Raw genomic sequence first — 144,179 nt, 5'->3', positions numbered from 1 at the left:
GTTGTTTATAATAAAATACGCTCAACTGGAGGTGAACGTGAAGCGAGGAATAAAATACGCTAAAATGGAGTTTTACCGGGTTTGCATTTAGATAGTAGATCTAATTTTTTTTTCTAAATCTAGATCTAGACCTGTATTCGATTTAAGTTGTAGACTGAGTGCGAGCCATCATATTCTTAATAGATATACTAGATCTAGATATCTAGTAGAATATATCTAATACAGTCTAAGTTATGAGCTTAGATTATTAGAACTAGAAATCTAGAATCTAGCAATGTGGATCTAGATTCTAGATCTACAGTCTCGTAGCGACGACTGAGTAGAGTAAGAGTAATGTCCCCTAGTCTTTCTTGTACAAACTGTCAACAAAATAAATAAAATCAATATACTTACCGCCACAAAACTTTTATATTCAGAAATGCGTGCACATATATTTGTTCCCATCCATATCAACAAAATAGCGTTGAAAGATTTTTACACTTGTTGCATTTTTGGAAGGTTTGATGGTTTTTAAATTTTGAAGCGGGATCTAATAACAAATAACTACTGTGACGTTATGGTATTCTACCGCCATCCTGTGCTCCGCCTCTTCCTCCCCTCTCTCTGGTGCGATAATAGGGCCGGTAACCGATTAACTCGGTCTTTTTTACCCTGACCACTGCCCTTGCTCAGCGCACCTGCACGCTAACCCTCACCCTGGGTATAGGTGCGTCCAAGAAATTAGCAGTTATCGCTTCTTAATAGTGAAGAAAAATAAACCGGGAGTAAACTCACCTAAATTTTCTCGAATATTCTTATATAACACTACGGGAGATGGCACAACACAGTACAGACATGATTTTTAATCCATTTTAAATTACTTAAACTTTTAAAAATATAATAAGAAAAAGGAATTGCGCACCAAGCGAACGCTAAGCAATTTGTGTATAATAGTTCGGAAAATTATTAGTATTTCATACATTCTCATGCGTTTTTTGAGAAATCGGAAAAAGCGTAAATTACTTCTTCAAAATTTGACAGAAGGCAAAGAATTAGATCTTTTACTTACATGTTAAATTTCATGTATCTATCTGAAATAGCACTCTGGTTATAGGCTTTTGAAAAATTGATAGTAGAAAAAGTTCCACTTCCGGTTATCGGAAATCGCTCAAAAGTTGATACGGATCTACACATTTAATAAAATACTTATATATGAAATTTCATCAGCCTAGCTATAACGGTACTCAAGTTATCGTGTTTACAGACACACATACATACACACACACACATACACACACAGACATACGGACAAGATTGCAATATTATGTTTCTCCGACTCAGGGAGGTGTAAAACGTCGAGATTTGCAAAAATCTCGATTTTTTTTTCACGATTACAAGACTTTCTCTCTACTCTGTATATAATAGAAAGTAAAAAAATTAAAGAAGGCTGGAAGCAAACGAAGCAGTTACAGAAAACTATGTAGTATTTAAATGTAATACAATCAAGCATTCAAAATTCTTAGCTTATAAAAAGCTCCAAAATCAAACAACTGCTGCCTTGTAGTTTGTACTTGGTTGGACAAAGGCTATGGAAGCAAATCCAAAAAGAAAAGCAGGCTGAAATCGGAGTCAATGGCCTTAATACACACAATAACAATGAATTTTGAAAACCACATGTTTGACAACCCGCCATCTTTGAGTAGAAATCATTAGCCTACATACTACACATGTGCCTTGCGAACGATGCTACTAGAAATAAAGTTTTCGTGTTATCAGAGGTGGTGGCGTTAGGGGAGGAGTGGGTGCTGACCGCACAAGTGCGAAATTAATGGACATCCCCAATCAGTGGGTGATACAAATATCCTTTGAAACCACTGGGATCCCCGCCCTAGTGGAGCGAGGAAACCAAAGCGATTGCACTTGAGAAACGTTTAATCGAACTATTTAGTAGCTGGGTCTGTTTTATTCCTTAACTCTAGACTGAAGCATGTCGTGTTCGATTTCAATTTAATTCTTCATAACTTATAGATTTTGTAATAGATTAAGCTACATTGATGCTTATTTTACAGTATTTAATCAATAGAGGATAATATATTTAGATGGGTGACACCAAGACGAAAAAAAGGATGAATTTTCAAAGAAAGGTTTGATAATCATTTGTATTATTAAATTGTTACAGAACATGTATCATTAAACAAGGATTCGGAAGGAGGTCGGGTGACATCAAGCAGAGGTGTAGCAGGGGAGGGCGGGAAGGACGGCCGCCCCGGGCGCAGACCCTAAGGGTGCGCCAAAAGGGGTAGAAAAAAATTACAAGCTCATTTTAAGCTGCAGTTTTATAATTATAAACAGTCAAAGTAAAGAAATTAACGGCTGAGAGCCTTTGCATACTGATTTAACTGTTTTCTACCTTGATTGAGTAACTGTAAAAGGTATATCCTTAAGAAACAGTGACCGGAAAAATTGCTTTCCAGCTTTCCTCGATGGAGAGGGGGGCGCTTTTTCGAAGACTAAAATCGGTAAAAAATAAGGAATAAATAACCCTTATCGATCAGAAAAGAACCCATCGAACTAAAAGCGTATTTTACGATTGTGTAACATAAATAGAGTTAGTGACGTTTAAAATCCGCTCTACCATTTTTGTCCAAGATGTTGGGGAGGGAGGGGGGGGGCGCTTTTTCACCAACAAAAATCGCAGGATTTGTACTGGATCGGTTACTAGATAACTCTTTTAACACTTAGAAAAGAAATGTTTTTTTCCTCTAGCTTGTTTCATTATACAATCAACCAGTCAACGAAATACCCATATCGTATTCCAATGTGAACAATAATTTGCTATTGTATGTCAATTGTATGACCTTAATCTAACAAACTTATAATCCAAATATATACTATATCATAAAAGAGACTGTTCCAAAGATAAAAAATAAAAAGACTGTCCTAAACGAATAAGCACCGCTACAATATTTTTTTTCTGACATTACTAATCATCATCTTTAAAGGATAATGCATCTTAAGGGGAATTTAATTAGCGTTGAGTTAAGTTTTAGGGAACGACAATCATACAGCGTAATTATTATTTTTTTTCAAGACTGTCGCACACACACACACACACACACACACACACACACACACACACACACACATATATATATATATATATATATATATATATATATATATATGGCGGGGCGCCAAACTGAATGTTCGGGAGGGGTCGCTACGCCTCTGACATCAAGAGACACATTGCTTTGCTATCTCTGTGAAATGACCAGTCTGATAAAACTAATAGAACCTGAGCCGTAGAGATGTTGGGTGTGGGGTGGGGTGCGGATCATACCAGGTGTCACCGTTTAATGTAGGCTGTCGTTTGACCTACTTTGTTTTACTGTCGTTGTGGTAATGAAGGCCGTAGAAAACGTCGATAACGGGGTTCCATTGTTTTAACAATGTTTCATTGTCATTTCAGCAACACATGTTTGTAAATGTTATTTTTGCATTTTATTTAACGAGACTGATCTAGTTTTAATAATAGATGATTAGTGTTTGATGTACACTTGCTTTTGTACTTTTTTCCGGCTTAACAAGAATATATAGAATACGATTATTACCGTATGTAATACTGTTGTAAAAACACTCAAACTTTTATAAAATACTAGCCGTCCCGGTCATGCTCCGTAAAGAACCGCGACTTGCGTGTTTAGTAAGCATCATGTACCCGGCGCTGCCCGTGTTTTGGAAATATATTAAATTTTTAATTAATGTCTAAAGGCGAATACAGAAAGTATATATAAATCCTAAACTTAACTATAAGCCTAAAAAAACACCATATAAACATAAACTTTAACTTTAACTTAACCCTAACCCTTACTAAAACCTCAATCATGAACATAAACAAAAACATAAACCAGCGCTCACCACAACCACAAACCTTCTTCTCTCCCAGCACTTCTACGACTTAAATAAAAACCACACAAATAAAAACATACACACATACTCAAGCATAAACACAAACATAAGACCTAACACACACTACAACCTCTAAACATATGTCAGCCCTGCCAGGGGGTTGGGGGATACCTAAAATCTATCTACCCTTCCCTAGGCTTAACTAACTAATCTGTCCGGTCAGTGCAACCGTGGTAGAACACACAGTGGTTAAACCCTAACCTTAACCTTAGTCTAAATAAAAAAAAAACTACTAAAAATAAAACAAAAACTTTAACAATATAATAAAATTTATTTAACAAAAATATGGAACCAAAACTTACATAAAAAAACTAGAATCTAGATCTAGACAAAACAAAACACTCAAGACATACAAAACAAACAGAACTCAACGAAACAAAACACCCAATTTCGGACCACCGTCCATACACCACATAAATGTGACACAGAAACTCTTCAACACACAGGCCTCGACATTCCAGCAGAATGTCCCTCCCTGTCCACACACCACATTCAGGAACAAAAGAAACCAGTACTACGCACAAGAAAATAGTCCCTAATACAATAATAAGTAACAATCAGGACTTAATGCAAAGTGGAGCCACACTCCTTAAACAATGTTTGCATAAATAACATCAAAATATAAACAAGACAAAGCAATTATAAACCATTTTAAGTCCTAATCATATGAGCGCCAGAATAGCGGACTATTTAACTAGAAACAACAACAATTCTCAGAGGAACACAAAAAGACATTCACCTTTTTGTAATAAAATAATTAAATAACTCTCCAGCCCCTTACATTCACCCCCTTTAAAGCTTGCAGTACCTGCAAGCAATAAAAATTCAAAAATGCAGACACCAGACATGTGAACAGAACAATGTTAAAAAAATAGGTGAACAGATTAAAAGCGGGACACATTATTATGTTGCCATAGCAGTTACGGGCTATGTGGCCGAGCTGGTGACATTTGAAGCAGGACCTGGTCCTCAAAGTCGGTCTCTGCTTATCGGGTGAAAAAGGCGTTCCCCTTGGGGAAACGAGAGCAGAAACGCTAGAGATTTGTGCTGCCAATTTGTCTACTCTGTCCTCCAGGTAGGATTTAGTGGGAGGTACAAACGTTTGCATATCAGGCCTGGTGTTTGGAGTTGTTACACTCTCAGATTCTCTGCCTGGGCATTCGTCTTGTGCCCACCTGATAGCTGCATCCCTTAGGACAATGAAAGTTGCCTTTTGGTCACGGAAGACCATTTCTTCCAGCTGGCGCCTAACAGAGGGTTGGTTGAGGTTCTGCACAAACTGGTCTCGCAGGAAGACTGGACTCATAAGGGGCCCTGTGCCGGTTTGCTTGCCTGGCTGTAAGCACCCAAAAGGCTTGGTGCAGACGGTGGGAATAAGACCTCACTGTCTCATTTGGGCCCTGCACCACCCTTTGAAACTGGGACATCAGTTGGGGGATGCTATGCTTTTCCCCGTAAATGTCCCTCAGGAGTATTAAAGTTGCCTCAGGGTCCTGCTCCAGATCATTGCCCCTCTTTAACAGACTCCCCAAGGTGCTCCCAGAGGAGGTCTTTTCTTTTCTTCAGCAGACAGGTCTTTCCTTGCCTTCCATGCGACCTGCACCTCTTCAATGAAACGTTCCACCAACGAGACATGGCTGTCTCCATGGAACCTCTGGATTTTAACCTTTCTGGGTGGCACAATAATGATGTTCATGGGGTGCCCCGCCATCTCGTCCGAATTGGGTGTTTAAACAATCCCTACACTAAACACAAACTAAACACATATGGTTCCAAAAGGGCCTATAAAACAAAAATTTATCTAAACTAACCTAGTCCTAACAGAAAAACAAAAATTTAACTAGACTAAAGCACTGACCCCACTCGTGCTACCAATTTGTAAGCCCTGGTAGGGGTGGGGGATCTCTAAATTCTATCCTACCCTTCCCTAGGCTTAACTAACTAATCTGTCCGGTCAGTGCAACCGTGGTAGAACCCACAGTGGTTAAACCCTAACCTTAACCTTAGTCTAAAAAAAAAAACTACTAGAAATAAAACAAAAACTTTAACAATATAATAAAATTTATTTAACAAAAATATGGAACCAAAACTTACATAAAAAACTAGAATCTAGATCTAGACAAAACAAAACACTCAATACATACAAAACAAAACACTCAAGACATACAAAACAAACAGAACTCAACGAAACAAAACACCAAATTTCGGACCACCGTCCATACACCACATTAATGTTACACAGAAACTCTTCAACACACAGGCCTCGACATTCCAGCAGAATGTCCCTCCCTGTCCACACACCACATTCAGGAACAAAAGAAACCAGTACTACGCACAAGAAAATAGTCCCTAATACAATAATAAGTAACAATCAGGACTTAATGCAAAGTGGAGCCACACTCCTTAAACAATGTTTGCATAAATAACACCAAAATATAAACAAGACAAAGCAATTATAAACCATTTTAAGTCCTAATCATATCAGCGCCAGAATAGCGGACTACTTAACTAGAAACCACAACAATCCTCAGAGGAGCACAAAAAGACATTCACCTTTTTGTAATAAAATAATGAAATAATTCCCCAGCCCCTTACACATAAACACAATTACCAAAAACCTAAATATAAGCATAAACATAAACCAACCCTCACCACACTCTCAACCTTAAACATTAGCATAAAGCCTATACCTACGTCTACACGTATTCCTATACATTTACATATACATATATCTAAACCTATACCTAACGTATTCCTAACATAATCTTGAGCTATCCCCACCCGTACCTTCCTCTGAAAATGACGGGTGATTGGGTGTGATGTCCTACTGTAACTGTTTGGGCGAGTTTGCGTACGAGGGGGTAGTTAATTGGGTGGGTGGGTGGGGGGGGGGGGGGGAATGACCGGAATCAAGTATGAAGTTGCTATTGTCAAACTTCCGATACGTTCTTATTTTACCTTTCCGCTCGTTACACATCGCCAGATAATTGTCCTCATCACTTCCAAGAATATGATCAGAGTTTCTTCCAGGCATCTCTTCGGCATACCCGAAGAAAGTCTACCGCCTCCACCCCGAACGAAATGGAATTTATATAGAAGGTATATACTGATAACAGTGTCCGACCCCCACCCCCCACCCCGGAAATTTCAAGTGCCCCCCCCCCCCCTCGAGAAAAATGTCTGGAAGAAACAATGAATATGATGCCAACAATAGACCCCTCTAACTTCCGAACAAATTAACAGACCCATAAATTTTAATTTATAACACTTTACCAATGTTTTGACCTACAATAACACTTTATCCAACAGGAAATTTCAATCTAATCTTACCTATTATGCACAGTCACTCAAATAATTAAAGTATGTTACAAATACACCAACCGATAAAATTAGCAATAATACACAAATTGCATACCTAATTTTTTAACTCAAATAATAAACCAAGTATATTGTTAAACATTTTAAAATTAAACTAGACTTACCCTGTCATCCCTTGGATAACTGTGGGTTTCGGGGGTCATCCATAAATGACATCACGTCTGTCACTTATCACAAAATAACCAGACCCCACATTAAAAAAGACGTTTTTTATCTTTTAAAGACACCGATTTCGGCTGAGCATAGGTCTGACCACACTATCATTTCATATATTGACGTCACAGGTAACCTACTGAACTCTACTTCGCCTGCCCAGTGTCCCGCCAAGTCTCAGACAACATGTTTTTATTGTTTAAAAAACAATTCCGGCCGAGCATGTCTCTGACCACACTATCCTTAGGACAAAGAAACAGATGAACTCTACTTCACCTGCCCTGTATCCCGCCAAGTTCAGATAGGCAACTTTATCATTCACATCTAAAAAAAAACAAATTGAATTTTTTTTTAACACTGACGTGATGTGTCTAGAACCGTGCCAACCGCATGAAAGGCTATTACACTAACAACTTAGCTATCTAGGCTCGTGACGTCACTGATGTTTTTTTTGTGCTATATAATAATACTTTGAGTCTCCTTATGCAACCTGATTTACGCGTATAGGCGTTATCTAGATCTAGATCTAAGTCTAGTAACTTTCAAATTAAATTTTATCTTAAATTAGCCAATTCCATAGCTAAACAAACAAAGATTATATAAAATAATAATAAAGGTCTGAAATAGTTTAGTATAGGCCTATAGAAACTCATAACTATCTAAATCTAGAGAGAATTATCTATATTCTATATTCTACGACTGGTTTGCTTAAGTCGAGTTTTTGCGTATCTCTTGCTAGATCTAGATTAGACCTATTCTAGATCTAGATAGATAAATCAAAAAGATTTATACCAAGTATTTAAGGACTAAAGTAGTTTAATAAAGAAACTCAAAAATGTGTTATGATTTCAAAATGGATTGTAGTTTTAACTAGTTAATCTTTGGTTTGACCTAGATTCTAGATCTAGATCTATAAATAACTTTCTTGAACAGATTGTAGAGCTAGAGAAATTTATTGTAAAACTAAATGAAAAAGACAGTTGAAAATTTATATAAGTGTTGGAACGTAATAAAAATAGCAAACGGACATATTGTTAAAGTTATAGCCGACAGAAAATTAGCTTTAGAACGCGTTAAAGATGTGAATAAGATACGAAATCTTGTATATTGGAGCCGCCATTTATTGTACTAAAAAGTAAACAAATCATGTGACATCTCTATTCACTCAAAGTAAAGTCGTTTTTCTGAACTTAAAATTAATGTGGTTAATCTACCAATGAATAAATCAATAAATTAGTTAACGTCTTTAAATAAATTTGTGATTAACAGTCTGTTTTACTATTTTACAGCTCTATACAGTTTCTCTCCATTACCCAATCAGACAAACAAAAAAAATCAAATAAATATTCAAACATGTAAACAAAGTTGAGTTTTAGTAGTATAGAGATATATAACAATATTTGTGATCATGTGAGTATAATTATATTAACCAGTCAGAGTTTTAGTTATATTTTTATTGCACCAAGAAGACTGGAAATTTCGGCTCAACTAGACACTCCATATTTTTATTGCACCATCAAGAAAGGTAATTTCGGCTCAACTAGCCATTCCATATTTCACGCAAATAAGAGGATCACGTTTTTTAGACGCATTTATCCGGGGATGGGGGGGGGCGCACTTAAAATGTCTTTGTTGTATGTGGGTGGGAGCCGACACTGGTTAAAGTATATATTTTATATATAACATATTTTCATGATTTCGTACGAACGGGGCCGGTGAATATCTGAAAGGATCTCTGTAACAAGTTAGCAGTTGATCAGTACGCGCAAGTTGTGGACTTAACACATGAAGAAATTGCAACTGTTAGCTTGGTACTGTTAGCTTTGGCACTTTTTAAAATGTAAATCAGATATACCTATATGTCTCATGTTTTTTAAAAAGTAATTGTATTGAGTTCTTTTTCTTTTCCGTGATCTCTTTTCTAGGTCTATAATTTCTGTACATCAACGTCAAGTTAACACCGAATTATATTCTGTTCAGTCGACTTTACAGATCACTATCAGGTAAGGGAAATAATCTGTCGGTAGCTTTCATTGGAGTTTACGATAAAGTGATTATGTCTTAATGATTAGAGCTAAGGTATGTCCGTCATTGTTCATTGCTTTCCTTCGAAAATTGTTTGCTCAGTTTTTCTTACTAAAATTTAACCTTTCAGATTAGGTGGGAAAAAGGGCAGATTTAAGTAGAATTTACCTGTATCTGTATCCGCCATATCTGCCACAACGTGAGTAATGTTTCGATCAGGGTTGTATAGTTTCAGGGAGAGCCAACAGACTCGAGCCGTATATTCGAACGTGACTTCCAAGTGACCCGCCTCTCATTTGTTTTTTATTTTTTTATTGAACTGAATTCTTGTTATTAAGTTTTGCATGCTAACAAAGTCGAATGCGTAGAGTTTATTTGCTGTAAACATTGTACACGACGATTTTTGTTAATTTAAATTTCCTCATGTGTCATATTATGTTGACGTTCACAATCAACTCAGTCAATCCACAAGCCACTATCATTTTAATCTATTTACGTCGGCGCCACTGTGGGGATGGGCAGACAGCCAGTCACAACCTAGCCTGTACACCAGAGCCGTACTATAACTTGGACAGGTACAAGTGTTGTACGTGTACCTGGTCAAGCCATCTACAACGTCTCTGTGTACCCAATGACCTATAAACAGCTATTAGGATGTGACGCTATACTGGTCATCTAGTCCACATTTTTACGACTCTTGTCCATTACTTTTTTACATAGACAATCAAATCATCGCCTCAAGTTCATTGCCTACCTCTACATCATGAGCCACACAAAACAAACTGGTTAGGTCATATAGGTCGTTGTCATGGTAACCGGAAGGAAAGTGCTCTAGTGCTAAAATTTTGACAGGTATCAATCCGAGGTGGCCAGGATTTTTCTTACAACCTGCGAGGTGTGTTTGTAGATCTGCCTCACCTTGACTTTCAAGGCACTCTTGTACTTCATGTGTACTTGTCTGGGTAAACAGGAGAATTCTATTATTGTGAATGTAAATGTCTCATTATGACTGAACTCCAGTATATGTGGATAAATACTTTAATCCTCAGCTGCTACACTATATCAAAGGTCATTAGAACATAAACAAGCTATAATTATATTTTAGGACGCAAATTACAGCAAAAGTGCCAAATCATTTGAAGAGGTTTATTGATGAAACGTTTATTAAAAACTACTTGATTTTCTATGTTTTTCTCTAAACTGAATTTACTTGTGAAATATTTAGATCCATCTTTTTTTTTCGGCCGTACGGTTGTGCTCATCTAAATTATCCTCTTCTAAACAGGTGTGACGTAGATGTCTATAACGAAAATGTAACTATACTCAAGTTATTGTCTATATCCAGAGTTGCCATTCCCCGTAGTGTTATATAAGAATGTTCCAAAAAGTTTAGGGGAAATCCCTTCCGTTTATTTGTTATAATTTAATTAACGCTTATTTTAATATTTGGTATCGGATTCGGTAAAACCTTAGTTTAGCTACGTAAATTCCAACGAAGCTAGTGCGGTGGAGGTAATTAATTAATATTTCTTTTATTTGGTCATATTTATGACATGTTTTACATAATTTAACAGATGATTGAATAACAAATCACAATACATGACCAAACCAATCAAAAATGTCCTGGAATAAGCTTTGAACTACCCTGTTGAAGACAACAATGAGTAAATACAAGTAGCGGCCATATTTCAATAGCCCTTATAACTTACCATACAATACATATTCTTCTTTATGTTGTGTATCCATGACTGATACTGTCATTGGTATAACGAGGTCGAGTATCATCCCATGCGGTAACTGACCGTGTCACCCCCTTCCCTCCAAAATTGGATTTGGTGTTACAACTGTCGACATACTTTAAAAATATTTAAACTGGATCAAAACATTGTTTTGTCAATATATTTTGTGATTTTTTTTTCGATTTGGTGTCAACCCCTAAAAGGGATTTTTTCACTATATGTTACGATATTTTTCGATTTGGTGTCACCCCGTAAATAGGCGGACCGCACCCTCCCTCCGATTTGTGACACTACTGGGTACTGTACCAGCATTTATAATCTCGCCTTCAGATGTGATTAGACTGACCATCGGACTTAAAAGGGTATTCGACTTGTAAAACTAAAGGCTTTAAATTCGTAGTAAGTTTCCTGGAGAACGGGGTAATTTTTCCCCACGTTTTCTTTAACTTGCTTTCGCGTCTGTTTGTTTGTTTGTCTTTCCATCAAATCTTGCTATCGAAATTTCGGGCACGTCCCAGTTAGTTAGCGCGCTGAAATTTTCAGGGAAGCTTTGTTTCCGATGACAATACAATATTCAATTATTATTATTACTAAATTGATCCATGGAAAAATTTTATTGATCATTTTAGACTCCTATTGATTTGTACAAAAAAGGGACATAACCTAGTAATCGTAATTTGATAAAAACAAGGTTCGGTACTTTCACTCTAATCAGAAAACGTGGGTTTTTTTTTTAAATTTTTTAATGATAATTATTATTTCTATCTTCGTTACAGTAGTTCTTGAGCAGTCGTTCTTAACCCCATGGGTTCGGTGAGTCAGTCTCAGGGGTTCGCCGGAGGTCCAGACACACACTCGACGAATTCTTTTCAGTGCGGACAAGAGAACTATTAAGAAGAGTTCGGCAAATGTGCATATGAAGCTGGTAGGGTTCTGTACACACAAAAAGGTTAAGAACCACTGTGCTAAACAGGGCCGGCACTGCCTATAAGGCGTACTAGGCGGTCGCCTAGGGCGCTGTCCGTAGGGGGCGCCAAATGGGTTGGAAAAACAAATTGAAAGTTTGAGGGGAGGGGGGTGCAAATCGAAAGTTTGTCCCCGGGCGCTGGGAAGGGACGCTACGCCTCTGATAATACGGGGGCACGAAAAAAATTGCGGGATGGGGGGCGCTTTTAATAAGTTTTGCCTGGGGAGCTAAATAACCTGACGATGGCACTGGTGCTAAAGGCTAGTCCCTGTGTGCCAAGCTCAAAATAGGATAAAACACAATTAACGTTAGATCGATACGTATTAGCTATGATGATACCATTCTAAAGAATGAAAAAAACAACAACAATAATGATAGCCAAAATGAAAAACAATCATCTTGCATTTTTTAAAAATGTTATACAACTCAACTCAGATCATCAGCTTTTTTCTTTTACACTTGTCCAATGGAATCAACATAGGGAAAGGCTATACATGTAAACATATTTTCTTTTACAGACTTAAGGGGCAGCAACGTCTAAAGTCTGAAGAATTAACTGCATGCGCAAAATGTTGATTTAGCTCGTTGACCAAGGGGGATTCTGGGATGTTTATTGTGTTCCCCGGCCAAGTAATCAGCTCTAAGGCATATAATCAAATGAGATCACAAAGCCCATAATCAAATAGTTTACTTCAAAATAGGCTTCTAAAACATGTAGTAAAATAAATTATAGAAATAACCACTAAAAGAGTTGTATTGTTTCGTCCACACGTAGGCCTAAGTTTCAATGAATTTTTTTTTTTTAAGGTTTACTTCGAATTTTAAAATATCATTTCCCAAAAAAACCTAGGCCGGTAACAAAATTCTATTCAAGAATCGCATCAAGTTCAGAAATCACAAACATTCATTGACATTTTCTTGAAGCGAAGGTTCAGATTTCTTCTCAATGTCGACCGCAATGTCTTGGTTCATGTTTGCCAGGGTCTTGTCCAAGTCAGCTGATGTGGCCCATGACTTGGCGATCTCAGCGAACGATTTGTTTTTGGTCTCAGGGACGTAAAAGTGGATGAAAATGGCCATGGCTATGTCGATTCCACAGAACACGAAGAATGTGTAAGATTTCAGGTTGGACTGTGGAGAGAACATAAGTAATGTGTAGGTTGGACAGCGGAAAGAACATAATGAATGAATTTGGACTGTGGAAAGAACATAAAGATTGTGTAGGTTGGATTGTGGCAAGAACATAAAAAATGTGTAGGTGTGTAGGTTGGATTGTAGAGATTACATAAAGAATGTGTAGGTTGGATTGTGGAGAGAACACGAAAAATGTGTAGGTTGGATTGTAGAGAGAACACAAAGAATGTGTAGGTTGGATTGTAGAGAGAACGCGAAGAATGTGTAGGTTGGATTGTAGAGAGAACACAGAGAATGTGTACGATTTCAGGTTGGATTGTAGAGAGAACACAAAGAATGTGTAGGTTGGATTGTGGAGAGAACATAAAGAATGTGTAGGTTGGATTGTAGAGAGAACATAAAAAATGTGTAGGTTGGATTTTAGAGAGAACATAAAGAATGTGTAGGTTGGATTGTGGAGAGAACATAAAGAATGTGTAGGTTGGATTGTAGAGAGATCATATAGATTGTGTAGTTTGGATTGTAGAAAGAACACGAAGAATGTGTAGGTTAAATTGAGGAGAGAACACGAAGAATATGTAGTAGTGCAGTGCCGAACACTTACCAGCAGTATAGGAAATATGTAACAGTGCGAGAAGAATCCCAACATGGCGCACAAGATGGCTATACTAAATCCCGTCCCACGAGCACTGTTGGGAAATAGCTCACTCAGCATCACCCAGAACACGCAAACTGTAAGCATATGTGCATGGTGTACAAGTGTACAAGGCAAGAATTGTGGACTTAATACTTAAGAATACACCATAGATGAGAATGACATTACTAATGCGGACTGAACACTTAAAGATATAGACCATTGATGAGTGGACTAAATTTTCCGATTGGAGGGGGGGGGGATGGGTGGACACTGGTAAAGTATATATTTTCTATATAAATTCTATTTCGTTCAGGGGGAGGGAGTCTGGTGTAGACCTAACGGGTTCGACTTACTTGGTCCCAATGAATAGCAGACTATGACAAGTAGTGAGACCACAATATTCACATATCTGAGAGCATTCACCTCGTCCTAAAGTGGAAATATGGAGGAAAGGGTTACAGTTAAAAATTCTTTATTAATTAATGGGATATTAGATCTAATGCAATATGTTATAAAAGGCTACGAAAAACATACTCTATACTATTTAAGAGTTTGTTTTGAGTGGACCTTATCTACAGGCTACAGGCATTCAGCTGCTCTCTTAATATTCTGAAATTATTATGATTAATATTCCAGAAAATAAAAACGCGAGACAAATCTATTGTACCTGATACAACATAGTGAGCGCGATGACAGCTGAACACACGGCCATCCCGATGGTTCCCATTTGAAATAGCGTCTTCCGGCCGAACCTCGTCAAGAGAAAAATGGCGAATACATTGCACAAAAAGAAAGTGAGACCTGTGCCCGAAGTTGCGTATCTCGCGTTCCTGTCGTCCAAGCCTGCGGATTTAAAAAGTTGGGTGGAAAAGAACAAAATCTGAAAATAAATTTGAAAAAATAAGTTTTAAAAGTTTACTACAAGACGTCAATTTAAAAAAAAAGTTTTAAAACTGTTTGTTAAAATGTCGCCTATTAATAAATTTGTCGTCTTACCGCGTTCATCCCACACCAGTTTTGCTGGAGGCCCATCACAATGGCAATCACTAAAGGTCTTCGAAGAAGCGGACTTTTAAACAGCTTGATAACAGATACCTGTATGAAAACACACGCCGTGATAATGTATGTTATAGATTTCGAAGTTCAAGCATAGGAATGTGATGGAATGAAGGAACGACGATGTTCTAACATAAACACCAATTCTTAGAAGTTATAAATGAACTTAGCCGTCAGCAACATGGATTAGAAGTTTCTCTTTCTAGAACACAGGTTCTCAAAATTTCTCGAGTGGCGATCCCTTTTAATGAAAGCCGAGTGACCCGTGAACCCTCTATATAATTAAAAAGAACCTTTTGTTTGGTTTTAGTCAACAGGTTGCCCCCAGTCTGTCCCACTTAGATGCAAAGTGCTTTTTTGAAAGTTCTAGCAGTGGCGTCGCTAGGTCGGGTGTCACCCGGTGCGGTTCGTACCCCCCGCCTCCGTCTCGCGACGCCTCTGACTACTAGCATTTCGATTTTTAAAAAAATAGATCGCAGAAATAATTTAGAAATTTTATATTTTAAAAATAATTGACAAGCAGCTTCTGTAGGGCTTATTATTTTGTCTGTTCAGGACCGCGTGTTAAAATACATTTGACTGTATTCAGTTGTTAAGGTAAGAAAAAAGTCTCACCTCAGCGTCAGTTGCTGACTCTTTCAGTTCTTGGTGCAGCATAGCGATATCTTTCTCTACATTTTTTCTGTTTCGAATTATCTGTAATGCTAAACGAACACCGGGGAAAAAAGAAATATGTATACAGATTTTTACATCTTCTAATATATAAAGCTCAATTCTGTATGTAAAAATAAGTTTGTTTGTTTGTCGTTGACATACTTCCATGGATTTAAGTGTTAGACTATTATCGTGCTCTTAGTCTAAATTTATGAGTTAAAAAATTACTATTGAAAGTGTTGGGAAATAGTTTTCATTTTTCTAACTGATAGTAATAATTGTCGGCATGTTCATTAAACATAATTTTTAAAAAATAACAAAAATTCTAATTATGTCTGAAAATTATTTATATTTAGTCCTTTAGCACTTACTTCCCTTTGATAAATTAGGAAAACACAATTACTTCCCTTTATAAAACATTGCATTAGGGGAAAAGAATTTACTTTTTATTAATTTGTTTTGGTGTTGGGAAAAAAATAATTACATAATTAGCGGGGATTGATCAAGTGCAAATGTTGTAGGTATTTTACGGATAAGCTTGGAGTATTATAATTGTTCATTAAATTGAAACAGGCGCGTCCGCCGGCGCCCCACCAGGGTTCAATTTGGCGCTCTGGGCTATCCTGTGAGCGCTATGGTGCATAATTTCGCTTTAAACAGTGCGCTAGAGTATAGATAAGAAAGGTTACTATAGTCTTGAAGTGAATCGAATCCGGGCGTCCCCTGGTGCCCAGACAGGGTGCTATTTGGGGCCCCGGGCCTCCCGTGTTCGGTTTGGCGACTACGTTCGTTTAAGTGAGTGCAAAAGACTATGAATAAGTTGGGGTACTATAGTCGTTTATTAAGCTGAAACAGGCGATTCCGCCCCGGGCTAGACTGTGAGCACTTTGCGTTTATGTACGCGTTAGTGTTTTCTTTGTGTTTAGGTTGGGTTTGCGTTAGTGGTTGCGTTTTGGTTCGTTTTTGTTCTTTCTTTTTTCGTTTTCGATTGTGTTTTTTCTTTGGGTTTGTATTTGTGTTTGTGGTTGGTTTTGAGTTTGGATTTGGTTTGTTTTCGTTTGCTTTTTCGTTTTTTTTTCTTTGTGTTCGTATTGGTTTTTGTGGTTGTGGTTGGGTTTGTTGTTAGGTTTTTGTTTTCGTTTGCTTTTTTGTTTGTTTTTTCTTTGTGTTTGTATTAGTGTTTGTGGTTGTGGTTGGGTTTGTTGTTAGGTTTTTGTTTTCGTTTGTATTTGTAATTGTGTTAGCGTTATGTTTGCGTTTTGTTGTTTAGGTTTTGGTTGGTTGTGGTTTGGGTGGGCAATGCCGGGTTTATGATGATTAATAAACACACAGGTAATGGTCTTTAACAGAAAGGTTTTTCACAGAAGCCAGAGCAGGGCCTGGCCGGGACGGCTAGTACTAAATAGTTATTGTTTTTAAGTAAAGACCTTCTGGAAGTTTTGTGGATAATTATGGAGCTTTGGGCTGTGGGTAAGGCCTACTCCACACTAACTAGGACACATTAAAACCACATCGCTAGCATACAGTGTTTTTCCAGACTATTTTCTCTGGGGGGGGGGGGGGGGGGGCTCTTGATATTTTTTCGAGGGGGGGGGGGTCGGACAGTGGTAAAGTATGTTTTCTATATAAATTCCATTTCGTTCGGGGGGGGGGGGGATACCCGAAGAGATGACTGGAAGAAACACTGTGGCATAAAGAAGGTTGGCTCTGTGCTTTAGCTAAATGCTAATGTTTCATTCTTCAGCTCTAGATGAATGAGTTTATAAATGATACAGTTAATGTCAACAGAACACTACTTTCTACGATAAGTGGGCTTCCGTATGTGTTTACCTCTTGTGGCGCCCTCTGTGTCGTTTTTATTCATCAAAAGATATCTGGGACTCTCGGGACAAAATGGCAGCAGAATGATCTGCAGGCCAAAGAAAATAACTGGGAAACCTGTAGATCGAATCCAAATATTTAGACACAGTTTTATGGGTTACAATTTCAGTTAAAAGTCCCCACTATTGGCCTACTCATTTGCACGTGATTCCATTCATTTTCTCGAAAAGTATTTCTTTAAACTTATAACGACTGTAGATTTTTTTAATGTAAAAATCGAGGTAACTCACCAAAAAGGTAGCACCAATAGTGCTCATTCCCCAGCAGTTCCGTGTAGCCCATAACTTTAAACTTATAACGACTGAACATTTTTTTTTAAAAATGTAAAAATCGAGGTAACTCACCAAGAAGGTAGCACCAATAGTGCTCATTCCCCAGCAGTTCCGTGTAGCCCATAACTTGAGCGACGAAGAAGGAAAAGCTCTGGAACAGCTGGTTCATCAGGGCCACGCTGCCCCGCATACTGGGCAGTGCCATCTCCACCAGGTAGGCCGGGGCCAAGCTCAGACCCCAGGCTAGATACACCAAAAACACACGTGAAGGTGAAAATTGCATTAGTGAGACTTGCCGTAACATAAATGATATTTTGTTCGATTTTTAAAAATTAAGTATTAATAAATATGTTGGCATAAAATTATAAAATGTGTTTATTGAGTTTTTCTTTTTCTAAATGCAGCTGGACATTTAAGTAAAGTAAAGTTTCCCTTTCAAACCTGACGGTCTACGGGGCAAGTGAAGTAGAGTTCACTTGTTTCTGTGATCTCGGCATATGAAGAGATAGTGTGGTCAGCATTAAGCTGGACATTTACCAACCCGAAAATCTAAAGTTTAGTTTACACCCGTACAAAGGATCCCGAGTCACCTAACCTCACTCACATAGTACAACCAACCCACTTACCTAGTTGAACAAACCAACCCAATAAGTCTAACAAGGGGTCGTCCATAAATGACGTCACATTCATAGGGGGAGGGGGGGGTCCGTATTTTTTTGACGGTGTGTGATGAGGGGGAGGGGGGGGGTCAGATCGTGCGACGTCACACTTTGCATTAACAAAAAGTAATGTTGGAAAACTAATTTTAGACGTTATTACGCGTTTTAATACACACTTTTTTAAAATAGGAATTTATTAAAATACTCTATTTTGACAGAGTTCAGACAAGATTTTGGAAAAGTATCGATGTTTTACGAAAAATTCAACTGCAATTTCGAGGGGGGGGGGGGTGTAGACAGAGATGTGACGTCATTTTAGGGGGGGGGTCTGACTTTTTAAGACGATGTGTGACGAAGGGTAGGGGGGAGGTAAAAATCGTCAAAAAAGCGTGACGTCATTTATGGATGACCCCCAAACCCACTAACTAATCTAGCAAACACACCCACCCTGTCTAACAAACCCACCACTTAGTAGAACAAACCGACTCACCAAGTGTAAACCCAGTTAGTGTCCGCCCCACAAACAACATCTCATAGGAGGAGCCGACCTTACAAAGTGCCATCATCAGCACGCCAATGAGCCCAGTCACAGAAGCAAGGATAATGGATAGTTTTCTGTGAATAAAGTTTCAGGATAATGGATAGTTTTCTGTGGATAAAGTTTCAGGATAATGGATAGTTTTCTGCGGATAAAGTTTCAGGATAATGGACAGTTTTCTGCGGATGAAATTTCGGAATAATGGATTATTTTCTGTGGATGAAGTTTCGGGATAATGGACAGTTTTCTGTGGGTAAAGTTTCAAGGCAATTGGCGGAGTTAGGTGAAAACATTAAGGATAACAGACAGTTACGTGAGAAAACATTTCAGGATTGTTACAGTTTTCTTTAAAATACTTGTCTGATTAAACAAGTACCTTCTCCCTGAACATATGTGATGATTTTTTAACATTTTATTTAAGTTGAACTAAGATTCTGCAATTGCTAAAAGGACGATCGTTTTTGTTAATTTCTAGATTCTAGATAAGATCAATCCAGTAAAGTTTTTACATAGCAATTTAAAAAAAATCATTATTAATGTGTATGTGAACTTTAGTAAACTGTATAATTAATCATTTAATGTGCACATTTCTGTCAACATCGTCATCACGTCGAACATAATAAGCGCTTGTTTGTTGAATTTTCATGTTATTTTGAAAAAAAAATTCGAGAATAGACAAACACACCATCACCGAAGCGGGGTTTTTTTTTTTGTTATTTTACTAAAAACCTCAAAACATCTAATAAATGAAATAAAAACATTTACAATAACAAGATTTTAAATGCACTTAATAAATAGACAATAATTTTCTCTAGCAGTGATAGTAAAAACAATTGAATAGACGAGCTTTTTCCTCAGCCATATATGGTCGCTCTACAGATATTCTCCCTACATTTTAGAAACCCATATTTTGACTCTAAATCTTCAAGATATAAATATAGTGTAAAAATATAATAAAGTTGATATAAAAGACAAATAGTACTGTTATTATTCTTCCCAAGCCAATTGTTTTAAGTCGACACCCTTACTCAATTTTTAAAAACCAAAAAATTCTTTTTATATACATTTAAAAAAATAATCCGCAAAGTTTGAAACAAATCGCTCCCGTTTCCAATGGGACTAAACTGTACTAGAAGAGTTGACCACAAACCTCCACAGACGCATAGTGCATTGTGGTCAGAGTTTCTTTCAGACGTCTCTCCTGTTTACAACCATACAGACGAAATCGAAGGGGGAAAATATAATTATAGAAAATATATACAGTATCCGCCCCCCCCCTCCCCACACATCCGAAGATTAAATTCCCCCCACCTCCCCCGGGAGAGAATATTCTGAAAGAAACTATGAATGTGAAATTTTGACAAAGTACAAAATCCTGTAAAAAAATAACATTCACTGTTTTCCCTACCGTCCAAACTTATCGGCCAAGATGCTGGCTATGAGAGACCCAGCGGCTGACCCGAGACCCACCACGGCGACTAGCAGACCGAACAAAGAGTCCACCTCATCCGTGGACATCCACTCGCTGTCTCTTTGAAATTTTGTTTCGTTCATGAATTCTTTGATGAGCTGCGATAAATGGCGAAACAAAAATGCATGTGTGTTTTTAATTATTTGTCAAACTTAGAAGTGAATTTAAACGAATTAATTTTACATGTTTCGATTTTGTTGTGAATCGTCTTAGTTGGTAACTTAAAATATTTGCAATCTTTCAGACCTTTAGCTACGGAGTCAGGTGGGGGGGGGGGGGGGGGGGAGAGAGAGCACAAGAAACTTCCACCATGTCCGGCAATAGTTACAGTATATTTTAAGATCGTGTATTTATATATGAAATGTAGTCTACCTTATTGAAATGTTAATCAAGTTGTCGAATTCCCACGATAATAGAGTACAGTAACACTTCCGGTTAACGGAAATCGTTCAAAAATTGATAAAAACATGTGCATACAATCTAATACTTATATTTTAAATTTCGTCCACGTAACTTAAACGATAATCTAGCTAAAGACTTTTGAGAAACCGAAAGTAGTATAAGTTCCATTTTAGATTAACGGAAATAGCTCAAAAGTTTAGGGACTAGACGGTGTAATAAGAAAGTGAAAACTTACATCTGTGGGTGCATTCAGGGACGAGACTGTGTAGCCAATGCCTGGTATGATGAGATAGGCCGTAAACATGATGAGCAAAAACCTGAAGGTCCAGCCGTTCTCCTGCTTAAAATACATGCGAAAAAAAAACTTCAGACTTTAGACAGTTTGGGTTCGTTCATTCATACCGTCACTAGCGTCGCTAGGTCGGGTGTCACCCCCTCACAACCCAAATGGTTCGAATCCCCGCACCCCACGTCGCGACGCCTATGTATACCGTTTCACTGTTTTTGTTAACTTTTATCCCCTTTCCCTCAATCTTCCTGCACCTAGATCAAGGGCGTAGCCAGGTTCCAGGGGTAGGTGGTAGACCAGAGGCGTAGCCGCCCGATCTGGCGCCCAGAGGGAAATATCAATTTTACGCCCCTCCCCCCCCCCCCAATTATAGTTATTTACGTGGGAGAAATACGCTCCACTCCCTTTTTTTGGAAAGGTTAGTGCACTTATACCATTCACTACCTATTAGCAGTTTAGTTTTCATTTTGGTGTCACTCAGTTGATGTAGAACACAGATAAATTAGTCAGAAAGACCAAGTAGTCAATAAGTCAATAAATAGGCAACATAATAATTATGTATATGCATATAATATGTATACGTACATTTACAGTGGGAGGGAGTATGGGGATTTATAGCCCCATAGACCAGGGGTCGGCAACCTTTTGAGACAGAAGAGCCAAAAGTTACAATTTTCGAAATTTCCCACTTTTTAAAGAGTCACAAACCTTTCTTTATACCAATATTTTATTATTCAATTAGGGTTAGGTAAATAAATTTGATTTGCTATTTAAAATAAGTAGCTTCAGTAGCGTAGCGAGGGGGGGGGGGGCGGGGGGGGGGACATATGTCCCCGGGCGCCGAGCTTAGGGGGCGCCAAAATGGGTTGGAAAAATAAATTGAAAGGTTGAGGGGGGTGCAAATTGAAAGTTTGAGGGGGGGGGGTGCAAATCAAAATCTCGAGGGGGGGGGTGCAAATCGAAAAGTTTGTCCCCGGGCGCCGGGAAGGGTCGCTACGCCTCTGAGTAGCTTTAAATATGACATACACTTCTTTCGCGAGAATAATGAAATTAGTAATAAAAAAATAAAAACATAGGACTATCCTAATCCACTTAAGTAGCTGTTAACTTTTTCTTTCTTTACGTGCTTCACCTTCTCAGTGGGTATCTCCCATTAGCCAGGCAGGCCGCAACACGGCAAACTCCGACTAGCTGGCTTGGATATCGGTTTGATTACCGTGTATCCGTCCCTTCTTTCCTTTGGATTTCCACCCCACTGAACACAGAGGAAACTAGTACCCCATCGTCCTGTACCCGGCTCAACAATAGTAACTTAAAACAATCACTTAAAAACTAAGTCACTCACGGCAAATTAATGATTACTAACCGCTATGGACATGCATTCTGAATAAAATGACATTCGCATTTAACGATATTCGAAAAAGTCGGCACTTGGGCTGTGTCAGCTGTCCGTATACTTTCTACCTCACCTACTCTCATTGATCTCTGATGAGTGTTTTTATCCTGTTTAAAGTTGAGTTTCTTTACAGTATAATTGTTGCGAATTTTGAAAACGAAATTATGTAACTATTACTATATGTGCGAGGATCTGGAGAGCCGCATCTTGACATCAAAAGAGCCGCATGCGGCTCGCGAGCCGCAGGTTGCCGACCCCTGCCATAGACCACTAAAATGTAAGTTGTTGCTTTATGTCAACAATATTTTTCTTAAAAAATGTAGAACAACATATTAAATTTTAAACAACCATTTTCCGCTCCTAAAAACGTTACAAGGATATATAGACCTATATATATATATATATATATATATATATATATATATATATATATATATATATATATATATGTGTGTGTGTGTGTGTGTGTGTGTAATGATTTTAAATATACAAATTAAAGGCTCATAAATTGCGTGCTGATATTATTTTCTGGTGAGTTTTTTCGTTTACTTTTCTCTTAAATTTCCTTATAATTTCTTTTTGGTGTAAGGTACCCCTTCGAATCCGACGGTCCATGTAGCAGGTGAAGTAGGATTCACCTGTTTCAGTGACCTCGTCACATGAAGAGATAGTGTGGTCAGCACGATGTCCAACAACAATATCAAAATGCATAAGTACTGAAACATTCAAGTATTTTTAGATGCTATTTCAGATGTAAAGATGCTTGCATGCACCAGTAATAATTAAAAAATAGGCATAACGAAAACCGCTTCCAACGAAGCTTAAGAAAAGGCGAAAGATAATATTTTTACGTGCAAAATACAACCTTACAAAATAAAGCATTTTGTAAAACCAAGAATAATGAAAATCATAAAAGTAGCTGTTTTATAAAACATTACTCCATACCACCTTACTATCCCATAACAGAAAACACATACCCATCGCCCTTTCGTATTAATAATAAGAATGTTGTTGTATAGCATATGCACATTCTCTATGTAGATAATTTACTTTAACTGTGTCACCGCTTTACTAATCGACTTCACCGAATTCTCATATTTTCATCATTGCTGCCAATAAAGATAGTCATTATGTAAAACAAAACTTTTTTTTTTTTAAATTTACAAATTGTTTTAAAAACATGTGTTTACAATATAAACTTACTATAGTTTCATCCTGAATTGACTTATCTGATGAGTGGTGCGCCTCTTTGTTGCTGAGGGTAAAACTTCCTTTCGACATTATAAACAATAACTATAACACACCAATAGATTTAATTAAAATTATTTAGAAGTGACAGATTTTTAAAAAAAAATAGAAAACGTTTATGTTCATCTAGGCCAACTCTCTACACTAGACAGGCGAAGACACAATAGCTTAAAGGTCGAGGCTTTTGGTTTGGTTACCAAAGTACGCCGTATCGTTTGTAAACTGGGCGTCCATTGGTGGAATCAATGATGCTCCATAACAATCGGTGATTTAATGTCTAGTAGCTGGAGTGTTGAAATGAACTCTGACAGACAGATCAATTAGCTAGGTCGTAAATTAAACACATCTGTTTATAAATCTTATACACGAGCGTAAACACGTGGCGTGTTCTATGGGATTTGTGGGCCCTTACCTCGAGGTCAAGCGAATTTTAAAAAATAAGAAAAAAAAGAATTCTAGCTTTATGTCACACTAAATTGTGAAAGAAATCTGCTTAACATAGCATCAGGTCCCTATAGCTCATCACCCCAAAGTTACCTTGCCTCGCTCACTCACAGTTGGGGTGGGGGGAGGGGTGGCGACAACACCGCCCCGGGTGCGAGAATCAGTTTCTATCAGGCATCTCTTCAAGGGTGGTAGTGGACGAGACACACAGTGTCTGAACCAGTGGTGTAGCGAGGTCGGGTGTCACCCGGTGCGGCACTTAATGGTGTCACCTCCCATAGGCGTAGCGACCCTTCCCGGCGCCGGGGACAAACTTTCAATTTGGCGCGCTCTCTAGATCAACCTTTCAATTTTCGATTTTCACCCCCCGTCACACTTTCGATTTGCACCCCCCCCCCCCCCCTCTACCCTTGTAGGGATTTGTCAAATTTGCTCTTAAAAGACTATTTAGCACTCGAATTATTCACTTAATTAAGTGGGATTATCATTTTTCTCTATATATTTTGCTATTTTTTGCCTTGGTGTCACCCCCCTAAATGGTGTCACCCGGTGCGGTCCGCGCCCCCCCCCCCCGCCCCTCCCTCGCTACGCCACTGCCCTGAACGAATTATAATTCGTAAAAAAAATATATACTTTTACCAGTGTTGTCGTGCCCCCCCCCCCCCCCGAAATCCCCCCTCCCGAAAGTTTTAAATCAGTCCGTCCACCCCCACACCACCCCCCCCCAGTATTAAAATGTCTGAACGAAACACATGAATGGGTTGTTAAGCTTTGGTCTACTCTCTCCAAACCACTCACAGCCATTGCAGTGACATGTCCACTCATTAAAACCAAATTTTATAATTTCATAAACTTACATAATTCTGTCACTTAAGATACTGGAATCGTTAAAAAATACTATAATATAATGGTTTTTTATCTGTTAAAATCTCTTATCTAGATTTCAACAATACATTTTTAGCATTCTTCACATAACTGAAATGCTTAGATTAAGTCAAAATAGTAGTGATAATATCTGCCTAATTATGTCGTGAAAGCTATTCCACCTTATTTAAAAATGTTCAATAACCTATTGTTTTCAGTACAAAGCCTTAAAACTTTTAAAAGATGGAGAACTAAATTATCTAAAGCACTATAAGACTATCTGTAATTAAACAACACATCGTGATGATACTAATGAGGAGATAAGAAAATAAAAACTTGTTTTTGTTCACTAGCAGAGGCGACACTAGGGTTTCTGTGATCTCTACATTATATTACACAGTCTACAAGGCAGTGTCACTTCTCTGTCAAATTTATTACTAACTTATTTTCAGGGAGTCTACAGAATTGCAAAATAAAAAAAAATTAAACACAAAAGAGGGAAAAAAATCGATAATAGATCAGAAGATCTTAGGGGTCATCCATAAATGACGTCACGCTTTTTTTGACGATTTTCACCTCCCACCTCCCCTCCGTCACACATCGTCACAAAAAGCCAGAGGCCCCCCCCCCCCCGAAAATGACGTCACACCTCAGCCTACAACCCCCCCCCCTCGAAATTGCAGTTGAATTTTTCTTAAAACATCTATATTTTTTTTCCAAAATCTTGTCTGAACTCTGTCAAAATAGAGTATTTTAATCAATTCCTATTTCAATTTATTAAAACAGTTTCTAAAACGCGAAATAATGGCTAAAATTCGTTTTCTAACATTACTTTTTGTTAATGCAAAAATGTGACGTCCCACCATCTGAACCCCCCCCCCCTCCCCCACATCACACACCGTCACATAATTACGAACCCCCCTCCCCCCTACGAGTGTGACGTCATTTATGGAAGACTCCTTAGCGACTAATTAATTTCCTTAGTCACATTTCAAAATCAGTGATCTCCACCTTGTCTACGTATGACACCGACGCCTCTGGTCATCGTATCTGCATATGATATGTAATCAACCATCAATAAAGCAAACAATGTTTGAAACAGATTCTAGACTTTATAATAGCCTTTGTCCGGACGCAGTGTAATAGTAGACTGAAGAACTTCTGTTATCAACTGTGTTTTGGTTATCATAAATGGACATGATTACAAAATTCAATTATTTCATGTAGTTAGTAGTCAGCGATAGGCCATGTTGATGTCAAACCATGGGTTTTTGTATGCCTTTGCCTGGAATCGATGATAGTTCATGTTGTTATGTTAAAATTTGGATTTTAGCAGAAAGATAACAAGGTCGGGTGTCACCCCCTTGGTGTCAACCCCCTTTCCAAATAGTGTCACCAGGTGCGGACCGCAACCCCCGCCTCCGCCTTGTGACGCCACTATTTTGTAAATCTATGATTGCAGTTATAGTTTATGTTAAGTTAAACTGGTTTTTTTTAGACCTAAGGCATCCCTCCCTACATGTCACTTTTCGTAGGCTTTAGTCAATCCTCCGTATGTTATAATACATATGCCAGCTTTTGTGGGCCCTCAGAATCAACGATAAGAATTCTAACTCACCATGGCCGGCCAAATCAAGGTTAACAGTTTAGCGTAATGAAGTGTTACAGTTAGAAACCTAGGAGATAGCTTGAAACAAATAGAAGGAACTGGGCCTTGGAATATAGGCTAGTCTGTCCCAATGCACTGATGCTTCAGACAGGGTTACTGGCCTCACTAATCGAATTTTTTAAAATTGCCATATTGACCGGCAACTGTTACATCTGTAAGAGAAACAATTTGGGTTCCCTGATTTTGTCAGCCTTATCTTGAACCCGCCAGTGTTACCTCTGTAAGAGAAACAATTTGGGTTCCCTGGTCAGGTCAGCCTCTATTTTAACCCGCCACTGTTACATCTGTAAGAGAAACTATTTGGGGTCACTGGTCCGGTCAGCCTTAACCGCCACTGTTACATCTGTAAGAGAAACAATTTGGGGTCCCTGGTCCGGTCACACTTGAACCCGCCACTGTTACATCTGTAAGAGAAACAATTTGGGGTCCCTGGTCCGGTCAGCCTCTACTTGAACCCGCCAGTGTTACATCTGTAAGAGAAACAATTTGGGGTCCCTGGTCCGGTCACACTTGAACCCGCCACTGTTACATCTGTAAGAAAAACAATTTGGGGTCCCTGGTCCGGTCAGCCTTAACCCGCCACTGTTACATCTGTAAGAGAAACAATTTGGGGTCCCTGGTCCGGTCAGCATGAACCCGCCACTGTTACATCTGTAAGAGAAACAATTTGGGGTCACTGGTCCGGTCAGACTCATCTTGAACCCGCCAGTGTTACATCTGTAAGAGAAACAATTTGGGGTCCCTGGTCCGGTCAGCCTCTACCTGAACCCGCCACTTTTACATCTGTAAGAGAAACAATTTGGGGTCCCTGGTCCGGTCAGCCTTAACCCGCCACTTTTACATCTGTAAGAGAAACAATTTGGGGTCACTGGTCCGGTCAGCCTTAACCGCCACTGTTACATCTGTAAGAGAAACAATTTGGGGTCCCTGGTCCGGTCAGCCTCTACCTGAACCCGCCACTGTTACATCTGTAAGAGAAACAATTTGGGGTCCCTGGTCCGGTCACACTTGAACCCGCCACTGTTACATCTGTAAGAGAAACAATTTGCGGTCCCTGGTCCGGTCAGCCTTAACCCGCCACTGTTACATCTGTAAGAAAAACAATTTGGGGTCCCTGGTCCGGTCAGCCTTAACCCGCCACTTTTACATCTGTAAGAGAAATAATTTGGGGTCTCTGGTCCAGTCAGCCTTAACCGCCACTGTTACATCTGTAAGAGAAACAATTTGGGGTCCCTGGTCCGGTCAGCCTTAACCCGCCACTGTTACATCTGTAAGAGAAACAATTTGGGGTCCCTGGTCCGGTCAGCCTTAACCCGCCACTGTTACATCTGTAAGAGAACCAATTTGGGGTCACTGGTCCGGTCAGCCTCCACTTGAACCCGCCACTGTTACATCTGTAAGAGAAACAATTTGGGGTCCCTGGTCCGGTCAGCATGAACCCGCCACTGTTACATCTGTAAGAGAAACAATTTGGGGTCACTGGTCCGGTCAGCCTCCACTTGAACCCGCCACTGTTACATCTGTAAGAGAAACAATTTGGGGTCCCTGGTCCGGTCAGCATGAACCCGCCACTGTTACATCTGTAAGAGAAACAATTTGGGGTCCCTGGTCCGGTCAGCCTCTACTTGAACCCGCCACTGTTACATCTGTAAGAGAAACAATTTGGGGTCACTGGTCCGGTCAGCCTCCACTTGAACCCGCCACTGTTACATCTGTAAGAGAAACAATTTGGGGTCCCTGGTCCGGTCAGCATGAACCCGCCACTGTTACATCTGTAAGAGAAACAATTTGGGGTCACTGGTCCGGTCAGACTCATCTTGAACCCGCCAGTGTTACATCTGTAAGAGAAACAATTTGGGGTCACTGGTCCGGTCAGCATGAACCCGCCACTGTTACATCTGTAAGAGAAACAATTTGGGGTCACTGGTCCGGTCAGACTCATCTTGAACCCGCCAGTGTTACATCTGTAAGAGAAACAATTTGGGGTCCCTGGTCCGGTCAGCCTCTACCTGAACCCGCCACTTTTACATCTGTAAGAGAAACAATTTGGGGTCCCTGGTCCGGTCAGCCTTAACCCGCCACTTTTACATCTGTAAGAGAAACAATTTGGGGTCACTGGTCCGGTCAGCCTTAACCGCCACTGTTACATCTGTAAGAGAAACAATTTGGGGTCCCTGGTCCGGTCAGCCTCTACCTGAACCCGCCACTGTTACATCTGTAAGAGAAACAATTTGGGGTCCCTGGTCCGGTCACACTTGAACCCGCCACTGTTACATCTGTAAGAGAAACAATTTGCGGTCCCTGGTCCGGTCAGCCTTAACCCGCCACTGTTACATCTGTAAGAAAAACAATTTGGGGTCCCTGGTCCGGTCAGCCTTAACCCGCCACTTTTACATCTGTAAGAGAAATAATTTGGGGTCTCTGGTCCAGTCAGCCTTAACCGCCACTGTTACATCTGTAAGAGAAACAATTTGGGGTCCCTGGTCCGGTCAGCCTTAACCCGCCACTGTTACATCTGTAAGAGAAACAATTTGGGGTCCCTGGTCCGGTCAGCCTTAACCCGCCACTGTTACATCTGTAAGAGAACCAATTTGGGGTCACTGGTCCGGTCAGCCTCCACTTGAACCCGCCACTGTTACATCTGTAAGAGAAACAATTTGGGGTCCCTGGTCCGGTCAGCATGAACCCGCCACTGTTACATCTGTAAGAGAACCAATTTGGGGTCACTGGTCCGGTCAGCCTCCACTTGAACCCGCCACTGTTACATCTGTAAGAGAAACAATTTGGGGTCCCTGGTCCGGTCAGCATGAACCCGCCACTGTTACATCTGTAAGAGAAACAATTTGGGGTCCCTGGTCCGGTCAGCCTCTACTTGAACCCGCCACTGTTACATCTGTAAGAGAAACAATTTGGGGTCCCTGGTCCGGTCACACTTGAACCCGCCACTGTTACATCTGTAAGAGAAACAATTTGGGGTCACTGGTCCGGTCAGCCTCCACTTGAACCCGCCACTGTTACATCTGTAAGAGAAACAATTTGGGGTCCCTGGTCCGGTCAGCATGAACCCGCCACTGTTACATCTGTAAGAGAAACAATTTGGGGTCACTGGTCCGGTCAGCCTCCACTTGAACCCGCCACTGTTACATCTGTAAGAGAAACAATTTGGGGTCCCTGGTCCGGTCAGCCTTAACCCGCCACTTTTACATCTGTAAGAGAAATAATTTGGGGTCTCTGGTCCAGTCAGCCTTAACCCGCCACTTTTACATCTGTAAGAGAAACAATTTGGGGTCCCTGGTCCGGTCAGCATGAACCCGCCACTGTTACATCTGTAAGAGAAACAATTTGGGGTCACTGGTCCGGTCAGCCTCCACTTGAACCCGCCACTGTTACATCTGTAAGAGAAACAATTTGGGGTCACTGGTCCGTTCAGCCTTAACCGCCACTGTTACATCTGTAAGAGAAACAATTTGGGGTCCCTGGTCCGGTCAGCCTCTACCTGAACCCGCCACTGTTACATCTGTAAGAGAAACAATTTGGGGTCACTGGTCCGTTCAGCCTTAACCGCCACTGTTACATCTGTAAGAGAAACAATTTGGGGTCCCTGGTCCGGTCAGCATGAACCGGCCACTGAATGCAGGCAAAAACTAGGCTATGGAATGTGACTAATTTTCGATTAGATTGCAGTGCCATTGTATGCGGAGTTTATTGTATTAGAGCCATTTAGAGTTTGAATTAATTTGGACACAAGCAGTAGGACAGAATTGGCAACACCGACACTCCTCTGACCTGACTACGGTACAATTAGGTTACATTTTTTAAAAATTAGTACACTCCTTTTATCCTATCCCATCTCTGCACCATTGGAGTATTTCTGATTTTTAAAACATATTTTAAATTCCACAGCGTTACCGATAAACTAACTTCTAAAAACTGTTTGAAATCGATCGGTTATTAAACCATCTCAGAGCACACAATAATAATATATTGTAACACATGATGGCTTATTATATACTATGTACGCACTGTTACATTTAAAAAACAAAAACAAATTAGTGCGGGTAATTTCGACAAAGTTATTTAACACGCCGATCAGCCGAAGTGTACTGCTTTCTATGGCTTTTAGTACTACAGGCCAAAGTTGAACTAGTGGAAAGTTCTTAAATTATTTTATTTTACCAACATCGTCCTGTATTGGTCCTTTTTTTTGTTTGAAGTGATTTTAATTGCATGCCGCATGTAGATATTAATAGCAGACAATAGTAGTCCACTGACTTGTGTAATGTTAGGGGAAGGCAACACATATGCTAGTGCCTAGTGGTGGTGTAAAAGTTGTTATAGTTAATGCCCCAGTTACTGTCTGACCAACATTCTAATTCTAATTCAGACGCTCGCCACAAGATAGGTGCCTTTGTTAACTGATAGTTATGATAAGCCAACAGTGATGAACAGAGGACAATCATTAAAATAGGCGCATCTATTTGACGTTCACGAATTGTGTTATTTTCAACACCATTTTTGTTTATTTAAATACATTTTTATTTCCCGAAAAAGGACCAATGTCCTACAAAGTGCTTGTATTGATTAATATTTTTTTTCCGAAAAAAAAAAAAGGTGCCATTGTCCTACAGCTGCTCGCAGGGGAACAGCGCACATTCTGTGTCATACGCCAGTGGCGTAGCCAGGATCGTCTCAAGGGGGGGGGGGGGGGTTTCCAATTTTTACCCGGGGACAAACTTTCGATTTGCACCCCCCCCCCCCTCAAACTTTCGATTTGCACCCCCCCCCCCCTCAAACTTTCGATTTGCACCCCCCCCTCAAACTTTCGATTTGCACCCCCCCCCTCATACTTTTTATATATCCCGAGGGGTCTATGGGGGGGGTCTATGACCCCCCCTAACCCCCCCCCTGCCTACGCCACTGCTTAATGCACCAACATCAACGCACCCTTACACTACTTACACCATCTACGTGAAGGTCGCCCAGAAATCACGCACACACTTGATTATAATAACAATAATAAACAAACGAGAGCATACGGTTTGATAATGACCTTCAGTTGCAAAACGGCCTAATTCCTGTTACTCAAACTGCAGGTGCCACAAAAGATAAATGCAAGCAATTTAAGTGGTCCTCGATTATAGGTTTTCAAGTATAAAAAACTTATTGCTTTCTTTTTTTTTAACCCTATCCCTACAACCCTATTTCACTGTATTCGACTACAAGGCGGGTCATTTTGACCCGTATACTTTTTATATAAGAAACTATTATTACATATGTAAATTTTTTATAGCATAACTATTATTTTAATGATAAATGGACACTAAAATTATAGTGTATACATTTCTACACTAAATTTTAGTTTTAGGTATTATATTATTATACTTTTTAGGCATAAATAAAACTAGACGTTACTAAATATAAAAACTTGTACCTTTACTATCGATTTATTTTTCATATGCAAGAAAACTTAATCACAATTATTATCAGTTTGCACAGTAAAGCTATATAGACTAGAGATAGAATCTATATATTTGACAAATAGTTATTTTACCATCTAACATGTTATCGTATCTCGCATGACTTTTGTTTGGATGACGCTATTGGGCCCAACACTCAGTGAGTGGTTCAGAAGGCTTCTTTTTGTCTACTATTTGATCTAATGTGAATTGCAGTAGCTTGGACATAGTACTCTGTGCTCAATGCTCACAACTTGGGGCAGAACAAACTCTTTTGACAATATACACATTTTGTAAATCTGCTGCTGTCTATTTGTAATAGCTGTCGCTTTATATTTCACCTTATTGGGGACATTAGTTGCAAATTGAAAAATATGGTCATTAGCTACCACTTAGTTTGCCCATTGGGGCATATTGCTAGAGCCATACATGGATGATTTCATGCAGTCTTTCCATTTTGATGTCATCATTTTGGCATCAATATGCTTGCTTGACACAGTTTAGTAGCCAAAAACTTAGTTCAATGTAAAGTTCAAAGTTATCAGAGATTGATACATAAGTCATCTCTATTTCAATATCCATTGATTTATCAAAATATGGTTCCATGTGCTTCAAAGCTGTAGTCAAGGAGTTGGTCCTATTTTACCCAACTATGGTTGGACTGTCTGAGGTGACATGGTCTAACACCCACGGACCATAAAACTTAACTCATCAGATGGCTTTTGTCGCAAAAGACTGCATAGATACAAATCAATATTTGCTTCCTGCTGTATCTTTATTATATCAAAGCCTATTACACAACATTCTAAATACTTTATTGACAGTATGGCCCTAATTTCCAAATTCAGCAACAAAAATAAGTTCAGGTCTGATTTATCGCTTTCAAATTGATACTGTATCCAATGAACCCATGCAGTCATCAGTTGGTATGTCTTTGTATCTCCTTACAATACAACTTCTCTATGTGTAGGCCCAAACCTAACAATCCACAACAGTTTCATTTGTAACAAGAAGGTTGAGTCTAAAAACATGCTATCAACATCATTGAACAAATTATTGTTGTGCTTCGGCGCTGAAATAAATGTTTCTAATTGGTGTCTTTGGTAAGGCAGGAAGGGATACAAACTTATGAGCCCAAAAGGTCTACCCCCAAGGGAAGTTGTTTGAAACTTCTATAGATTTATACCACTTTCCCCTACACTAGTAGAATTTTTCTCTATATAAATGTATATGGGTCAATTTGACCCATGTTAGTAGGGAGAGGAATAGTGAACCTAAACCTGCTCACCCTCATGCACACGTGCAAAATCAAACATTCATTTTTATGTTGAAATAAAGCAATGTATGTGTAGGAAGCATATCTAGAAGCTCAAAACAATTGGTCCAGTGGTTGACCAGTAATTAACTAAAATGTAGCATTGTCGGGTCAATTTGACCCGCCTTGTAGGGATAGGGTTAAATCTAATTTCACTAGGCCTAACTGAAGTAGAGCGAAAATACAACCAATGAGCCTATGGTCAGTCTTTTTTTTTAAAGATTCAAATTGATGTATAATTGTAATTAAACCGTAGATATTATAGTAAAGTAATATTTTTTAATTAACCCTATTTTCGTTTTCATTATCGCCTTTCCTTTTCCTGTTTCATGTTACGAGACAAGGGACATCTTTGTGAGTACTCCAGTTCAATCTCTATCAAATCCATTAAAAATCGCATATTTTACAGTACGCACAATTTAGAAAGATAAGATTATCTTTATAACGAAAATAACCTTTAAATCTAACTATGTTTTTCTTTCAAATATTTAGGAGGATATCCGTTTCAACATGTCTGACGCGGAAGGGTAAGCAAATTGAAAGTCCCTACTTCGAATGAAATATAATTCTTATACTTAGGCCTATACATAGAAAAATATACTTTTTTACCAATGTGGCAATGTCTCCCCCACCCCCCCCCCCAAATCTTTTGTCCGTCCCCCCACTCCCGAAAATTTCAATAGAAAAATGTCTGGAAGAATAGAAACACTGAACACTGGAATGGGTGTTCAGTACTGTTCAGCTTTGAAGTTGAAAGCCCTTTTTTATTTTTTAAAAATGTTTTTAATTTATCTAGATCTAGAGTAATCTAGACTAGTTACTTATTAAAAATATTAACTAGATCTATACTTCTAGGCCTATAGATCTAATTACTTTGTCAAATTCTTTGACACTAATCCTCAATAAATTAAAATATAAAAAATATGTTGAATGTTGGCCTAGTGAAATGTCAAACCTCAGCCTACAACCTTCTCTTCCACCCCCTCAAATAGCAACCGTTAATAGTTAATAGCAAATGTTAATATTCTTTGATATATTAAATTGAAGGTTTTGACTTTTTTCAACAGAGACGATGTCCCAACTGTGGGTGCTGTTATTTCTAATGCTCCAATGGACATTTACGAGGCCCTGCAAGAGGTTCTGAAAACTGCCCTTATACATGATGGATTATGTCGGGGAGTAAAAGAAGTAACCAAAGCACTTGACAAGTATGTTAATTTTAATGTTTCCGTGAATGCATGTATAGTTGTTTAAATTTATAAAAGACTCCATTGTAACTTTTGTTCTTGCTAGATCTAAGTGTTTTTGTTAAAGTATCCATTAACTGATAATAACTGTAAGTTAACTGTAAGTTGCTCATATGATGAAAAGTTTATAATTAAATTTTTTATGATTTGTCAATATGAAATTGTTTCAGGTAAAATCTAATTCATAATTTATTTTTCTTCAGACGACAAGCTCATTTGTGTGTTCTGGCCAACAGTGTAGATGAACCTTTATACTCTAAGCTTATTGAGGCGCTTTGTGCTGAACATGGCATCAACCTCCTTAAGGCATGTACCATTTAAAAATCAAAAAACAAATGGTAGCTGCAGTGAGGTTAATGTAATTAGTAATAAAACAGATAGTATTAGTTACCTCATAAAAATCTCATTTAAAAATCTGGGGTTTCATTAGATTTAGTTCAATTGTTTTTTTTTTTGGTAACTTTATTTGTGAATCAAAATTACAAATGGTGGGAATGCATAATTAGTTATTAATGTTGATTACATTTTGTTTATGTAGGTTGACGATGCCAAAAAGCTTGGTGAATGGGCTGGTCTTTGTAAACTGGACAAAGAAGGCAAAGCAAGAAAGGTCAATGCTTGTGGAGCCGTAGTTGTTAAGGTATTTGTTTATAAGCTTGTTTTTTGAAGATACGTTATCAGGATAATTTTCTATAGTGTGTTTGAAGGCTTGTACTTTGTGGTTTAAAATTGTTCCATCATGATGCATTCTAAAATTTTATGATTGCCTCCAGGCTTCCACAAATAATAGTTGAAGCTTAAATTTCCTTATAGTAATAAATGACTTTTCAAAATCTTTTCACAGGACTATGGTAAGGAGTCACAAGCACTTGACGTTGTGAAGGAATATTTCAAGTCCAAGTGAATGTTATCAACAGTTGGGAATTCAAAATAAAATTGGGACTATTAACAAACTATTGTTTCTGTTTGAATACTTTGTTTCTATTAATAGATCATACTTATTAAGTTAATGCCCCTTGTTATTAGAAAAATGGGTGATACAATTTTTTTAAGGATAACCAATAGCTCAATGAGCTTCTATTCTTTGGTGGTATGAAGGTTATGCACAAAACTGGTTGCATGACGCAGTCTATTATGTGGAAATTTTTTATACCTAATATATTTCACTTCATTGAATTAAAACCTTACCTTGGTGGGTTGATCTTAAACATAAAACTTCAGAAAAATGGGTAAAAGTGGTGCTACCATATTTTTTAAAAATTCAAATAATGACAGACATCACAGATAAGCTCGGCATTTAAAAAGTGGTATTAAACATTTAAATGTCATAATTATTCAGTGTACTTTTGGTTAGCAATGCAGGCAAAAAAAGATTCTTTAAAAAAAAAGTATTGAAACAATATTTGTGTGTTCAAGATAAATAACTGGACTGTAAACCGATCAACTTTCATTTCATCTTTCCTCTGGTAATTAACAATAGTAAAATACTCCAAAACAAGTTTGATCAATTTGTCACATTGTCCAAGCAACATTACCATTGTCTTGTGATTAAATGTAACCAAAATAAACAGTCTGTAAATAATGTAATGGTTTGGTAAAGATTATAGTTGCCCATAAATAACACTGCATTTTCTGACCATTTTATAACACCACTTCAACATTCCACACCTCTCTTTCCTTGAAATTGTGAGGTCATTTGTAGACGACTCTCCCCTTTATCATGGTCATTTCTTTTAAAAAAATATTGCAAATGAACAGGTTTAAGTTCTAATATCCGTTCAGATTGAATTGATATCACTATTTGATTTGTTCATGTATCGAAATCTTGGACAAGCGTTACATTACATTAATACGGGAGAAAAAGGCCATTGATTGCAGGAGTTTAACCTACTAACTTGCTGGAGAGGAAGGACATAGGCCAATTTAAATCACTGTATTAACACAGCATACGATTATTATTCTGTAAAGTATAAATAAATAGTGCAATATGTTAGTATAGAATTATTATAACCAGTGGTGGCCAGTAAAAGTAACTGTAGCAAACGCAAGGAACTGCAGCGATATAGTTTTTTTTTTGTCAATGCTGCAAATTAACCAAATGGAATTGGGAGATTAACATTAAATGAATACTGAATTCGATACTACTATTCTAATCCTTCCCTGCAACATGGATAATGTTAATTTGTTATCGTACTGTTAAGGTTAAGTTACATAGCTAATATTAGCCCTAGTGACTAAGAGTTACGGATTGTCAGTCTCTCTACTTCTACTCTGTAATTCATTGGGGAAGTTGAAAAGGCTTATCTCCCCATTGACATGCGCCAAGAATCAAAATAAACGCCATCTAAAAATTTTCATGGCTCTGTGCAGGATAATTCAATGATAAACCCTTGAGGCAAAATGACGACGTTTGCCGATCACTTTTGGGTAATTGAAAATTTCATGATATATTCAGTTATACTACGAATGGTCGGAGTTGTTTACTAAACGTTATTATTATTATTTAGATATATGGTAAAAAAACTGTTTTAAAAGTGCAGACGGACTAAAAATAAATTCTGTCCATTTTTCGGCAGTCGAAAGTAGATGATAAATTTAAAAAGAAATCGAAAGAAAATTAGATTATTTGCAATTTTAAATTGTAATATTGTTATTGATTTTGTGTTTTGATTTTTGCTGCTTTTTCAGAATGTAAATAATTTGAATACAACAGATTATCTGTTACATTTTTTTTATTAAAAAATTCTTTACGATACACACTCAATACCGGAAATGATTTTTTAAAGACACACCTCCTCTTCTTAGTCTTCTAAGTTCTTGTTTTAGGTCTTAGTGTTACTCATTTCTCCTCTTCTTACTCTATTACTAGAATTCTAGTCTAGATTCTCCTCTGCCTTTTTAGACCTGTAGACCATAATTTTATATCTAACCAAATTCTTAAAAAAAAGCTTTAATCCAGGTCCAGCCTAGGCTAAAATTCTAGATCTATTAGTATACTATACGAGAAAAATGGCCCGTTGAGGAAGGGTACAAGGGCGCTAGGCTGATAGTGCTGTCTCTTTTCTCTAAACTAAAACCAACCCACCCCCCCACACACCACCCCCACCCCACCCCCACACACCACCCCCACCCCCACCACACACCACCCCCACCCCACCCCTCACCCCCACACACCACCCCCTCCACACACCGCCCCCCCAACCCCACCCCCCCCCCCCAAAAAAAACATGTCTACCGTCCCATTCAACGAAATATAATTATATACTTTTTCCAGTGTCCGCCCCCTCCCAGAAAATTCTACCCCCGCCCCCGAAAATTTCAAGTACCCCCCACCCCTCTCCGGGGAGGAAAAAGTCTGAAAGAAACACTGAAACCAACCCACCCCCCCACACACCACCCCCCACCCCCCCCCACACACCACCCCCCACCCACCCCCACCCCTCCACCACCCCCCATCCCCCCCACCCCACCCCCCACCCCCACCCCACCCCTCCACCACCCCCCACCCCCCAAAAAAAACATGTCTACCGTCCCATTCAACGAAATATAATTATATACTTTTTCCAGTGTCCGCCCCCTCCCAGAAAATTCTACCCCCCGATGAGGAAATTTCTTTTGAGTTGGGGAGGGGGGGGGGGGGGGGCTCAGACGTTCTTACGCGGGGGGTGGGGCTTCGCCCCTACCCGAAGAATTGTATGCAAGAAACTCTTCACGCAAACCATTTAGATTAGACAACATTTCCTTTTTTTCAATGTTTACGCGATAATCAATGACGTCATATTACTGTGTGCACTCTCTGGTTTGAGATTATGTTCTACTCTACGCTAAATGTGTCGACGTCATATTTCGTTTTTCGAATTACTGTGCATGTTTTTATTTTGCTTGTGTTTTCTCTAGAGCGTTCTTGTCAGACAGAGCGTTCTTGACAGACAGAGCGTTCTTGTCAGATAGACAGACAGCGAAACTATTATTATAGATTAGCCTATTACTTAGGCCCTAATATTAAAATTAAATAATGGCCTTCTTAGTTCTTAGTAAAGTTAGGACATGTTGGTGGTGGGTGATTAAGAAAAAGAAAACTGAGATTAATAGTTCATAGAAGAAATCTGACAGGCAATCAAAATGTCCTAATGTACAGTTTTAAATCCTTCATTGTAACTAATAGGCAATTAATATCTTTAAATTAAAACCTTAATTATTCAGTGACTTAAGTCATAAAAGCCTGTTGTCTGGTTGCTGAGCCAGCTATTGCCAGATAAGATTAGAGTAGAGTAGTAGTAGGCAATTAGGGCCCTAGTAATAGTTTTTTGTTGTTTTGGGGGGGGGGGGGTTGTTTTGGGGTTGTCATCAATTATATATGTACTGGTCTCATTACTACAATCATACAATGCAATATCATACAGTATAAAGTATATTATAATAGGCCTAATAATTTTTGTTTTAAGTAGGCTATGCCTAATGTAGAAGTTTTTTGTTTGGTATGGAATGTACATTATTAGACATTTAGTAATAAAACAGATAGTGTTAGTTACCTCACAAGTTAAAGACAGTTGCAAATACTATGGATGTTTTGACCCAAATTACTAGACATGAATGTTTGACCCATTTTTGCATCCATATAATACATTAAAGAGCTGCGTTTATGGAGTATTTGTATTTGAAGTAATAAAATACATTCATACAATAAAATACATTGATTTGACTATTTCATATTTATTGTTTAGATGCTAAACAAATCTATTTTAGGTAGAAGCTTTTTGCCAGTGCTTAATAAAAATTAAGGAAGGGGGATATATTTTGTATATATTAATCAAAATGATTTTTTCTGTGATTAGCAGTGGAAAAAGCATACATCATGGAAAAGAGTTGCCTAAAAAGGGTGTACATAACTGGAGGGGGATGCTATTTTGCAGAAATATTTAATATTGATTTAAATTTTTAAAAACTAACAAAAAGATATCTAGCCATCAATAAAATACCTTCTTACTTTTAAGTACAAAATGTATTATCTATTGATTGTCAATAAATAAGATTTGATTTTTACTGACTCATTTTGAGTAGTTAAAATCAGAACCCTCATAACCAAAGGAATAAGAAAGATTCTCAAGGCACAATATAACTTTACAATGACAGTTTTTATTAGAAACTGTTCAAGCCTGTTATGCATCCAGACCAGATAAACATATGATAAACTGTTAAATTATAAGAGATCTTACAGCGTCAAGCTCCTTGTCTCTCGTACATGTAAAAACCCTTCCTCACTATCTCCAGAAATAATTTTCTTGCATTGCTATTGTCTACTTGATCTTACAGACAGAATGTAAGATTTTATGATGTGAATGGCAGCATCTATTTTTTTTTCACCTTATAGTAGATTCTCTTTGTTTGAAAATTCATCTATTAAACTTTTTAGCTGAATACTCATTACATGAATAAAATATAGCCTGGTTCTAATTTAAGTTATTAAGTGATGTCCTCTACAAAATGAATGTCAGCATTTCCAATTTCTATATTGCTATAGTAATCGATGGATGTTTTCTTGCAAACATGATACAAAACCAGTTTAATATGCACATTCTCGAAAATATTGATCAGTATGAGATTTAGATCTAAGCTGGAAAAATATTCTTTCTCTATTTTTATAAATGTTAAACATAGTAGCCTTCATTATCTTATTTATTTCAATTCCTTTAATCACGTAACCCTTACATAAAATGATTTAGTACTTGTGCTGAATAAAACATACCATGATACATAAACAGTTTTGAGTTAGAGTTATATTAACATTTTTCTTCTCTAGGGTCCAAAAAACAATGGATATTTTGCACTGTATCATAACATGAAACATGGACAGACATCAACTAAAGAACTTATTGACTTTCTCAGAGAAAGGTTGGCACGTTTAAATTTAAAAAAAAATTTAATCTAAGACATTACAAAAAAAGAATTATAAATATGTTATTTATCAATGAGATTACATTTATTACTATTGTGAAAGATAAACTATTTATTTATACACAGTTGTACAGTTGAGGAAAATTATAGCAAGCTACTTAGTAAATTGGCTAAATTAGCTGCCAACACACCACCAGTAGGGTAAGATTATGTTTCAAATCATTTGAAGCATGTTAAATGTTTTATGTAGTTTCTTCACTTTAGTTTTAAATTAATAATCAATCATCTACAAAAACACATTTTATTATTTGATTAATTTTACAGAACTTTTGGTCCATTTTGGAATATCTTAAAATCCTTGATTGAGAAATTATCAACTGTACAAATGCAACTGGTACACACATGGTCAGACCTTATCAAGGATATGATTCGTTACAGTGAGGAACAGCACAAACGTCATAAAACGGTTGGTAGCTAAGAAGCTTGTTACTCTGCCGATAATAAATTTAATGCCACATTATAACGACACTTGTATCACTTTGTTTTAGAAATGTAATTTACCTACTTTTTTTTTTAACAGATAAAAGAAAATGAACAGGCTACACTTGATTCTGTACAGACAATTCAACAGACTACCACAGCATTGCACAAGGTTTTTAAAAATTTAATACAGCTTAATCTAATCTAGTTTGAGGCTCTCAGTTTTATGATGGCATAAAAATACATTATAATTTTTACTTTTATGGGGAAAAAAAAGCAATATTGTAGTTTTGAGTTCGTTTCCATTATAAATAATACATCCAGTATGTTTTTGGAAATGTGTTTTTAATGTATTTAAAAAAAAAATTCTAGGCGAGAGAGATCTACCACACACGATGTTTGGAGATGGAACGGTTGAAAAGAGATAATGCCTCTCAAAGAGATATAGAAAAGGTATGAAATTGTTTTGAATTAGTAAAATCTGGCTAAAATTAGACATTTTAAGGTTTTGTATTAATGGAGTATTTTTTTTTTAATAAAGACGATGGGCAGACGTTATTTCCAGTTTGCTTATTTTTTCTAATTGATTAATAGCTCTAAATAAACAAACTTCTAATTTACAGGCAGAAGTCAAATACAAGAAAGCTAGTACGTATTATTCTTTGATGTATTACCTAAAAATTGCTTAAAAATTAATATAAGGACTAGTTAAGAATTTTGAAACATGATGGTATTGGTTTGAATATTTTCCACAGTGGAAGAATATAAAAGTTATATTGAAAAATATAAGGAGGTCAGAAATGTTTTTGAAGAGAAAATGGTTGGGTCATGTCATGTAAGTAAATTCACTTTTTTTTTGTTATCAGTCGGTGATAATTTTGATATAATTAATCGAAATAGTTGTTTTACTTTTTTAGGATTTAGTGTTTTGGGTATTTTGTAGTATATTTTACATTTATTTTACTTAGCATTATCAAGAACTGGAAGAAGAGCACATATGTCAGATGAAGGACTTTATAGACACTTTTGCCAAATCTTGGGAGAATGAGCATGCAGTACTTGGACAGGTGGCTGTTTTTTTCAGATTCTGAATAATTGTATTCTGTTGTTATAACTATTAACATCAGTGGTTTCAGTAATGGTATATGTAAAATTATTTTATTTTTATCTTCAGGTACATAAGGAATTTAAGCAAAACTGTGATGAAATGACAGTACAGAAACTAATATCTACATTCGTAGAGAAAAAAGGAACTGGTAATGAAAAGCCAGGTAGGATAAGTGTAATTTTATTGTAAAAGTAAAAAAAATAACATGTTTTATTGCTGTTTGTAGTAAAATTTGTTTTTATCTGGAATCTTAATGTTCATTAGACTTGAGGATAATGCTAGGCTATAGGTTAATGTATTTACTAACTGGATACACAATTAGAGAATATTGTTTTGACATATACATTTGAGAATATTTTGACTGATTCTACTCTGCTAGGTCCAATGGAGTTTGTAGAGCCAGATCTCTCCTCACTTCTAGTCAACAGACCCATGTCTCCTGAGTTAAATGGGGACAAGAGGGATAGCGTAGTGGAAAAACAAAAACAAGGTTGGGAATTTTTTTTACTACTATCATAAGTTGGACTCATGGTTTTATAATTTTTACTCTTGATTAGAATTTAAAAAAAATTAATGGAAGTATTACAATGTGAAGGTCTCTAGACAGGAACTGCAACAACTCTTAAAATTTTTAGTACTTACCGTTTGCATGATACTACTATCCAGATATGTTGGCAACCACTTTACCTAGAAATAATTGACCCATATCCTGCAGTACAGCAGTAAATTCAGTAATGTTGTCATGATTGAAATGTTTAGTACTTCCCAGTCATGTGATATGATCTACATATCTTGAGAACCACTGACCCAGAAATGAAGTGACTTTTACCCTACAACAGTACTGCATGTACTTTTTAAAATTGATGCCCCTTTTCTTTTTTTTTTTTTTTTCATTGGCTGCTACCTAGAGTATTTAGTCTTGGTCTGGTTTTAACACAGAGTTCCCCCTGGAATTTTTTAGCCATAAAATTGAGAGTTGGGTTTATTTAAACAAAATGTTCTTTATTTCCCTCAAATAAAAGCAGTTGTTTATCATTATAATTTATAAGTACAAATCCGAAATGCTACTAAAGTATTCTTGCTTTCCAATCGACAAGTCAGCCGCTATTCAGCTCTCAGAAGCCATATCTTTATATTTAAAGGCTACCATTGTTATGTTCTCAGCTGTCACTATACAATTTGATTACAGATGCAGTGTCAGTAACCCCAACCTTGACGTTCAGTGGTAATGAACATTTAGTGAAATCTAATAAAACCTCATATTGTTTATTCTGTCTGATAAATGTTTAAAAGTTTAACATATTGCTAACTTTTGCTACATTAACCTAAAAAAAAATGACCGTTTTTATGCTAATTTGTCGGAAAATCCTGAGAAATATGAACTTAAAAATTAATGATATTTTTTTTTTTATCTAGTCAAGAAATTAAACTGTTTTGGCTTAAAAATAATAACATTTTTAAGAATGTACAGTAGTCCTGGTCGTTACTTAGCTGCTTTGTTCTATTTCTCAAAGCATACTAAGAAATTCAATAGTTCTGTACCTGCTTATGTTATTAATATTAACCCACCCAATACCCTCTTCATATGAGTGATTTTTTTTTTCTTTCTACCTAAACCATCAATTCTAACAAATTCTCTTCTCAAATCTGAAGAGTACTTGATATTGTCTTTCTAATTTTTAACCTTTTGCTAGACAATAAAAAAACACCCATCATATTAGTGAGAAATTCATAGTTTTTTTAAAAATTACATTAATAATTAATCAGCACAGCATAAAATAATATTTTTAAAAATCATTAAAAACGTTGTATGAATTGTATTTATTTCCAGTTATAATTTTGTTATACAGCTTCAAAAGTTTACCCTTACTGAAGAATTTTATTTTTCTTACTAATGAAGACAACTCTGTTTAAATACATGCAAATGCTAGATTGGATAATAATTATTTTAAATATTTTACAAATATTCAATTATTTTATATAGATTTAAAAAATGTTAAGTTTAGAGATACTTTCATGTTTCAAAGCAATAGAAACATGTTTCTGGCATGAAAATACTGCTTGCCAAAGTCCTTTTAGTTTGGTATTAAATATTGTACTGTAACATAGGTCTTCAAGTACAAATTGTGAAGAATTTGATGAGCTACAGTTGCATTTCTTGGTGTTTTTATTGTGTACATCTTACACATTAAGCCAAAATCCCTTCCTAGATAAAAATTACATTAATATATCAACTTTAAAATTTTAAAAATATTTATTTACATTGTATAAGAGTATATCAAAGTTGAAAACAGTTGAAACAAATATTTTATTTTAAATAATTTTTTTTTGCTCTAAATCATGTAACATTCAGAAAATGTTAAAAGGCAGTGTGATAAATTTCATTTATGTGAAGATGGTTTATTGAAAATTTTGCTTACTTTTCCTCCTTGCTGAATACTGAAATGCATTGATCTATGGTTAGATAGTAGTAATAATTGCTTGTCTGCACTGGGGGCCAATGGTTTAGTACAGAGTGTCTTGAGGTATCCTGTAGGATATTATGTGATAGATAATTCCCACCTTTTTAATCCATTTGTGAATTCTTTTGTTTCTTCATATCTTTTTCTTATGTATTTGCCCTCCTGAAATTCCAGGAACTCCTGGAAACCTAAAAACTCCTTGAAATATAATGAAATCTCTTGATATAGATACTACTTTCTTGAAATTACAATAGTACCAGTAATTTAAATAAATGAACACACTAAACAAGCAGGGGTGGGGTTCAATCTGTAATTTAGCCTAGGAGGGATACTAGAGTATTTATCTCTCTGCCTTTATAAACTGCTGGGCTGGTCTTGCATCAATTAACACCCAGGTGAAATAATTTGTTTCTCAGTTGCATAAGTTTTTGTAGTCCACACAGAAACCTGAAAAGTATTTTATTTTTAGTTTCATTTTCCGGGACATTTAAATAAATGCCTCTTGATATGACAATTCATTAGGTGACTGCTACAACTTCCATCCAGCAGATATTAATTTGATTTACTTAGACCACACGTGAACACAGTGGTTGGGTCAATTTATTTTGAATATTCCAAGAGGATTTGGCATAAGTATAAAAATTATAGAAAAATTACATTATTGAGTTAGCTAGAGTTTAGGAACTCTGCAAGGTACATTGATAAATAACTAGACTCTGTTAGTGTACCAGGCATTGGAGTTTAGTAATAGGCAGCTGTGACTGTACATTGGAATAACACCATCAACTTGCAGTTTTAAAAATTTATAATACACCCATTTTTTTCTACTTAAAATTGATTTGCAAAAAAATTCTTCAATCAATGCTGTACTTAATACATTTTTGACTGACCTATGAACTTAATTATGTCTTCCATCCTTCCCATGTTCTCCCACTTTGTGGTTCCTGTGTTTTCAGAGGCCAGTGGAACCCCAAGCCCTGTTTTGTCTGACCAGCCAGGGCCCCTGAGCCGCAGCGTCAAGCTCCGTGTCTCTCGTACATGTAAAAACCCTTCCTCACTATCCCCAGAAATCATTTTCTTGCATTGCTATTGTCTACTGCTCGCATTGAATTATTTAAACAATTTAATTCTAGGTTAATTGTTGTGTTCTGTGAGTCTCATTTAAAAACTTTTAAAATATTTTTTTCTAATGACTTAAAAATTTTAAACATTATTTTAATACTGCGCTTTTAAAAACTATTTTGAAAGCAAATTTATGTAACTGATTTATTTTTTAATAATGTATTTTGGAATAAAAATATTAAATGAAATCTAACCTTATCGAAATGAGTCTCACACCTTTAATTTCTTGTTTATTTTTGTGTTCGTCAGTTCAGGAAGAGTGAGCATAAGTTATAGTGAAGTATTAAAATAACCAAATGGATGCTAAACCATTGTGTATATATATATATATATATATATATATATATATATATATATATATATATATATATATATATATATATATATATATATATATATTATACATTATATACAGGTGGCTATGCAGTGTTTATCATAAGTGGGGGAGGGGGAGTAGGAACTTCATTTTCCTTAACTGACACCTTTTTGTGCCTGGTTTATGGTTGTTTTTATCTTTCTAATAATGTTGATTCTCTTTTTAACAACATTTTTAGAGATAAAAGTCTTCTTTTTCTTTCTGAAAACTATAAATATTATTAAACATTATAATAACAGACTATACGAGTTCTATTTTAAGGTATTAAGTTAGGAATGTTAATTTTTTTCTTCTTTTGTGATCATTAATAGCATTATATCCTTATATATTTAAATTTCAAAGTGCATCTTGAAGTTCCTTTTTATATATTTATCCACTTTGGATCAGTATTGGCCACTAATAACTTGTAAATGAATTATACAACTATTATAACTGAATGATCAAAGGCATGTTTCCATTTTAAAAAGTAAATTTAAATGTTTAACTAATGCTAAGCTAATTATGCTACATGTTTAGGCTTATTTTGATTTTTGCAATTAATGCTTTTTTTTTGTACAAATAAATTATTCTCAAAACTTTTATCTCTGCTTTAATAACTGAATGTAAATCCTATCCATTCATTGTCTGTGTGTGAGGCAAATAAGGCCTCAACTCCATTTTATGTCATAAGGTTTAAACAATGATAATTCATAGCTGTATAAAACACAGCTTTATCTTTAATTACTGTAAAAATAAATCATTTTATTTTAAAGATAATTTTGAACTAAATATGGCACAATATATTATGGAAATCTTAACATTTAAATATTAATGTTATAAGATCAACATTTGTGATTCTAATTTAATTTAAAATCATTGTTCAACTTTATATGACCATATGTATAAAAAATACATGTCATATTTAATTCATTATTGTCTGCTTGGTAACGCTACATTATTTGATAGCTTTATATAGTGAGAACTGTCTTAAAATTTTACTCACAAAATACTTTCCCTTGTGTTTTTTTTTTTGTGACTAGATGTATAAATATAGAACAAAATATAGCTGGTATAATTTACCTCTGTTGTTAATTTAAAAGTTACACAATTTCTACACCTATTATTTTCAATTAAAAACTATGCTGACGATGAAGCTCTACTTTTCACCATCAAGTTATTTTTTTTAAAATGGAGTTACCTGACAATTTTGTATTTTGATTATGCAGCATTAGGATTAGAAGGTGGGAAAGACATGTTTTGTTAGTGCATCCAAACTTTAGGTGCTTTCCATCGTTGCCTGGGCATTGTTAGCTATTTCCTTATTATTAGTCTACATTTTCTTGGTATAACTTTGTTCAACAGTTTAATAATGTGTTAAAAAAATCATAATTGCCTGCAGCCTTTACACTTTCATTCCCTTAATCAAATGTCCAAGTTCTTCAGTTATCTCAGTCAGAATCGAATGTTACAGGAATGCTGTTTTTTTAAGTTTTAAACACACCACAAATGTTAGTTGTAAATTAACTTCTGTTTAGACGTTATATATGTCGAATGAATAGAGTTTATTTGCTGTTGTATTTTTACTTATTTACAAAGAATTGAAAACTAGAAACTACTATTTTAATTATGGAAGCATGTTGTACTAAAGGAAATTTAAAATCAAATGCTTCTTCAGACAGGGTTTATTCTTGATGAAGGCGTGTTGCTTGTTTTCTTTTTTTACATGATTTCAGTTGTCAAAGATTAGTTTATACTCTAAAGTTTGTATTTAGGAAAATAGAAACCATTCTTTGTTGAGGTGAGGTAAGGCTAGAGAAGGCAAAATGGTACCACTGTTTTAGCAGTTTTCATTACATTTTTCCAATTACCATCTTAATAAAAGAATCATCACAACTTAAAACAATTTTTACTGTGAAGTTTTTTCCTTCTAATTTAACAAACCAAAAATAGCTCAGCTGCTTGTAGACTAAAATTTCAGTTAGTTTCTGTTAGCATCTATCTACCATACATTAGTACTTTTAAATGTGCCTAATATTAGCTGTTTTATTTGTTGAAACCTATATCTTTGATGTTGCCTAGTCAATGAATGTTTTGCTGTTGGTGCTAGTATTGCCTGTATTTTAAGTTGGGCATTGATTTTTATAATTTTATCTTTATTATTTTTATAAAAAATGTGTTAATTTTCTTCTCTGTTATAAAAATAATGATTATTTAACAGTGTAAGAGTTTTCATTTGTTATTAATTATTAATCTTAAAAAAATAAACTATATTTGTGTTATTTAAATTTAAAGTTGATGTAAATTGATTTGTATTTCATTAAGCCGTAATTTTGAATAAGTAAGTTTAATTATTATCTCACAGTATAAACAATATTTTGTCTACTTTTTCAGGGTTTTTGAAAAACAAAACCAAGCGAAAGGAAAAGAAAAAGAAAAATAGCAAGAAAGACAAAGACGAAAAAGATGGTGAATCCATGTGAGTATTCTTCCTTAATCAGCATCACAGTTAATTATTCTCACTAAAAAATGTGTAGTTTGTTAAAGTCTGGTGTAATGGTTTTTGAAGTAAAAAAAAGTTTAGTAACTTTTTTTTTTTAATTGTAACTATTAATAAGCTTTACTTTCCTTTTATGTAGAGAGGCAGATAATCAAGATCCAGTGAGTTTTTTAAATTTTTAAATCAATATTTTAGGCCATGAAATTGTGTTTATTTAAATTTCCATCTTCTAGACCTGCATGCAGGTTAAGCAGGGTCAATCAAAACATAACTGCATAATATAATTAAAATCATAAATTTATAGACAATACATTTTGTATTAGGTAAGTTATTTAATCGTTACGTTAATGTCACTCTGGTTTGCTTAAATTTTTTAATTTTTACTCACAAGAACATTGAAGTGGATGAAGAAGGCTACAGAATACGACCAGAACACCCCATGGACAGTATCTTTTTATTTGTTACTGGTTTATGATTATATAGCATATACCTCACCTGATTTATTTAATATACTCTTTCTATCAGCTGACCTTTAAAATTGGTTAAGTTTTCTAAACACTGTTTATATGATTGATTATCTAGACATAGTTACCATGAAAACAGTAGACTTGTTTTGAATTTCTTGACATAGTTGCCATGGAAATAGACATATTGTTCCTAGTATTTAAATCTTTGAACCTTAACTACCACCAGACAATGGAGACAAAAACAGTTGGTATTCCAGCGATAGCGATTCAGATTCAGGTATGCTTTTGATTTTTCTCATTTCTATGTCAATTTGAAAACCTATTCTTCACTTGCTATGCTATTGCATGGAGATATGTTTTTGTGTTTCACCAGCAGAAGAGGTTAAACATTTCAGTTTTGTTTTCCCCCAACAGAGGAAGAGAGCAGGAGAAAAATTAAAGTTGAAATCAGACCACTGAGTCCCACCAGTGGACCCTCCAGTACAGTGGAAGACATCAGAGCATCTGTTGAAGGACTGAGACTTTCACCTTCAGCCATGGTAAGACATTTAATATCATTTGTTTACATTGATCTTAAGCCTAAATATGTCTGTGTAAATACTATTAACATACTTGATTTGGAATTTTACCACCTATTATTGCAGAGGAAACGAAGTCAAACACCTATTGATAAAAAAATGAAAAGGTCACAGTCAGAGTCGGACACACTAGAGTAAGAACTACTGTTTTCCCTTCCACTGTCTTATTAGTTACAATTTTGAGGAAATATTTAATACCAAAGAAAACAAAAAAAATATATGATTTTTTGGATCATGTGACATCTAAACATTAATGATTTTTATCCCAGCAAACCTGGCAACCAAGATTTGCTAAATTTGGATTTCTTTGGTTCCAACTCGGCCGCCTCGACACCCACTGGAGTCAACTACAATGTGACCCTTCCCTCTCCACTCTCACCGCAGACAGAAATCAACTGGAACAGTACAAATAGTAGTGCAGCTACAACCCCTTCAGCAAGTATGTTGACTTTTCTAAAGCTGATAGTTACTAGCTCTATAACTTTTCTAATTTCATATAGTTGCAGTTTTGATGACTTCTTACCTTTTAATTTATGGGCAAGTGTGTTTCTATTTTTTTTTAAATTTTCTAACTCTATAAAGAAGCTGTTTCTATATAGTTTTAATGTTGATGAATTCCTACCTTAAAATTGCTGATGTTTCATGCCCATCTAATGTTGATATTAACTTATCCTTCAAATATTTCTGTTTTCCTACTTCTACCAGAGCTGCCTACTAGTAATTTTGTCTGCAATTTTAACTTTGACACCAAAGGTGTGATATTGTGGTTATGCCTAAACTGTTATGAATTGCCTTTAAAAAATTGAAATAACTTTCTGCAGTTTTTTTTCTTTTGGCCACTGTCTGTTCCTGGTCCATAGTTTTACATTCAAACAGTTTCAGATGTAGGCCTATTCCTGTACTTCTTGTTATAGGCATCTTAGGTGTGAACTTACTCTGACCCCACACATGTGCTGTGGCCATTATTATAAAGCCATATTCATGGAAAAATGTATTGATCGTGGACAGTCTCTTGATTTGACCTAACTACTCTTTTTTAAGAAAATAGAAGTTCCAAACATAAAAGAAGCTGTACAATTGTAGTTGTTTATAGAATAATCATGATGTAAATTTTAAAATATTAGTTACTGAGAATTGGGTGCTTTGGTTTGTTTTTTCATACAATTTTTTTGGAAGTAGCTTACTAAACATTTAGACTCAAATCACAATTTGTCCACTTCCATAAAAAATTGTATCATGAGTAACAAAACATCATTAAGCTGATAAATTTTGTGGCAATACAAAATTTGACTTAGTTACACCGTATAAAAAATGGGTGTGAAGTAATGGTCTTTTAGTAAGTTACGGACAGACAGCGATTATTACAGAAAATCAATGCTTCAGTTACTGAAATTTTTTTTGGTAAGCAGCTCTGCTCTATAATGTTCTTGTCCTACCCCACAATTTCCTACCCTTGTAGTTTCCCTACCCTATAATGTTGATGTTTTCTTACCCTTGTAATGTTGATGTATTCTTACCATTTAAATTTAACCTGTACCTAACTGTACCTGTTATGCACCATACACTCTAATGTAGATCAATCACAACAAATACAATGTTGTATGTTGTTTCATTGTTGTTGACTATTTCCTTTCAGGATTAAATGCTCTTCTCTGTAAGAGAGTAGAAAAAAGCAAGTAAACAACATTTCAGAAAGCACTATATAAACATTTTTCTTTTTCTTTAATAACATTACATTCCGTGGCACACTATTATTTCCAGCCAATATTCAATTGCAACATTTTTATTTTTTTATCACTTAAATGTTTAGAAATTAAATCACCATTGTTAATTTATTTTCTTCTTTTCTGGTTGTTGCTTTTGTCAGTATTAACAATCTATGCATTCTGTCTATATGTATGTGCATTAAATTATTTTCTGTTCTTAACTATATTGGCTTTGTAGTTATTCTAAGAAGATCTTTAGTGAGTCAGGTTGTACTAGCACAGCAGACTCTTTTAATGTTGACAGCTTGAACTAAATCACCTTTGTACTCAAGACACTGCTCTATACAGCTTATACATCAAAATGATATTTTAACTAATAGTTTGATTTCCACGTTCTGTTAACTAGATTGCTATTTACTTATTTGTTTTTTCTTTTATTAAAATGGCCCATAAATACAATACATTATTTAAACCTTAGTTCATGCATTAAAAAGTATTTAGACTGCACTTTTATTTTAAGTCAACATATAAAAAAGGATATGAAAAGTTTTTTCGTTTAGGTGAATTTTTAAAACAAAGCACTTTTTCTTTTCAAAGTTTAAGTTAATAAATAGCTGTGTAATAAAATGAAATGATGTAACAGCATTGATTGTTTGAATTCAGATTTTGCTGATTTTGCAAATCAGAACAACGGAAAGCAGCCTACATCCACAATCCTTAGTCCCACTTCACCATTGAGTGGCCTCCCTCCGCCAGTAGCCAGGCCACCTTCTAGAACCAGAGGCCTGATTTCTCAGGTAAGTTTTTTTTTGTAGAGTAGCCTCTCTGCCCAAGAAGCCCACCTTCTGCAACCAGAGGCCTGATTTCTAATTGTAGACATCTCAATATCAGCTGTAAAATATACTCCATTCATGGGCGGTTTTGTTTTACTTAATTAATTATTAATAGGTTTTGAGTGTGTTTAAAACATTGGCCATTTCTTCCTTGTCTTTAGCCCAAATTAAATGGTCCACTTCCAATGAGTAGATCAGATAGTAATGGCAGTATGACCTTCAACACTACCTCAATGCCTATTGGCTCGTCCAGAGGTCCTAGCCCTCTCACCATTGGCATGTCTGATTCGGTTCCATTGGCAGTGGCATTTACAGAAACCGTAAATGCTTACTTTAAAGGCCATGATGCCAAAAAGTAAGTCCTTATTTACTGGATTGATTTTTTTTAATGACTGCTTTTGTACTTGTTATGAAGAATATGTTAGTTCATTGGAAGCTTTGTATTCTGTAACAAAGATAGAATTGATTACAATACTTTTAAATAATTGATTTTTTTTTACCAGGTGTGTTGTCCGCACGATGGGCAATGTTATGATGTCTTTCCCTGCCGGTGTTGTCAAAGTGTTCACAGAAAATCCATCCCCAGCCCTGCTTTCTTTTCGCATCAAGAATGCAGACAAGTGGGAACAAGTTATCACAAATTCTTCAATTCTATCCAAGTTAGTTCAAATCTGTTAAATCTAAGTTACTTGCACATAGTGTTTTCAGATAAGAAAAACATTTATAAACTCATAGCAAAAGTATTGCATAGCCATCTTCATCAGATTTTGTATTTAATTATGTAATGATACAGCTTTATACTATCTTAAAGCTTGTTGTATCACCTCACTAAAACAGCAGATATTTCTATTTCATTTTATTAAAATTTCATGTATTTTTGCTTAGTGGAAGTAGAGTTACGAAGTTCAATATTGTATTACAGGGATGAAGCACAGAGCACTCCAGATGTTCATACATATGAGTTTAGTATGTCAAACTTAATTGATCATTTAAGGCAGCAAGGCGAACAGAACAAATCAGCGTCATACTTCAATATTGATATCCTTAAATATCAGGTAATCTTTATCTGTTATAATATAGTATTTGATGAGGTATATCCATTATAGATGAGATTTTACACAATTTTATTGTAGTTCAATATTTATTTAATATCAACAGCAGTTTAATTTAGAATTACGTTGACTTAAAACTTTTTTTTAAAGAAAGATGAGTCAAAACTGATCTTACTTTAAGACAATATATTAGAAAGACTTACATTTCATGCTATTTTATCCTTTTTGAAATTGTTATTAAACATAAATGATCTTGATTCAGGTCAAAGCCTTACCTGGAGTAGAAAGCACCCCTTTACCCCTGGTGGTGTACTGGAAGTGTGAAGAAAGTGCCACAGAGTTTCGACTAGACTACAGATACAATCCCTCTGCCATGTCGTCAGCAGTGACACTGAAAAATGTCAATGTGGCCGTCCCTGTGGATGGGGATGTTCTCAAGATGCACAGTATCCCCAACGGCACATGGTAGGCTACATTTTCTTTTACCTCCAGCAATTTACAAATTTTAGCTAGGCAGCAACCCAAGCTCTCGCAAGCCAATATAAAGTTTAATGGTAAAATTTGTAGTTTTACATTTTATACATGGTTGGAGATTCTAATTCTTACACTAGAAAAAGTGACGAGGCACTGAACCGGCCACTTAGATCTTTCAGCTCACAGCCTTGTTGACCTTCTTTTACATTGCTTTTACTTTAAATTAACTTTTTTTTTAACTGATGGATCATAAATTGGGAGTTCATCTGTTCTTTGACCTTTGCATATGAAGAGATTGTGATGTTAATCTGATGTTACTGTTGTGTCTCTGAATTGTGTCAGGTACCCATCAGAGCTTGGTGGACTCAGTGATGTCCTTTCAACCTGATTACCAAACTAAAGACAATCAACCCCACCACCCCTACTTTTAATTTAAATAAAAAATCACCAGTATTTGTCTTTTCACAGCAATCAACAAATTTGATTCTTGTATCAGTTTAGACTTAATTTTTTTGTTCCTATTATTACTGTTTTTAAAACAGCTGAAACTCAAGTGAATTATCCAGTTTTTGTGTTGTCAGATGTGTATGTGCTCAGAGCCATAATAGCCAACATATTTAATACTCGAACCAGTTGAAACAATTGTTTAGGACCTGTTGTCACCAACATTATTGTCTTTAGAAGTGGTGGAAAATGTAAATCTGCCATTTGTTTTCCTGTCACTAGGGACGCCGTAGCTAAAAGAGCCAGCTGGAAGCTGAATGACATCTCTGAGGTGAGTGAGCAGGAGTCCCAGGGCAGCATCCGAGCCAAGTTTGAGCTGGGGAAAGGGCCAACAAAACCTGTCACCACAGCCATGCAGTTTGCAGCAGAAGGAGCCACGTTATCTGGCTCAGAATTTGAACTGGCAGGTCCAGGCTACAGGATATCACTGATGAAGAAAAGATTTGCAACTGGTGAGATCTTTTTTCTCATAAGTTAATAGTCAATATACAAGTGATACCACACAGTTGATAATTGAGCATGGGGTGTAATGTTAGTCAAGCCAGACCATAGCCTATTCAGCTTGATGTGTTAAGTGATTTTAAAGAGTGCTTGAATATAATCCAGGCTGTTGTGTTTTGTGAAGTTAAGTGGCTAGGTATGTCACTAGTTGTTTTGTTTCGTAAAGTTTAAGTTGGCTGGGGATAATATATCAGTAGTTGTTTTGTTTTGTGAAGATTAAGTTGGCTGGGGATAGCGCTTATTGCTGATGTGTGTCATATATGCACAACAATCTAGAATTAGGTGCACTTGATCCAACCTTTTAACATTTTGTTTTCATTTCAATAGTTTGCCACTTATGCTCAATATATCAGTAACAATGTTATGTATTTCACAGGCAAATATTATGTTGATCCAGAGCCAACAGTGAGCTATGTATGACAGCAGTCATTGTGATGGGCAATTTGTAGCCGTGCAGTGTATGTTGATACAGTTTGAACCACTTCACATGATTTGTTCAACAAAACTACCATAATTTGGTAAAAAATATACCGGGATTCTTGCAGTAGCCTAGTTTTTACATTAGAGGTTTAAAACAACACACCTTAGAGATGCATCCTTCAAATTAAAAATTGTAATATAATTTGATTACCATGTTTATCGTTATGGATCCCAGTGTTCAGCGGCTGTGCAAATAAAACAAATTCTCTTACCTTGGTTTGTATTTATGGTGACTGTAAAGCTGAAAATAATGACATACTATGTTAATATTGCCTGCATGCATTTGTATAGGTTGATGTTGCTGTTAGAAATATGTTTTTTCTTCTAGTTAACCTACCTAAGTAGACATTGCAAGTATACTTCCTTCAGCTGTATCTATTGTTACGACTTTTAAAATAACTTTAGCACTGTTTTGACCAGTCTTTTTATATATCTGTATTTTGATTAATCAAACTTGTATACAAATTTAAAAAAAATCAAATGCAGCATTAAGATTTGTAATTATTACAGTGTTTAGGATAGAAAGTAATAATTTTAAATTAAAACTTACGTAAAGAATTGGGAGCGAAAATTTCTAAATACCTATTAAATTTATGATAGTGTTGATTAATTACATATGACTTTTAATCTATTAAGGAGCAGAAAAGTTCAGCTTTTCCATGTACTATTTAAAATTTTTTTACTAAAGGGTATCTTACATAGCAACTAAATTTTCTTTCAACATTAGATGGAGTTATATCCTCACCTCAAGGCAGCAACATCATTAATACGATTAGGAAAATAAGTTTTTTAAACAATTTCCAACAAATTGCTGTAGATTATAAATTATTTACTGACAGATTTTGGAAAGCAACAACATATGCTAGAAATTATGAATGGTTTAATCAATCAAATAAGTTCATAAAATTATTTTTTTAATAAATCCATGTTTCTTACTGAACCAAATGCCAAATTAGTTATTTCACTTTTTTAAGTTAAAACTTCTGTAGTTTTTTTTTTCTAAACAAAAATATTTAGATTGTTCTTGGCAAGGTTATTTGTAGACAAGCAAAAAACAAAATACCAGATTAAAAAAAATTTGAAACTTTAAGAAAGCACTATCAGTAGCCAACTTGCAAATTTTGATATCGCTTTATTTTCTTGTGAATACGTTTTACATAAATTTCAAGTTTACTAATGAATGTTAGTAAATGGACAAAGCCAAAAACAAATCAAGTGTAACAGTTAATTTGCACATCACAATTTCATTTATTTTTTAAAGTGATTCATTTAGAAGTATATTTATATAACTTTTTCTCTCAATAATATTATATAGCTGTTAATTTTAAAGATACTCCTTTTGTTATCAAGTTTTATAAACCTCTGTTTATATTCAGTTTTAAATCCTATTATTAACATGAAAAATATTTTAATTCACTTTTTATTTTAACCTTTTATGCCCTCCTTCTCTTGTATATTATATTGTACAGCTAAAGAAAATATTTTAAAGTCCATTGTTTTCTATGTACAAACATAGATGATTTCTTTTATTCTTGAGAAAGATTCATACCACTAATTTTGCTATCATTCCTTGATGTGTAGCCAAGTTGTTGATTGAAACTTCTCTCTATGCAGTATGTGTAAAAATATATGGGATACTTATTTTTTATGTTATCCCTGGCTATATCATTGTATTGATATTTTGTATTTTAGAACAGCAATATGTTGCCTTGTTGACCTTACCAGTAGGGAGAAAAGTTCGGGTAGGTAATCAGTGGAAAGGCATGAACTGATTGTATGGTCTCACAGCATGAAAGGATACATCAAGTCACACTTAGTTTCTGTGAAGCATTTGGTTTTACAGGCAACAACTCTCTCTGTTATTCAGTCAACACAATTACTTAATATATAAAAATGATCCTAGTATGTAAAATCATTTTGAGTTGCATGCCGTAGTGGTGTGCTGTTAATGGACTAGGTTGGTGAAACTAAGGCATTATCCATTATTGATATCTTGCAATTTAAATGAACTCAAATTATTCAAATTCCCCTAAAGAAATGCATTTTTTTTCACCCTGTAGGCTAGTGTTATCATTAATGAACGAGCTCTAATCTAAATTTTTATTTTAAAATTATCTTTACTGTAGATGTGCAGCATTGGCTATTTTTATTGATGCCATTAACATGCAATAAACCTATTTTAATCAATTTGGTTCCTGTCTATGTCAGTAGAAAACTGCTTCACCTTCATGTGGTCTTGATGGCACTTCATGTTGTTTAGCTTGTTTAATAATTAGTATATTGTGTTTCAGTAGGCTACTCCTTAAAACAATTATTTAGTATTTATTTTAGAATCGAAATAACCTTGTTAGTACTGTTAACAATTATTGCATTTATCAGTTATAAAGAATTACTAGCCTTTTCTGGTAAGATAAACTTCTCTAGTATAAGTTGTAATATCCTTGTTAATTTTTTGCTATACTTATCTTGTTTTAGAGTGCTGTAATTTAACTTTTTTCTTTAGCTTATTCAAAATATAATTGGTTCCAATGTTTCCAATCACAGCACATCATTTAAGTTTTTTTCAAATTTATCTCCTAAAAAGTAAAAGGTACAAATTTAGGAGACTATACAAGCCAAAAATAATACCTGTAAAATTATTGACGATCTAGACTGAACTATTTTTTTGTTTGGTGACATCAGATTTTAACCATTAGGCCTGTTTTATGTGTACATAATTTTTTGGTCTTTTGAAAAGACCTTGACATATCCCATTGTAGAATTGTGTGCGCTTTCCTCCCCCCTTGATCTTACTCAATTATTGTTCCACATGTATTTCACCTGCAGTTATTTAAACAGATAAGCTGGTTACTTATGAATCCATGACTTGATGCAAGTTTACCGGAGCTGAGATTTTTCTCTGGCTTTGGATGGGTTCAGACATTCCATTGTAACCAGTCCACAACATATTCAGTGTAAAAAAATACAACAAAATATATGTATCTAAATATTGTAGATATAATTAGCATGCTGTGTTTACTGTGGTTTTTTTTTGGTTTGAACATAAGAATGCACAATTGTTTGTAGATTTTTATCCCGATTTTTTTCATCTAATGAAATGAAATATAAAATAAGGAATGGAACAAAGTGGATTATATTGTTGTGTTAGATGAAATATGCTGTGATAAGTAGGTCTGTTAGTCTCAATTTCCTAGAACCCATCAACCAAGTAGTTTTCAATCTTTTAAAAATGATTATTTCTATTGGTATTATTTTGTTTGCTGATAAATTTAAAAAAAAATTGGTCTTTTTTGCCCAGTTGAAACAAGAGAATAGCAAACTCATGGAAAGAAAATTCTAATTTTTTTTTTTGCAGGACAGTTTAATTTTTACCTTGTAAAAATTCACTTTTTTGTGTGTAGAAATTTGGATGTTATTGTAACTTAAAAAAAATAAATAACGTTTGTTGCTTTATTTACTTTCAGTACTGAATAGTTTACGGCCATGTAAAGCTTTCTTGTGTTGATGCATAGTAACTTTGAATGAATTCTCAAAATGTGACCAAGCTGTTAATACTGTGTTTTAAAAAAATTGTGTTGGTTTATTAAAAAATGTTGTGTGATGAATGGCCATGTAAACTTGCACATGTGCATGTTGGTATTGTATTGTAGAAGCAGACTAAACTATTGTAAAAATGTGATGTTACACACAACGCATTCATTGATAATTTGTATCTTTTGCCCAATAGTGCCTCAAATCAGCCTCTATCAGGTATTAGTACTGGTACACACCATTTGGACCAGCACACACAAGCTGTACTGGTGCACAACAAAATGTGCTGCTCAGTCTGGTGGCATCTGAATATAAACTGACCACCCAACTATTTTGGCATGAATATAATGCTTCAATGTTTAGTGACCTTTTTTAAAAATACACACCAATTCTATGTTGGGGTGAGCTAGAAATTTTTTTTAGCTTCACTAAATTTATGTGTGTTTGAATACTTGTACGAAAGAATGGTACATTTTTTTTCAGTGAGGTGTAATTATCAAAACAGATTCTTCTTATATTTTATGTGCAGTCATGTATGTGTAGTTTAGTATCTAAAAGTGCAATACTGGTGTTGTTAACGAATTTTACAATTTTTTTTGCATTGGCCCAATCCTAGAAGGTAACCAGTTAAAATAGTAGAATCTACATGAATAATATACAGCTCTTATTTCTATGTATTACCTACCAGAGCTTTTTAACTGTGAAGGAATTTTATCTGAACTATCTTTGGTGTACAGTTCTACTCCTAGATTTAATATTGGAGGCTTAGTCTTTTTGCTTTGCCTTGTTTGAAAGAAATAAAAATTGCTAGCTTCTGATTTTGTGCCTCTATTAGAAATGGTCTTCCAAAACATGTTTTTGTTAGTCAAGATAAGGCAGTAAAAATAAAAAACGAGTTTGTCTGGAAGTGACAGTTTGATTTATGTTGACAGAAATTTTTCTTACAATAGCCAAGAGAGACTTTAATATAATCAAGGGAAGTGTAAAAATAACAGTGGTCCTTCCGAATGTGAACGACATGCATACTTGTTTATTATTTTAATTATAATGGGCATGCCATTCCTCATGGGCCTTTGTGTGTGATGCTTGTTTTTGTCTTTATGTTTATGTTACATGCACCTTCATTTTTTGGTCAAATGATGAACATTATATGTTAAAGAATTTTTTTTAGATCAATGTTCTTTTAAGAATGATGTAAAACAAATTTGAATTGATATAGATAGACCAAAATCATATCAGATAAATATATGCACTGGAAAATTATCTTGTCTTATTTTGAACTAGCTACAACTGTTTTTGGTTTAGCCACTGCTCCTCTTTCTACTTAATACAAGTCATGCATGATGACTCAGTTACAATGGGTTAATGCACACTACCCTATAATTACACTGAAGTAATTTTTTAAGATGATAGTTGTATTGTTAGTAAAGTAATGTTAGAATAATGGGTTTAATAAAAAATAATGAAAAGTAAAAAAACATTGTGTTTTGTAACATTTATAGGTTTTTAAAAAAAAAGTAAATAGCTTCTGAGGGCTATAAGCTCATACTATTTAAAAACCAGTATGATTAGTTGTTTGTGTGTGGATGGATAATTTAAACAAGTGACCTTGTTGTTGTTGATAGACTGCAAGGTTATTACTACACATGTGTTGATATAATCATAACACTGATTTTAAATAAAGTTAATTTTTCTCCATTCAATGTCTCTGGATTCTTGCTTTTTATAAGAAGTGTTTAGTGTTAAACACACATGACAATAAACTTAGAAAGATTTTCTGAAATTCTCATCAATCTGCATACAGGTAAGAAACTTCTACTTCAAAAATAATTGATTATTGTTAAATTAAGCTGAAAATCAGATAACTATTAAATATAACTTACTGAAATTATAAGCATTCAGGCGACATTAAAAAGTATATTAAACATTTAACAGCAGATAAGAGCAAGTTTTTGTATTACATTTTTTTTTTTGGGTTCATAATTTACCTCAGCACACCAAGTCTTGATAGGTATGTTATTCACATACATAGTAAATTGAATTTTTACTGTGCCATTTATAAGAGGGGACATGCTAAACTAGACTTCATAATAATATTATTAGTTATTACTTATTAGAATACAAAATAATATTTTAATTGATATTTTTTATTTTCACTTTTTTCATGTTCAGGGTAAAACAATTGGTTAAAAAATGGTCCTATCCAACCGTGGTATCGATATATAATTATTTATCAATTTAGAAGAAAATGAAAAATGTGTAGATTTTTACTACTACAACTACTAGATCTAGAATCTATAGGCCAACAAAGAATTATAAAAATTCCGATATTATAATTGTATGTCAAAATTTTAGATCTGCCACGCCCACTCGCCACGACGCATCCGGGCAGCGGCTAAATATCAATAGTCGCTCTCCTGTGGGTAAGATGGCGGATGTTGTTGTTTATTTTTATGTCAATAAATTATAATAAAATTGCCGTATGGTGCTTTCTAGAGACCATTTTTATCAGAGGAAATAAGAATTTGTAGAAACTTTTACTGTTTAGAATGCTTTTCAGTCAAAATCAATCGCTCTAGGTTTAGTTTTGTAGGTAATCTCTTTTATTCAAATACTGGAGAAACTCAATAAATTAAAAAATATTTTTTTTTTTGTTAAAAATTACTTTAAATTTAAAATTAGGGCCTATAAAAAAAATTCAGTAGGCCGCCCTGAGCCCTAACTCCAGTCCTAAGCGGCCCAAACTAGATTTAGTATCTAGATTCCTAGAGCTCATGTACTAGTGGACATAGTCTAGACTAGTCTAGAGAATCTACGAGTTATAAATTTAATTTATAAATTAATACTAATAGTTTCGCTGTCTGTCTATCTATCTATCTGACAAGAACGCTCTAGAGAAAACACAAGGAAAATAAAAACATGCACAGTAATTCGAAAAACGAAGTATGACGTCGACACATTTAGCGCACAGAGTAGAAAATAATCTCAAACCCAGAGAGTGCTCAAAGTTATATGACGTCATTGATTTTCGCGTTAACATTGAATAAAAAGGAAATGTTGTCTAATCTTAATGGTTTGCGTGAAGAGTTTCTTGCATACAATTCTTCGGGTAGGGGCGAAGCCCCACCCCCCGCGTAAGAATGTCTGAGACCCCCCCCCCCCCCCTCGGGGAGGGGGCGGACACTGGAAAAAGTATATAATTATATTTCGTTGAATGGGACGGTAGACATGTTTTTTTTTGGGGGGGGGGGGGGGGGGTGGGGGGTGTGGTGTGTGTGGGGGGTGGGGGGTGGTGTGTGTGGGGGGTGGGGTGGTTTTAGTTTAGACTTTTTCCTCCCCAGAGAGGGGTGGGGGTACTTGAAATTTTCGGGGGCGGGGGTAGAATTTTCGGGGAAGGGGCGGACACTGGAAAAAGTATATAATTATATTTCGTTGAATGGGACGGTAGGCATGTTTTTTTTTTTGGGGGGGGGGGGGGGGTGGAGGGGTGGGGGGGGTGGAGGGGTGGGGGGGGTGGTGTGTGTGGGGGGGGGCGGTGTGTGGAGGGGGCGGTGTGTGTGGGGGGTGGGGGGTGGTGTGTGGGGGTGGGGTGGGGGTGGTGTGTGTGGGGGGGGTGGGTTGGTTTTAGTTTAGAGAAAAGAGACAGCACTATCAAGCTAGCGCCCGGTGTATCCTTCCTCAACGGGCCATTTTTCTCGTTATATTATAAGAGTAATGATTAAATAATTCTCTAGGCCTAGGCCTATAGTTTTCTGACGTAAAATCGGGCCGAAGATAGATCTAGTACTCACGAACTGTAAAAGAAAAGTTAGTGGCCTAATACTTGAGGGGGGGTGGTGCAAATAGAAAGTTTGAGGGGGGGGGGGGTGCAACAAATTGAAAGTTTGAGGGGGGTGCAAATAGAAAATTTGTCCCCAGGAAGGGTCGCTACGCCTCTGGGGGGTTACCCCATTAAGTGCCGCACCGGGTGACACCCGACCTCGCTACGCCACTGATACAACTTATTAAATTTTATTCATACTATTAGTATTGTGATATGTTTCTTCAGTTTTTTGTTTGTGTTGGTTAAATCATCAGCACTTTGGAACTCATGCAGTAAATTTGCAGCAGATAGTGAGATATCAGTTATCAGCGCAATTTATTCCCACTAAGCCTACCAATTGGTTGGGGGTAAAAATGTTATGTGACCTGCTGTTTTCACACCTTTCTCGCGTTTTGTCGCTTGCATTTTACCAAGACCCACTGACTTAGCATAGAATCTACTTTTAGTACTCTGGTGGTTTATTTTATTTTAATTTCTTTTTGCCTTTCTAATCTTTTTAGCATAATTGTTTTGTTCAGTCACGGCTAATTCATAAAAATTAATAGGGCCTAATAATAAATACCTTCTCTGATAATTAATAAACTAATTAGATTAATTATGACCATCAACCATAGACGACATTTTTTCTATCAATATAAATGACTACTATAGTTAGCATTGGCCCATAAGCTATGTAGTATGTAGGCCCTATGGGGTAAGCATAAAAGAGGCATATTTTATAATTATTTATCTATTTATTAGGCCTACTCATCACTACAGCTCATTGGTTCTTAGTTATTTTAAATATTCTAACAAATTAATCCCTAGGATTTGTGATAGTTTTAAGGAGGAATGTCATTTTGGTGATGCTAGATTTAAACAAGTTGGGCTAATTTATATGGGTAAAGCCTAACACAATAAAATGATTGCTGGTAGATATAGATATTTTCATATATATGTTTGAGCTCAAACTATAGCTGCCAGTGATATTAGCTTCCAATATAAATGATTAGATCTAATTCTATAGTTGATGATGAAACAGTCATATTTGTATACTTTTGCCTTCTGAAAACTTTGCATTATGATTTATGACACACAAAGGTCTGTTTAGGTTTATATTGGATACCATTCTACCAGCGTTTGTCATCAGCTTATGCACAGCCTATTTAAAAAAAAAAAGTTACTTATTTGGTTCCTTTTCTGATTATCTTTGTTCTGTTTGTATGTTGAATTGATAAAAATTTCTTAAGGAAAATTGAATATAAATTAGATCTATAAAGTCTAGTTGAACCAAGGATATTTTATTTAGTGAATTATTTTCAGAAATGTAAAGATGATTAAAAGAAAAGAATTAAAATACTTAAATGAAGTAAAATCTTACAATTTACTTATAAAACTTCATATAAATTGTCATTTCATAATGCTGCAGTAATAATTTTCTGCTTGAGAAAGTATGGTTAGTACTTAGTATAGACAAATGGAATAGAGATACTGCTTCTGTATATAGGGTCTGTAGATTTTAAAATTTTTGAAAACTTGATATTTTAAAAAATACATCTTTTAATTTATGGTGATGATGCAAAATTTGTGTGTATGAATACATTTCTTAGAAGTTTGGAAATCATTTTGTGATTAGTAATATTTTAATTTAATTAGTGGATTTAGTTGCCTAATTGTCCAGTGAAAGTACAAAAGCTAGGTATAAGGTTGGAGCTGTGGTGATAACTTAGGCTAGACTGAGGGTTAGATCTTTAAATTATTATTGAGAAATCCAGGTCCGAAAGGGTAACATTTTACTTATTTACCATCTTATATTAGGGACGTGTGTGGCCTAGCGGTAGAGTGCTAAACTGCTAACCCAAAAGTCTCAAGTTGGAATCTGGGTTTAAGTCAGTAGAACGTCCCTGAGTCAACCCAGCTGACTCTGATGGGTAGCTTATGTTAGGGAAAGTATAGGCAGCTGGGCCTAATGCTGACCACACTATCCCTTCATATGCTGAGGCATAGACACAGGTGAACTCTACTTCATTTGCTCTACGGACGCCAGATTTGAAAAGGGAATTTTACTTTGCTTACCATTGTATATTATTAGGGCCCCACTTGGCTTTTTTCTTAGGCAGGCGGTTACACGATTGTATTGATTTAACCATCATCTTGTCCCATTCGATCCCAAGACACTATTTCAGTTTCCTTGACCTAAAGTGGGAGGGGGGGGGGGGGGAATTAGTGTGGCCAGCCAACAATCCTAACTCTTTCATCTGACCACACAACTCCATTTATATTTTCTCTATTCCCTTAGGATTGTTTTGCAGTTCTCATTGAACTCAGAACTTGAGAAGTTTTAGTGTGAACCAGCAGCTGCCAGCAAACATTGTTGATTTCCTGTCACATTCTCCAAAGTCTTAAACGTTTAACTGTAAGTTGATTCTGATTATCTTATTGGTAATGGCTCATATTTCACTAGCATAAACAAACTGATGTTTAGAATACAAAGTAATAACAAACAAATGTAGATAAACATTTGCATTATATCTATCTATCTATCAATATCTCTCTCTCTTGGTCTCTCTCTCTGTATATTTATATATATATATATATATATATATATATATATATATATATATATATATATATATATATATACACACACACACACACATAAACTTATATTTATAAACATGCAATAAAAAAGAACCAGAGAAAAGAAAACATATTTTATCAGTTACCATCTTCGCTAAGCAGCTGCTTCTGCATTATAGAGGAATAATTGATGTTATGAAGTTGGTTTGTGTATCAGTATCATGGTGTTGTGGTAAACTATGTAGTATTCACTCAGTCTGTGTCTTGTTTTGTATGGCCTAATAGAGCTCACGTTGATTGATATTTAACCAGCAGGGTTACAGTAACATGTAGATCTGAAGTTCATTTATGTGTTAAGATAAAACAAAACAAAAGGCCAATCCATTCCTTTCAAGAAAACCCCCACAAGCTCTCACACAAATCAATTTGAATTATTTAAAAAAAAATGTTTCCCTGAATTATTCAAATGTTCTGTCTTTATCTTGAAGTCAAAGATTTGTTGGCTGAACCTTAATTGTTTTAATGAGGATAATCGTTTAGTGAAAAGCCTCGTGTGGACTTATAAAGTATTTATTTGGATGGTGAACAATTTGAGGAAAATTTCTAAAAACATAGTTACAGTATTTTACCAAGTATGTATACATATGTATAGATACACACATGCTTGTACAAGCTATACATGTATGTATACTAAATAGATTGAAACAAAGGAAAGTTAATTCTCTCAATCCCATTGTTTCCCACTGGGGTCTTGATTTCCTGTTGTTTCTCTAAAGTCCAGATTTTGTTGTTGCATGCTGCTTGCGTTATGAGATCTGACGCAATCACACAGGTAGAGTTGGGCATTTCACTCCATGTTTCATTCATCTGTTGTGTTACCTTTCTTTATAAACATTTTAGATATTATTATACTATGCTATTTTTGTAATGCTTCACTGTAAAAATAAATCAGTTGCTTCTAATGTTTTCTTAAATTCACAGGGATATAACTTTCATACTTTCATCTCTTTTGAGAACTGTAATTTTGTGTCGATGTACTGTGCATGGTTTGCTTAGTTATGCAGAGGCGTAGCTGCACATCTTTGTGCTAAGGGGAGATTAAACAAAAGTGCAGCAGGGGGTAGTAAGCCCCTCTGACACCCCTTAGTTACGCCACTGCTGATGTGTATGTTGCTAGCTAACCTACTCTTTGAAATCTCATTAAATTGTATGTTTAAAATTATTATATATTTTTATTAAACATTACTTTTTTTATTGAAATTTACAAATGAGTGATTTAATTTTTAATTAAAAAAGAACATTCCTTTGTAAGCCACTCACATTCGCCCTGCCCCAGACAACATGCTAATCCGATGCAGTTCCATTTGCATATTGCTGCGGAAAACTAGACCTGTGAAATAAAAGCTGGCCAGTTTATTTCTCAAGAGCTGGATTCTTTAGCTGGCCTTAAAGGTGAAAATGAATTATTAAAGCTCTCTAGCTTTCAATAATCAATTCTATTTTGACCTTTTGTGTGAGACAGTAAAATAGCAAGTGAAAAAAAGATTGGATCCCAGTTTTCATTTATCAATGGAGTTTTGTATTCTAAAGTGTTATGTTATGTAGGGACATTGTTGTTTTTAGCTATGGTAGGGTTAAGTTGGGTATGGACAAGGTAATTGACAGAAATGATAGGGATAAGTACAGACATGGTAATTTATAGCTGTGATAGGGTTAAGTTAGTTAGGGACATAGTAATTTGTAGCTATGATAGGAATAAGTTCGGACATAGTAATTTATAGCTATGATGGGCATAAGATAGTTAATGATATCGTAATTTATAGATAGGGTTAAGTTAGGTAGGGACATAGTGATTTGTAGGTATGATAGGGTTAAGTTAGATAGGGACATAGTGATTTGTAGTATGATAGGGTTAAGTTAGATAGGGACATAGTGATTTGTAGGTATGATAGGGTTAAGTTAGATAGGGACAAAGTAATTTGTAGTATGATAGGGTTAAGTTAGATAGGGACATAGTGATTTGTAGGTATGATAGGGTTAAGTTAGATAGGGACATAGTGATTTGTAGGTATGATAGGGTTAAGTTAGATAGGGACATAGTGATTTGTAGGTATGATAGGGTTAAGTTAGATAGTGACATTGTACTTTATAGCAATGGCAATAAGTGAATGTTTTAAACAGATGACTTTTTGAGCAACGCTTGTATTGTTATAGCACTGACACAACACCCCACCGACAGCTGCTATAAAATATGAGGGATAAAGCAAAGCTAATGGTGTTTATAGATGCTGGCTGATTCTTAAACCTAGTCTTTAGGCATAGTTAATTGGTAGGGTTTAGGTGAGCCTTCCTCTTCACAGATAGGTGAACCGTTGCCTTGGTCGTCACAAGTAGATGAAATAGTCGCCGTGATCGCCATACGTAAATGAAATCGTTGCTTTGGTCGCCACAAGTAGTTAAAATAGTTGCCATGATCGCCATACGTAAACGAAATCGTTGCCTTAGTCCCAAGTAGATGAAATAGTTGCCGTCATCGTCATACGTAAATAAAATCGTTGCCTTAGTCACACGTAGATGATAGTAGCTTTAGTCACAAGTAGATGAAATAGTTGCCGTCATCGTCATACGTAAATAAAATCGTTGCCTTAGTCATATGTAAACGAAATATTTGCCTTAGTCACACGTAGATGAAATAGTGGCCAATTGCTCACCAACTTTGTCAATCTTGTCCAGCGTTGAATGAACTGTTTAGATTTTCTCGTCCATTAGTTTCACCCCTCCTCCCCCCCTCCCCCCTTTCCTCTGTGTCTGCCCTATCGACCACTAAGTAGTATTGGCTCTCGATTGGCCATACCGACCAGATCGATGGCCAGAAAATAACTCGGACTAGGGGCCCAGCCAGAGAGCTACGTCATTTAGCGGTGGGGTTCCATTATTCCATAGAGTGGCCGCACGCACATTTCTTGGTCACACCCCCGCCCCACCCCACCGGATTCGATACGGGAACCGCCCCCCACCCCTGGTCTGGACGTGCACTCTAACCAACTCTCCCCCCCCCCCCACTCACACTGCCCAAATATTTTTCTGGTCTGTTGTTTTGATGTCAGACAAATCCCAAGGGTAGGGGCGAGGGTGTCGTGGGTGGGATCATACTTTTCATGCAATGCTTTGGCTCTATCCCCTTCCGCTGTTTATCTGATCGGAAGTATGCCAGAACCAGCCACTACGTCATAACGGGCTCAGCTTACGTCATAGTTTCCCGTAGGCCCCTTCCCCCCATAGTTCTCTTGTACGCCTGCTTGTCACTTGACATGTTCTCCCACAGAAGTCTCATGTGTCTAACAACCGTCCGAGTTTTTTTTTTTTTTTTTGGGGGGGGGGGGGGGGTGCGCCGAAACACGTCATTCCACCCCCACCTCAAAGTGAAATAGAATTTATATACAGAACATATACTTCAACCAGTTCTCTTCTCCACCCCTATGAAATATGCCCCCCCCCCCCCTCAGTTTCAAGTGTCCTCTCCCCCCCCCTTTCCGAAAATGTCTGAACGAAACACTGGTGGCGTGGGCATTGATGCTGTTTTAATCATGCTAATTTCTCTCTTGTGGTGACAACATTATGATTACATCATCTTCTCAGACTGGCGTAAATATCAGACAACTTATGGGTACATTATGTTATTAGACTGGTGTACATTGTTTCTTTCAGACTTTTTTCTCCGGGTTGTCAACATTTTTCGGGAGGGCGGACACTAGTAAAAGTGTATGTTTACTGTATAAAATCCATCTCGTTAGGGGGGGGGGGCGGTAGACTGGAAGAAACTCTGCTGGTGTAAATATCAGACACCCAATGCGTACATGTAATCAGACTGCTTAAAGTAATAGACAGTGAGTAAAAGGTGGGTATATTATGGACTGCGGTAAATACCCAAAAATAACAGAAAAAGTCACCAACTGGGATTAGCATTCTGAGATTTGATTGTTTAATCTACTGGCAGTAAGGGAAAGGGTGATAAGCTTTGTGGTATTGGAATATATATTTTAAGTTGGATCTAACCAACTGACAGCAAGAGAAGGTCGTGGACAGAATGCCATCTTCAGGGTGTCAGAGCGTGACTGTCTGCGATTATGTCAGATTAACCGTCGCGTAAGTCCCCGGACTTGATGGGCGCACGTCATGGTGTTGTGGCGAGAAGGAAATGATGGTGCGTGATTGTTTTCGTGTCCCACTCATTTCCTGTCTTCTAGAGTTGTCGCACTTTGGTCGTCACAGGCTCATAGAGTTGTCACACTTTGGTCGTTACAGGCTCATAGAGTTGTTGCACTTACAGGCTCATAGAGTTGTCACACTTACAGGCTCATAAGGTTGTCACACTTACAGGCTCATAGAGTTGTCGCACTTTGGTCGTCACAGGCTCATAGAGTTGTCGCACTTTGGTCGTCACAGGCTCATAGAGTTGTCGCACTTTGGTCGTCACAGGCTCATAGAGTTGTCGCACTTTGGTCGTCACAGGCTCATAGAGTTGTCGCACTTACAGGCTCATAGAGTTGTCGCACTTACAGGCTCATAGAGTTGTCGTACTTTGGTCGTCACAGGCTGTTGGAGTTGTTGCACTTTGGTCGTTACAGGCTCATAGAGTTGTCGCACTTACAGGCTCATAGAGTTGTCGCACTTTGGTCGTCACAGGCTGTTAGAGTTGTCACACTTTGGTCGTTACAGGCTCATAGAGTTGTCGCACTTACAGGCTCATAGAGTTGTCGCACTTTGGTCGTCACAGGCTGTTAGAGTTGTTGCACTTTGGTCGTCACAGGCTGTTAGAGTTGTCGCACTTTGGTCGTTACAGGCTCATAAGAGTTGTCGTCCTTTGGTCGTCATTAACGCTCAGAGTTGTCTTTTGGTATTCCTTTAAAATTTCCGTACGGCCATGCATGTGAGCAAGGCGACATTCCTCTATAACAGTGAGACCTGCTTGAGACGAGACGACTTTCATCTTGAAATCAATTTCTAATCACTCTCCCCCCCCCACCCCCCCTCTTCGCCAGCCTCCTTAAACCAGACCAGAGCTATCGCTCATTAGAAAGCAATCATTTAATGTACATTTTTCCTCTGGCCGTTCCCCCCTGGGGAGGTAACTACGTCACTAGGTGCTGCCGTCTGGCGGTGGTCCATGGAACTCGAGTTGTTGTGCTTGACATCTTGTTTTTATCACCCACTTCCCTCCGTTGTTTTTTGGGACTTCATTTCTGGTCGCCAGACCTCCTCTCTGTATATATATATATATATATATATATATATATATATATATATATGTTTGTGTAAAACGCCTCTTGCAATTTCTAAGAAACGGTCCCTCTTTCCTCTTTATATCTAACCCGTCGCTCTAACGTTACACATGCGCTCTTGCTCTGCCCCCCCCCCCCCCTTCCCGACGTGTTCCTAAGCCTTTTTGTTGGCTCCATACGTGCCGGTCGTGGCCTAACTTGTATCGGGAAACTGGTCGATACAGACACTTCTGTGGGCAGCAAGGCTTGAGGGTGGGGTGGGGGGGGGGGGGTCGAGTGTCCAGAAGAAGGGAGAACTGTTGAGTGCTGAGTTGGTCCAGGACCAGCTACACGTTCGTGCTTGAAGTGTCTGGCATGTTACAGCACGCCAGAGTCGGCGGGATGTTGCGGCTCAGCTTATTCTTAGGCCCAGTCGATCTCATACAGTCTAATCTACAGTTGACGACATAGTCAAATTTACAAATCTACCACTGACGACATAGTCACATCTACTTATGGCGACATAGTCCAATCTACTGACGACACAGTCAGATATACTACTGACGACATAGTTACATCTACATAGTCTAATCTACTGCTCACGACAGTTAAATATACCACTTACGACACAGTTTAATCTACTGACGACAGTCAAATATACTGCTGACGATACAGTTAAATATAACACTGACGACACAGTCAAAGCAACCACTGCCCACACTGCGCATGACATCTATCATTGACTACTCGTATATTTTATCCCAAACATTGCCTACTTGTCATGTACTTAGCCATTCACTTAGCACATTAAAAAATAGCATGCAACTCTCGTAACACAGTTCAGCATTTTTCCCTAGCATCAAACCATCCAAGACACACAAACACTTTCATATGCTCAAATAAATACACATTAACATTGTTCTCGCTATTGTTTTTTGTGAAAGACCTACACAGCATATTTGAAGTAATTATTTCAGATGGTTGCGCACAACGTAGCGTTGTTAAGTGGTGAAATGTTTTGATGTTTTTCTACGATGGCTGGCACTCGAGTGATTTGTTTGATGAAAGCCCCCCACTGACGCGCGATTTGACTGCACTTTTAATATTTTTTTCAAAGAGGATTTCCCCTGAGATGTTTCCCCTTCTTCTCGAATTCCTGTTTTCTTCGCGGGAAAAAAATATCACGTGATGAAAGGTTCTTTGGTTTAATTGTGATTCAGTTGTTCTTCAGTTGGTGGGTTAATTGAATAACCAAGTTGTCCATGATTTATCAATGACATTCGTTAAAGATGTTGATTAGATTTTTAAAGGAACATATTAAGAGTAAGACGTTTATAAAACTTCTGTATCAAACAGCAGTTACAAATGATGTTTTGGACTTTGTTTGAATATAATTTGCTCCTGTTAAAATCTCGTTTCCCTGTGTTTTTTTTTTTTTTCAAAATTGTTTATCAGTAAGTGAAAAAAATAAAGACTCCTCTTTAGACCTAGTAAATTATTGGGCAGGTGAAGTAGAGTACATAGTATTGTCAGCACTATGACCAGCCGCCTTTACTTGCCCTAACGTGAGTGAGGTACCTAGCAGAGATGGGTGGACTCAGGGACGTTGTACTGATACGAACGGATTCGAACACTAGACTTCACTTTCGGGTTGTCTCATTGTTTATTATTTGAAATAAAATACTTAAAAAAAACTTTTTAAAAAAACCACGTTTTTCTTGTGGACTAAAAAGTAGAAAATAAATTTTTCTTTTGTGCTTCCTCGAGCTGTGCAGGTTCTTGTGATGACTGACAAAAAACGTGGGTACGTTCACCATCAAATTTCCCGACCCGTCTGCCCGACCCACGTTTTTTGTCAGTCATCACAAGAACCTGCACAGCTCGAGGAAGCACAAAAGAAAAATTTATTTTCTACTTTTTAGTCCACAAGAAAAACGTGGTTTTTTAAAAAGTTTTTTTTTAAGTATTTTATTTTCTCCTTTTTAGTCCGTTGCTACACATGAAAAACGTGGTTTTTAAAAAAGTTTTTTTATATAGTTTATTTTCTACTTTATTTAATGACTTGATTAAGTATGACTTGACTAAGTGTTTATAAATACACGGACTAAAAATCTTGAGTGATCGATACGCTTTAAACAGAGAAAGGGCGTAATTTAATTAAGCCTACATGCCGTGACCAGGATTCGAACCTGGGTTGTCGCGGCCACAACGCGACTATACCACTATACGATCACGGCCAGCGCGCTCACATCGATTGGGGCCGAAGTAACTGTGTCAATAGGCCTCCAGTCTTGTCGGTATGTTTAGAAATCATGTCCTCGATTTTATGGTCCTTGGGGTGTAATTTAATTAAGCTAATTACGGTCTCTAATTGCTAGTTTTTATGATTTCATCTGAAATTGTTAGGCGAAAATAGCCTGCATCCCAAATTTCAGATCTCTTGAGTAATCAGAAGTGGGCTAATTTTCGTTGTCAATTTTAACAACAAACCCACAAACAAACAAACGCGAAGCTGAGTTAAGAAAAACGTGTTAAATAAACCGGGAGTGATCTCCCCTAAACTTTCTCGAATATTTTTATATAAAATAACAGGGGATGGGAACTCGGGCTATAGACATGATTTTTAATCCATTTTAAATACTTAAAGTTTTAAAAATAGAATAAAATCTCATGGACAAATTAATTGCACACCAAGTGAACGCGAAATAAAAAAAGCGCATAATAGTGCGCAATATTATTAGTACTTTTAAAATTTACATTAGTTTTTTGAGAAATCGGAAGTAGCGTAAATTACTACTTCCGGTCAACGGAAATTACTCAAAATTTAACATAAGGTAGAGAATTAGATCTTTTACTTACATGTGAAATTTCATTTATCTATCTGAAATAGTACTCAAGTTATAGGCTTTTGAAAAATTCAAAGTAGAAAAAGTACCACTTCCGGTTATCGGAAATCGCTCAAAAGTTGATACGGATCTACGATTTTGATAAAATACTTATATATGAAATTTCATCAACCTAGCAGTAACGGTACTCAAGTTATCGTGTTTACACACGGACACACAGACACACACACACACACACACACACACAGACATACGGACAAGATTGCAAAATTATGTTTTTCCGTATCAGTGAGGTGTAAAACGTCGAGATTTGTAAAAATCTCGATTTTTTTTTTTTGCACGATTACAATACTTTCTCTATACTACGTATATACGAGAAAGTAAAAAAAAAACAACCATTCAAATTGTGCGGCTGCCCGCTCATCCAGGTTACTGTTGAATAAAGCAGAAATAAGTAGGTTTGTGATTTGTTTTTGTCCGCCCTTTTTGTAAGGGTTGTCTGTCCAATATGGCGGCTAATCGGTGCCGCACTGAGTTGTTGGCCTTGTGTGGGCGACAGCTGGTCAGCTCGCTTCTAATTAAAGCTTTGATTGCTTAAAAGATGACTGCGCTGAAAATATTTTAACCGCCGTATAACGAGAATGAGGGTGGCGTTAAGAAAAGCTAACCCAGGCCTTGATGCTGCCGTAGATTTGACGCCTCAGTAGGTTTCGTTAGTTATTCTGTGTGGGCAGGAGAGGTGGGGGGGGGGGGAATTTCCGTAGTGGTTGTGTTGGTGTGGGCGGGACTGGTGGTTTAGATGGTGTCTAGCTCTGGTCTTATCAGGATACAAGACTAGCAAGGCATTACCAATACTGTTGGTAGGTCATTGTAATGCGATCAGTTGGCCAGATTTTCAGGGTTATGCGAGTCATTGTAATGCGATCAGTTGGCCAGATTTTCAGAGTTATGCGAGTCATTGTAATGCGATCAGTTGGCCAGATTTTCAGGGTTATGCGAGTCATTGTAATCCGATCAGTTGGCCAGATTTTCAGGGTTATGCGAGTCATTGTAATCCGATCAGTTGGCCAGATTTTCAGAGTTATGCGAGTCATTGTAATGCGATCAGTTGGCCAGATTTTCAGGGTTATGCGAGTCATTGTAATCCGATCAGTTGGCCAGATTTTCAGGGTTATGCGAGTCATTGTAATCCGATCAGTTGGCCAGATTTTCAGGGTTATGCTAGTCATTGTAATCCGATCAGTTGGCCAGATTTTCAGGGTCATGGGACAGGAGAGAAGATTAACACAATTCAGAAGGATTTAAGTCTTTCGTTTAAGTTAGGTAATATGATTATTTTTAGTCTGTGTTATTGACATTACGCGCTTCTGATTTAAAGGCCTAGTACCGTTGTAGGCCTAGTGTATGGTGGGTAATGAGTTATTTCTACAATATTTGTAGGCCTAGTGTATGGTGGGTAATAAGCTATTTCTAAAACTTTTGTAGGCATAGTGTATAATGGGTTATAAGCTATTTCTACAACCTTTGTAGGCCTAGTGTATGATGGGTAATAAGCTATTTCTACAACCTTTCGAGGCCTAGTGTATGATGGATAATAGGCTATTTCTACAACTTTTGAAGGCCTAGTGTATGATGGATAATAAGCTATTTCTACAACTTGTGTATGGTGCGTAAACGTTCCGTGACATTTGAGTTCCCCACCAGCAGTTGGCCCCAACCTGCCTATTCAACATTTTGTTTGAAACATCTTCTTCCTCCCCACTCCATCTTCAATGACGTAGGCTATGATCTGCCAGACGTGTTTTTTTCACAGGCGACCGAGTCAAAAGAATCCGAGTGGGTCAGAAATAGAACGGTGCCTGATGTTCTGGCCAGCAGAGGGCGGGGTTTGGGAGGGGGGGGGAGGACGACACGACGGTTGGCATTCATAACGTCAGGGTTAAACGTAGATACAGACGGTACATTTGCGTGTTTTTTATGATCCAATCATTCAGCTATCATTCAGTCTTATGTTCATATTGCAACATACGTCCAAAACATTTGTTTACAATGTCACACACATGTTTACACAGGCATGACACACATGTACACATGTTCGCACAGACACACACACGTTTGTGTTTTATTTATCACGGGTACTCACTATTTTACTTTCTCATAACCCGACCTACTTCTAACACAGCCCGAGGCGTTTCGAAATGCTAGGCATACATTAAATAAGTAACATTGCCACTTTTCATGTGCCCCATAGAGTAGGAAAAAAAAGGATGAACTACTAGTTTCCGAAAGTATTTCTTTATGTTAGCTCCAGAGAACACCTGAATAATGATATACAAATATGTAATGAGATGGAGAAAACTCCAGTCAGTGCTACCATCTTAACACTTTACACTCTTTTTACATGTGATACAAGGGACAACCTAGTAAACCGTTATAACTTGATTTGGAAGTTTAGAAACATTTTTTTTTTTTCAAATTTTTAAGACCCCCATTCGGATAACATGGTTTTTCTGAATCTAAAATAGCAAATCAACTTTTATGTTTCAAGAGCTTTAAAAGAAGAAGAAAACGCTCTTCATATTTGTAATATTCTTTTTTAAAGTGCAGTAACTGGCTTCTATAAATCAGTGCTAGCACATACACCTTTTAAAAAGAATTAAACTATTCAAACACTTCACTCCAAGGGAAAAAAATGACTGCTGCTATTATCGTGTATTTAGATGTGATAAGGGCATCGATTTTTGCTGTGAGTTCTTCTCTGTCAAGTGCATGATAGTCAGGCGGATGAGATGGGGCTAATTAATGCACGGCCTGCATGAGCACGCCTCGAGATGGCACTGAGCTATTCTGTCTAGGACGCCTCTGGGCTATTGAGCACGCCCCTGGGCTAGCGAGCACGCCCTCCAGACATATTGAGACAAACCAGACATTTTGAGACAGACCAGACATTTCAAGATTGCCGGTCTACCACGTCCACGCAGACTTTTCAAGACTGATCGTTTAGGCCGGTTACCCGACTTTTTAGGCTGGTTATAAGAGTCTCTAGACCGGTTATCAGAGTCTCTAGGCCGGTTACCCGAGTCTTATTGATATCATGGTCCTATTCTCCTAGCTCTTCAGTTGATATCATGGTCCTATTCTGCTAGCTCTCTTGTTGATATCATGGTCCTATTCTCCTAGCTCTACCGATGATATCAAGGTCCTATTCTCCTATCTCTCTTGTTGATATCATGGTCCTATTCTCCTAGCTCTCTTGTTGATATCATGGTCCTATTCTCCTAGCTCTCTTGTTGATATCATGGTCCTATTCTCCTAGTTCTCTTCTTGATATCATGGTCCTATTCTCCTAGCTCTCTTGTTGATATCATGGTCCTATTCTCCTAGCTCTCCAGTTTATATCATGGTCCTATTCTCCTAGCTCTCTTGTTGATATCATGGTCCTATTCTCCTAGCTCTCTTGTTGATATCATGGTCCTATTCTCCTAGCTCTCTTGTTGATATCATGGTCCTACTCTCCTAGCTCTCCCGTTGATATGATGGTCCTATTCTCCTAGCTCTCTTGTTGATATCATGGTCCTATTCTCCTAGCTCTCTTGTTGATATCATGGTCCTATTCTCCTAGCTCTCTTGATGATATCATGGTCCTATTCTCCTAGCTCTCTTGTTGATATCATGGTCCTATTCTCCTAGCTCTCTTGATGATATCATGGTCCTACTCTCCTAGCTCTCTTGTTGATATCATGGTCCTATTCTCCTAGCTCTCTTGTTGATATCATGGTCCTATTCTCCTAGCTCTCCCGTTGATATCATGGTCCTATTCTCCTATCTCTCCCCTTGATATCATGGTCCTATTCTCCTAGCTCTCTTGATGATATCATGGTCCTATTCTCCTAGCTCTCTTGTTGATATCATGGTCCTATTCTCCTATCTCTCCCCTTGATATCATGGTCCTATTCTCCTAGCTCTCTTGTTGATATCATGGTCCTATTCTCCTAGCTCTCTTGTTGATATCATGGTCCTATTCTCCTAGCTCTCTTGTTGATATCATGGTCCTAATCTCCTAGCTCTCTTGTTGATATCATGGTCCTATTCTCCTAGCTCTCTTGTTGATATCATGGTCCTATTCTCCTATCTATCCCCTTGATATCATGGTCCTATTCTCCTAGCTCTCTTGTTGATATCATGGTCCTATTCTCCTAGCTCTCTTGTTGATATCATGGTCCTATTCTCCTAGCTCTCTTGTTGATATCATGGTCCTAATCTCCTAGCTCTCTTGTTGATATCATGGTCCTATTCTCCTAGCTCTCTTGTTGATATCATGGTCCTATTCTCCTAGCTCTCTTGTTGATATCATGGTCCTATTCTCCTAGCTCTCTTGTTGATATCATGGTCCTATTCTCCTAGCTCTCTTGTTGATATCATGGTCCTATTCTCCTAGCTCTCTTGTTGATATCATGGTCCTATTCTCCTAGCTCTCCCGTTGATATGGTCCTATTCTCCTAGCTCTCCCGTTGATATGGTCCTATTCTCCTAGCTCTCTTATTGATATCATGGTCCTATTCTCTAACTACTCTTGACGTACAGGCTACCCTGGCTGTCGCAGGCTTCTACAGCCACGCCCCCTACAACACAACAGATGCTGTCAGCCTCCAGTAACTTTCTTATTACCATCTTGGGTCCACTACGTTTTGTTTCTTACGACGTCAAGAAAGTCATTTGTTCAATCATTTCTTGAGGGTCCCCTCTGACCTCTTTACAGTCACAGTCTTCAGACTTCTGGAATGGTGTGGCTGATGTACAGCTTGTTCTTGGAGCAAGGCTACACAAGAGGCGAGTCGGTGCAGTGATGTGAGAAATTATAAGGCATTCTGGACTCGTTGTGTATTCATTTCTGTCTCGTGGTTGTTGTTTGGTAATTTGTTTATTCAGCCTTGGTGCGGCTACTCAAAGCCTTAGTGTGACTACTCAGAGCCGTGGTGGGACTAATCACAGCCTTAGTGGGACTACTCACAGCTTTAGTGGGACTACCCAGAGCCTTGGTGAGACTACTCACAGCCTTAGTGGGACTACTCAGAGCTTTGGTGGGACTACTCACAGCCTTAGTGGGACTACTCACAGCTTTAGTGCAGGGGTCTCCAAACTGCGGCCCGCGAGGTCATTTCATCCGGCCCGCGAGGTCATTTCATCCGGCCCGCGACGATCTTTTTGTCCATTGAATAAATGTTAGAGGTGACTGAGGAACTTTGCACAGAAAATTCAAAACAATCTGAAAATGTAGCTTTGGGTGCAAATATCATTGCCCGCCGTGTTGCAGACATTGATTTAAACATCGTGACTCAAATAGCGAAATATGTGAGCAAGCTTCGCCATTTTTCAATTGCAATGGATGAGTCGCTGGACAGTTGTTCCACCTCAAATTCTTGTGCTCATTAGAGTGGGTATACAAATTGGCCTCTGCTGCAGACATAACTAGTCATTTAAATTTTCTGAACCTAAACCAGCAAGAGAGGGAAATCTAGTTTCTTATCTATACACCCACCTAAAGGCCTTCAGATTCAAACTTGTCATGTATTTGGAACAAGTACAGGCCAACAACTTGACGCACTCTCAGTAGTGCAAGTTCTTTACGGCTGAAGCAACCAATGAATTTCCCACGTCATTTACATATGATCATCAAAGACTTCCAGGTGCAGTTTCAGAAGGTTCTCTGACTTGGATTCAAAGGCAGTAGTGAGACTGCTTCAAAGCCCATTTGAAGCAAATGTGGCCAGTTGCAAAGATGAACTGCAGCTGGAGGTCATTGAATTGCAAGAAAATGACTTCCTTAGAGAACGTTCAAAGAAGAGCAGATTAATTTTCATAACTTTTTGCACAAGGACGACTTTCCTAATATTAAAAGTTCTGCATCAAAGTACCTTTCAAATTCTGAAACAACATACCTGTGTGAACAAACATTTTCAATAATGAAATACGTGAAGAACAATTTGAGAGCATACTTGGACCTTGGGGTGGGGTGGGGGGTAGGGTTGGACTCTTGAAATTTGTAAATATTTCTATATAAATAATATTTCGTGGGGGGGGGGGGGGGGGGGGGGTGGGGCGGTAGACGTTCTTCAGGAGGGGGGGGGGGCGCCTTAAAGAAACTTTGGCCCCCGAACTGATATTTCATAGTTAATGCGGCCCTCGGACTGAAAAGTTTGGAGACCCCTGCTTTAGTGGGACTACTCACAGCCTTGGTGAGACTACTCACAGCCTTAGTGGGACTACTCACAGCTTTAGTGGGACTACCCAGAGCCTTGGTGCGGCTACTCAAAGCCTTAGTGGGACTACCCAGAGCCTTGGTGAGACTACTCAGAGCCTTGGTGGGACCACTGAGCCTTAGAAATACATACTCCGCCTTTTTCGTGTGAAATAACACATATTTAGTGAGATGAGCCCTCCCCCTCCCCCAGTGTTCCCAATCTTTCGGAAGACAGTTGTTATCAGCTGATCGATAGCGGGGCGATAAAAATGCCGCGAGACGTGGCCGCTCTTTACTTTAGATAACCCAAGCAATGCGGGTGTAACCATGGACCTCATGTGGCTAAATAATGTCCTCATATGGCCTAACCTTTGTCTTCAAATAACCTAACCAATGTCCTTACATAGCCTAACCAATGTCCTTACATAGCCTAACCAATGTCCTCAAAAAGCTGGACCAGTGCCCTCAAAAGCTGAACCAGTGCCCTCAAAAAGCTGAACCAGTGCCCTCAAAAGCTGAACCAGTGGCCTCAAAAAAGCTGAACCAGTGCCCTCAAAAGCTGAACCAGTGCCCTCAAAAAAGCTGAACCAGTGCCCTCAAAAAAGCTGGACCAGTGCCCTCAAAAAAGCTGAACCAGTGCCCTCAAAAAAGCTGAACCAGTGCCCTCAAAAAGCTGAACCAGTGCCCTCAAAAAAGCTGAACCAGTGCCCTCAAAAAAGCTGAACCAGTGCCCTCAAAAAGCTGAACCAGTGCCCTCAAAAAAGCTGAACCAGTGCCCTCAAAAAAGCTGAACCAGTGCCCTCAAAAAAGCTGAACCAGTGCCCTCAAAAAAGCTGAACCAGTGCCCTCAAAAAGCTGAACCAGTGCCCTCAAAAAAGCTGAACCAGTGCCCTCAAAAAAGCTGAACCAGTGCCCTCAAAAAGCTGAACCAGTGCCCTCAAAAAAGCTGAACCAGTGCCCTCAAAAAAGCTGAACCAGTGCCCTCAAAAAGCTGAACCAGTGCCCTCAAAAAGCTGAACCAGTGCCCTCAAAAAAGCTGAACCAGTGCCCTCAAAAAGCTGAACCAGTGCCCTCAAAAAGCTGAACCAGTGCCCTCAAAAAAGCTGAACCAGTGTCCTCAAAAAGCTGAACCAGTGTCCTCATATAGTCTAAACAAAGTCCTCATATAGCCTAACCATTGTCTTCATTTAGCCGAACCTATATAACAACAAATGGCCTTATCATTGTCCTGCTTTAGCCGAAAGAATGTCCTTTTCTACTCTAGCGAATGTCGTATTATAACTTAACGAATGCCCTGCTATAGACAAGCGAATTTCTTGTAAACATGACGTGGGCACAGATAGGACTTACATTTTTGTAAATGATAGTGATGGTGAGACCATCTCTATGTGTGGGTTGTTCTCGACATCGTCACAACTGCCATCGTTTTAGCACAGATTGTAGCAAATAGTTTGTTTGAAACTTTTACTCCATGCCAAGTTAAGCAGTTTGTGTGCTTTAAACTTGTCTCTCCATGCCAAGTTAAGCCGTTTGTGTGCTTTAAACTTGTCTCTCCATCCCAAGCTAAACAGTTTGTGTGCTTTAAACTTGTCTCCCCATTGCCAAGTTAAGCAGTTTTTGTGATTTAAACTTGTCTCTCCATCCCAAGCTAAACAGTTTGTGTGCTTTAAACTTGTCTCTCCATGCCAAGTTAAACAGTGTGTGCTTTAAACTTGTCTCTCCATGCCAAGTTAAACAGTTTGTGTGCTTTAAACTTGTCTCTCCATGCCAAGTTAAGCAGTTTGTGTGCTTTAAACTTGTCTCTCCATGCCAAGTTAAGCAGTTTGTGTGCTTTAAACTTGTCTCTCCATGCCAAGTTAAGCAGTTTGTGTGCTTTAAACTTGTCTCTCCATGCCAAGTTAAACAGTTTGTGTGCTTTAAACTTGTCTCTCCATGCCAAGTTAAACAGTTTGTGTGCTTTAAACTTGTCTCTCCATGCCCAGTTAAACAGTTTGTGTGCTTTAAACTTGTCTCTCCATGCCAAGTTAAACAGTTTGTGTGCTTTAAACTTGTCTCTCCATGCCAAGTTAAGCAGTTTGTGTGCTTTAAACTTGTCTCTCCATGCCAAGTTAAACAGTTTGTGTGCTTTAAACTTGTCTCTCCATGCCAAGTTAAGCAGTTTGTGTGCTTTAAACTTGTCTCTCCATGCCAAGTTAAGCAGTTTGTGTGCTTTAAACTTTTCTCTCCATGCCAAGTTAAGCAGTTTGTGTTTGAAGCTTGCAACTCCATGCCAAAAGTTGATTAGCCTCCACATAATAATGGGTGTGTGACGCACCGTAATGGGGGTTTCGTGTGTGCTATAGGCTGTCGTCCGGCTCGCTTTCGCGTTTGATCATCAACCTTAGGCTCAATCACTCACGCGTTTGTTTAGGCGAACTTTTGTGCTATCATAAGGCTCACTTTGATATTACGACTCGACCATTAGCCTCAATTAGATGTGATTTAAGCTAGGTCTATTTCTGGTTGATGCCCTGTAGAGAACACATAACCTTAAATCAATGCAATTTTTCCCTTCCAAAATTTTGCAAGTAATTTTTTTTTCCTCGAACAAGCCGTTCTAACACGCATTCGTTGATTTTCTATTTAAAAAAAAACTTGACTGTCAAGATGGGGGAGTGGAGGATTGATCCTGGGGTGTTTCATTCATTCCCCAAACATCCCCGACCCGTGAGGCTGCGAGGGCTGCAGCCCGCGGGCTGGATCGATAACCCCCGCGCTGGTTCAGGCCGGCTCAGGGTGAGCGCGGCACTCGATTGGAATCGCGCGAGTCTGTGTGACACTGTGCTATTCCCAGGACTAGTTAGCACGAGGCTGGTGCCCTATGTCGTTAGGATCTATGTGCTGACCCGTCCAGTTTTGTGGGAGTCCCAGAATAGATTTCGTGCACCGGCTTGAAACTATTTCCTCCTGTAACGCTCACTTCCATTGTTTGGGGTAAGATTTGAATCATTCGTTTTTTCCTTTTTTTTTAAAAACATTCACTTTCAGATAATCAGTTTTTTTTTAAAGCTAGAGTCTAGATCTAAATATAGCCGCCTTAACCTCTTCAACATATTTTTCGAAGTTTTTTCAACAGTGTTAGACTATATATTTTATGTAATAGTAATAATCGATATAGATCTATATTTAAAAAATGCGTCGGTAAAATGGGATAGAATAAAATTTATTCAAAAATATCGTTTTGTAGTGCACGGGTGAATGTAAAATGAGGAGTTACAATCCTCCATTATCCGTGGATTATCGGAGTTCTCCACCCACCGTGTACTCACCCACACGACACACGCTCACACAGACACGGACACAGATGTGTATGAAGGGTGACTGTAATAAAATGTGTCTTGTGCAGCTGTCGTCTCGTCAATTTTATGCTCTCCTGGCTGTGTATGGAGGGATGGGGAGGAAAGGATTACTGACAAACACACATTTATGTAGGATGGGGAGGAAGGGATTACTGCTAAACACATTAATTTGTTAAAACCAGAACTAAAAATTGATTTAGTACCCCCCCCCCTTCTGAGTTAACATTCTATTTTGTTCGACTAAAATGCCAACAGCATTCATTTTGTACAGTAATAATAGTTACATATCATAATACATAAAATTACGAATATTCAGTGATGGTTACATTTTTAAAATTAATTTTTTTTGTTCGTCATGGCATGAATAAGAATATGTAGGGGATGTTTTGTGATTAGTTGCTCACTATGGTAGTTTGACCACATTGGTAGTGAAGGTATGTATGTGTGTGTTTGACGGGATGACATGGTAGTTATGGTGTGGGTGTGTGTGTGACACGGGGTGACATTGGTAGTAAAGGTGTGTGTGTGTGATGGTTTTACGTGTAGTTCGTGGTTAGATCAACATACCCGCATGATATCTGTGTAAAGTGTAGCACTCACAGTGTAGTGTGGCATGCAGCTGTGGTTGAGCATTAAGCTGGCTGTGATTCACACCATCACTATATGCGTGTAGTGTGTACATTTATCTAGGGGTACACACACGCATACATCGGCTCGCTAATTTAAATAAAGTAACATAAACGCCTCTCATTTACTGGCATAAAATGTCATACACCCTAGATATTTTTCTAGTATAAAACTATGTGGGCCATGATAATAACAATACACCTATTTTGTGTGTGTAAAGACTCATTGTATATAACTTTATGCTTATGCAGCATATTCAATGTCAATATCTCAACATTTTTCTATTTTTTAGACTAATTGTATACACATGTATGTATGCAACATACCCATGCCAATATCCCAACATATTTCTATATTTAGAAACCACAGCTGCGTGACCATGTAGCACATCACATGATTATTGAACACCTTGACCATATCCCTGTATCTTTCTATTTTTAGCACGCCCTCCCACGGTCACTCCACATACCTGGATTACTGTTTATCCATTTGGATTATAAGATATCCACAGCACACTGCCTTTGGACTATTTCACCCAGCGGTGCCAAGGATTTCTTGTAGTTTCGGATTCTGTTAGGGACTGCTTGTATTCACTTGTCCACTTTTTTTCTCTCCTGTGTCAAGCCTAAAAGGCTTCCTGTCTAACCATTAGACCTGGCAAAGGTATGTGCTTTTATTACACTAGGTGTTGCCTAGTCGTGTAGATCTAGTTCCCTAGTGTAGAGCCATGTGTTCCCTAGTATGTAGATCTTGTGTTCCCTAATCATGTAGGTTCCATGTTCCCTGTTGAGTACGTACATCTTATGTTTCCTTGTCATGTAGGGCTAGTATTCCCCAGTCATGAAGACCCAATGTTCCCTATTCATGTAGGTTCGACGTTCCCTATTCATGTAGGTTCGATGTTCCCTATTTGCGAAGGCCCAGTTTTCCCTATTCACTTAGTTCCAATGTTCTCTAGTCCACCTTGTGAAGTAGATCTATTTCACCAGTCATAGTCAAAAGTTTGATTATTCCTGTTCCCCTAGTCTTGTTTACCCAATCTTTGCTTGTATTTGATGTGAACCTACTCCTGCCACCTATCCATATGTGTGTTGGGTTAGTTGTTGTATTGATGTGCCATTCACATGGTGTACATAAAACTTGACTCACGGCATACTTGTATCCAGACTGGAATAGGAACCATTCAAGCAAGAATAACGTGTAAATGGTACAACTTTGATGTAAACCTTTGTTTGTCAGTCACTAGTTTGTATCAAGTTTGAACGTTAAGAAAGCGAGAAAATATCCTTAGATCCATCTGTCAAGCTGTGAACACTTTCTTTCCAGCATATCTCACGTGTACAACCCTGAGAAAAATGTCTGAAAGAAACCCTAGGTGTGAGCGACCACGAAATATGCACCACCTGTCACAATGCCCACACACCTACTGTATACACAGATACTAAATAGAATTACCGTTTTTAAACACCAAGTATTTCGATGATATTTGTTAACAAAACGTAACATTTTTCGGACCGTGTAAGGCTGAATTGATCGATCGACCCACCGTTGATCAATGTCGTTCTTGGTTTTTTTTTCTCTTGTGACGATGGCGTTCCTTTCATAATTAATATCACTCATTTAGGCCCAAATTAAATTGTGATTTGTTTTTTGTGTTTGTAAACACTGCGGTTTATTTCTGTACAAATCTAAAACGGTGCAACTTAAAATCTGGGAGCCAATTGTTGAAGAGGCGGGGCTGAAGATCCCTGGGTTCTCTCTCCCATCCCATCTTTATGCCAGTGTCTGTGGACCTTGCTGATCAATGCTGGCTGGTACCACGTGACTCCCGACACCTCCGATTGGCACTCCCCGTGTAGAGAGCTCATCGATAGTTGCTGCACCTGTCGATATGTTCTTACTGTCACACCTTGTGCCATCTACATGGTAGTCACGTCTTTCATAGTGGGGTGGAGGGGGGCACACACCCTGTTCAATCTACATGGTAGTCACGTCTTTCATAGTGGGGTGGAGGGGGGCACACACCCTGTTCAATCTACATGGTAGTCACGTCTTTCACAGTGGGGTGGAGGGGGGCACACACCCTGTTCAATCTACATGGTAGTCACGTCTTTCATAGTGGGGTGGAGGGGGGCACACACCCTGTTCAATCTACATGGTAGTCACGTCTTTCATAGTGGGGTGGAGGGGGGCACACACCCTGTTCAATCTACATGGTAGTCACGTCTTTCATAGTGGGGTGGAGGGGGGCACACACCCTGTTCAATCTACATGGTAGTCACGTCTTTCACAGTGGGGTGGAGGGGGGCACACACCCTGTTCAATCTACATGGTAGTCACGTCTTTCACAGTGGGGTGGATGGATGCACACACCCTGTTCAATCTACATGGTAGTCACGTCTTTCACAGTGGGGTGGAGGGGGGCACACACCCTGTTCAATCTACATGGTAGTCACGTCTTTCACAGTGGGGTGGATGGATGCACACACCCTGTTCAATCTACATGGTAGACACGTCTTTCACAGTGGGGTGGATGGATGCACACACCCTGTTCAATCTACATGGTAGACACGTCTTTCACAGTGGGGTGGATGGATGCACACACCCTGTTCAATCTACATGGTAGACACGTCTTTCACAGTGGGGTGGATGGATGCACACACCCTGTTCAATCTACATGGTAGACACGTCTTTCACAGTGGGGTGGATGGATGCACACACCCTGTTCAATCTACATGGTAGACACGTCTTTCACAGTGGGGTGGATGGATGCACACACCCTGTTCAATCTACATGGTAGACACGTCTTTCACAGTGGGGTGGATGGATGCACACACCCTGTTCAATCTACATGGTAGACACGTCTTTCACAGTGGGGTGGATGGATGCACACACCCTGTTCAATCTACATGGTAGACACGTCTTTCACAGTGGGGTGGATGGATGCACACACCCTGTTCAATCTACATGGTAGACACGTCTTTCACAGTGGGGTGGATGGATGCACACACCCTGTTCAATCTACATGGTAGTCACGTCTTTCATAGTGGGGTGGAGGGGGGCACACACCCTGTTCAATCTACATGGTAGTCACGTCTTTCATAGTGGGGTGGAGGGGGGCACACACCCTGTTCAATCTACATGGTAGTCACGTCTTTCATAGTGGGGTGGAGGGGGGCACACACCCTGTTCAATCTACATGGTAGTCACGTCTTTCATAGTGGGGTGGAGGGGGGCACACACCCTGTTCAATCTACATGGTAGTCACGTCTTTCATAGTGGGGTGGAGGGGGGCACACACCCTGTTCAATCTACATGGTAGTCACGTCTTTCATAGTGGGGTGGAGGGGGGTATACACCCTGTTCAATCTACATGGTAGTCACGTCTTTCATAGTGGGGTGGAGGGGGGCACACACCCTGTTCAATCTACATGGTAGTCACGTCTTTCATAGTGGGGTGGAGGGGGGCACACACCCTGTTCAATCTACATGGTAGTCACGTCTTTCCTAGTGGGGTGGAGGGGGGCACACACCCTGTTCAATCTACATGGTAGATACGTCTTTCCTAGTGGGGTGGAGGGGGGCACACACCCTGTTCAATCTACATGGTAGACACGTCTTTCCTAGTGGGGTGGAGGGGGGCACACATCCTGTTCAATCTACATGGTAGTCACGTCTTTCATAGTGGGGTGGAGGGGGGCACACACCCTGTCCCATCTACATGGGAGACACGTCTTTCCTAGTGGGGTGGAGGGGGGCACACATCCTGTTCAATCTACATGGTAGACACGTCTTTCATAGTGGGGTGGAGGGGGGCACACACCCTGTTCAATCTACATGGTAGACACGTCTTTCATAGTGGGGTGGAGGGGGGCACACACCCTGTTCAATCTACATGGTAGTCACGTCTTTCATAGTGGGGTGGAGGGGGGCACACACCTTGTTCAATCTACATAGTAGTCACGTCTTTCATAGTGGGGTGGAGGGGGGCACACACCCTGTTCAATCTACATGGTAGTCACGTCTTTCATAGTGGGGTGGAGGGGGGCACACACCCTGTTCAATCTACATGGTAGACACGTCTTTCATAGTGGGGTGGAGGGGGGCACACACCCTGTTCAATCTACATGGTAGACACGTCTTTCATAGTGGGGTGGAGGGGGGCACACACCCTGTTCAATCTACATGGTAGACACGTCTTTCACAGTGGGGTGGATGGATGCACACACCCTGTTCAATCTACATGGTAGTCACGTCTTTCACAGTGGGGTGGATGGATGCACACACCCTGTTCAATCTACATGGTAGACACGTCTTTCACAGTGGGGTGGATGGATGCACACACCCTGTTCAATCTACATGGTAGTCACGTCTTTCACAGTGGGGTGGATGGATGCACACACCCTGTTCAATCTACATGGTAGACACGTCTTTCACAGTGGGGTGGATGGATGCACACACCCTGTTCAATCTACATGGTAGTCACGTCTTTCACAGTGGGGTGGAGGGGGGATGCACTCTGTGCAATCTTCATAGGAACATCTTTTTTGGTGGGGTGGAGGGGGGATACACACCATGTAATCTTCGTGGGGGACACGTCTTTCTGGCAGGGGTGGGAGGGGCGCACACACCTTGTACAATTTGCGTGTCAGTGGGGGGGGGGGGGGAGAGGACGACGACGACACACACAACTTGTAGGTATAGTAAAATGTACACGGCACACGCTTTTGTTGTGTACGGATCATGATTGATTTTTTTCTCTTATCAAAGTAAAGCACAATAAATAAGTATTAAGACAACTCAGCTGTGTTAAGTAAAGACAGTGTATTGGTTAAGTTAAGCTACACACACAGCACAGACAAAAACAACACATATAGTTGATATAGGACAACACATACTCAAAGGCACAACACATACAAAAACAACACATATAGGACAACACATACTCAAAGGCACAGCACAGACAAAAACAACACATATAGGACAACACATACTCAAAGGCACAACACAGACAAAAACAACACATATAGGACAACACATACTCAAAGGCACAGCACAGACAAAAACAACACATATAGGACAACACATACTCAAAGGCACAACACAGACAAAAACAGCACATACAGGATAACACATATTCAAAGGCACAACACATACAAAAACAGCACATACAGGATAACACATACTCAAAGGCACAGCACAGACAAAAACAACGCATACAGGACAACACATACTCAAAGGCACAACACAGACAAAAACAACACATACAGGACAGCACAGACAACTACAACACACATAGGGTCAACACATTTTGATTGCAACAAGGCATAGCGTGTAGCTCGCCTTTGATGTTTTCTGCCCAGTGTGTAAACTAGGTATTGTGTTCATCTGTACTGTATCGAGTTGGTGTCGCCTGGTCAGTGTCCACCCTGACCTACTCCACTTATCTTATCATCCCGTATTCTTGCTGTTTTTATCTTGTCGGATTGTGTGTGTACACCGGTCATTGAGAACCCAATCTCTAATGCATTGTTTGACCCCTGGGCACCAAAGCTAGTTCGTCTAAAAACATAAAACTGAAGTCACCAATCAGCGAAGACTGCATGTCCAGTTACAGCACTGGTAATCTATACCCCAACCTCGCCCACCAAAACACGGGGCTGTTATATCCGGGTTTTTCTTTCTTTTTTAAACGCGTTTTAATAATTTAAGATGCTATTTCATCTGCCTCTGTTCAATTACCACCCCTCCCCCCCCACCCCGTAAACCCTTAAAGCTAATCATTTTTTTGTTAAAATGTTAACTTCAACTTTGCGTGCTGCTAAAACTGTTTTCCTGGAACGCGATTCTTACATTAACTTTACACTCAGCTTGTAAACTAACGTCAGCTTTACGGGAGTCAGGTGACACAACACACCAATTACTTCCACCCTGACGGGCCCAGTAATTGTAGGTCTTGGACGGGAGTTGTGTTACTGTGGTGGTGGTGGTAGAGGTGACGGTGGAAGTGTTGCTGATGTAGTGTGTTACTGTGGTGGTGATGGTAGAGGCGACGGTGTAAGTGATGTTGTTGTAGGGAGTGGTGTTACGGTGGTGTTGATGTTAGAGGTGACGGTGTAAGTGTTGTTGATGTAGTGTGTTACTCTGGTGGTGATGGTAGAGGCGACGGTGTAAAGGTTGCTGATGTAGGGAGTTGTGTAACTGGTGTTGAGGGTAGAGGCGACGGTGTACGTGTTGTTGATGTAGGGAGCTGTGTTACTGTGATGGTGATGGTAGAGGCGACGGTGTAAGAGTTGCTGATGTAGTTGCTGTAGTAGTGATGGTAGAGGCGACGGTGTAAAGGTTGCTGATGTAGGCCGGTAGTTGTGTTACTTTGATGGTGGTGGTAGATGCGACGGTGTAAGTGTTGTTGATGTAGGGAGTTGTGTTACTGTGATGGTGATTGTAGAGGCGACGGTGTAAGAGTTGCTGATGTAGTTGCTGTGGTAGTGATGGTAGAGGCGACGGTGTGCGTCCACAACATTAATCTATTCTCGCCATCACAGGCCTCAAATATCCTAATCGGGAGGAAACCTACCACTCTAGTCGTGACAAAACATTAACCAAATAAGTCGTGTCTTTTGACCAGCTATGTCAAGCTTAGCACTTTTGTGAATGCGCAATTACGCATGTGTAATGCACCGAGTGTTAAACGACTAACTGCAACATCCCGAGTGCATCTGCTTCACTCCTGGCGACTTATGGCGTCAGGTGATGGTCGCCATATTTGCCTGGTGTGTAAAGCATTCTTCACATTTGTTACTACCATATATGGCACGATAGCTTCATTAGAGCTGCAATAGTTGTGTTACCCAGGGTTCCTTCCTGAAATCCCTAAGGGAGATGTCTGAAAGAAACCCTGGTGCCCATCCCACCTAAAGTGTAATCTCAACGCCTAGTTAATCTAAATGATAGTAGATTCTAGTGATGTCGTGTTATTGGTATCATGGGAGGTGTTTTAATAAAATAGGGATAGTCTTAATCTCCGAACTCACTTTATGCCTTGCCATCCAAATGTCGATTCGGGGGGAAGGGGTTGAATTGGGCTTTCTTGTTATAAACACCACTGTGTATGTGTCAACACAGATTTTGGTCCTTGTATGTGTGTATATGTCCTGTGTATGTTTATGTTTGGCTATGCGTGTGTGTCTGTGGTAACACCAACACGCCCCCCCTCCCCCCACTGCGGCGATTGTGTGTGTGCTCCGTCAAACGTGTCCTCACACATTTGCATCTTTTCATTTCCAGGATGGGAAAAAAGAAACCAAAGGATGAAGATGCATCTGAGGTTGTTTTTGTTTTCTTTTCGTTGGCCGTTCACTTGTTACTTTTACACAACACAAAAATTCTTGTTCTGTTTGAAATTTGCATAAGTGAAAATTTAACTTTTTGTTTACTGTTTTGTGTTTATGTCCGCTTTGCTGAAATTGTTTCATAATAATTTGTTACTTCGCTTTTCGAATTTCAACATCACTTGTTATGGTGAACGAATCTGTGGTTTCGACGAATCGGGATATTTCTAGTTAGACGAATTGGGACCATTCTGATTCGACGAATCGGTAACGACGTTTCCGTTCTTGGCTCTATTGTCCTTTTCGACCGTGAAGGTCGATATGGTAGTTAAAGTAGAGTGTATCTGCCCTTTGACCTCGATGCACGAGAAGATAGTGTTGTCACTCATTGTCAGCACTAAACCCTGCAGTCTCCACTTTCATTGACTCGAGTCCATAACCCGGCGGTCATGGCTAGACTAGAACATGTTCTGTAGACTTGTGCCCGGGAATCTGTACATGTTTAACATCTCTGATCAACTCGCCTAAAGTGAGTGACGGTCATGGCTAGACTAGAACATGTTCTGTAGACTTGTGCCCGGGAATCTGTACAAGTTCAAAATCTCTGATCAACTCGCCTATAGGGCTAGTAAGGTAGGTCACCAACCAGTTCTAAGGCTCATGCAGGTTTTATTGAGCCGTAGAACTGGTTGGTGACCTACTTACCAGCCCTATAGTGAGTGACGGTCATGGCTGGACTAGAGCATGTTCTGTGGACTTGTGCCCGGGAATCTATACAAGTTCAAAATCTCTGATCAACTCGACAACTCGCCTGTATCGGTGGGTTAACTGTAGGGATCTTGTTGGGGCTGGGTAAGATGTCAGATGAGAGAATATGTTTGACCAACTGTGTCTATTGTAAGACTTTGACTGTATGTTTAACCAGTGGACGCATGTTTAACCTGTGAATGTATGTTAAACCAGCGACTCTATGTAAACCAGTGGACGCATGTTTAACCGTGTCTGTATGTTAAACCAGTGGACGTATGTTTAACCAGTGCCTGTATGTTAAACCAGTGGACGCATGTTTAACCTGTGGACGTATGTTAACCAGTGGACGCATGTTTAACCGTGTCTGTATTTTAAACCAGTGGACGTATGTTTAACCAGTGACTGTATGTTAAACCTGTGTCTGTATGTTAACCAGTGGACGCATGTTTAACCGTGTCTGTATATTTTACCAGTGAACGCATGTTAAACCAGTGTCTGTATGTTAAACCAGTGTCTGTATGTTAACCAGTGGACGCATGTTTAACCGTGTCTGTATGTTTAACCAGTGTCTGTATGTTAAACCAGTGTCTGTATGTTAAACCAGTGGACGCATGTTTAACCGTGTCTGTATGTTAAATCAGTGGACGCTTGTTTAACCGTGTCTGTATGTTAAACCAGTGGACGCTTGTTTAACCGTGTCTGTATGTTAAACCAGTGGACGCATGTTTAATCGTGTCTGTTTGTTAAACCTGTGTCTGTATGTTAAACCAGTGGACGCATGTTTAACCGTGCCTGTATGTTTAACCAGTGGACGCATGTTTAACCGTGTCTGTATGTTAAACCAGTGGACGTATGTTTAACCAGTGTCTGTATGTTAAACCAGTGTCTGTATGTTAACCTGTGGACGCATGTTTAACCGTGTCTGTATGTTAAACCAGTGGATGCATGTTTAACCTTGTCTGTATGTTAAACCAGTGGACGTATGTTTAACCAGTGTCTGTATGTTAAACCAGTGTCTGTATGTTAACCTGTGGACGCATGTTTAACCGTGTCTGTATGTTAAACCAGTGTCTGTATGTTAAACCAGTGGACGCATGTTTAACCGTGTCTGTATGTTAAACCAGTGTCTGTATGTTAAACCAGTGGACGCATGTTTAACCGTGTCTGTATGTTAAACCAGTGGACGCATGTTTAACCGTGTCTGTATGTTAAACCAGTGGACGCATGTTTAACCGTGTCTGTATGTTTAACCCATCATCTCCAGGCCTCAGAAGGAACTGATGCAGGTGGGGGAGGTGGCGGCGGCGAAGATGAAAAAAAAGAAGTATGTTAGTCGACAGGGGCAGCTCACATAAGTTTGACACTCTGTTCACATAAGTTTAACATTCTGTTCACATACGTTTAACACTTTGTTCTTGATTATGTTATGTGGGGAGCTTCTTTTCAACTCCCATTGAAAAACGCCGTAGATTAAAGTAATAAAAAATGGCCATTATTAAAGAATCGCTCAAAGTTAAATCCCCCAAATCATCATCAAAAAATCTTGAAAAATTGCCGAAGGATCAATTTCCCAAATTATCACCAAAACATACATTGCCAAACAACCGACAAAAGTAAAAAATTCCACACTTTTGAAGTTACGTTGACAATCCCCAAATAATGCCAAAATGTTTGATTCCCTGCGATTTGCACATTGGTAATCCATTGAGCAATGCTTTTGGTTGTAAAGCCTCGTTTAAATGTGGATTGTTTAAAATTTCACCAACCCCTGCTGTAAAAAATAGCAAATAGCGTATTCCTCACACTCTTTTTTAACCTTACCCCCCCCCCCCCCCCCCCCGAATATTCAAATATATAAGTCAATAGCGGTAAATTTGACTCGGTGAAAAAGGCTCTCATCATTTCTTTGTAAGCGGTTTATTGATATTCTCTGTTCTCAGTTTGATGTTCTTTTTACAAAGTTTTTTTAAAAGTAATATAACGTTGATTGTTATTGTTTACCATTTTAAAATAACTTTTGATGTTTACATGCGGGCAATAGCCGGGGACGTTTACAATGCTAAAATTTTCTCAACTAAAGCTAGGGTAGACATTTTCTCTCACGTGACATGATATTACACCAGCTCACATATTGTTTTATGAACATACATATGCATCAAGGTTTTAACAAACAGTATCATCAACTAAAATATTTTTTTATGAACATACATATGCATCAAGGTTTTAACAACTAACAGTATCATCAACTAACATATTGTTTTATGAACATACATATGCATCAAGGTTTTAACAACTAACAGTATCATCAACTAACATATTGTTTTATGAACATACATATGCATTACGTTTTAACAACTAACGGTATCACCAACTCACATATTGTTTTATGAACATACATATGCATTTCGTTTAAACTACTCACGGTATCACCAACTCACATATTGTTTTATGAACATACATATGCATTTCGTTTAAACTACTCACGGTAGCACCAGCTCACATATGTGCTGTAAACTGCTCACATAGCACATAATCAAATATATGAGCCCCACAACGATGCCTGCTACATTGGAAAAGCTTCGTCAGCTTGTGTAGCAAACGTCGGTTTCATCGATTTTCATGCCTGAAATATGCATTGAATAATTAACTTAGATAGCGTTTGATGTTAGCCTAGTTAGTTTTGTTTTTCTTTGCTTCAAGACATTTTACTTTACCCAAAGTAACATTTGCTTCAAGACATTTTACTTTACCCAAAGTAACATTTGTTTCAAGACATTTTACTTTACCCAAAGTAACATTTGTTTAAAGACATTTTACTTTACCAAAAGTAACATTGTCTTCAATAAAGCCACGTAGTTTGTTCCCTTATTTTATTACAGCATAGTTTGTTCCCTTGAGGCAACATAACGTAATTTGTTTCTTTGATCCAATGTTTTCCCTTGATCCAACACAGCATAGTTAGTTCCCTTGACCAAAAACCAGCAGAGTTTGTTCCCTTGACCAAAATACCCGGTGTTTTGTTTGATGTTACCATTTGATATTGATTGTTTTTAAAATTAATGTTTTATGTTAAAATTCTATGTTCTACGTTATGAATTTTTGAATTTGTATGTACATAATTTAAAACAAAATTTTTTATACTGGCAATAGAACTAGTTTTAATTAAATAAGAAATAAAGTTTCAGCTTTGTATAGTTAAATTATGTATAATTATAGAAACATTTTAATATTTAAAAATAACCATTCATTAATTGCTTTAATGTTTAAAAATAATCTTTGTAGAATATAGATAGTCATTACATTTCCAAAGTATAGACTTAACGAATGAAGTAATCAAGTTATTTCAAAGTTTATTCAGGAACTCTCATTGGAATTTTTTTTTACCACCTAAAAAATATAAGCAATTACTTCGTCTTCCAACTTTCTTTTTCAATCATGTCTCCAGTTCTATCACGTATGTAGTTCTATTTTTGTCTGTCACGCCTAAAGCCATTCGTTCGTCATGTCTGTAACTGTATCTAGTTTTGTCAAGTCTCTAAAGTCCAACTTATTTCCTTATATATCTTCACCTTTTAACTCTATAATGCGCCTCAAATATCATCACGGAATATATCAAGAATTTTGTTATATAAAATTGTACAAAAAACCCTTCTCCTACCTCAGTAAAGTTTCCATCCCATGATCCCCCACCTAAACGTTTCTCCTGTACCTCTATCACCTGGTCTCGGTAAAGTTTCCATTCTATGACCCCCACCCCCCTCCTAAACGTTTCTCCTGTACCTCTATCACCTGGTCTCCGTCGTTTCTGCAGATGGCTTCAGCGAACGATTCCAAGTGGCAGAAGGATGCCGCCGACCAGAACTTCGACTACATGTTCAAGCTCCTCATCATCGGCAACAGTAGTGTCGGCAAGACGTCTTTCTTGTTCCGCTACGCTGACGACTCCTTCACGTCGGCCTTTGTCAGTACGGTGGGCATCGACTTCAAGGTCAAGACCGTTTTCAGGCAGGACAAGAGGGTCAAGCTACAGATATGGGTGAGTTTTTTTTTTTTTATCTGGGGGTTAGTGGAGGGTCAAGCTACAGATATGGGTGAGTTGGTTTTTTTTGGGGGGTTAGTGGAGGGTCAAGCTACAGATATGGGTGAGTTGTTTTTTTTTTAATTTTGGGGGTTAGTGGAGGGTCACACTACAGAAATGGGTATTGTTTTGGTGTTAGTATAGCGTCAGCTAGAGGTGGGGGTATTTCGGTGTGTGTGTGTTTATGGGGGGGGTGCTACAGGGGTTATTGTATCTAGGAAAATTTGCAAGTTAATTTTTTGATGAGGGTAGTGTGGGGTCAGGGGTTGGTTTGGGTGGTAGTTCAGTAAAAATGTAATCATAAATACGTTTATAATTTTGAGGGTCGAATTTTTATGTCAGTGTAGAACTGAAATCTGGTGACAGGCGTCAGTGTTGCTGTCAATGTTCAGTGTAGCTTAAAGTTTTTTACCAGTCGTTAAGAATACAAGGTCAATGAGGCAGGATGTTTGAGATCCATAACTGTATTGTCAGTGTTGTACTGGGTCTGGGTGGGGTCAGAAGGTCAGCACCTTTCTTTTATTCCATGAAACGCCAGCAGTGTAGGAGCATGCAGAACACAAACAAGCTGCGGTATTGAACCTGTACTGTAGAATGAGACTTGAATGATGGGTTGTCTAACAAAAGTTGTTGTTGGTGTAGTTGGGTTGTCTAACAAATGTTGCTGGTGTGTCCAGTGGGGTTGTCTAACAAATGTTGTTGGTGTGTCCAGTGGGGTTGTCCAACAAATGTTGCTGGTGTATCCAGTTTTGTTGTCTAACAAATGTTGTTGCTGGTGTGTCCAGTTGTCGATGCCTGTACGACTGAGTTGGGGCTCACTCACGTGCAACCAGAGCCACGCTATTGTTGTCTGCACGAGCACTCGAGTCACTCATCCATGGTTCATTGATTCCACACGCCAATCGATAGTTGTATTAGAATAATTGGTGTTTGTGGTGGGGTAGGGTTGTGTGTAAAGATAATGACATGAAGCCAGATGGCAGATAGCGCTTCATCCTGCACACACAGGTATGCGGGAACACTGAGCTATGTAAGACACACTGGCGTGATGTTGCTGTGTATTGATGGGGGGGGGTGTGAAGATAATGCCATGAAGCCAGTTTGAAATGGGGGGGGGGTGGATATAATTATGATGACAAATTAGTATGATGGTTGTGTTTATTGGTGTGTGTGTGGGGGGGGGGGGGGAGGTAGGGGCAAAGCTATGTAAGCCTTTTGCGAATCCGTCATATAGAACCATGTCGATGCATACAGTATTTATGTTTTTTTGAGGAAGGGGAGGTAAAGACCTATGTAGACACATTGACATAATTGGACATAATTTATTATCCGTTTGATAAGATTTTAATTTCTTCAATCGATTTGACTCCTGGGATTATACAGTTTACAGCCTTTATTTATTTGGGTATGTTCCTTATTATATGGGAACGTAGCACTCTATGAAATGATCCCAAATGTAGGTAAACACAACTTTAGATCACAGGTTTTCAAAATGAAACCCGTGTAACCCCCTGCTGGTGGGAGGGGGGGGGGATCGAAAAATTTCAAAGAAATGTAATTAAAAGTAAAAAAAAAACCAACAACATGCAACTAAAATTTATGGTGGCTAAAAATAGCAAATTAGCAAATATATAGCTTCTAGTAACCTATTTTAAAAGCATTTAGCCACTTAGATATAAAAAGATAAAATAATTGATAGAATATAATCTTGTTTTGAGTTAAATATAAGTAACATACAATAATTGCTTTTTTTGTATGTTAAAGTTACTTCCCATTTATAAATTCATACTAACCAAGGGGGAGAATTTCCAATTGTGTTTCTTATAGTAAAAAATATTGATAGTTGAATAGTAATAAAATGATTCAAATAATTATTTTGCGTAACATATTTTTAAATCCCTAGTGAAACCATTTTTTTATCTGCAGTTATTTTAGAATAATAGTACAAAATATCTATACTCTAATTAAAATGGATAAACCGTAGCTAAATTAAAAAAAACAAATGTTTAGAGATGTTTAAAAATTACTTTAACTACATTTAGTAGCATGTATTCATGTTTGTAATTATTATTACCAAAAATATGATTTTCTTCAACCTTCCCCATCTGAACTAGGCCTGACAAATATTTTTAAAATGACCTCAAAACATTTGCGCTTTATAGCAAGAACTGTACTTGTAAAAAATAATGACATAGAACCAGCATACAGACTTTTGGATAATATTCTGAGAAAGGAACATTTTTTCTCTGATTTCAAAAGAAAAGAAAGATATGAGAAACCATTTCTTAAAAGAAGTCGACCTGTGAAAGATGTCGGAAAATTTATGATTCTGAAATGCGCAGAAAGATTGAATTTGTCATGAGAAAGAATCGACCAGATCCATTTTTGAGATAATATGTGAAGTTTTCTAAGCCATTAAATTTGTATGACTACCAAAAAAAATAAATAAAAAAAATACCAAAAATATGGCGACGAGATACAAAACAAGAAAACAAAAAATAACGGTAGCGCCTATATTATTGGTAATTTTGCTGACCACACAACTTTAAGATTAGGTATCATTTTGCTGACCACACAACTTTAAGATTAGGTATCATTTTGCTGACCACACAACGTTAAGATTAGGTATCATTTTGCTGACCACACAACGTTAAGATTAGGTATTATTTTGTTGACCACACAACTTTAAAATTAGGTATCATTTAGCTAACCATACAACTTTAAGATTAGGTATCATTTAGCTAACCATACAACTTTTAGATTAGGTATCACATTGAACAAAATTAAGAAAACCCAGGTTGCGCTTGCTATAAAAATAAAGATATTTAGAAATACAATTAGAAAATGTCAACCAATGAATGGGACTATAGCATTCATATATCTTGATTTGTGTTAACCACCGTATTGGATTCAGTATGCTTCTAGACACGTCAGTTGGTACCAAGGCACACCGTGTCATTCAATTAGAACAGTAGCCTACAGGTCAGTACAGGTTGGTCAGTCTGGCATCCAACTAATGTATGTGTGTGTGTGGGGGGGGGGGGGAGGGGGAGTCACAGTTGTTTCTTGGTTAGTCTGACATGTAACGGGCTCCAAGTTGTCGGCATGGTTGAGTTGTACATAAATCTGGTTTGATTTGTGTAGTCGTACTAGTTGCTATCGTCATTCAGTCCCACCCCCCCCCCCACACACACACCCTGTCAATTTTGTGTGGTGTGTACAAGTTCGAGGGAAAAGAAAAAACCCATCCCACCAACAGACTGGTCTAAAGGCGCCAGAAAATCGATACAGCCTCCAAAATGTGTTGGGAGGGCCTCTACTCGGTAGGGGGGGGGGGGGGGTCGGTAAACATTGGGTGGGCCTCTGCTCGGGGAGTCTGATGGAAGCTCTGAATTTATATATATATATATATATATATATATATATATATATATATATATATATATATATATATATATATATATATTATATATATATATATATATATATATATAAAGTCAACAAGAAATCCGTTGATCCTTGCCTACTAAGTCAGTAAATGTTTGCTAGAATCTGAAGGCTGGTAGTCAAGAACCAGAACTGTGGTAGCAACTGGCCATGAATTATGGATCTTACATAATGTGCGGAGTGGTTATTTTTAGGTCTATCGAATCGGAAATCAATAGCCTCCCCTACTCTAGGTCTAACCGTGTCCAGATAGATGATACCCTTGTATCAAGTGGTTGACCGACATTGACGGCTGCTCCTGTCTGTTGACCTCACGTGCAAGTAGACTGCGGAAGTAAGCGATACTTTGCGGGGTTTTGTGTGTGTTTGTTATGGAACCTTTGTTAAAAGACATGCATAGCTGTTTTGCATTTCCGGCTATGAAGTGGTTTTAACTGTAATCGTGTTTGATTTATTTACGGCTGGTTGCATGGAGCGGACCGCAAGACAGGCGGCGCAAATCAATTATTATTGACATTTTGTGTTTCTCCATTCCCCCCCCCCTCCCCTCTACACACCGGCTCACCCTAGCGGGAGACTGTGTAGCCGGGCCGAGTGCCGCAGTGAATCGCATACCTCGTTATGGAAGTGCATGAAAGGCTAAGAACGTGAAAAAGCGCTTAACTGCTCTGTACTCTGTTAAAAGGCCAGGGCTTTTGTCCGAGTCGGACCTAGGGGTAGAGGGGGGGGGGGGGGGGGGAATCGACCCCGGGTAGTGGCTGGTGTCTGACAGGGGACGTGTTCGATACGAAGATCGATACCAGTCTTGTTTTAATTGATGGATATGATGTATCGATGATTAGGGACGGCGTGGTTGAATTGTAGAGCGTTCGACTGCTAACCCGAAAATCGCGAATTCGGGTCCCTGGCTAGAGTCGTAGCACGTCACTGTGTCCACCCAACTCTGACTTACAGTTGGGAAAGTAAAGGCAGCTGGGCATCTTGCTGACCACACTATCCCGAGGTCACATAAACAGGTGCTCTACTTCATCTGCCTCGTTGGCCGTCAGGTTCGAAAAGGGAACTTTACTTTTTGTATCATTGATCGCTTTTCGAGGCCCGGGTGGGTTGGGTTTAGTCAATCCCTAGCCCAAACATCCTATGTATCCTCAATTCCTGCCGTACTATCCAAGTCCCTAACATTGTAAAATGTAGAAAACTTGATGGCATAAGCGTACAAATTCAAGCTTTTCCCCACCAATATTTCTAGGCTTTAGCCTCGGTACCAGTAAACATGAGACGGTATCAAACGAAATGTTCCGGAAATATTTTTTTTATATAAAAAAATCTTTGCCATTGAACTCTTCTTTGACCCCTAGCCTACACGAACCCTTGTCTTTAACAGTCCTTGTGTACATTAGCCTATCTGATTACAGCTCTTTATATGCTCGAGCCCACTCGTATATCAACAACTAATTTTCGATGGCTTCCTAGCGTTGGATCAAAGCGCCCCCCCCCCCCCAACCGTCCCCTTTAATCCCCCACTCCATCGTGTGTTTCCTTTTTTGGGCCCGCAAAACGCCAGTTCTATCGATTGAAGCAAATTAAATAAATCTCTCCCCTCCCTCCCCACCTCTCCTGGCTTCGGGATTTGTTTAGTTGTTGGTTGGCTTTATTTGGGGAAAGTTGGGGATGGAGGGAATATGGGAATAAAAGGTAGGACTTGTTGGTTGGCTTTCTTTGGGGATGAGGGAATGGGGAAATACATGGTGGGACTTGTTGGTTGGCTTGCTTTAGGGAAAGTTGGGGATGGAGGGAATGGGGGAATAAAAGGTATGACTTGTTGGTTGGCTTTCTTTGGGGAAAGTTGGGGATGGGGGGAATGGGGGAATAAATGGTATGACTTGTTGGTTGGCTTTCTTTGGGGAAAGTTGGGGATGGAGGGAATGGTGGAATAAATGGTGAAACTTGTTGGTAAGCGACTTAATGTTGTAACAAGTAAATTGCTGAAGCTAAACGTTTCTTGCTGCCAGCCAGAGTTTTGTCGCAACTAACCAGATTTTTGCTGCAGCTAGCTAGACCTTTTGTTGCAACAAGCCAGACCGTTATTATCGACCGTTGTTGTTGTTGTTTGACTGCCCCAAGTGGCGGTCAACAAAGCCTAAATATTTTAACTAAATCTAGTTCGTTAAAACTATACAGGCCGACCGCCATTAAAAAATCGTATACTATGAAGAGACAGTGCGGTAAAGCAACATCATCATTATCGAACACGTAAAAGCATTTCTCACTGGTATTGATTTTATATTAGAGTTCAATTGGGACAGACAAGGTTGGGACGGGTAGGGCAGAATTCGATTACTTTACTTACACCGTGTATGTGTTCGTGCTTTGTAGTCTTTGTTCTTGGTCTATGGCAGTTGTCAGCTCAGTGTTCTACCTGTCATTGTCAGTGTTCTTCCTGTCATTGTCAATGTTGTTCCTGTCATTGTCAGTGTTCTCATGTCATTGTCAGTGTTCTTCCTGTCATTGTCAGTGTTGTTCCTGTCATTGTCAGTGTTGTCATGTCATTGTCAGTGTTCTCATGTCATTGTCAGTGTTCTCATGTCATTGTCAGTGTTCTCATGTCATTGTCAGTGTTCTCATGTCATTGTCAGTGTTGTTCTTGTCATTGCCATTGTTCTCTTGTCATGTCAGTGTTCTTTTATTGTCAGTGTCAGTGTTGCTGTCCTCCAACTAGACTTCTCCATCGGACTAGATTAGGGGTGTGCTCTCTATATGAGGGCCCTTATAAAACTCACAGCGCTTGCTTCCATTTTCAACAGTCCTCAACTAGAATCTTCTCGGCCGAATAACTTTTTAAATTGACTTTATTTTTTATATATAAAAAAAGTCCTATTTAGAGGTTTGTGTTTGCACTTTCGGTTCTTGAATGCACGTGCAGCATATAGCCGACATGTTAAGGCTTAAGGTCATGGATGTCAGGGGCGTTCGGGGTTGTCGCCCCGTTAGGTCCGGTGGTCGGCCCGCTAGGTCCGGTTGTCGGCCCGCTAGGTCCGGTTGTCTTGAGACGATCGATCTAGAGGGCCGGGGTTATAGATTTCTGCCAGACGGGCATACACGATGGTGCATGCTGGGATAGCTCTTATCTGTGGAACTATGCCAGTGTGATGTCTGGTCACGTGACAACAGTGTGATGTTTTGTCAAGTGATAAAAGTGTGATGTCTAGTCACGTGATGATAACAGTGTGATGTCTTGTCACGTGATGATAACAGTGTGATGTCTTGTCACGTGATAACAGTGTGATGTCTTGTCACATGATAACAGTGTGATGTCTTGTCACGTGATAACAGTGTGATGTCTTGTGACGTGATAACAGTGTGATGTCTTGTCACGTGATAACAGTGTGATGTCTTGTCACGTGATAACATTGTGATGTCTTGTCATGTGATAACAGTGTGATGTCTTGTCACGTGATAACAGTGTGATGTCTTGTCACGTGATAACAGTGTGATGTCTTGTCATGTGATAACAGTGTGATGTCTTGTCACGTGATAACAGTGTGATGTCTTGTCACGTGATGATAACTGTGTGATGTCTTGTCACGTGATAACAGTGTGATGTCTTGTCACGTGATAACAGTGTGATGTCTTGTCACATGATAACAGTGTGATGTCTTGTCACGTGATAACAGTGTGATGTCTTGTCACGTGATAACAGTGTGATGTCTTGTCACGTGATAACAGTGTGATGTCTTGTCACGTGATGGGCTAAAGGTGTGGATTGTAGGACAAGATTGACATGTCACCAGTGTGCAGGTTATTGATTGAATTAGTGATTTCATTTCGTTGCCATCAACTTGAGAAATATGTGTCGTAGGTGCGCATGAACTGGAGAAATATCTGCCTCATTGCACGCAAACTGGAGAACTATTTACGTGAACTTGTGAATATCTGCCATATTTGTTCATGTCGTCGTTGTACCTTGTGGCCAAGAAGATATGTTGAAAAAAAAATCAGCCACATTTTAGTGAAGAAAATCCGTTATTTTAAAAGAAGTCTGTCAGTTTTATTTGTTATTCTATTAGGAAGATAAAGGCGGCATTTCAACTTGCCTTTCTTAGATGAACTCCTATCGGCCAGCGCCACCTAGTATTTAATTCCTTGAGTCTTTTAAAGTCTTGCATGGGTGTGTTTGTAAGAGACACATAAACATATTCTAACAGTTTTTCTATTATTGGAATGAAATCGAATAGTCTTTAAAAACTGTAGTAGATGTGTTTCAGTTTGGGACATTAATTACGTCACAATAGGTTATCTATTTTAAGTTGTTACTGGATCGAGTTAACTTCCCTGTTTAAAAGAGTCACTGCCCTTGCATGCGAGACGTTAATTTCAGCTTCTCTTTCCCATTTTTGGAGGCGATTCAAATAACTGAAGTAATATGACGCGCTTCTAGCCGGAGCGAATTCTTTTTACAGTCGTGTCGGTTATATTTTAGCGTATATTCTTGTACTAATCGTTAGCTCTTCATCCTAATGTCCCTCAGAACACAAGGGCCTTTTGTTTATTCCCCCCCCCCTCTCCCACCCCAAAAGACCAGCTGTAAATGTTATACAACAACCCCCCACCCCACCCCAAACGACCAGCTGTAAATGTTATAAAACACCCCCCCCCCCACTCACACCCCCACCCCAAACGATCAGCTGTAAATGTTATACAACAACCCAACCCCACCCACTCTCACCCCTACCTCGTCTCAATCTGCCAGTTATTCCTGGCGATGATTTCCTCCATCATATTTATCACACCACCGCCAGCCCTTTCCTTCCTCATATTATCTGCTTAGACCTCCAGAAAGTAAAATATAATTCTATTTATGGCCGGCATAATTCTCTGCCACCCCACCCCCACCCCTCCCCCGCCAGCAGTAATTAGAAATCTTAATGTCCAGCTTTTCAAGTGACATAGCATCCAATTCCCCTGCGGCCGGCCAGGGTATTGATTGACGCCATCTTCTCGTGGGGCTAAAAATAGCCCCGTGTCGTGGGAGTAGTGCCGGCGTCGTGACGTCAGAGCAGGGAATAAAAGAACGGAGCATCGGCCGTTAATTCAAACTGCCGGCAGTTAATCCTAACTGTCGGTAGTTAATCCTAACTGTCGGTAGTTACACTGACCCGAGTCGTTTGTCTTTGCGGATGTGTGAGGTGGGCGTGGCTCGTTAGAAATACGATGCACTTTGTGCTGGTTAGTTTTGTAGGGATTTCACAAAGCAAGCAAGAAATGTACACAGCGTAAATATAATTTCTGTCTCTGGATAAGGGTGGAAGATCGATTGGCTGAGCTTAGTCAGCAGTAATAAGCCAAGAGATCAGCACAATATTTTTTTTTCTGGGGAGTGTCACGCAGCTCAGCTGGACACGTTGGTCAGTGTGTTGACACGGTGGTCAGTTGATGCGTTGGTCAGTATATGGATACGTTGGTCAATTTGTTAACGCGTTGGGTCTTTCTTTTGGCCCGCTGGTCAGTCTGTGTAAACACTTGGCAATATGTTGACCCACCCAGTAAAAGACGTCGAACCTTGAAAAAAAACCCAACCAACGCAAAGCGCCTTGTAATTTCTTAATCTGGAACAATAAATAAATAAAATGTCTTTCTATTGCTGTATGTGTGTTCGCGTGAGAACATCACCCCTCCACTCGGCCCCACCCCGGACCTCCATTCATGCTTGTGAGTGGGTCTCGCTAAAAATAACTTGATGACGTCTTTCCGCTACAGTTAATTCCCATTAAAGGAGTGGCGGTGGGGAAAGGGAGGCTAATCGATAGCCGCGTATAGTGTTCAAATATTTGAAGCATTGATCTCCGGCCACAGGGAGTACACTGGCCAGTAGCTGTGTCCGTACATGTTAGTGTGTACGTGTGTTTGTGTACAGGTTTGAGCTGTTGTGTTTTGTCGGGTTTGTGTTGAGAGTGTTTGTAGAGGGTTGTAAGGTGGCTGTTGTTGCAGCTGACAGTGATGCAGTGGCGTCGAGCTAATGTTTACCTTTCGCTAGAGTGGCTGATACAATCGCAGGCCTGTAGACCGCACGACAATAGCAGATCCATTGCTCTCCTGCCTCTTTCCTCTCTTCAACTCTTCCATTACCTCCCCTTCGCCTCGCCCACCAGCTGACGAATGTACCCCCCCCCCTTCCTACTAAAGAGTTCTAATTTGACCAGACTGTCAAGCAATGGACAGCCGAGCCAGGATGTTAGCGTGCTACAAATTCATCATCTTTTATAATTCCACCAGGGTGTGTTGGAAAAGGGGGGGGGGGGGGTCGGAGACAATATGGCGGCAGAAATCAAGGTTCCAGCTCTGAGATTCTGTGGAAAAGAAAAAAATCGATATTTCATCGATCGGGATCCTTTTATAGTGCTTTTATTTTTAAACATATAGACGAAGTGTCCCCCTCTCTCTACTCTTCCAATCTAATTTCAACCCAGATTTGTGTTTGAAAAACCTCAAGTGGTCGATATATATAGACAGGACATGTTTTTGTTGGGAGCGTATGTCTCATTGGACATATCATGGATTCTACTTGAGGCCTCGCAGGGCATCTTGTGGATTCTACTTGCTACCTTGTAGGGCAGTTCGTGGATTCTACTTGCTACCTCGTATAGCAGTTTGATGATTCTGTGCAGAGGCGTAGCGACCCTTCCCGGCGCCCGGGGACAAACTTTCATTTTGGCGCCCCCCTCGGGAGCAAATTTTCGATTTGCACCCCGCACCCCGTCAAACCTTACGATGTGCACCCCCCCCCTCAAACTATTATAATGCAAAAATGAAGCTAAAATGACATTTTAATTTGTTTTTACAACCCATTTTGGCGCCCCCTGAGGTCGGCGCCCGGGGACATATGTACCCCATGCCCCCCCCCCCCCCCCCCCCCCCATTCGCTACGCCTCTGATTCTGTGTGCATTGCCCAAGTTCAAGTAGATTGCGATACATTACATTCTCCAAAGATTGACCTTTGATAGGCCCTGTTTAATGTGTCACGTGAACGGGTCCCCTCGCTGTACCGGAAGTTGGCACAAGTCAAAGATCATGGCAGGACAGAAAGGCTAGATGCGCTTTTTTGTATTGTGACATTGTACTGGGGTCGTGTGTTTATGGCTCGGTGGGCGGGCACACACACACACACAACACACAACCCATACACAAGACATACACAACACATACACACGCATACATATAATCTATCTATCTATCTATCTATCTATCTATCTATCTATCTATCTATCTATCTATCTATCTATCTATCTATCTATCTGTCTGTCTGTCTGTCTGTCTGTGTGTGTGTATATATATATATATATATATATATATATATATATATATATATATATATATATATATATATATATATATATATATATATATATAATTAGAATTCAGTCCATACACTTCTACAGACCAATCAATACGTCATCCCGCCCCACATCCCCAACTCCACCCCTATCCCACCCCACCCCATATAATGTCTGTCTCGACCTCTGCAGATCGTTTTGTATTGATTCGTGTTTACACCGCACGACCTGATGACTTACACAATACCTTCCCCACACTTTTACACACCTTAGACTTTCATACACCCCACATTTTCACACACCCCACACTTTCACACACCCCAAACTTTCACACACCCCACACGTTCACACACCCCACACTTTCACACACCCCACACTTTCACACACCCTACACTTTTACACACCCCACACTTTCACACACCCCACACTTTCACACACCCCACACGTTCAAACACCCCACACTTTCACACACCCCACACTTTCACACACCCCACACTTTCACACACCCCACACTTTCACACACCCCACACTTTCACACACCCCACACTTTCACACACCCCACACTTTCACACACCCCACACTTTCACACACCCCACACGTTCAAACACCCCACACTTTCACACACCCTACACTTTTACACACCCTACACTTTCACACACCCCACACTTTCACACACCCCACACTTTTACACACCCTACACTTAGCCCAAGTAAACCCATTTCGTGAGTTCCTACACTTACGACTGCCAAGATTTTAAAATAACAGAGGTCTCATTCTTGGTCTCATTCTAGGTTTTAAAAAAAACAACAGTTACGCGTACTAAAGACATCTAATGTGGTTCGGGAAAAAAAAGCCAATGACCTTTTGTTGCATTTTTTTTTGTTTAAAAAATAAATAATTAAATTCTGAAGTGGAAGAAAAGTCGATACGTAACTTATTGAATTTCTTATGACACAGTACTTTCGCATTGATTGTTACATTTAGTGCTGTACTGGTGGTAGTGATGTCCTTCTCTTGGATGACTACACATATGTATATTTTCAAACACTAGTCCACAATCTAACCGCATACCCGTCGTATGCTTTGAGCTCTTGTTGATGTTGACTGTTTTATATTTAATCGGATGACTAGGTGGGGGTGTGTGAAATTAAAAGTATTCTGTTGGGACATTTTAGTTGGGCAAGTCAGTCTGCACCACATTGCTTCTTAAAGGTACATACATAGCGATATATAGTTCTTGCTTGATCGCCGGCAAGGCAATACAGTTTTGGAGCGAGGTTGTTCTGCCTTTATGGCGCGTAAGTTAGGGTAGAGTGAGGGTCAGTTTTATGGCGTGGTCTGGTACCTATTAGAGAAGAGTTAGCATAACGACGCCTGCTAAATAAAGCTACGAAACGCTTTGTCGACGACATAGACTTATCTATGTGCTTGTTACTGGAACAGTCCCGTCCCCCCAAGGCCGCTGTGGTTCTTACAATAACGGTCTGTTCCCCCACCCCCAGTGCCGTTGTGGTTCTTAAGATAACGGTGTCTGTTCCTTCCTCAGGACACAGCGGGCCAAGAACGATATCGAACCATCACCACTGCCTACTACAGAGGCGCCATGGGGTTTTTGTTAATGTACGACATCACTAACGAGGAGTCGTTCAACGCCGTTCAAGATTGGTAAGTTTGTCTTGTTCTGTCAGGCTGGATCAGATATATATATATATATATATATATATATATATATATATATATATATATATATATATATATATATATATATATATATATATATATATATATGCCCCTTTCAAGTTCATGCTCAATAAGCCAGTTGTTTATTTGTATGCCTAGGAAGATTAACTTTTGCCCGGCGTAGATTAAGTTTAGACCCCGCTCGATTAAGACATATGGCCAACAATACCATCCAAAACCTCAGTCTTGATGATACACATCTAACAATGTGACCGCCACACGTGTGGCAGACGACATTGATTTGGCCGGGATTTTAAAAACTCTTTTTAGAAAATCTCTCAACAAAAATTGGTTTGGCCGAAGGTAGACTCGTATGTCGCAATCGTTGGAAACTTCGAGTCGAATGAAAACAAGTGTTTAACACGACCACTGCGTCTGTGTGTTCTTCACTCGCTTAGTTAGTTGACGACTGATAATAATTTGTCCTCATTATCTGTCAAATTTTTTAACCGGTGGCATCCGTCTTTAAAAAAAGTCAAATTAATTGGTGTAGTGATGGACATTTTGGTGGAAAAATTTGGTTTTGATCATGCTCTGTGCACGTCATCAATTTTAGCCCGAGGCGGCAGTAGATTTTTTTTTTTGGCTCAGTATTTGTTGAGCAAGGGTGTTGACATCATTAGTCAATGTCGTGTGGGCATCATTAGTCAACGTAGTGTTGACATCATTAGTCAATGTCGTGTGGACATCATTAGTCAATGTTGTGTGGGCATTTGTTGATATAGGGTGGGCAACATCAGTAGTTAACGTTGTGTTGGCATCATTAGTCAGTGAAATGTGGGCAACTTTTGGCAATGTCGTGTGGACATAAATCGATGTAGGCTGGACATCTACTCGATGTGTCGTGGACATCATTAGTCAATGTGTCGTGGACATCATTAGTCAATGTGTCGATACAGACTGGACATCATTAGTGAGTGTCATGTGGACATCAGTAGCCAATGTCCAAATATTGATTTAACACGCAGCTTGAGCAGCCCGCTATAATTATGTAAAAAATAAAAATACACACGATCAGCTTTATGCACATGCACGCAGCGTGTGTAGGCGCAGATGATTACCGTGGCTAAAAGCTAATTGTCACTGGTCAACCATGCCGCACCTGGGCAGTCTAACCTGCCCACATCAGCTGTTTTACACCCCAGCCTGATTAGCTGTGTAGTTGGGTCAGTCACGTGCTCCCGTTGAGTCCAGCCTTGACCTTACACCAGGATCTACCAGATCAAACTCCACACCTGCTACAATATCCCTATCGTGCTGGTGGGCAGCAAGAGCGACTCCGACGACAGGGAGGTGTCAACCGCTGACGCTCAGAGCTTGGCCAGCAGGCTTGGTTGGTACACGCGTTCTGATTGGTTCAATTTCCTGTTCACGTGACTGGTTGCTTCTGTTCAACAATATTGAAATTTGCATTATTATTATTGTTGTTACCCATACGCAGATATCGTAAGGTCATGACGTATGGACTTTGTTAAGTTCAATTAATGATTTGTTTTTTAAATTTATGTTCTTGTTAATTTTATTGAAAGAGGAGAGCTTGTCAGTAATTCGTCCATAAGTCTAGGCCAGACAGGATGTTTACATTCAAGCTCTTGTTTGAATTTTTTTTTTAAATGTTCTAAAAGTTGTTTTTTTTCTTACACCCATCCCCGTACCTTGTCCACCTCATCTTGTACCATCACCATCCTTCTCCCCCAACCACCACCTCTCTACACGTGCCCCCCCCGCCCTACCCCTCCCATTGGACGCCCATATTCACCATTGCTGTTGGCATTGGCTGACTGCCTTCTGACCATAATGGCTGCCGGACGTTTGTCACGTGACCTGGGGGTCACCAGGTGCACACAGATCAAGACCTACTCCTGGGACAACGCCCAGGTAGTTCTGGTCGGCAACAAGTGTGACCTCGAGGACGAGAGGGTCGTGTCCACTGAGAGAGGGAAGCAGTTAGCTGACCAGTTAGGTGAGTACATAGCCCAGCTCATCGTGTACAGGGTGTGTACACATAGCCCAGCTCATCATGTACAGGGTGAGTACACATAGCCCAGCTCATCATGTACAGGGTGAGTACACATAGCCCAGCTTTACAGGGTGAGTTCACATAGCCCAGCTCATCATGTACAGGGTGAGTTCACATAGCCCAGCTTTACAGGGTGAGTACACATAGCCCAGCTCATCATGTACAGGGTGAGTTCACATAGCCCAGCTTTACAGGGTGAGTACACATAGCCCAGCTCATCATGTACATGGTGAGTACACATAGCCCAGCGCATCATGTACAGGGTAGTACACATAGCCCAGCTCATCATGTACATAGTGAGTACACATAGCCCAGCTCATCATGTACAGGGTGAGTACACATAGCCCAGCTCATCATGTACGTCGTGAGTACACATAGCCCAGCTCATCATGTACAGGGTGAGTACACATAGCCCAGCTCATCATGTACAGGGTGAGTACACATAGCCCAGCTCACCATGTACAGGGTGAGTACCCATAGCCCAGCTCATCATGTACATAGTGAGTACACATAGCCCAGCTCATCATGTACGTCGTGAGTACACATAGCCCAGCTCATCATGTACAGGGTGAGTACACATAGCCCAGCTCATCATGTACAGGGTGAGTACACATAGCCCAGCTCATCATGTACAGGGTGAGTACCCATAGCCCAGCTTATCATGTACACGTCATCTGACCCCTCGTCACTTGTCACCTACTGACCTCTAAAACCCCGTACGCACACAGTGTGTACACACAACTATGACGTGTACACACAAATATGACGTGGTCTGTATAATCCTATTAGTGTGGTTACAACTTTAAGGAATGTGAGCTTATCGCAATAATCTCTTCAGCCCACAATAGCAGTCAACTATCTATACATACATCTATACATAACATAGAAACATTCATGCAACTGATATTGACAACTGTTGCATTCATTAAAACATTGACATCTTTAGAGGGGGGGGATGTAGGTGTAACTAGTTGGAGGGGTAGGGGTAGCTGGATCTTCAACATTTAATACAGCGAATGTTATTGATTTTTATTTTTTTTTTAGAAAAATCTCATTAAAATTAAAAACACCTTTATACAAGACTAAGAAAACCTTTATAAGAGTGATATCCTATTGACGGTGTTCACCACCTACAACACCCACACGGCTTCAACAATCGCTAAATACAGGCTGGTCTGCTAGACATAGGCGGCACCCAAACCCTTCTAGAATAGTTCAAACCATGTTTACATTTTCAGCAGATTTAATAAACAAACCACCTGGTCCATTTCGTGTTGCACATCTAAACAATGGTCCCTGTTTGATACATAAAATACCCGACTATAACCTTATACCTTAAAAACTAACCCCCTCACAGTCTTAAAACTTTGTGTCTTGAAACTCTTCACTCTATTTGCCAACATCTGTCTTAAGCTCGGAGTCGTTGCGTAATCACGAGAGTTCCCTATTATGTTAACAAGTGGCAGTCGACCTGCAACCGAACACTTTTATTTCAGCCTAACCCAGAACGTGTATCAATGGGATGACACAAGGATGCGGCAGTTTTCAGCCCCAAGCTCTAATAATCATCAGCAGTATGAGCACGGCCGCGTTCCGTAACCTAGCAACACAAGCTTCCGGTTTTAAATGAAGCTGAGAAAAGTGTCGTGTTCCGGCCGTTAACGGAATGGTTTTTTGATGTATATCGATGAAGTTTCGCAATGTTTTTGTTGTCACGTAGATCTAAATTATTCGAATGGGTGGGAGTCTAAGATCGTGTTGTGATCGTGTTCTGTGGTGCCTGTCTTGTGACTTGTGGTTGATGATGCTTGCTGACACTGTGGGTTGTTTGTGGAGCGGGTTTCATACTTACAACATAGGTTTTAGGAAGGGTGGGGGTAAGGTTAGTTACCAGTCGGATGTGGTTGGGTCTTTTAACGGTATTGGGGGGGGGGGGGGTGTCTGCGTTAAAAATTAAAATCACGGTGTTTTCAAAGAGTTGGTAAAAAATGTATTGACCAAAATAATTGCCATAAATTAGTGCAAAGACCAGAGTTTCTTTCATTTCTCCGGATGGGGGAGGGGGGGGGGGAGGCGACCATGAAACACTGGTTGAAGTATATATTTTTATATTTAGTCAGGAGGGGTTGGGAGTGGATTTGCTCGGGGGAGCGAGGTGGAAGGTGGTGTCCGTGTAATCCCTAACCCCCCCCCCCCCCCACCACCACCACCAAGTGATACCTGAAAGATACACTGTTGTGACGGAATCTACAGTCACATCCTGTGTTTTTATAACGCTAACCAAATCCTAACCGGACAGCCTTCTACATGGGAGTAATTGTTGTATGGCGTGTTACAGTATGACACGGTGTCAGATTAGGTTAGAGGGGAAAGGTCACGATATGCCACGGATTTAAATGGTGTGTTGAATTAACGTGCGATGTTATGTGTACTGTGTTTATGGGTATGTACCTTGTGTTGGCTGCGTGTGTTGTGTTATGATGTTGCGTGTCGTATCCTGGTCGCGTGTGTTAATGGTGTGTAGTGTGGTGTGTTAGTGTGGTGTGGTGTGCTAGTGTGATGTGTATTGTGGTGTGCTAGTGTGATGTGTATTGTGGTGTGCTAGTGTGGTGTGCTAGTGTGATGTGTATTGTGGTGTGCTAGTGTGGTGTGTAGTGTGGTGTGCTAGTGTGATGTGTATTGTGGTGTGCTAGTGTGGTGTGTAGTGTGGTGTGCTAGTGTGGTGTGTAGTGTGGTGTGCTAGTGTGAGTAGTAGGGGACCAGGCTTGCATTACTCAGCGCTCTCTAGTCTGTGATTTTTGTTTTGTTTTGCTCAGCCCAAGCTAAGTTCTTGATGGTTGCCGCACTGAAAAGTTGATCATTGAAGCTAGCTAGCCGTGCTGGAACTTGATTAATGATGCTAGCTCTGTTTTTAACTTGATTATTAAAGTTAGTCATGTTGAAACTTGAAAATTGAAGTTAACCATGTTGTAACTTGATTATTGAAGCTACGCACTTGATTTTTCCCTGGTTTCGGGCTAAATGTCACACGATTAAAAAAAACTTTTTGTTGTGCGATATTGACGTCCAATGTTTTTTTTTTTTTTAAACTGCTGGGACCGTACAATAATGGCAGCCGTACACGGTGTTTTGTTGGCCTTTTTCTCTTTAGAAACATTACACAAAAAAACTCAACACAATTATACCAATTTTAAAATCTTGTCCAGGGGAGTGTGGAATATTAGAGTGTTCGTGGATTGTATTGTCAGAGCGTTCTGTCCATGGTTCGTGGTTTGTAACAGGGTTCGTGGTTTGTAATGTCAGAGGGTTTTTATGTTATACATCATCAGAGGGTTTAATGGTTTGTAAAATCCGATGATTAATGCTGGGTTATAAGTTAATTTACGACACATGCAATCTGTGAAATGTATAGACGATTGGGAGAGGAGGGGGGGGGGCGTAAGTTCTGTTCAATACTTGACAGAAACAACAAACGCCTACTCGAAAATCCAATTTTCAACTGGGCTTGAAGGAAAAACAACATACACAATCTCTGAACCACTTGTCAATTTTTTTTTGTTTACTGACATAACATGACATTTTTTATTGATGTAACCCCCATTGATTTAATTAGCGCAAAATCTTGCCTGTCTTGGGCTTACGTGTTCATAACGTTAAGTTAAAGAACTTGGTTGTTATTGCGAAATAACCTTATTAAATTACGTCAGAACTACCCCCCACCTGCTCAATTACGTCAGAATAAACGACTATATCTGTTACGTAATGCACGATTTAACACGCTTGAAGCATTATTCTGTGGGGGTAGGGAAAGGACGGGGTTTGTTAAAGCTCCTGTAGTTTGAATAATGCAGCAGTAGGCCTACTACCCTAGGAGGCTGTGTCGGTTCGACTCCACAGTTACAAACTAGTCGGTTGTTTGCGTCCTTTAACGTAGGAGGTACTAGTAAATATGGCTGACACACCGTAATGGCATTCAAATAAAAAATACAATTTTCACAGCTGTTGCACAAATTGGTTGGAAGCTTGTGTGTGTGAGTGTTTAGGGGAGGGGTGGGGGCGGCGTATTGTTTATTTACATGGTAACGATTTTTGTATGTGGGATCGACCAGAGAATATAAAATGACATCTCCTGGGGGGAATAATTGATGGAGTTCTGAATGAGGCGGCACATTCAGGTCGCCATATTGTACGCGGTTGTTAACGCGTCATATGACGTCACGGCGCGCGCAGTGACGCACATATTATTTCAATTGCTTTTGTAATTATATTGAGCGGAGTGATTTATTCCGACTACAATTCTTTTTTTTTAAACAGAGTAATTCGTTGTAATCTTGAGTTTGTATTACATTATTGATTATTTCCTTGTATGGTATTGCTTAACCCGCTCTGAAAGCCGGGGGAGGGGTGGTGGTGGTGGAAGAAGAATAGTGGTTAAAAATATTTTCTTGGTCGGTTGTAATGTAATAAGTAATTCAGTTTGTACTTTTAACGGAACAGCATTATTTTCAGAAAAGCACACATTTTTTTGGTGTAGCATCATACATTACTGGCGTAGCAGGCATGCTACATTAAGTCCCATACATAGACACACATTCCAGTGTTGTCATTGTCATACACGGATAGTTTTTGTAGTTGCTACTTCCACACAGACTTACATAATCAACACGGTCAAGCAGTGGCGTAGCCAGGGGGTGTCATGGGGTGAGAACCCCCTCTTTCCCTTACACACCCTAGTGTGGCAATTTTTTAATGTCACAAACCACATTTTGATGTTCTTGAAATAGTCATTATACTGTTTGTGTGTTATTTTGTTATGTGCCCATGCACACATACACATAATACAAGTCAAAACATATTAGACCCCCTTTGCAATTATATTTACATATTTGAAGTTTCATTTGTCAAAAGCAGTTTTTAACAAAAGCTCACATTTAAAGAAAATAACAATTTATTGGAGTTTTATTTTCAGCTTATGTGACAACACATTATTTTTATGTTATTTTATAAACTTTCATTCATCCTAAAGTAATTAGTTCTGAAGTTGATGCCTTTTATTAATTATAATTAGGCTCGTTATCATAATATTGAATTCATTTCTCTCCTTCATTATCTTATTAATTAAAGTTATTGTAGTTGTAGCTGTTTATAAGGCATAGATCATTTATGTATTCATATAAAAAGTTGGTCAGGTAGAACAATTATATTTTTTACAATGAAAATTTTCCCCAGTAAAGACTTACCTTGAAAATTAACTCCAAAAAAATGCACACAATCAGTAAATAAATAAATTAACTGAAAAGTGAAGTGTAACAAATTAAATAGTTACATGATGTTTGATGTCAACTTCTGTTACATCATGATGTGAGAGTAGTATTTTAGTGATATTTTGCTTGACATTTACTGTCATTTGACATGACATTTACTGTCATTGAATATCATATTTCCAATACTTTTGTTTTTTTTATACCAAGTCAAAAAAATGGGGAAAGGAATTATTCAGTTCAGTATCTACCCAAACATGATGTATATTTCATGTTTTGCTGTCGTAGGTTCAGTTTTAGGACTTAAAAAAGGTAAACGTATTTACTATACATGGATGGCGTCGCCTAAAACTAGTGGCCATTTATAGCTCATGATTCGCCTTATGAGACAGCAGTATGTGATGTATGGTTGATGGATGCAGCAGCTGTAGCATTTGACTCACAAATTGTCTGGGATATTCATCTCTCCCAACACAAATACATGAATGTCTGGCATTACGTATAACAGGTAGACTAAAACATCCTGACATTGCATATGACTGGTAAACTAAAATATCTGGGCATTATGTACAATCAGGGCAATTAACTATTGTGGCATTATGTACAACAGTAACACCAAAACATCCTTGCAGTGTTTTCATCTCGTATATTTTGATGTCATAACTAGCTTAATGCCTGAGACCATCTTGTCATAAAAAAATTACTTCTTTAGTTTCCACCATGATACCCAGTCTATTTTGAACTTATTTTGGTAATAAAATTTCTGTTTTTTCCCCCTTCTCAACGCTATAGCTCTCAGTCTTCTGCCAATTAGCTCCCCTTAACTCCCCCTTGGCTGTCTTGGCGTGTCTGGTCTCGGAGGAGTTTCCTGGGAAAATAAGATCATAATAAACCAGTGGCGCCCCCTGTTATCCTAACAAACCAGTGGCTCCTCCTGGCTCCATTATATTTAGCAAATCCCAAGGCTGTTGACAAGACTTTGACTTTTATGTTTTAGTCCATAGCTCTTCAACTATCATTTTACAATATTTCTGTATCAGTATCTTAATTTTAAGTCTTGATAAAATCCATTGTAAAAGGTAGTTTGTGTATGTGTATATATATATATATATATATATATATATATATATATATATATATATATATATATATATATATATATATATATATATATATATGTATGTATGTATATATATATATATATATATATATATATATATATATATATATATATATATATATATATATATATATACACACACACACACACACACATACAACACTCTTGCTAGCCCATCTAGAAACAAATAGAAGTATAAAGTTTGGAGTAAAAAAAATAGTTAACTGTTTCTTGTTCTGTTGCAGTCATTATCTCACTCTTCACTGCTGAAGTTACACAATTACTTCTGCTAACATAAGGGAAAATCTGCCTCATAATTGCTGGATTGTTTGCATGATTAGAGTGCAGTTAGCATACAGAAATACATCTGGGGTGGGCTGACATGGGAAGGGAAGGGCTAATTATCCAAGTGATCCATTTGGACAAATGCCACACATTCCATTCAGGAAGGTCCAGAAATCACATCCCAGAGTTCATAGAAATATCTTGCATTTTAAAATTTTGTTATTTGTTTTTTTTTTCTATTGTTTCAAAATTAATTAAGAAAAGAAACTGTAAATGCTATGTTTATATAATTTCCTGCATAGTAATATTTGTGTGTTACAAACAGCATTTTGTAATAATAGTATTGTTTACTTTAACCTTTTTGGTCATATCCATATTTATTTCTTTAAATTAAAATTTTACTCTATTTGACTGTAAATTTATTTAAACTATCTATCATTTAAATAAATCTGCAGTTATACTTTCTACAATTTGAATATACATTTTAAAATAATTTTTATATATATGTAAAGACTGTTAAATAAAATTTAGTATAATAGTATATAAAGTTCTAATAAATTAACTTAAACTAAGTTAAACGCTAAACATCAATGGAATTTTAATTATTGTTTTCTGAAATAGAAATTTATTAGACAACTTTTAGTAGACATTAACAGGTTAATTCCCTTGTTTCTCCCACAGGCTTAGAGTTTTTTGAAACCTCAGCCAAAGAAAATATCAATGTCAAGGCCGTCTTTGAACGCTTGGTGGACATCATCTGTGACAAAATGTCTGAAAGTCTAGATGCTGACCCCACCATGGTCAACAACACAACCAAGTCCACAAGGCTGACAGAGAACCCCAACCTGAACAACAGTAACTGTTCCTGCTGATCTTAACCCCTGCATAGAACTCAATGGGAGAGTGCTTCTCAAAGGGTTTAAACAACACCCAGTATAGTTTCAATTGCTGGTGTTATGTATAATATTTTTTTTTTGTTAAGACAAAAAAACAATACTTATTCTTTACATTTTTTTTTACCTTGCCAAATACCACCCCTTGGCATCAGGAAAAAAAATACTTTTATTTTAAACTATTTTATAAAATGATTGCTGTCTTAGAAATGTGTATAGAATGTACATCTGCTGGTGGTAATCTGTCTCTAAGGTCAAGTGGTAGACATGGCTGTATGACTGTGTGTTCAGGTTTCGCTTTTTGTTTTTAATCTACCTCTTTTAGTTCAGCTCCTTATCTCTGATTTAGGTAACTCTTTTGGACTGGAAATTATAAAAGGTAGATACAAGAAGTCTATTTTTTCTATGGTTGCAAAACAGATTTTTAAAATAGTTTCTCAGGATCAGAAACCACATATACTAAAACAACTTATTGTTCAATTTTTTTGCTCAACTGAAAATCCCCTCGGTGTCATCTAAACATTTAATTTTATTTTACCATTCCTCTTCTGCAGTAACAAAATTTTCCCCAAGTTTGTTTTAGTTCTTTTACTTTTTGTCTACACAGGAAAAGTAAAATTTTAATTTAAAAAAACTATCAGATAAGATTTAATAAATTTTATTTGCTTATTTGATTTTTTTTAAAAAGATTTTAAATTTATATCTATTTAATTCTTCAGGAAGATTTGTAAAAAAAAAAATATATTTACACTATCTACTAGATTGTGGAAACTTTTGATGCAATATTAAATATTATACACACACTTCATTAGATTTTTGTTCTAAAATCTGCTTGAAATTTATTTTTATTGCTATGTTAAATGTTTATTTTATTTAGTTTTTGAATTTGTTTATAATTTATAAAAATTTGTGTTGTGACTGAATTAATACAATTAAAAATTTAATTATTAATTTTGTTCTGGTGAAACTAGAGTATTATTCAATATAAAGCTCATCTTGGGATGTTTTACTGATGTACATGACATCTATTTGGCTGCACAACTGACCGTTTGTATCTATTCTCAGTGTGGTTGTTTTCTTAATAATTTATTTTGGATTTCATTCCGTTTTAATCCAGAATTTGTAAATAATTTACTTTTATTCATTTGCGTTGTGAGGGAGCTGCTTATACATGACATTCCTTTTTTTTAAATTTATATATTTTCTGCTTGTTTGGTTGTTTTTTTTCTGCATTCCATGTTTTTACTATTGTTCCAGAGATTTTAAATTTTCACTGACATTTTTTTAAAAGTACCCTTGAGGGCAGAACGGCAATGAATTTTTTGTGTCCATTTTCTAATTTTTGACATTCCTGGAAGTCAATCTTGCACCTGATTTAATGAGTCATTCATATTTTAGTTTAAATACATTTTAATTCTATTTTATATTTGTTTGTAAAGTTTAATGGGAAGGAACAGATTTTTAAAAATATTTTTTCTTTGTTTCAGTCACATGTCTGAACTTTTTTTTATTTACCAGTTTTTTTTTTTTTAAATTTATAACTTTTAATGCTGTACTTTTTTCTATATTAAATTTTTCATTATTGTATAGTTTTCTGTAATAAAACAACACTCTACACTGTAAGTCCTACCAACCAAACAGCTTGACTGGCATTTTATTTGTTTTGGGGAAAAAAAAATCTAGCCTCCACATTCAGAAAGATCTAACAGTTGATCAGTTGATCTGATATGAACCACATTTCTTAACATTATTTCTATAAAAATTTTCTCCTATCTTTAATATATTTTTAATGTAATTTTCCTCCATTGCATTTCTATAAAAATTGAGATACCTTTTATTTTCATGCTCATTAAAACGTAAAAAGATTTTGGTTGAAATTAATATTATTCTAAAAACAATTCCATGAAGTATTTATATTTTAAAATTTTAACACAACTCAAATAAAAAATAATTCCATTAATTTAGTTTATTTATCAAAGGGAAGTCATTCTAATTCACAACATTGCAGCATGAAACTAACAGGTTTTTCAGACTCTCCATTACTGTAAAACCACTAATGGCTCATCAAAGTTTTGTGATAGGATACCCTTTGCATTTACTTGTACCATAGACTTCTATCCAAGATTCTGTTTGTTGTTTTCCTTATGCCCCTTTTATTTGTGGTCAACTGATTTCAACTTTGTTTGTTGCGAGCCCTATGACGCTAAAGATTGTGGTCCCTAATAAGTAATTAACATCATTTTCTCTGCTCTCTTGTATGGGCATTTTCTCTTCTGAAAACTGATCATCAAGAAAGTAATAACCTTCGCATTTACTTTATGTGCAGCTGAAAATAAATAAAGTTTCAAATTTTATTTTAAAAGATTTACACTATTTTATTCTTTTGTTGGAATTTTTTTTAATAAGGAAGTTAATATAAAATTAAACATTTATTTCATGTGAAATACAAGAAATGTAGATAAACTTTAAAACATATTTAGCTATCTTCATTCATTTCTGCTCTTATAAAATTTTACTATTCATATATTTTCTGGCAAGCTACTCACAATTTCAGCCTGGATAATTTTTATAACTGTTTTCTCGTTGCTCCTGTACGTCAACTCAAAGAACCATAATAGTCTCCTATCATAATAAAATGACATTGTGCCATTGTCCTTGGAGGCTGCAAGGTCCCAGCAGAGGTTGGGTGCTGTAGACAGTCTGTAGAAGGTTTTCTGTTTGCTGCTTTGGACTACTTACATGTGGACTTTTATCACTTGTTCAGTTCTTCAGGACATAGTAGCTTGCCACTGATGCTTTGAAGTGTGATTGGAATCTATGATTGGAATGTGTGATTGGGATCTATGATTAGAGTGAGTGATTGGAATATATGATTGGAGTGTGTGATTGGAATATATGATTGGAGTGTGTGATTGGAATATATCACTTGAATGTATCATTGGAATGTGCGATTCGAATGTATGAATGGAGTTTGTGTGATTATGGTGTATAATTTTTGACTTATATTGAATAAGATATAATGATAGGTGGCAAATATTACTTGAAAGTTCTGATACATGCAAGGATTGTGCTATGATTTTAAGAAATAAATTTTGATTGACAGTGAAGATGAATGAAATTTGCCTGTTTAATTGTTGGTAAACGTGCACCAAGGATACTGTGTAATTACAACTTACTCATTTTTTTCATTTTGTTAGACTTATGAAACGGAAGAGCAAACAAATTTATCCCCCACTTGACTTTAGAAATTCACACCTTTTCAAAGTTCTCATGTAGAGTTATTATCATATATTATTTTAAAATGAGTAAATCATTTTGGTCATGTCTTCTCTGGCTTGTAAAAATCTTCAGTAAATTTTAACCATGACATTCTAACTTTTGCTGTTGTTAAAAATATATTCAGAGTCATTGTATGGCTTAACATCTTGGGTTCTTATTTATAATTTTCAGCTGTGTATATTTTCTCTTAAAAATCATTATAGACAATGTTTGAATACTTTGTTTTATTTTTTTTTTGTCTTGAAGAATATAGTATGATATATACAACTAGTCAGGATGCCTCAGCGTGTGAATCTGATGTATAAAGTTGTTTGATTGGTTGCTTGTTGTTTGGTTGGTGTTTTTCATGAAACTGTTGTTATGTGAAAAGAAAAAAAAAATTAGTAATTACTACAAAAAAAAAACCAATTCTGTGATTGTTAATCATAGGTTGCAAATGTTTTTTCATCCAAATTTTTTTTAATTCATGATCATATTCAAATGAAATATTGTTCATTACTGGACTAAATACGCTCGCAAATCAGGCTGTGAAATCTGTATTATAACTATTACTATTATATATTATATGACTTGTTGTTTATTTTCTTCTTATCTATCTCTATAAATATTTACATGTGCTAATTACTCTAGGTGTGGTTATTCTTTAATTTCCCCCCCCCCCCCCACCCATACCCACCCATTATGATCTTTACTTTATTGTACATTTTCATTTGCATCAGAATATTATTCCATAAAAGATTTTTCATTCATGTCCTTTCTGTAATTGTTAGTTGATTGGTAGACATTAAAACAAGTAGGGAAAAATTATGTGGAATAATATTTGAAAATCTGTGGAGCTATGAGCAGATTAAGATTTTATTTTAACCAAAAAAAACTTTTTTTTTTTCATAAAAAATTTACAGATATGGCCTGATTTTTGTGTATTTATTGAATTTTTATTTCAAATCACATCTGACTTAATTTTTGCATCAATTTTTTGGAAAACATTTGCAAAACTTATGTGCAGAATTCTATGTAGGTCAACTTTTTCCCCATATGTACACACAGTTGAATTGAAACATAGATCAGTTGTTTTAAAAGTAACGCTGCATTATGGCACTTTGATCTGTTTTGGTTCTAAACTTTATGTACAAAGTTTCATTTGTGCTCACTGTGTCTATCTACTTTCCCATTTTAAAAAAAATCTTTTTGAACTTTGATTGTGTATGATGAATTGTCTTGTATAAAAAGCTCATAGTTTATAAAAATTAAACAGATACCGGTACAACTGTTTCTTTTTTAAATTGGTTTTTCCTTATGAGATGTCAACATTCTCTTCGACAGCATAATTGATAAAGTTGTCAAATTTGTGTAGTGGTCACCTTGGTCCAGCTGCTTGTTAGTTGTTTCATGTTTTTTCTGTCATCTGCTTTTTGTCAATATTTATTCTATTCTGTACTCAGCTGATCCCTAGTATTCTCCTTTGAGAAAAGTTTACATTTCCACCTTTGTAAAACTCATTCCATTTAGCTTAATGGTTAGTTTCTTGATTTCTCAAGTAGTCCGTGTTGTTTCCCCTGATGCCGCCATGTTTGTGTGGGTGTATGCTGGGTATGACTGCATGTATCTACTATAATCTAATCAGATTTCTATTTCTTGTCTTTTATTCCTTATGTTCTAAGAAAATCTAGTCAACAACAGAGAATAATACTGTTTAAATGTTCTTTCAGTAAAAATATACATATAAATATTCATCACTTTTATTTGTGGATTTAAAAGAAAAGTTAGCCAATTTTATAACCAAAACTTGTTTGAAGAAGTGCTACCAGGTTTGTGAAGCTTGATGCTTGTCATTTTCTGAGGATTGTTGGACTAGTGCAATAACTCATTATACAAGATGGCTGCCATTACCAGGTTCTGTTCCTCAGTGTATTTGGCCTGTAAATTGTCATAATTCTCAGTGTATTTGGTCTGTAAATTGTCCTAATTCTCAGTGTATTTGGTCTGTAAATTGTCATAATTCTCAGTGTATTTGGCCTGTAAATTGTCATATTTCTCAGTGTATTTGGTCTGTAAATTGTCATATTTCTCAGTGTATTTGGTCTGTAAATTGTCATATTTCTCAGTGTATTTGGTCTGTAAATTGTCATATTTCTCAGTGTATTTGACCTGTAAATTGTTATATTTCTTAGTGTATTTGGTTTCAATATTGTCATGTTCAATTCAGTGAGAAGACATTGGTTGCAGATTAAAAAAAAACATTCTTTAACTATGTTGATGATTGTTCAGTAAACCACTGGTCAGATTTTCTGAGATTTTCTAGAATATTGGAACAAGCTGGACATAATTGTGCAATTTGTTTTCAAGCAATTTCATGTCTAAGTTGTCCATGAATTGGTCTGCGCACTTCATAATCTGCATACATGTACGTGTACCCACTCTGATGTTTCGTATACATTCCTCATTTTATTTTTCTGGCTCCTAGTTATTTTTTTCATTGTTTGAAAACAAGAAACTGACTGGTTTTGTTAGTTTTTGTTGTGTAAACTTTCTGTAACATTGAATGTTAGCATGAATTTTGCGATAATATTTGAACATTGAATTTCTAAGAGATAAATTATTTTTGTTGCTTTAGTTGATCTGCTTACTTAAATACTTAAGAAAAACTTTTCTGATAAGTATGTTAAAAATAAATCGCAATTAACTTTAAGTTAGGCTCTGCTGGTCCGTCTGAAGACAGTAATAGTCACATGACATTAAATGCTCAATGTTGTTGACTGTAGTGACTACCTGTGCCACAAGCTGTTTTCTTAGTGAGACTTTAAAATTAATAAAAATTGTCATGGTTGTATTGATTCAAATGGAGTACCAGATCTGTACACACTTTTTCACTGGTACTCATTTTTAAAAATCACTGATCATCATAGATATAGATCTCTTTACGAAAATAATTTTTGAAAAATCTGACAATTGTGATTAAACAAAAATATTCAAATAACCTACCTAAACTTTTTCTAAAGTGTCCAGAAGTTCAAACTTCCTATTTAAAAAAAAAACAAACAACATATATCTGTCTATGTTAACTTCATGTTTTTTAAATATATGTAAATGAAGACGCTGTGACTAAAACAGCTGGGAGAATGACAATAGTGTTACAGTGTTTACTTGTACTTCACTAGTGAATTTTTTCTTCATTCATTGTACCCATGTCACTTGGATGTGTGAGTGTGGAGTGACCTCCCTTGTACAACCTCCTGTTCCCATTTTCTGGCCAGATTTAGCAGGTTCTTCTTTAAGAATCACACACTGGTATTTCAATACTTTTCACTTTTTTTTTAAAATCACAAACATGTACATTGGAAAAAAAAAATTGTTTTTACTTTTGAAATATGGGTATGCTTTATTAACAGACTTCAACATTTTTAATCACAAACTTGCAAGGGGTAAAAATGTAACTATCACTCTTAATTTAAAAAAAAAAAAAGTTAAAGCACCACTAAAGCTAACATCTTAAATAAATAGTGTACCATACCATTACACCAGATTTTTTTTTAAACAAACCCATATTATAGAACTTAATTTTTTTACCACACAAAATTGTTACATTTTTGCTTCTGTCAACAGCTGAAAACCATTTTACAATACAACTACAAGAAAAGTTGTTTCCCCTTAAGTTAATTTATGCGTTTTTGTCACCCTTGGAAAACAAGTCATTTTTTTCCCTGTGACTTGCTGAGATCTAGACTTAGTCTGTTCATCGCTGTTTGTTCCTAGTTAGTCTTGAGCTCCTCGCTAGGTCAGAGAGCTGCATACATTTGACTTGTACGTAGATGAAAATAAAAGTACTGATACCATACTGATGATGTTTCTTCCTTTTTTTTTGTTGTTAACCTTTTGTTGTATGGCTTTTTGCATGACCTAACTATATTGATGACAGAGTGAAAGAGGTGTAAAAATATTGAATTTCCATTAATCTGTGTGGAGAGAGAGAGAGAGAGGGGGGGGAGAGAGAGAGAGAGGGGGGGGGGGGCAATATAAGGGCAGCATCACACTTTGGAACTTGCTGCCTAACAAATAATTGAGCAGAATTTTAGCGATTAAAACAACTAATAAAGTGCCTTGAGTTTACTTTAAATGAACAAGCAAGAATATTTGAAACATGAAGATAAATTTAAACATGTTCACTTCCAATATAAATAAAAACTGGGAAAATTCTTAACATTTGTTTTCTGGGAATTTCATTTAAAAAAAAGTTTTAAAAGTTTTCTTACATCAATAGGAAACTTTGAATATACAACTAAAAGAAACAAAAAGCAATAGAAGATGCTTTGAACATACAACTAAAAGAAACAAAAAGCAATATCAGCTGCACTATTTAAAAATAAATTGAAAGATAAACCACAGTAGACTGGCTACTAAATGCAGCCCACAGAGTACTGACACCTCTGTTAAGGTTGGTGACTGTCACTGCTGTACCCTCCTGTTGGCTAGTTCTACTTAAAGCCAAGTTCAAGCATTCAGTAAATGGGGAAAGCTACTTAAAAAAAAAAAATTATAACTCTAAACTGGTCATTCTATAAAAATACTTTAGGAAATTAGCTATAATCAAATTTAACTATACAATAATCAATAAATTCAATAATTTACAATATTTACATGAAACTTTTATGACAAAATTCACTTTTGCATTTATTTGACAAGAAGAAAATATGTGTGCCTATCTAAATAACTAAAAGTGACAGTTATTATTATTTGATATAACTATTTCATTTAGAAATTTTTTAAACGGATTAAGAGTACTATTCATAGGTTTATATAGCTAACAGTACAAGCAATATTACGTTAACGTACAAATAGTATTTAAGTAACCTTTGACCCTTTACCTCCAGTCTACAGCTGTTCTTTTCTCTTGTTTGTGTAGGCATACTTTCAACTCACTTTGTTATGCGGGCGATAACCAAACTCACATTTTTACTTGTTATTAAACGCAAACAAATCACAACGTCTTCTGTTAACAAGCACACAATGCCTCTAAAGTTTGCAGCAAACATCTCTATGATGTTTCAAGAGATTCCAACTTTGGAGGGACGATACGCAGCAGCTAAGAAAGCAGGTTTCACGTTCGTGGAGTTAACTTTTCCATACGACGAACCCATTGAAAAATTAAAAGAAGCTAAAGAAAAAGCTGGAGTAGAACAAGTGCTCATCAATGCATTCCCTGGTTGGTTATGGGTTATTTGTATTTACTATTTACGTTAACGAAATTTATGTCATTTAGACCTAGAATCGAGTCTAGATGTTACTGATTTACACTAATGAAATGACTGTGACACCCTGTGAGGCCTGTGACACTACTAGATCTAGATCTAGATCTAGATCTATTATTTACTAGTTCTGTTACTATTATAAACTATTATTTAATAGGGCCTACTAAAATTAATACATTTGTGTTAGCCTAACAAAGTGTGTTAGTTAGATCTAGATCTATAAGTTGGGGCTCTAAAAATCTGTTTTTTTTTGGGGGGGGGGGGGGGGCGGACAACAATTCGGGGGGGGGGGTCAAAAGTATATATTTCCTATATAAATTCCATTTCGTTCGGGGGGGGGGTGGGGGTGGGGTGGGGGGGGGGCACCGAAGAGATGCCTGGAAGAAACTCTGCTCAGACCTGCTGAAAATAATACCTAATTATTAATAATTAATACTAGGATCTAGATCTACTGATCTAGAAAGGGCCTACACTTACAGTTTAACAGAGGGTGCACTCGGCACTAGGACACTAGGAGGAGACTGACTAACTCACAAATATTGAATACAATACATTACATTTTATACAATGAATTGGCTTACTTGAAGCAAAGTGTTGAAAGAAACAGTGGCTTTCGGCTTTTAAACAACTTACTAATATTGTAGCAAGTAACTTAAGAGTTTTCCATAAATGAAGTCACACTTATTTTGATGATTTTTACCTCCCCCTCCCCTCCGTCACACATTGTCACAAAAAACCAGACCCCCCCCCCCATTAAAATGACATCACACCTCAGTCTACATCCCCCCCCCCCCCCCCAAAATTACAGTTGAATTTTTCTTAAAATTCGATATTTTTCCAAAATCTTGTCTGAACTCTCTCAACATAGAGTATTTTAATCAATTCCTATTACACTTTATTAAAACAGTTTTAAATGTGAAATAACAGCTAAAATTCATTTTCTAACATTGCTTTTTTATAATGCAAAAGTGTGACGTCACACCATCTGAACCCCCTCCCCTATGAGTGTGACATTATTAATTGACGACCCCTTAGTAAGACTAAGTAATAAGACTACCAGCCATTGACATTGGTTTTGATGTACTATACATAATGGTAGTGGTAGGCCTACTTTTATGATCACCAACAGCGGTTGGGATGAAATCATGTTTTGCTGTTAAACTAGGCTAGTGTTATTTTATATTACTACCATTTCGCTAATTTAAACTAACAATTAAGGAGTAGAAAATCCTAGATACATCGAGGGAGAGTTAAGACTATGTTTATCAGTGAGGGGCCTTGCAGGGCCTGCCTTATTAGCCCCTCCTTTTTAATACTTGTTTGATACAGATCTGTTATTGCCCTGTAAGTAATCATAGGAACCTCTTTCTTAATCCTGAATAACTTAATTTAATTTTTTACATTTATGTAAAATATTCTATATTCTTTTAATAAAGATTATGTTTAGATTTCAATATTGGACTGAAATTCTAGCCATCCTTCCTACACTTTCAGGTAACTTAAAAGCAGGTGACCTTGGCACAGCTGCTCAAACAGAACGAGTCAAGGAATTTAAAGAAGGACTAGAATTGTCCATAAACTATGCCAAAGCTTTGAACTGCAAAAGGTGATTTTTTATTTTTTTTTACATTTTTTTCTAGCCTTTGTTCTACACATCCCAAGATAATTAGATCTCTATACTAAGCAAAAATATTTTTTTAAAAATATTATTGTGATCAATTTTTAATACACATAACATTCTTTCAGAATGCATGTAATGGCAGGAAGAACACCAGAGGGCACTGATGTTGCTGGCAGAGAAAAAATGAAAAAAACTTACATAGAAAACTTAAAATATGCAGCTGATAGGCTGGGCAAAGTATGTTAATTATTGATTAGATAAAAGATTTTACTTGTTTAAAATGATTCATTATTAATTAGAATAAAAGGTCATTATTTGTGTTGATTTCTCAAGGTTTTGTGTTCTTTATGATCAATTCTTTCACATCTTGTATTTGTTTATTTTTTTTAATCAATAATTTATTTATTCCAACAGGAAGGTATTCTGGCATTGATTGAACCAGTCAACAATCGTCTATCAATTCCTGGCTACTTCATGCATAACCCACATGAAGGTTTGATTTTTGCTATTTTTCAAAGGTTCATTAAGAGTTTATTAAAGGTACAGGTTAGAATTTGGTATAGTATATGATATTGACAAGTTTTTTTCCTCTTTTTTGGGCTAAGAATAAATTTTTCATTCCAGGTTTAGAAATAGTAAAAAGCATCAACCACCCCAACTTAAAGCTTCAGTTTGTAAGTTTTTGTTTGACTCAGTTCCTGTGAGTTTAGGAATTTTTCTTTGGAATGTTATATCTTATAATGGTAAAACTTATCCTTTTTCCCCAGGATATATTTCATGTTCAGATTATGGATGGAAATCTAACCAAAAATTTGCAAGATTTTTTACCCTATGTTGGTAAGTTTTAAAATAACTTCTTTGGTGTTTTTTTTTAGCTCCATTGTGTTTCAGTTTATATAACTCAGAAATGGTCAATGACAGTAGCAGGAAACAATTATTTCTAACTATACACTAACAGGAAACAAGTGTACAAGACAATCATTGAATTGCAGAAATGAATCATTTTAATTTCAACTTTTTATAACAGAAATACATCCTTATGAAAAATACACCATTAGAAGACATTTTATTCTTCCGCCAGGTCATGTCCAACTAGCACAGGTTCCTGACAGGGGGGAGCCAGACAGTGATGGAGAGATCAACTACCCCTATGTGTTCACAGTTCTTGAGGCACTGGGCTATGAGGGCTACATAGGACTAGAGTACAAACCCAGAGGTCAGGATTTGTTTTATTTCCCCTCACTTCGTTTTATTTGTTGGATAGTTCAAGTTGTATTGAATGCATAGAGGGATGTTTGCAATGCCTGGATCTTTACACATTAAGACTTGGAATTGTTAAATATTATCTTGTTTTTGTCTGTGTACACATTTTAGTATAGTTTTAAAAAAAATTAATTTGCATCTTTCTGTTTACAGGGAAAACAGAAGATGGACTAAAATGGATGAGAAATCTTGGGTATTAGAATTCTGTCATAAATGAGATTTGTTATGTTTTAGTTTATTTATACAGATTTTGCAATTCAGTAATTATTTCAATAATTTTGACTATAATTATTCAACTAAATTTTTATTGGTTATTCAGGATTATGTTCAGTAATAGCATACACAAATGGTACACACCACAAGGTCTACCTAGATATAGGCCAACAAATATTTTATATTTATCATGTAGAGAAATAGTTCATGTGCTGCTTCTGACCATCAACTATCTCTCTAAATCAAATTATTTGCTGTTTACACAGGTATTGTTAAATAAAATAAGGTGTTTTGTCTGGATGAATATCTATGCAGAATAGTTCAAAACGAATCCCCCAACAAGGGGAGATTATTCTTGTGTTGCCAGAATAACAACAAAGTTGATGTACTTCTTTTATGATTTGTGTAACAATGGAGATTGAATGAAATACACTTTATCATGTTAATGTAAATAAAATCATAAAGTCAATTACATCTTTATTATGTTTTCTATCAATGTAACCAGTTTATTAGTCATTTTTTAAACAGAGAGTTTATAAAAATGTTTACATGATTGTTGGAAGTTCTCTGGTTATAGATTTTTTTTTTGACGCATGCAAGTTAAAGATTATGAGTTTGTTGGTTAGCAAAAAGGAGATGTTAAAAAAAAAACAAGAATTCATCAAATGACAATTTATTTACGTGAAACAAAATTTGAACAATAAATACATCAGAAGAAGTGATGTGAATTTTTTCTATTTGGTATCACAGATAAGAATGGACGGATACGTGTCCAGACACATAGCAACTCTATTTTTTTTTTACAACAATCATGTGAAGGTGATGGGAAATGTATGTACACAGTGTAAGCTAAACATTCAACACCTTTGTTTAGTTTAAAAACAACACTTTACAATATGTGACATGAGATTGGACAGTGTTGTACATTGTCACCACATAAATATCTTTGAATAAGTGGGGAATGTTGAGTGATGGTCAAAATTCGTGAAGAAAAATCTAGAACATTTAGCCGTTTGAGATCTAGTAAGTCTTGCGGGTTACAAGGTGGCTCTGAAGGGATGCGTTCAGCTCATCCATGACTCGATAAACCTGTTTGGTGATTTTACCAAAGTCACAATCTTTTGTCCGCTGAGAAATGACTGATTTTTTTAGTTAAGGCGGACTTGTTTGTTTTTATTTAATAAATTTTAATGTCGGTTGTAGTATAAATAAACAAGGTGTGTAAGACACTAAGGGGTCACCTGTCATTCAATTATGAAATCTACATGGAGGAATATGGTTAAAAAAAGTTTATTTTTTTAAAATCCAAGGTACACATACTTAAGCATACTGGAAGTAACTTTTCATAGAACTATCAAATTTTTGTGGACATCCACATCATTCTATATATGTGAAGGGTGGGGGTTAAAAGTTACATTTTTAAAAATTTATGACTCCCAATAAAATTTTAAACAAATGCACAGTATAGGGCTGGTAAGTAGGTCACCTACCAGTTCTACGGCTCAATAAAACCTGCAAGAGCCATAGAACTGGTTGGTGACCTACTTACCAGCCCTATCTATATATATAATTCTCTTCTGGGAGACGCTAGAAAACAAGCTGTAAACGCGCTCCCTACCATCCCCACCCCTAAATGGTCTTAGTGAGCTGTGGTTCACGCTATGTTTACCTTCGTGGAGTCGGGTTTAGTGACGGCTATTAGGGGCAGATAATTTAGTTTGAAACGATTTTAAACGTTGGGGGGGGGGGGGGGGGGTTATGGTCCTTAACGTGCTACTTATAGTGTTTTAAAGAAATATTTTCAGTGTCAGCATTGGTACTGTCGAATTCACAAATTATGAATTACTGAAAAGTAGAAAAAACAACTAAATAGCGGCGTATGTAATGCCGCGGGCCGGCTCGTAGGTTATAATAAGGTAATAGAGGAGTTGCTTTAATCTAAGTGTGGCAGAACCAAGTGTATAAAGGATACATTCCTGCATGGAAAAGTTGTTCTGTTCATGGTGCTGCCATTTCTTCTCCAGATTAATCAGCTACAAAAAATAAAAATATTTCCGTTACTGTGACCAGAGAGCTAATGGAATTTTTACTAACTACATGTACCAACATGATTTAAAACAAATATCAACAACCTACATGTACTGAAACAATTTAAAATAAAATATGAACCACCCACATGTACTGAAACAATTTAAAATAAAATATGAACCACCCACATGTACTGAAACAATTTAAAATAAAATATGAACCACCCACATGTACTGAAACAATTTAAAATAAAATATGAACCACCCACATGTACTGAAACAATTTAAAATAAAATATGAACCACCCACATGTACTGAAACAATTTAAAATAAAATATGAACCACCCACATGTACTGAAACAATTTAAAATAAAATATGAACCACCCACATGTACTGAAACAATTTAAAATAAAATATGAACCACCCACATGTACTGAAACAATTTAAAATAAAATATGAACCGCCCACATGTACTGAAACAATTTAAAATAAAATATGAACCACCCACATGTACTGAAACAATTTAAAATAAAATATGAACCACCCACATGTACTGAAACAATTTAAAATAAAATATGAACCACCCACATGTACTGATACAATTTTTTAAATAGGAACCAGCTACATGTATATATCATTTTTTTCATATGTACTAACTACACTTATCAAAAATACTGAAAAATACTAAGACATGCAAGACAAACATCAAACCTGTGAGTAAGTTTCATTTTCATTCAGCTGTGATTTCAGTCCCTCGTAACGTACAGTCAAGGACTGGATCATTTTCTTAAAGTTGTCTCGACGCTTCAGGAGAATCGTCCTGTCTTCCAACAGTTTCTAAACAAGAAAATGATACTCCGATTAATTCAAATTTTAAACAATAAAAATTCAAAATAACTCAAAAGATCTAAATACTAGAGTGAAACAAAATTTTCAAACTGTTGCATTTGCTAAAAGGGTTATGAAAAATAAGTATTAGCATTTTAATACTTATATAATTTTTCATTATACACTCAACCCTTTGAGCCCGCCTTCAACATTAGGCATATATGTCCGAAAAGCCGGTTTTCCAGCCCGATTATCTAGCGTCATATTCCTAGCGGCCGGTTTACTGTCTAATTAAATATAATTAGCGGAAGACTGACTAAAACTGCGCATATGTCTTTTTAGTGCGGGATTCTGATTCTAAAAATAGATTTTAGGAAAAGTGAAAGTGAAAGTGTTTTCATTTCGTAGCAATGCCACCGAAACAAAAAGCTCAGCCACAGCCATCGACTTCAGCACATAAAGTTGGTGCAAAAGATGAAGCAAAAGACCGAAATATCAACAAAAGAAGTAAAACTACTTATTGATTCTGATGAAGAAAATAATATTCCTGGTCTATATTGTGATGATAGTGACGTTGAATTAGAGACCAGAGACGACCCCCACCCCACCCCCCCCCCCCCACCCCCCTTTGCTACGCCTCTGTTTGAGACTGAACACAGTGACATTGAAATTGACAGTTACAGGAAACTGTTCAAGTACGTTATGATGCACGGGGTGCTGTAAAACTTCAGTCTCCTTGGCGTGTTGATAATAATTATGTGTTTGTTTTATATACATTGTTCTGTTCATACATTGTAAAAAAATAAAGAATTTCAGAATCTTGCTGCATTGTCTGGATACCAAATTTGGCTTGATTATCTCAACGGTTCAAAAGTTTTTGGCAAAGTTAGAAGCAGATAAGTGAAAATTAGTTTGGCCCTGGGAGAAATTAGGTCAGGGAGGCCAGGGCTCAAAGGGTTAAAACCAAATATAATTGTTTTCTTAGTGACAGTGAGTTTAAAAAATACATGATAATTTTTCTGTGAAAAAAAAACTAATATAAATTCATGTTTACTTTAACAGTGAGGGATTTTTTTTTAAATGGTTCATTTTCCTGCTTGCTTAAAGAAATCTGTCCTTATCTAACCTGTTTTTAGTCTCTGAATCAACTTTCCTTATCTAATCTGTCTTTTAGCCTCAGAATCAACTTTCCTTATCTAACCTGTTTCTTAGCCTCAGAATGAACTTTCCTTATCTAACCCGTTTTTTAGCCTCAGAATCAACTTCCCTTATCTAACCTGTTTTTTAGCCTCAGAATCAACTTTCCTAATCTAACCTGTTTTTTAGCCTCTGAATCAACTTTGAGTTTGTCCAGGTCGGAGTAAACATCAAGTGACTTCTCCATCTCCACTACCTTCTCTCTCAGCACCACCAGCTCTTCGTTGAGCTTTTCTTCAAACTGTTCCATCTTCTGGAGGTCATGCTGCAGCTTCTCACGCTCTGGGGGAGGAGGACATTTCTTACAAGCAGGCGACAGACAGGTGACAGACAGGTGAGATCAGGGTGGACAAGTGGTTAGAGACATCTGACTTCAGGTAGGCAACAGGTAAAATACACCTGACTTACAAGCAGGTGAGAGACAGGTGACAAGTGGTAAGAGACATCAGACTTACAGGCAGGCAACAGGTAAAATACACCTGACTTACAAGCAGGTGAGAGACAGGTGACAAGTGGTAAGAGACATCAGACTTACAGGCAGGCAACAGGTAAAAAACACCTGACTTACAAGCAGGTGAGAGACGGATGGACAAGTGGTAAGAGACATCAGACTTACAGGCAGGCAACAGGTAAAAAACACCTGACTTACAAGCAGGTGAGAGACGGGTGGACAAGTGGTAAGAGACATCAGACTTACAGGCAGGCAACAGGTAAAAAACACCTGACTTACAAGCAGGTGAGAGACGGGTGGACAAGTGGTAAGAGACATCAGACTTACAGGCAGGCAACAGGTAAAAAACACCTGACACACAAGCAGGTGAGAGACAGGTGAGAACTTTACCTGATGCCAGCCCAATTGTTGTCCTTTCAGATTTTTGCCTCTCATCTTCCTTAAACTGGAGGTCAGCTTTCAAGGACATCAGCTCTTTAGGGGTGGGAAGGTGGGTAAATCGTCCCATGTTCTGCAACAACACACATTTTAACAGTGACAAACAACTGATTTAAAATATCACAAAAAATGTTCTAGTTTTGATTTGTAGGTCTACTGAAACAATGCACCACATGTCATAAATCAGCTGGTGACCTATGAGAATGTTCTACCTACCCCAGGTGTATGAGAATGTTCTACTTACCCTACTCATATTCTCCAACAAGGTAACAACAGCTCGTTCCAGCTGGGAGATTTTCATCTGTCAAAAAAAAAAAAATTCAGAATAAAATAGTGATAAACATGTCATACACACAGCATAAGAAAGAGTTAGACCAAACCTGGAGGAGTGACATGGAAGTTGAATTAAACAAGTTAGGTTATACTTGAGGACAGTTAGAGAAACTAGTCTCTTGTCGGTGGCATAAGTCTTAATTAGACAGCAGGTTGATTACTAATTAGGTGACATGGAGTTGACATGAGCAAGATAGGTCTCCACTGAGGACAGTTGGACAAACCAGCTCAGTTGTCTGGATGTCTCTTGTTGGTGCCCATGTTCTAATTGGACAGCAGGTTAATTATCAATTAAATGATTGAAAATGGTCAAATGTAACTTTTACATAGGACATTAACCCCACTGAACACAGAACAATCACAGAAACTGTAGCTAGAACCCTCACTGATGAGAGTTTAAACACCTCAGTTACATCGTCATCATCATTCCTTTGTGGCCCCTTGGGAGCAAAGGGCTGCAACCACACATCTCCATCGGACTCGGTTTTGGGCTGCCCCCTTTATCTGTGCTCATGTGAGCCCAACTATTTTCGCCTCTTCTTCAAACGTTCTTCTCCATGTCTTCCTTGGCCGGCCCACCCTCCTTTTTCCCTGGGGATTCCATTCCAAAGCATGTTTTGCGATGTTTTCTTTTTCTTTTCTTAATGTGTGTCCGATCCATCCCCATTTACAGGCTTTGATATCTGTCTCTATTGGCTGTTGCTTTAAAGTTCGCCACAGGTCTTTGTTTGATATTTTGTCTGGCCATCTTATTTTAAGTATATGTCGTAAGCATTTGTTTACGAATGCCTGTAGCTTATCAGTATTTGTCTTCGTAACCCTCCAAGTCACCGAGCCATAGAGCAGCACTGCCTGGACATTTGTGTGGAAAATCCCAATTTTGCTCAGTTACTGTCTACCTTAACAGTACTGATGAAAACAACCACTGTGATAACAGGTAATATACATTGTTAAGGTTAGGTGAAATAGCTAACAAGAATTTTTATAAAACTTAAGCCTATAGCTTACCATTTCTTCAGATTTGTTACCATCAAAGGTGTTCAAAAAGTCTGAAAAATTAGAGGTGGAAATAAACGAATACAAATTGATATCATGAAAAGAGGTAAATGTAAAAGTTGGAATAATATGGTGCAACAAAACAAAAGATAGGCTTACTTACCATCCATACTCTCTTCTCTTTTTTTAAGTTCCTTGTATTTCTGGTTCCTTTCACCTGACACAGAAAAAATCATTTTCAAAACTTTTAAATGAGCAATAGTAATCCACGTAACCTCACCATCCAGGTGTTTAATATCAGCTGACTAATTTATAAAAAAAACCTCACTGGAGCTTACCCTGGTTCTCCTATTTGTCCTAACTAGTTTATAAAAAAAAAACCTCACAAGTCTGAGCCTAACTTAAAACCTTACCCTGGTTCTCCTCAATGTCCTGGTGTTTAATATCACCTGACTAATTTATAAAAAAAAAACCCACAAGTTTGAGCCTAACTTGGAGCTTACCCTGGTTCTCCTCAATGTCCTGGTGTTTAATATCACCTAACTAGTTTATAAAATAAACCCTCACAAGTATGAGCTTAACCTGGAGCTTAAGTTGGAGCTTACCCTGGTTCTCCTCAATGTCCTGGTGTTTAATATCACCTAACTAGTTTATAAAATAAACCCTCACAAGTATGAGCTTAACCTGGAGCTTAAGTTGGAGCTTACCCTGGTTCTCCTCAATGTCCTGGTGTTTAATATCACCTAACTAGTTTATAAAATAAACCCTCACAAGTATGAGCTTAACCTGGAGCTTACCCTGGTTCTCCTCAATGTCCTGGTCTAACTGCTGGATGTCTTCCTGCATCTGGTCAATCTTCTCTTGGATCTCTCTTGTTCTGGGGAGAAAAGGCTAAAGGTGTAACAAGGTGTTTAGATGATGTGTCAGGTCTGTCCCTGGAGTGTCAAGTGTGTACCTGGTGTCCAGTGTGTAGGATGTGTCTTGTTATCCCTGGTGTACAAGGTGTGTCCAGTGTGTAGGATATGTCTTGTTATCCCTGGTGTACAAGGTGTGTCCAGTGTGTAGGATATGTCTTGTTATCCCTGTTGTACAAGGTGTATTCAGTGTGTATAAAATGTATCAGTTCTGTGTACATGGTGTATCAAGTGTACCAGCTGTACAAGGTGTCTCAAGATGATTATGATGTATCCCTAGTATATAAGGTGTGTCCCTGATGTCAAATATGTTTTGATCTATAAATTATATCAACATCACCAAATAAAACTTGACCCAACAGTTTAAACGAGTCTCCACCCAACAGTCAACAGAACTCACTGTCTCTCCATGCTAGCTATTTCCTGATTGTCTTCCTTGACCTGTTTCAGGAGTTTTTCTCTCTCCTCAGCTGGAGAGCCTCTTGTCTTTGCCTCCTCTATCAAAGCATCTCTCTTTACCTCCAGCTCATGGATCTGATCATACAGGCGTACTGAAACAAATATACAACATACAGAAATACTGACAAAAAAAATTGACCTACAAATGTACTGAAACAAAAAAAAATTTATTATGCTGATGTACTAAAACAGAAAAACAAACATACAGACGTACTGAAACAAAAAAAGGACATACAGACGTACTGAAAAAAAAAAGAAACATACAGATTTACTAAAACAAAAAAAAACAACATACAGACGTACTGAAACAAAAAATTAATCATACAGATGTAATTAAACAAATTTTGATCATACAGATGTAATGAAACAAATTTTAATCATACAGATGTAATTAAACTAAAAAAATATACAAGCAAACTGAAACAAACAAAAACGGATTATACAAAAATTACTTTATAATACAAATTTGATCATATGTACAAGAGATTTAAGAATTCGATATAGCCAGATAAAAATATTCAACTTTACACATAGAAATAACAAAAATTTCAATTGAAAGGTTTACGGTCTTTAATTAAACGCACTGGTGGATTGAAAAATCAGAGGACACAACCAAAAAGTTATATTGCTAACTAATTAAAAAGTAAATAAAATAAAAAAGGATAATTTCAAATTTCACAAAAAGAAAAAATTTTTGTAGAATATATTTTTACACACCTGCATCTTGTTTGACTTGAGACAAAGAGAGTTCCTGAAATAATTAGTTTTAAATAGTTTAAATATTTTTTTTTCAACTGTTTAATTAAGTTAAAAATCAATCAATTTTCATGTGTATAAACTGTCAAGTCAGTCTATGATCTTGTATACAAGCCTTCAAGTCATTGATTGCTCCTGATTCACACAGCATTCTCATGATGTTTTCATCCAACTCACCTCTTGTAGGTTCTCTATATTACAGCATTCTGGGGTTGTTTTCATCCAACTCACCTCTTGTAGGTTCTCTACACAACATTCTCAGGTTGTTTTCATCCAACTCACCTCTTGTAGGTTCTCTACACAACATTCTCAGGTTGTTTTCATCCAACTCACCTCTTGTAGGTTCTCTACACAACATTCTCAGGTTGTTTTCATCCAACTCACCTCTTGTAGGTTCTCTACACAACATTCTCAGGTTGTTTTCATCCAACTCACCTCTTGTAGGTTCTCTACACAACATTCTCAGGTTGTTTTCATCCAACTCACCTCTTGTAGGTTCTCTACACAACATTCTCAGGTTGTTTTCATCCAACTCACCTCTTGTAGGTTCTCTACACAACATTCTCAGGTTGTTTTAGTCTAACTCACCTCTTGTAGGTTCTCTACACAACATTCTCAGGTTGTTTTCATCCAACTCACCTCTTGTAGGTTCTCTACACAACATTCTCAGGTTGTTTTCATCCAACTCACCTCTTGTAGGTTCTCTACACAACATTCTCAGGTTGTTTTCATCCAACTCACCTCTTGTAGGTTCTCTACACAACATTCTCAGGTTGTTTTCATCCAACTCACCTCTTGTAGGTTCTCTACACAACATTCTCAGGTTGTTTTCATCCAACTCACCTCTTGTAGGTTCTCTACACAACATTCTCAGGTTGTTTTCATCCAACTCACCTCTTGTAGGTTCTCTACACAACATTCTCAGGTTGTTTTCATCCAACTCACCTCTTGTAGGTTCTCTACACAACATTCTCAGGTTGTTTTAGTCTAACTCACCTCTTGTAGGTTCTCTATCTTGGAGTTGAGCATGTCCAGTTCCTGCTGACCATTCTCCAGCTGTTTCAACAGGTGTTCATTCAGGTGTTTCAGCTGCATGTAGCGCTGTCTCTCACCAGACTCCTGCAAGGTCATTCACCCCAGAATGTCAAACATAATTTAACTAAAGTACATTTTAATTCATAGACACTGGCCAAGTGCTATTAATCTGTTTTTTAAAAGATCTCGGTGTGATAGGTTTTTTAAAACATCTCAAGTAGAAATCATCAATAATTTAACATTTTAAGCTGCTATTATTTTTTGAATGATTTTAGTAGTACAGTCCAATATTTAGAAACTATTGTATTTATCAATGTTTAAAATAGAAAGCAAAAACATATGTACGTTTAAAATAATATTGACAAATGGCTGACGTTTATGTATTTTAAAATAAAAAGTTTGGAATAATCAAAATTATTAGGTATTTAAAAAGTAGGCTAGTCATCCCCAAGTGATGACCACTTATCATATGAATGACCACTGACCATATCATTAACCAGGTTGTCTGCCATTCTTTTCTCCTGATCTAACTCAGTCTCCAACATCTGGATCTGGTCCTCGCGCCTAGAAGATAATAAGAGACAGGTGACTACACACAGGTGAAATTAATGTGCACAGTTTTGTCGTTTACAACATAACGCAAATTTCTTTACTAACTGATTAGCTATGTTGATCACTTATTTAAAAAAATATAAAGTAGAAAAATAATTATAAGATAAAATGTCATTTTAATAAATCCAAGACCACAGCTTACTGTTTCTTTATTTCAAAGCCATCCTCCATCCTTTTAGCATTTCTGTCATTTTCTGTTCTCAACTAATACAAAAATAACAAGTTAATAATGTAGCAATAAATAGAATATACTTCTAAATTACAAAACTATTTTATCTTTCACAAGATGAGGGTCGGCTGAGGCCTTTTACATATAATCTATGAATTTATAGTAGCATTTACATTAAGAACATAGTGTATTAGCTGAAAATTTTGAATGAATTGTTTGGTGCAGTGTATTCTCTCTATAACGAACCAAGTACCTAAGCTGATGAGTGAGGGAAGGACACTTTACCAAACATGATATATTACAGAGATGCAGTAAAAAACTTCAACTCACATTTTCACAATCAAACTCAACATCTTGAATATCTTCATCTGTGGTTAGTTTATCAACCAGCTGAAATTACAATTTCATTCTATTGGTATGCAAGAATCAACACACAAATAAAAAAACGCTGGCTATTTATTTAACTATAATTGATCTTTAAAATGAGAGATTTATTAGTTCAGTTAAACAAAAAAATTCACTTTTGTTTATCTGAACCGAAATAAACTTGTATGGCACTTTGTAAAGTTACTATAAGTAAAAGAACATCAGAGGGTCGACGTGGTCGAGTCGGTAAAGCTCATGGTTGCTAAACCGAAAAGTCTCGAGTTCGAACCCTCGGGCAGATGAGACTCGTTGGCCGGGGACAGCCACTCTTCTAGGAGAGACAACTCCAAAATTAAACAACTGCTGCCTTGTAGTTTGTTCTTGGTTGGACAAAGGCTATGGAAACAAATCCAAAAAGAAAAGCAGGCTGAGATCGGAGTCAATGGCCACAATGGTGCATAACCAGTTGACGCGTAACGCTTAATTGTGTTGGAGGCGTGGTCGAGTCGGCAAAAAGCTCATGGTTGATAAATTCGAACAAAATCTCGATTTCAAACCCACTGGCAGAAAAATCTCGATCCCCTTCAACACTAATAATTAAGAACGAAGAAGAAGAAGAAGAAAAGAACATCAACAAAAGTAATGAACTATTTTAAATTGGATAGAAAATAACATTATGTTTAGCTTGTGAAAAAAACATTAGCTAATTGTTAACAAAATATCTCACTTTTTAAAGTATTATAGTACAGAATAAACACATAGTATGTTGAACTACAACTAGAATAAGCATGTTTAAAAAATGTAGCCTACAGTGTTGTAGTCACCAAGCTCTCCTTGTAAGTCACGAATCTCAGAGGCAAGCCCTTCAGCCCTGTTTAGAAATTGGAATTAAATTGGAATTTACAGTAGGTAGTGGCTGATGAATGTTTGAGTTTTAGACTTAAAACATTAGACATTTTAACTCAATAAAGAACACAGCCTACCTTTTTTCATAGGAAAGAAAACTGGAATTTTCTTCACTGGCATTTTGAATTTCATTGTTTAGCTTTGTGTTCTCTGCATGTAGCTCATTAATCTTACTCCTGCGATAAGAATTTAATTTTTATGTTAGGCTACTCGTCAGGGTGTGTTTATTTTGTTTAGAAATGTTTATGTTAGTTAATATTTTTTATTGAAAAAGGATATTTATATGCAGATTTTAAAAAAAGCAATAAAAAACAAACAAGACAGAAATAATTTTAAAAACTTACCTCACAAGACCAAGGTAATAGCTTTTATCTTGAACTTGTCGTCCACCTAAAAAAAAAGTCATTTTTTCAAAAACAATTGCTTGATCTTCTGTTGTCAAAATTAAAACAAAATAGAATAAAAAAATATCTTATAATGCTACCTCTAGCTGCTGTCTTCATCCCTCCCAAGCCTTGTTGGGTTGTGGGCCGATCTACAACATTCACCTGTGCATTCAGAGCTGAAACATGTATTTGAAAGTCAAAGACAGCTTTCAAAATCCTTGTGTTTTAAGCATTTTATTAAAGGTTTAAAAGAATGTATGAAATAATAGCAGGTTCTGTAATGATTGTACAAATAGAAAAAAAATATTTAAAAACACAAATATTCCCAGAAAATATTTACCTATTCCACCCACTACTTGGCCTCCTCTACTTCCTGGCCTTGCCGTGGTAGGATTCTGTTTAAAGAATTTAGTTTTGTATTTAAACATAAGCTATTAAGATGAAAATGTCAATGAACATAAGAGTATTAAATATTAAGGTCCAGAAGCTGTCAAGTAACTATGTAAAAAAATTTTAAAAAGTGACCTACCTTTGCTGTGGTTAAACGTGTTGCTGTTCCAGGCTGTCGACCCATGGCTGGTGATTTATAAAAATGAATGGATTAAAAGTTAGACCAGCTTCTGTAATCACTGGAATGGTGTAGGGAAGCTATTCTTTGCTGGAATGACTCCCGTGACCATAGCACTAAATCTGACCTTTTATCAAATTATTTTACCCAAATAGAAGTATAGGTAAACTACAAAAGCAATAAAAAACTGTATTGCCCTGATGATAATTTAAAAACCCCAGGAATAAAAATGAAATTGCCGTAAAGAAAAGAACATTTTAAAACGCAGCTAGTGAATTTAGTGATCACATTTACCTGTGCCAATTGGTCTACTAGTGATTGGTCTATTGAGACTAGTTGGGGGCCGCTGGCTCCTACAAAAATAAAAAATAAATAAACTTTAGATTTTAATATCAATTTTTTTTATTGTGTCTCCCAATTTTAATACAGCATCTTATTAGCATAGCCTGCTAGATCAACATCAGCAGGACGGGGATGCTTATGCCCAGTAGTTTTAAATTTGTTTTTACTGGTTGTTTTTATTAACTGAGTAAATTTTAGGCCTAAAACAAAATGGCAGCAACAACAATTGACAACATGATAACAATTACTGGTGGCAGGACATGAGAATGAAATATTCGGAAATAATAGTGTCACAACATTGTGTAGGGGAAGGGGGAGAGATCTGCAGATGACCAACCAACATATCGGAGAAAGCAGCTACAAAATATCAAAATAGTGTTGGCGGCAGCTATAACTAATAATGCTAAAATTAAAATAAAACGTAAAGATGCAAGGTGCTGTTCAATGTCAGCAGCATTGATCAATGATCTACATGTAGCGGACAAGTCTACAGTACAAAATTTCAGTCATCTGCACACTATGGTAGGTGGTTGTTTACCAGCTGATTTCCAGTGAACTGCTTTTTCATTTCAACTTACATTCTAATTCTTAGAAAGTATTTCGTCAATGTTCAATTCGCTTCTGAATCAGATACAGTTCAGAAGGCCAATGCCTAATACTTATGATCACACTGACAAACTGAAACAGGCAGGATTCAAGAGTTTTCCCTAGTGACCCTAGCCAAGCTCTCAGCGGTGACCAGCAGTGAGCAGCAAGCAAGTAGGCCGTCGTAGGGCTAGCTACTTTTAGTGCTAGGCGTACTTATTACTCAAGCCAAGAAGTGCCCTAATCTGTTACGTTAAACTAGTAGAAATTTAATAACATCAAATACATACATCTTGTTTGAATTAGTGTGTTCAATTAATTTTAGTACTAATCTCTATCGTTCCGTTACTGGTTGCCGATGTCAACAAACTTGATTTAGGAATTCAGGAAAAGCATTTGCATTGTGGTATATGTCTTGTAGTTTTAAAGATTTTCATAAACAAAAGAGCTCAAATTAAATTTTGTTTTTTCGATTTTTACATTAAATTATATAATTATAATATGAAAGTATAGTTAAAACAAGAAGTAGGCATGCACTTAAAAAAAAGCATGACGTCTTTTATAAATAACCACTGTCCTGGTGTCCTCCTCCAGTTTAAAAGTAAACTGCATCTTTCAGCACTTTCAATAATAACGGCATTCAATGGCGTCACTAGGATTTGTGTCACCTTTAAATTATTTTTACATTTTAAAAAGTAATGTTAGGAAAAGAATTTTAGCTGATTTTAAAGGACCGTTTTCGTAAATTGTAATAGCTATTGATTAATATATTTTTAACTGAGGTCAGTAAATTAATTTTGTAAAAAGCAATCGATGTTTTAAAAATCAAAAACTGCTGATGGGGGGGGGGGGGGGGTGAAGGTTTGGGGTCTTGCTTTTTGTGACGATGTGTGACGAAGTAGTGGGGGTAAAATAATTTTTAAAATTTACCAATTTTATACTACAAATCTAAGAATTCATCTTGTAGTTCATCGGGAATAATTGGTTATAGATGGTGCACCATCAGTACAAACAGTGTTTCTTCCAGACTTTTTTCCCCGGGGTGCACTTGAAATTTTCGGGGGGGGGAGGGGGGGCGGACAACAATTTCCGAGGGGGGGGGCGGACACTGTCAAAACTATATATTTTCTATTTAAATTCCATTTCGTTCGGGGGGCGGTAGACTTTCTTCGGGGGGGGGATGGGCCTCCCCCCTCCCCCCGAAGAGATGCCTGTAAGAAACTCTGAGTACAAACCCCTTGACCTTTTTGTTTTCACTTGAATCCTGCAGTCTCAAAAAAAAGTTTTGTCTTCTCATTAAAATTTCATTAAAATGAATAAATTTCACGAAGACAAGCAACTGAGAACAC

The 144,179-nt window shown here is 37.6% G+C and overlaps 6 protein-coding genes across 19 annotated transcripts; 4 read left to right on the top strand and 2 right to left on the bottom strand.

Annotated features, from left to right (window-relative positions):
* Positions 1-12,579: 12,579 nt before the first annotated feature.
* Positions 12,580-24,001, bottom strand: LOC131930432 (solute carrier family 2, facilitated glucose transporter member 3). Of its 2 annotated transcripts, none has more exons than XM_059286908.1 (12): positions 23,803-24,001; positions 21,150-21,254; positions 20,450-20,610; positions 18,994-19,118; positions 17,917-18,087; positions 17,522-17,629; positions 15,653-15,741; positions 14,978-15,076; positions 14,649-14,861; positions 14,335-14,410; positions 13,949-14,076; positions 12,580-13,341 (listed from the first exon to the last, which is right to left on the bottom strand). In XM_059286908.1, exons 1-12 carry the CDS (start codon positions 23,878-23,880, stop codon positions 13,105-13,107), a joined length of 1,590 nt encoding a protein of 529 aa, XP_059142891.1. In that variant the 5' UTR covers positions 23,881-24,001; the 3' UTR covers positions 12,580-13,104. The 2 variants fall into 2 exon arrangements, with proteins under 2 accessions (XP_059142891.1, XP_059142892.1); XM_059286909.1 differs by having other exon boundaries at positions 21,150-21,251.
* Positions 24,002-33,870: 9,869 nt separating this feature from the next.
* Positions 33,871-35,795, top strand: LOC131930436 (small ribosomal subunit protein eS12-like). The gene is made up of 6 exons (XM_059286927.1): positions 33,871-33,949; positions 34,088-34,122; positions 34,663-34,803; positions 35,046-35,148; positions 35,381-35,482; positions 35,687-35,795. The coding sequence occupies exons 2-6, from the start codon at positions 34,106-34,108 to the stop codon at positions 35,744-35,746; spliced, it is 423 nt and encodes a 140-aa protein (XP_059142910.1). The 5' UTR covers positions 33,871-33,949; positions 34,088-34,105; the 3' UTR covers positions 35,747-35,795.
* Positions 35,796-37,146: 1,351 nt separating this feature from the next.
* On the top strand, positions 37,147-60,585 carry LOC131930435 (F-BAR domain only protein 2). Of its 5 annotated transcripts, XM_059286921.1 has the most exons (28): positions 37,147-37,269; positions 40,643-40,734; positions 40,864-40,938; positions 41,062-41,203; positions 41,318-41,389; positions 41,590-41,670; positions 41,841-41,865; positions 41,973-42,052; positions 42,186-42,284; positions 42,392-42,488; positions 42,705-42,815; positions 43,515-43,550; positions 45,744-45,827; positions 48,656-48,740; positions 48,901-48,922; positions 49,153-49,207; positions 49,455-49,505; positions 49,643-49,767; positions 49,873-49,940; positions 50,076-50,245; positions 51,443-51,478; positions 52,176-52,309; positions 52,507-52,700; positions 52,849-53,004; positions 53,268-53,400; positions 53,660-53,862; positions 54,598-54,827; positions 55,253-60,585. In XM_059286921.1, the coding sequence occupies exons 1-28, from the start codon at positions 37,243-37,245 to the stop codon at positions 55,294-55,296; spliced, it is 2,727 nt and encodes a 908-aa protein (XP_059142904.1). In that variant the 5' UTR covers positions 37,147-37,242; the 3' UTR covers positions 55,297-60,585. The 5 variants fall into 5 exon arrangements, with proteins under 5 accessions (XP_059142904.1, XP_059142905.1, XP_059142906.1 ...); XM_059286922.1 differs by lacking the exon at positions 43,515-43,550; XM_059286923.1 differs by lacking the exon at positions 51,443-51,478.
* Positions 60,586-61,259: 674 nt separating this feature from the next.
* LOC131930434 (ras-related protein Rab-3) lies at positions 61,260-124,953 on the top strand. Of its 9 annotated transcripts, none has more exons than XM_059286912.1 (8): positions 61,260-61,310; positions 64,989-65,105; positions 90,870-90,909; positions 92,928-92,987; positions 95,475-95,699; positions 108,067-108,185; positions 110,099-110,223; positions 117,628-124,953. In XM_059286912.1, exons 3-8 carry the CDS (start codon positions 90,871-90,873, stop codon positions 117,816-117,818), a joined length of 759 nt encoding a protein of 252 aa, XP_059142895.1. In that variant the 5' UTR covers positions 61,260-61,310; positions 64,989-65,105; position 90,870; the 3' UTR covers positions 117,819-124,953. The 9 variants fall into 9 exon arrangements, with proteins under 9 accessions (XP_059142895.1, XP_059142897.1, XP_059142896.1 ...); XM_059286914.1 differs by lacking the exons at positions 61,260-61,310; positions 110,099-110,223 and adding exons at positions 61,360-61,480; positions 109,472-109,593; XM_059286913.1 differs by lacking the exon at positions 61,260-61,310 and adding an exon at positions 61,361-61,476.
* Positions 124,954-125,970: 1,017 nt separating this feature from the next.
* Positions 125,971-129,933, top strand: LOC131930438 (putative hydroxypyruvate isomerase). The gene is made up of 8 exons (XM_059286929.1): positions 125,971-126,318; positions 127,859-127,970; positions 128,111-128,222; positions 128,400-128,478; positions 128,610-128,659; positions 128,753-128,822; positions 129,067-129,201; positions 129,402-129,933. Exons 1-8 carry the CDS (start codon positions 126,042-126,044, stop codon positions 129,446-129,448), a joined length of 882 nt encoding a protein of 293 aa, XP_059142912.1. The 5' UTR covers positions 125,971-126,041; the 3' UTR covers positions 129,449-129,933.
* A 185-nt stretch (positions 129,934-130,118) lies between these two features.
* Positions 130,119-143,227, bottom strand: LOC131930437 (intraflagellar transport protein 74 homolog). Its single transcript, XM_059286928.1, has 23 exons — positions 143,121-143,227; positions 142,198-142,256; positions 141,865-141,911; positions 141,676-141,730; positions 141,434-141,511; positions 141,294-141,339; positions 141,027-141,125; positions 140,854-140,914; positions 140,008-140,067; positions 139,651-139,712; positions 139,382-139,460; positions 138,858-138,980; positions 137,823-137,856; positions 137,047-137,197; positions 136,530-136,609; positions 135,896-135,949; positions 135,745-135,785; positions 134,648-134,704; positions 134,356-134,476; positions 133,633-133,796; positions 132,201-132,326; positions 131,434-131,494; positions 130,119-130,600 (listed from the first exon to the last, which is right to left on the bottom strand). Coding segments are annotated over exons 1-23 (1,779 nt in total). The 5' UTR covers positions 143,123-143,227; the 3' UTR covers positions 130,119-130,481.
* Between the last annotated feature and the right edge of the window lie 952 nt (positions 143,228-144,179).

This window comes from Physella acuta, unplaced genomic scaffold (genome assembly GCF_028476545.2).
Source record: "Physella acuta isolate Inbredline_101_S28 unplaced genomic scaffold, ASM2847654v3 ptg001776l, whole genome shotgun sequence".
Taxonomy (NCBI): Eukaryota; Metazoa; Mollusca; class Gastropoda; family Physidae; genus Physella; species Physella acuta.
Note: the sequence above shows the minus strand (reverse complement) of the source record. Positions and strands in the feature narration are given on the sequence as shown.

Bases quoted from the DNA above. Each gene is read 5' to 3' on its own strand.
- LOC131930432 (XM_059286908.1), bottom strand. From the start codon at position 23,880: ATGTCGAAAGGAAGTTTTACCCTCAGCAACAAAGAGGCGCACCACTCA. The intron at 20,611-21,149 runs GTAAGTTTTCAC...CATTTATCGCAG, and splicing joins CCCTGAATGCACCCACAGAT to CTCATCAAAGAATTCATGAA. The intron at 15,742-17,521 runs GTAAACACATAC...GTGTTCGTTTAG, and splicing joins CACAGAGGGCGCCACAAGAG to CATTACAGATAATTCGAAAC.
- LOC131930436 (XM_059286927.1), top strand. The intron at 34,804-35,045 runs GTATGTTAATTT...ATTTTTCTTCAG, and splicing joins GTAACCAAAGCACTTGACAA to ACGACAAGCTCATTTGTGTG. The intron at 35,483-35,686 runs GTATTTGTTTAT...ATCTTTTCACAG, and splicing joins GTGGAGCCGTAGTTGTTAAG to GACTATGGTAAGGAGTCACA.
- LOC131930435 (XM_059286921.1), top strand. From the start codon at position 37,243: ATGACGACGTTTGCCGATCACTTTTGG. The intron at 42,489-42,704 runs GTAGGATAAGTG...CTACTCTGCTAG, and splicing joins AACTGGTAATGAAAAGCCAG to GTCCAATGGAGTTTGTAGAG. The intron at 49,208-49,454 runs GTATCTTTTTAT...AACTACCACCAG, and splicing joins ACCAGAACACCCCATGGACA to ACAATGGAGACAAAAACAGT.
- LOC131930434 (XM_059286912.1), top strand. From the start codon at position 90,871: ATGGGAAAAAAGAAACCAAAGGATGAAGATGCATCTGAG. The intron at 95,700-108,066 runs GTGAGTTTTTTT...TTCCTTCCTCAG, and splicing joins GGGTCAAGCTACAGATATGG to GACACAGCGGGCCAAGAACG. The intron at 110,224-117,627 runs GTGAGTACATAG...TTTCTCCCACAG, and splicing joins GCAGTTAGCTGACCAGTTAG to GCTTAGAGTTTTTTGAAACC.
- LOC131930438 (XM_059286929.1), top strand. From the start codon at position 126,042: ATGCGGGCGATAACCAAACTCACATTTTTACTTGTTATTAAACGCAAA. The intron at 128,660-128,752 runs GTAAGTTTTTGT...CTTTTTCCCCAG, and splicing joins CCAACTTAAAGCTTCAGTTT to GATATATTTCATGTTCAGAT. The intron at 128,823-129,066 runs GTAAGTTTTAAA...TTCTTCCGCCAG, and splicing joins AGATTTTTTACCCTATGTTG to GTCATGTCCAACTAGCACAG.
- LOC131930437 (XM_059286928.1), bottom strand. The intron at 134,477-134,647 runs GTAAGTAGAACA...GTGTTGTTGCAG, and splicing joins TGTTGGAGAATATGAGTAGG to AACATGGGACGATTTACCCA. The intron at 132,327-133,632 runs GTTAGATTAGGA...TTTCTTGTTTAG, and splicing joins ATTCAGAGGCTAAAAAACAG to AAACTGTTGGAAGACAGGAC.